This window comes from Hyla sarda, chromosome 5 (genome assembly GCF_029499605.1).
Source record: "Hyla sarda isolate aHylSar1 chromosome 5, aHylSar1.hap1, whole genome shotgun sequence".
NCBI classification, from domain to species: domain Eukaryota; kingdom Metazoa; phylum Chordata; class Amphibia; order Anura; family Hylidae; genus Hyla; species Hyla sarda.
The window spans coordinates 338,430,451-338,574,629 of record NC_079193.1 but is presented as its reverse complement, the minus strand read 5'-3'; the positions used below and the strand labels follow the sequence as shown (position 1 = coordinate 338,574,629).

The following is a 144,179-nucleotide window of genomic DNA, read 5'->3' as shown; positions in this document are numbered from 1 at the left end:
CTTTAGTTCATCTTCGCACACTGAAGAGGCGTCACCACTGGAGAATGACGAGGTTGAGCTGCGACCGCTCGTGCGCGTGGGAAACACCAGACTGCGTTTAACTCTTTCAGGTACTGACTTTACATATCTGCAATGGCAGTTAACAGTCTTTCTTTCATCTTCATCTCTACTTCACCAGTGCCTGCTAGTAACACTTTGCAAATAGAACAGTCCCGTACACTTTTCTGGCGCAAACTTTTTCGCATCAGCATGCGATTTTTCTCGGACACAGTTCAGACTAGGGGGGAAGACTTGTGGCTTTGTGGCATATGGAACACCCCCAAATACTGTTCATGACGCCAAAGATTGTGGTGAGCCATGGGGTGTGAGGTGAGTTGTAAGCGGCAGATGGTATTAATCCCTTTATGTTCGTGATGCCAGGGCGTGGTTTGCCTATGTAAATTCCCGAAGGTAGCACCACTAGTCCTAGGTTATAGCAGGGGCAAATAATAGCCCAAGGCCAGGTTAAGGTTAACGGTAGCTTTTACTGAGGTTAGACAGGTGTTACAGTCTATACAGCTTGGCCAGGATCCCAGTGAGGTGACCAGTAACACAGGAGACCTCGCAGCTTGCTGGGACTTGCAGTGACTTGAGAGACTATAGATGCAGGCCACGCTGACTATAATTGACTTGACTTGACTGAAGATGATGACAGTAGATAAAGATGACTTGACTTACTGACTTTTGGCTGCAATTTAGGTTGAGGCCTTCAAATGTGTTGCACACTGGCTCTGAGACGTCTGGACCGGACTAAACCTCCGGAACAAGAGAGAAACAAAAGAGTGATTTCAGCTCCTCCCTTCCTTATTAAGGGGGTCTGTGCCAGGAGCCCGTAGGATAACTGTGGGACACCTGGTCACCTTTGCACTTAATATACAACCTATGCACAGAGAGAACACTGCAGGAGAGCCCTGAGGATGTACAGGGACTCACCCAGACAGGACTGTAGTAACATATCCCATACTGAGACATCCCACCAGTAAACAAGGGACAATAATACAGCCACACCATGACTGTATGACCATAACTATTACCACTACATTGCTACTGAATAAAATTCACTATACAATATCCACTTATCCATTTATTGAGAGAAATTCCAGCTCTAAACAGGCTCTGAAGACAGAACAGTGACCGACATATGATGAAATCGACATACGATGCTTTTTTATGTTGAGGCCATCACATTAAGTGCTATCCGGCAGCGCAAAATGCTTAAGCTGCTGCCGGATAGCAGCTTAATGTTCCCCGTGTGGTGCGGTAAGTATTACTTACCCCTCCACGATGCTCCGGGTGCCCTCCGGGTCCAGCGCTGGTCTTCCGGTGTCTTCTCGGCCCTCTCCGATGACGTCAATACGCTGCTGTGCACGCCATCCAATAGGAATGGCGTACGCAGCGGCGTAATGACGTCGCTACGCAGGCCCAGTAAGGCCTTGCGGAAGACAGAAGAGGACCGGAGAAGACAGCAGAGGACCGGAGAAGACAGCGGAGAGCCCAGCGGAGGCCGGGGTCACCATCGGGAGCGGCGGGGACACCATCTCGAGCAGCGGGGACAGGTGAGTACAGCTTCCTATACTTTACATTGCACGAATCCCTCAACATACGATGGATTCGACAAACGATGGCTCGTTTGGAACGAATTACCATCGTATGTTGAGGGACCACTGTATAAGTGATCACAGTTTCATCTGGTGACTCACAGGAGATGTTGTCACGATGCCGGCTGGCAGGTAGTGGATCCTCTGTGCCAGAGAGGGATGGCGAGGACCGCGCTAGTGGACCGGTTCTAAGCCACTACAGGTTTTCACCAGAGCCCGCCGCAAAGCGGGATGGTCTTGCTGCGGCGGTAGTGACCAGGTCGTATCCACTAGCAACGGCTCACCTCTCTGGCTGCTGAAGATGCTGAAGATAGGCGCGGTACAAGGGAGTAGGCAGAAGCAAGGTCGGACGTAGCAGAAGGTCGGGGGCAGGCGGCAAGGATCGTAGTCAGGGGCAACGGCAGGAGGTCAGGAACACGGACTAGGAACAGACAAGGGAACGCTTTCACTAGGCACAAGTGCAACAAGATCCGGCGAGGGAGTGCAGGGGAAGTGAGGTGATATAGGGAAGTGCACAGGTGGAAGCCAATTAAGCTAATTGGGAAGATTGGGCCAGGCACCATCATTGGTGCACTGGCCCTTTAAATCGCAGAGACCCGGCGCGCGCGCGCCCTAGGGAGCGGGGCCGCGCGCGCCGGGACAGGACCGAGGGAGAGCGAGTCAGGTACGGGGACCGGGGTGCGCATCGCGAGCGGGCGCTATCCGCATCGCGAATCGCATCCCGGCTGAAGGCGGGACCGCAGCGCACCCGGTCAGTGGATCTGACCGGGGCGCTGCAACAACGAAGATGAGGCGAGCGCTCCGGGGAGGAACGGGGACCCGGAGCGCTCGGCGTAACAGTACCCCCCCCCTTGGGTCTCCCCCTCTTCTTGGGGCCAAAGAACCTGAGGAAAAAAAACTCAATTTTTCCGTGATGAGGTCCGATGCAAATTAGGAGGGGTTCTGTGTGGAAACGTACGAGACAGTCCAATCTTTTATTGTAAAAACAATAGATGTAGAGGGGTCTGGCGAGACTGGTCACAGGAACGTAGAACCTGTTGATGAGAGAGGCCAAAAAAATTTTTCCTGCAGATCCGGAATCCAAGAAGAGCATAGTAGAGAAGGAGAAGGTAGAGGCAGATATCCGCACAGGCACAGTAAGGCGTGGAGAAGCAGAGTTGACATCAAGAACTGTGTCACCTTTGTGCGGAGTCAGCGTACGTCTTTCCAGGCGGGGAGGACGGATAGGACAATCCTTCAGGAAGTGTTCGGTACCGGCATAGTACAGGCAAAGATTCTCCATGCGGCGTCGTGTCCTCTCTTGAGGTGTCAAGCAAGACCGGTCAACATGCATAGCCTCCGCGGCGGGAAGCACAGGAACAGATTGCAGAGGACCAGAGGAGAGAGGAGCCGGAGAGAAAAAACGCTTCGTGCGAACAAAGTCCATATCCAGGCGGAGCTCCAGACGCCATCCGGAAGAACGCATGTCAATGCGAGTGGCTAGATGAATGAGTTCATGTAGGTCAGCAGGAGTCTCTCGTGCGGCCAGAACATCTTTAATGTTGCTGGATAGGCCTTTTTTAAAGGTCGCGCAGAGAGTCTCACTATTCCAGGACAACTCGTAAGCAAGAGCACGGAACTGAATGGCGTACTCGCCAACGGAAGAAACACCCTGGGCCAGGTTCAGCAGGGCAATCTCGGCTGAAGAAGCTCGGGCAGGTTCCTCAAAGACACTTCGAATTTCCGAGAAGAAGGAGTGTACAGAGGCAGTGACGGGGTCATTGCGGTCCCAGAGCGGTGCGGCCCATGACAGGGCTTTTCCAGACAGAAGGCTGACTACGAAAGCCACCTTAGACCTTTCAGTAGGAAACTGGTCCGACATCATCTCCAAGTGCTGGGAACATTGCGAAAGAAAGCCACGGCAATACTTAGAGTCCCCATTAAATTTGTCCGGCAAGGACAGGCAGAGGCTAGGAGTGGCCACTCGCTGCGGAGGAGGTGCAGGAGCTGGCGGAGGAGAAGATTGCTGGAGAAGTTGCGACTGAAGTTGGTGCGAAATGGTGGACATTTCCGACAGCTGACGGGTTAGAAGGGCGATCAGTCGGGCTTGCTGGGCGGCCACCGTGGTGAGGTCAGCGACAACTGACAGAGGAACTTCAGCGGGATCCATGGCCGGATCTACTGTCACGATGCCGGCTGGCAGGTAGTGGATCCTCTGTGCCAGAGAGGGATGGCGAGGACCGCGCTAGTGGACCGGTTCTAAGCCACTACAGGTTTTCACCAGAGCCCGCCGCAAAGCGGGATGGTCTTGCTGCGGCGGTAGTGACCAGGTCGTATCCACTAGCAACGGCTCACCTCTCTGGCTGCTGAAGATGCTGAAGATAGGCGCGGTACAAGGGAGTAGGCAGAAGCAAGGTCGGACGTAGCAGAAGGTCGGGGGCAGGCGGCAAGGATCGTAGTCAGGGGCAACGGCAGGAGGTCAGGAACACGGACTAGGAACAGACAAGGGAACGCTTTCACTAGGCACAAGTGCAACAAGATCCGGCGAGGGAGTGCAGGGGAAGTGAGGTGATATAGGGAAGTGCACAGGTGGAAGCCAATTAAGCTAATTGGGAAGATTGGGCCAGGCACCATCATTGGTGCACTGGCCCTTTAAATCGCAGAGACCCGGCGCGCGCGCGCCCTAGGGAGCGGGGCCGCGCGCGCCGGGACAGGACCGAGGGAGAGCGAGTCAGGTACGGGGACCGGGGTGCGCATCGCGAGCGGGCGCTATCCGCATCGCGAATCGCATCCCGGCTGAAGGCGGGACCGCAGCGCACCCGGTCAGTGGATCTGACCGGGGCGCTGCAACAACGAAGATGAGGCGAGCGCTCCGGGGAGGAACGGGGACCCGGAGCGCTCGGCGTAACAGATGTCTTCTCTAATTTGAATTGTTCACTTTCCTTTTTCTTCTCCATCCAGCCCAGATTGCCATGACGATTTCTTCTAGCAATGGCTCATCTTCATAGAACCTGCCTGACAAGCGTTTTAGGTTTTGTACTTTTCCATCACCTAAAGCACCACAAACAGTAATAATGCCCACACAGTGTCCCATAAATGGGTTTGGGAAGAGTAGGTAGGTTCTCTTCATTAGAGAGATATGTTGCTCCAGTTAGTAGACAGGTCCCTTCACATAGTTTCCACATTATTTTGGTGTCTCGTGTAGGTAGGACCCCCCTGTTGGCAGAAGCCCCCAGTAGGTAATAGCCCCCTCTGTGTGTAATGGACCCCCTGTAGTTAGTATTCCCTTATAGGTTATAACCCCCCCCCCCTTTAGATAATAGCCCCCTCTGTAGGATAAAGCTTTCTCTGTAGGAAATAGCCCCCTTGTAGATAGAAGCCCCTGTAGGTAATAGCCTCCTCTGTAGGAAATAGCCCCCAGGTTATAGCATCCCAGTAGGCTAGAAAAAAACCTCTGTAGGTTAAAACCCCCCTCTGTAGGTAATAGACCCCTCTGTAGGCAATAATCCCTAGTAGGTTTTAGGTGATAGCCCCCCTGTAGGTGACAGCCCTCTGTTTAAGTAATGGCACCCTGTAGGCAGTAGCCCCCTTGCAAAGATTACAAAAACACGTCATTAAGATGCATTTGTAGTTAAATGCGCACTGGCAGCTGCAAGGAACCTGACGGCCTTTCGAGGGGCAGACCCTGGCCGCGGGCAGTGCTGTGGGATCACAGGGCAGCTATTTGCCCCCTCCAGGAATGACTGGGCTCTATGCAGCTGTCTCTTTTGCATGGCTTTAAAGATGGCCCTGAGTATGTTTATGTTCCAGGTGACCTTGAAAGTTTTGCCTGATACATTACATGGTTGTGTGAAAATAAAAGCTATACCAGAAATATTAAGATTAAATTGCTTCTATTGCTTTGTTTTTGTTTCCGGAAGCAGCCTGATACATCACATTGCATCCATCACTCGTCATAGTCTCTGGGGTCACATACTCTCCCCCCAAGTGAGTGCCCCCTGGTTCTATTACAGCCCACAATTTGGAATACATGGATATTTGGTGGCCCAGTACAGGAATTGTTACCCCATACCCTTGCTGCCCTATCAGGCCGCCTCCTTCAGTGTCCCCTGGGACCCCCTTGCACTGGCCCACCCCATGTACATTTGTTTATCATGTATTATACTGTGTAATGTATGAAGAAAGCATTGTCACTTTAAGACTGTTTAATGTAATGTCCTAGTACAGTCCTTATGCCTGATAAAGCGCAGATACGCGAAACGCGTTGCATGCTGGGAATAAAGTTATTTGCCTTTACTACTTTCTGGTCCCTCAGCACCTGAATTCATTTTTGGAGGTGGATTGTGGTATTTCTGGTTACTAGGTGAAATGGCAGCAGTGGGCCATTGATATATACTCATCTCCATGTTGTGCTGGCCGTTGCACAACATTTTATGGTAAGAGCTCATTTACATTTGGCATTTGGCATTATTGGCGATATTACACTATGGAGCACTCCTTCTCTCCCTTTTTCTAGTACAGGATATAACCCTGTGCAGTACTTAGGCCCTGTCCGGTTGAGTCCATCATTGTCCTAGGGGCTCTCCTGCAGCGTCTCCCCCAGTATTGAAGCTAGTGTTACTGTGTATAGTCAGTATAATGTTATGTACTATGTGATGTGTATAAAGGACCTTTGGAGGTATCACATGTTATGTTAAGGACCTTTGGAGGTATCACATGTTATCTTCACATGATGTGTTATGTTACCCAGAGAGCACCAGTTGACCACCTGACCTGCAGCTTGACCTATGGGCTTCTTGCTCAGCCCCCCTTTATAAGAGAGGCAGCCATTACAATCTCTCTCTTAGATCCTGAGGAACAGCAAAGCACAGACATCACAGATCCTGTGTCCAGTACACCTGGAGGCCATAAAGCCTTCACACCAGTCACATTGTCAGTAAGTCAACTCATCTATGTCTGCTGTCTCTACCAAAGTCAAGTCAATTATAGTCAGAGTGGCGTACTGAAGTCTAACCCAAAAGTACTGCAAGTCCCAGCTCTCTGGGATTCTGGCCTATCTGTAAAGACTTTAACAACTGTCTAACCTCAGTAAAGCTACCATTAACCCTTCCCTGGTCTTGAACTATTATTGCCCTGCCTAACCTTGGGATAGCAGTGCTACCGTTAGGGTTGTTACCGGAAAAACCACTCTGGCGTCACAAACATTAGGGGTTAATAACACCTTTCCCCTGGGCTGTACCATCTGCCCCATCCACCTACACCCTTCACATGTGAGTTATCATGTGATTGTTACCCAGGAGGTATCAGGAGTGACCAGGTGACTTAAGGGTGACCAATGGGATCCCACCATAGTCTCCCCCATAAAAGCTCTGGGTGCTCACTCTCTTTCTTCTAAGCTGAGGTCCAGTGCAGTCGAGTCTAAGGGTGCATTCACACACAGTAATTCAAGAGGACTTTACTCGCGTAATTCCTCTTGAATTCTCTGCTTTATTAATTAACATCTGCTTTGCCTTTGACTTCAATGTATTTTCTCTGCACTGTTCACAATGCGTAAATTCTGCTCGCGGAATTCCGTTCCACTAGGAAAAAGAACATGTTCATTCTTCTTGCCGAATACGTGAGCAGAAGTCCATTGAAGTCAATGGTAAAAAAAAAAATTCCGCTTTAAATCGTTTGCACACGGAATTTGCACAGAATTTGTACAACATTTTTGTGAAATTTTTGCTAAATTCGAGTGGAAATTCCACACAAAAAAAATTAATAAATAAAAAGGGGAAATTCCAATTGGTGGTTGTAGTCCAGCAAAAAAAAAAAGATGAAAAAACTGTTTCCTCATTTCCACAGAATTAAAGGGGTATTCCGGGAATTTTTTTTTATGTGACTATGCTACAGGGGCTGTAAAGTTAGTGTAGTTCATAATATAGTGTCTATACCTGTGTGTGACAGTTTTCTCACAATCCTTATGTGATTTTCATCCCAATATTTATTTTTAACAGCATACAAAATGACTGTTGTCTCAGATTTTTCCCAGCTTGTAATACGGTCAATACCTGACTCACTAGTCAGCTGATGACAGGGAGTCTGTCTGCTTCAATGGGTGGAGGGATCAATCTGTAACTAATGCAACAGCAAAGGTCTTTTGAATGGATGCAGCTCATTTATGTTTCAATGGGTGGGGTAGCTGATGTGTCGGAAGGAGGACAATGGTATCATGTGATTTGTAGGCAAACAAGAAAACTGAAAACAGGAAATACAAGTTCACAGAAAGCTAGCCACAGTGTTATGGTAATCTCACAACATAGCCATTTAGCCCAAGACAAGCGCAGATCCTTCCTAAGCATGTCCATTACTGTCTGGCAGGTACGTACTAAAATCCCCTTATGGTGGAGAACCCCTTTAACGCAGATTTTCCTGCAAATTTTGTGCGGAAAAAAACTTAAATTCCGCAGCAGAATTTTTACGTGAGGATTCCTCTCCTATTCCTCAGTGTGAACACACCCTTAGAGTGTGTCTGGAGTCTTAGGAGGCCTCAAGTCAAGTCTGCAGCCACAAGCTACAAGTCTACAAGTAACTACAGTCAGAGCATTGTCAGTCACAAGTCAGTCAAGTCAAAGTCATCTGTCAAGTCAACGTGGCCTGCACTAAATTGTCCCATTCTACTACAAGTCCCAGCAAGCCCTTAAGGTCTCTGAAGTCACTGGTCACCTCCGTGGGCCCAGCTACACTATATAGACTGTAACATCAGTCACTAAGTAAAGCTACCGTTATCCATAACTTGGCGAAAGAGTCATTATTGCCCCCGTGCCCAGCCCAGGATCCAGCGTTATACCTTCGGGTGGTATTGAGGATAAACCACGCCCTGGCATCACAAATACAAGGGGTTAATGCCATTTGCTCCTAGGGTAATTCCATCTGCCCTGCATCACACCCCATACCACAGATAAAACATGCAGTAAAGGCCCCCAAGCATATTCAACCATTTGGCTGACTACTATCTCATGAGCAGTGAGTAGGGTGGCCACCTTTCTTGCCACAAAAATACTGGTCATGCTAATTTGCATAATGAATTATATATGCGTAACATTACAGGATACACATATCCGGGGGAAATTTTGTCCTATTCTGACCCCTATAATTTTATTATTTCTCCCTACACGGGTCTGTATGAGCGCTCATTTTTTTCCGCCCCCGATCTGTAGTTTTTAATAGTACCATTTTTGTTTTGATGTGACTGTGGTGTGCCACGGGGGTGCGATGTGAGGTGTATGGGGCAGATGTTGTAGCCCAGGCGCAGATGTTAACCCCTAAATGTTCGTTATGCCAGAGCGTGGTTTTTACTGATAACCACTGAAACGGTAGCACCTTGTGGGGAAAAGGAGGAAGGATGAGGTAAAAGATCCATGTAGGAGGCATGGAGTATGTACAGTAAAGAGGTTCATAAATGATGCCTTAAAGGGGTTATCCAGGAAAAAATTTTTTTTTATATCAACTGGCTCCAGAAAATTAAACAGATTTGTAAATTACTTCTATTAAAAATCTTAATCCTTTCAGTACTTATGAGCTTCTGAAGTTAAGGTTGTTCTTTTCTGTGTAAGCGCTCTCTGATGACACGTGTCTCGGGAACCGCCCAGTTTAGAAGCAAATCCCCATAGCAGACCTCTTCTAAACTGGGCGGTTCCCGAGACATCAGAGAGCACTTAGACAGAAAAGAACAACCTTCACTTCAGAAGCTCATAAGTACTGAAAGGATTAAGATTTTTTAATAGAAGTAATTTAAAAAAGTTTTTTCCTGGATAACCCCTTTAACTAGAAGTCTCTCATGAAGGTCGCATATGTTCATGTATTTACTATTTGCAATAAAGCAGCACAATTGTTTGATATGCAGGAAGTTGCGGTCACCCTGGTATTTGGTGTTGTTAATTTTCCATGACTTTTAATAAGTGAACCCTGTTATAGCTGTGACAAATAAATTTGCCAAGTCACGTTGACTTTTTGTGCTGTATTTTCTGGCTGCGGCATTATATCAAGTCTCGTGTCAATATGATTATGAGTCAATAACACTTTGTTCTCTGCAGATGAAGATTATTTTGATGTTTACAGCGAGGAATCATTATTAAGTAGAGCAAAAAGGGGGGAAAAAGAAATCTAAAAGCTTTTTTTTTTTTAAGTGGCACCAAAAATATGGATAAAACAAAAATGATTTTGTTTATCAAAGACCCCGCTTTTCACCAGTTGTGTGGATTTGTGTAGAATCGTTTCCTAGGTTGTAGGGGGGTCGCGGTATGAAGGTTAAACCACAGGCTACATTCTCTCTTCTTCTTGGTTCTTTGATTTGTGGAGGGTCATGCCTGGAATAAGCAATGCGCCTGTACAATCTCTGTGCTGGAAGCTGTATTTAGATGTTCTTTTAGAAGGATGTTTAGGTGACCAATATGTTCCCTTGTTCTTTGTAACCTCTGTGTATAGAATCAGAGCCATAGAGAGAGCTGGGTGGGAGAATTCTCTGTACGTCAATAGCTCATGCAAAACCTTAATACGCATCCATAAAAGATACGGTACAGGGAAAATATTATCTTAAGCGGTAACGGCAGGGAAAATATCATTTCCCTATTGCTTCACTATTTTCTCCAGGCCTTATTTTACATTCATCATTTGTATTTTCAGCCATGCTGACGCTCTGAATATGTCTTTTATATATTGTACTGTATGCAACTAAGAGTGTATAGGTGTTATTCTTAATATTTCTTCTAGTAGAAATGAAAAAGTCAGCACTCACCATGTTCTTCGTTCTTTTTATTCTTTATTTAAAAATATACTTTATTTAAATATACATATTACAGGACGGGAGACGGTACAAAGCAGGCGGGGGGGGGGTACAACCAGGCTACAGCACTGTTTTGGCTGTAAGAGCTTCAACGGGCCAAAACAGTGCTTTAGCCTGGTGGTACCCCCCTCGCCCCCCACCCGCTTTGTACCGTCTCCCGTCCTGTAATATGTACGTGAGTATATTTAAATAAAGAATAAGAAGGACATGGTGAGTGCCGACTTTTTCATTTCTACTGGAAGAATTGTATACATCTGCACTTTATATGGTCTGAGCACCCCACAGTTCTCTATATAAGCTGAGATCCAAGGCTCAATTACATACCTCCCCCTGCAAGCAGTGCCCGGTTAACCTGTCTTACATGTACTGTTATTGTAAATATGATCATTGGCCTTGGGGAACTTTCCTGGCACATACAATAGTGGTAATGGGGGTAGTGGCATAGCAGCTGTGACCCGGCCCCTACACCAGGGGGGTCCGTAAGGCCCCCTTTACCACAATAAGCCCATCTGGTACAACTACCCACTATAAAGGAAGAGGTGGAACAACCTGACCCTCCCAACCCAGAGAAAAACCCCACAGAAAAACATAATTCTTTTGCTGGACTGGAGGGGTCGGTCACAGCTTTGAAAACAGACTGGGAGGACTGGCGGGCAGCTTTATGGGAAGGCCGGTGAGCGGAACATTACAAGGGAGGGGGGAGGAGGTATAAATGTAAGGGGTGTGAAGCCCCCCTTGTAGCACCATCCCCCTTAGTGATCTGGCAGACCCTGATTGTGCCAGTCAGCTGCCAAATTCTGACAAGAAAAAGAAAAGGTAAGGGGGGGGGGGAGGTGCAGGAGAGCACAGGTCAGGCTATCAACCTCTTCCTCACCCAAGCATCCTATCCCCCCTGTCCCCGGCCAGGTATTTTATTGACTGACTGCTCCCTGTCTCCACCACCCTGTATGAGCAGAGGCTCTTACAGGTAGCACAATGGACAGATCGAAACTGCCGCACATCGGGCTGTGAGTGAGAGGGGAGAGCACAGGATCTTTGGTGATGGCAACCAATCAGATCGCTTCTTTCATTTTTCACAAGGCCTCTGCAAAATGAAAGAAGTGATCTGATTGGTTGCTATGGGCAACTGGACAATTTTTCCTTTGCACAGGTTTTTATAAATCTCCCCCTATGGGGGAGATTTATCAAAACCTGTCCAGAGGAAAAGTTTCTGAGTTGCCCATAGCAACCAATCAGATCACTTCTTTCATTTTTGAAAAGGCCTCTGCAAAATGAAGGAAGCAATCTGATTGGTTGCTATGGGCAACTCAGAAACTTTTTTCCTCTGGACAGGTTTTGATGAATCTCCCTCTATGAGGAAGAGTGGGGCAGTAGAGGAAGAGTGGGGCAGTTGCCCATAGCAACCAATCAGATTGCTTCTTTCATTTTTAACAAGGCCTTTAAAAAAATAAAAGAAGCAATCTGATTGGTTGCTATGGGCAACCTTTACTCTGCATAGGTATTGATAAATATCCCTTTATGTTCTTTAACCTCCCATTCATTCATTCATACCCAGCCTTACACATTACATCCAGTTACACATTACACCACAATACCCATATTTGGTACCCCATTAACCTAGTTCCCACGGTTCAAACACTCAGTTACCAATTGACCTACATTTGTCAATCACGAGAAATAAAGTTAAATCACAACACTGTAACACTCTGTCCCACCCTGGGACTCAAACCACCGCACAATCTCCCATCCACTATACTGCCAAGACCTTCCTGCTTATCTTACAGTTTTACATACCGTGAGATCCCCATAGGTCACAATGGGCCTATGAGTTAATGCACTAGTGCAGTGATCTCCAACCTGTGGACCTCCAGATGTTGCAAAACTACAACTCCCAGCATGCACAGACAGCCAACATCTGGAGGTCCGCAGGTTGGAGACCACTGCACTAGCCCATTAGTTCCTTATACCATTAAAGAAGGGAGGGCTCAATATTCACGAATATGCGAAGAGCAGAGAGGGATGATCAGTGATCACTGTGATGTGTACTGTGAACAAGAAAAAAAAAGGAATATTCGTAATTGCGAATATATAGTGCTATATTCGCAATATTCGCAAATATGCAATATTCGTGATTAAAATTTGAATTGCGAATATTCGCGAGCAACATTACTGCTCATGTCTTAATAAAGAGTATATGGCAATGCTGGGTGATTGCCGGATGAATTTCATTTTTGCTGTAGTAAAGTTGTACCTGATAATCTAGAATTTTTGCTCATATGGAAGGTAACAAAAAAAAAATCCTAAGCCAGATAAGCCGAAATTTCGTGGCAATCCACCTCTTGACTTCCCTGGAAGGTTTATCGCAGGGTTCGTGGTGGTTCTATTGACTAGGCTGCACACCTGGCGTTGCCCGGGGAATATATATATATATATATATATATATATATATATATATATATATATATATGTAGAACAAAAGGGATGACCGCAGCACTCCATAAGGTGAAAGAAAAAAGTGTCTTTATTCCATGAACAAAACTTGGTGCAACGTCCTCACAACAGCATTCTCAAGGCGTCGCACCAAGTTTTGTTCATGGAATAAAGACACTTTTTTCTTTCACCTTATGGAGTGCTGCGGTCATCCCTTTTATTCTATGCTGTGAATTTGGACCCAGGACCAGGGTCCCAGTGACTGACGCGCACCCTTACTATTTTTACATCTTTATTGAGGTGCTGCTCTACCATTTTATATATATATATATATATATATATATATATATATATATCTGCTTCACCAGACATATAATTTCTTCAGGAGACTGGGAGAGCACTGAGAGTCCTGCACTGTGTACTGCCTGCCACCAAGCTTTCCCAGTCTGCTGAAGAGAATATTATTCTGGTAAACCAGCCATAACAGAGCTCTTCAGGAGACTGAGAAAGATGGTTGGCATGCAGTATACTGGGCAAGGCTTACAGTACTTCCCAGATGACCAGAATATCTGTCTTGTAAAGCAGTCATATTGGAGCTCTTCAGGAGACTGAATTGAAAGCTGGGTGGCACGCATACTCTAAACCCTACCATATTTTTATTTGACATATAAGAAATATGGGTACCAAGTTTAATCCAAATGTCACCAGCCATTGGTAAGTTATGCTGGAGCATACATATACACATGTGGTGAGCTTGTGGGGGTGTAGGGTAGCTAGGGTGTAGCTGTACAGTGATGAAAGGGTGTTTGATTAACCCTTAACTGTCGTGATGCCAGGTTGAGGGTTCTTCCTCTATATCTATATATCCTACCACCACCTGTCCCAGGAACGATAGGGAGGAATAAAGGATTGTCCACAACCGGAGGTTAGTAAACTGGAAAACAACTTTACTGCAACTTCTCATGCAGGTTAACAGGAATAACAGTCTATACAGAGGACCGGACTTTAGCTTCCTCACAGTTGGTTGGGACCTTGTAGGGATATAAGCTCTGAGGCTTGCTTTACACTGTTCCACTGAATTTAGGGTTTGGTTTTAGGTTCAGTAGTCACGTAGATTTAGGATTGAGTTTAGTTGAACTCACGGTTTTGTATTCGGCTGAAGTTAGCAGGCTTCAGGCCTAGATTTGTCTTGTAGGTATACACAGAGCTCCTCTCTCTCTGCTAGTCCGGAACCCAAGAGAGATGTTACTGCTTTGCAGTACAGGAACCAAGAGAGCGAGGATTGGATACGGCGCCCTTATATGGCAAGGGGGCAGGCTCATAGCTTATTGATTCCCACCAACTGTCAGTCCCTTCACAAAGCATTGTGGTACATCATGTGACCCAATCACGTGACCTGGAAGGTCCTTAAGCTTAACCTAACCATAGACTTTTTAGTCATGTGACCTAAGGTCCTGGAAATACTATACATATTTATATTATATACAAATTATACACATCAAACATCATAAAATTAAAGAAGGAAGAGGTGACAAGGGGTTATCCCACTAGGAGGATCCTACCGGTACGCAGGAACTCTGACTTTGGGGACTTAGCACACAAGGTACGGTACAAGGTACGGTATCGGGACACCACAAACCCCCTTACTTGAGATAAGTCGACCTCGACGACTGCCCCCCACATGAGTTACCTGTTACGTACACTGATAATGTACTGGCACACAAGGTACGGTACGAGGTACAGTACCGGGACACCACACACATGTGTGTGTGTGTGTGTGTGTGTGTGTGTGTGTGTGTGTATATATATATATATATATATATATATATATATATATATACACAGTATAGATATATATATATATACATACATACATTTATGAAACATGTTCACCACTTTATTATGTAGTATTCTGCTTAGCCTTTACACTTCAGAGTATTCATCTTTTTAGCAATCCTGAGTGGGGAGAATACAGAGATCAGACTTAACACTTCCAGTGCTGCTTCTATAGTCTCAGTGTCTTATCTGTCCAGTTTTAACAGCAATTTATTAAAGCTTAGAAGCAGAGACAGAGAAGCAGAGACAGAGAAGCAGAGACATCCAATGGTCACTGTCACACACTGCAATCTTCTGAAAAGTCTTAATTATAGTAAATAGGGAAAAGGGGTTAAAGGGTGACTCCCAACACTTTATTGTTTGTGGGGGATCTCCGCCATTGCTGAGAAAGAAGTACTGCAGGCCCTTCAGTTTATTCACCTTGTACAGTGGGGCACATTACCCCTTTAATCTTCAAAACCCCGAAACAGCTTTCTGCAGATGGGTATTCTTTCATTCTAGAGAGCTATCTGGCTTGGCATACATTCCCAGTCAAGTTCCAAGACTCCTAATTAGAGTGAAACATTGACTTTAGGGAAGTAATAACAATAATAGATGGCGGAGGGGAAGTAGACATCGCGTATCTAGATTTTAGTGAGGCTTCTGACACTGTCCCACATAGAAGACTTATAAATAAACTGCAGTCATTGAGCTTGGACTCCCATATTGTTGAGTGGATTAGGCAGTGGTTGAGTGACAGACAACAGAGGGTTGTAGTCAATGGAGAATATTCAGAGCACGGTCTTGTTACCAGTGGGGACCTCAGGGATCTGTACTGGGACCAATTTTATGTAATATCTTTATCAGTAATATTGCAGAAGGTCTTGATGGTTCGGTATTGGTCTTTATGCTGATGACACAAAGATATGTAACAGGGTTGATGTTCCTGGAGGGATCCGTCAAATGGAAAAGGATTTGGGTAAACTAGAAGAATGGTCAGAACTCTGGACACTGACATATAATGTACATAAGTGCAAGATAACTGAATACACCAAACCCCAGTCACCAAGTCACCGAGGTGACAGGGTAAAAAAAAACTGAACTGAAAGAACACCCCCCACCCCCCTATTAAAGTGTAATGTTAAAACTTCACTTTTATTGAAAAATAATTATAAAAGGTCCTACATAAAGTGCATAAAAAATGGCAGCACAATCCCAAATAACAATGAACTCTCCTAAACAGAGTAGGAAGGTTTTATATCGCCAGCATCTGCAGTACACTGTACAATGAGGGAACTAGACTGCTATTAAAAATTACACACACACATTGTCTCCCCTACATGTTTCGTGGTAACAACCACGTCCTCAGGGGTTAAGAGACAAACGGCGTGTATACAAATAAAGTGCAAGATAACGTACTTGGGGCATCAAAACCCTTATGCAGAATATAGAATATTTGACACAGTCCTGACCTCAGTATCTGAGGAGAGGGATTTAGGAGTAATTATTACAGAAGACTTAAAGGTAGGAAGACAATGTAATAGAGCAGCAGGAAACGCTAGCAGAATGCTTGGATGTATAGGGAGAGGTATTAGCATTATAGAGGGGAGTGCTCATGGGTGTAAAGGGTAACGGTATTAGCAGTAGAGGAAAGTGCTCATGGGTGCATAGGGAGAGGTATTAGCAGTAGAGAGGAAAGTGCTCATGATGTATAGGGAGAGGTATTAGCAGTAGAGAGGAAAGTGCTCACGGGTGTATAGGGAGAGGTATTAGCAGTAGAGAGGAAAGTGCTCATGATGTATAGGGAGAGGTATTAGCAGTAGAGAGAAGTGCTCATGGCGCTGTAAAGAACACTGGTGAGACCTCACTTGGAGTATTGTGCGCAGTACTGGAGACCGTATCTTCAGAAGGATATAGATACACTATAATGGTCCCTCAAGTTCCAATATGAATTGGTTCCAGGACGACCATTGTATGTAGAAACAATTGTATGTTGAGCCCATAACTCTATGGAAACCTGGTAATTGGTTCTAAACCCCCAAAATGTCATCCAAAAATAGGAAAAAATATAGGAATAAAGAAAGATAAGTAGACAACTAATAAAGATAAAGCAAGTCCTTATATATAAATGTTCTTCTCTTAACAAGCTGACATATAAATGTAAGAAATATCTGCTGGGAGCTGTAATCACTGTCTATATAGAGGACAGGAGCTTCTTCAGGGTCCTGTATGGTACACAGAGGGTCCTAAAAAGTAACATGGAGCCGCCCTCACCTGGTGTCCAAAGGAGCAGCTAACCCTGGTACAGGTAAAGAGTACAGAACATGTAATACCTCCCTGAACTGTAGGGGGCGCTACCAGACAGCCAGTCAGTGCATGCACTTCAGTAATACAGGGTTTTTACCAGTGAAATTCTGATTGGTCAGTTCTTCCAGCCATTGACACGTTTCGCAGATCTGGACTGTCCGCAGCAACGTATGTCTAATATATTGTAAGCTGGGGCCATTGTAAGTTGAGGGAACTATTGTACTTTACTGAGAGAGAGTAGTGGATGCCTGGAATAGCCTTACTGCAGAAGTAGTAGCTTCAGATACAGTGTAGAAGTCTCAGTATGCATGGGATAGACATAAAACGATCCTTCATATAAGATAGGGATAGGCATAAGGCTATGCTTCATAAAAGATAGGGATCGGCATAAGGCTATGCTTCATATAAGATAGGGATAGGCATAAGGCTATCCTTCATATAAGATAGGGACAGGTATAAGGCTATCCTTCATATAATATAGGGATAGGTATAAGGCTATTCTTCATATAAGATAGGGATAGGCATAAGGCTATCCTTCATATAAGATAGGGATAGGCATAAGGCTATCCTTCATATAAGATAGGGATAGGTATAAGGCTATCCTTCATATAAGATAGGGATAGGTATAAGGCTATCCTTCATATAAGATAGGGATAGGGATAGGTATAAGGCTATTCTTCATATAAGATAGGGATAGCTATAAGGCTATCCTTCATATAAGATAGGTATAAGGCTATCCTTCATATAAGATAGGGATAGGTATAAGGCTATTCTTCATATAAGATAGGTATAAGGCTATCCTTCATATAAGATAGGTATAAGGCTATCCTTCATATAAGATAGGTATAGGTATAAGGCTATTCTTCATATAAGATAGGGATAGGTATAAGGCTATCCTTCATATAAGATAGGGATAGGTATAAGGCTATCCTTCATATAAGATAGGTATAGGTATAAGGCTATTCTTCATATAAGATAGGGATAGGTATAAGGCTATCCTTCATATAAGATAGGGATAGGTATAAGGCTATTCTTCATATAAGATAGGGATATGCATAAGGCTATCCTTCATATAAGATAGGGATAGGCATAAGACTATCCTTTATATAAGATAGGGATAGGCATAAGACTATCCTTTATATAAGATAGGGATAGGCATAAGGCTATCCTTCATATAAGATAGGAATAAGCAGAAGGCTATCCTTCATATAAGATAGGGATAGGCATAAGGCTAAATTTCATATAAGATAGGGCCAGAGACTATTGATAGTATTCAAGATTTTGGGCAGACTAGATGAGCCGAACGGTTCTTATCTAACAACATATTCTATGTTTCGATGAAAGACACTTGGATAAAGTGGTGTGAGAACTGCTCTGCATATCCTCTCTCCCCTGAATGTGTAAGGACACTCACATACTTGACAGGAGGAATGATGACAACCTTGACTCAAGCATTTGCATGAAGAATAGCAGAGGAACAACATAAAGCAGAGTATAAGGAAAAGTTGCTCCGGCATTGCTTCTTCATATTCAGTGTTCAGCCTGTAACTGTATAATGAATCATCACTGAGCAGTAATGCACACAGTAATGTCACCGACACCCTCACCCCCATAAGCTGCATCATCATGATAACTGAACTGGACTACGCATGGTCGTGTAGGCGTTCAGTAAACTCTGACCTGTGTCACATCCTATTCTACAAGAGACTGCAGATAACGTTTGAAGCCCACATACTTGTGGGGGATAACAAAAGGGGCGACATTTAGGGCCCGCCGCACATGCCACACAGCTACGGTCACATCCAGACGCGCTGACTATAATGTTGTCTGAATGAACCATGTAATAGCAGTCGGCAGAAAAGAAATGATTTGAATATTTACAGTAGCTACGAATTACATTGAGGTGTACCAAGAAACAATGTTTTATTCAGGCGACACTATGGAGCTTTAAACGGAACGTGAAGGGGGCCGGGATCCAAAACTCTGACTCATGTCTGCAGTGAAGTATTAAAGGGGTATTCCAGGAAAAAACTTTTTTTATAATAATAATAATAATAATAATAATATATATATATATATATATATATATATATATATATATATATATATATATATATATATCAACTGGCTCCAGAAAGATAAACAGATTTGTAAATTACTTCTATTAAAAAAATCTTAATCCTTCCAATAATTATCAGCTGCTGAAGTTGAGTTGTTCTTTTCTATCTGGCAACAGTGCTCTCTGCTGACATCTCTGCTTGTCTCGGGAACTGCAAAGAGTAGAAGAGGTTTGCTATGGGGATTTGCTTCTACTCTAGACAGTTTCCGAGACACGTGTCATCAGAGAGCACTTAGACAGAAAAGAACAACTCAACTTCAGCAGCTCATAAGTACTGAAAGGATTAAGATTTTTTTTGATAGAAGTAATTTACAAATCTGTTTAACTTTCTAAAGCCAGTTGATATATATAACAAAAAAATAAAACATTTCCTGGATAATCCCTTTAAGCACAAGAAGCAGCCATGATCTGTGCACCCAGCATCATGTATAGGAAGCTATGAAAACGGCATCACAAATAGTCCTACATACAGAGACTGCATCTGAAACTTGGCTAAGATAATAGTGAGGTGCACTATAACGCTTCCCTCCAAGGCAGTGTTTCCCAACCAGGGTGGCTCCAGCTGTTGCAAAACTACAACTCCCAGCATGCCCGGACAGCCTTTGGCTGTCCGGGCATGCCGGGAGTTGTAGTTTTGCAACAGCTGGAGGCACCCTAGTTGGGAAACACTGACCCAGTGTATTGAGGTTTAGTGCAGGTGAACAAGGTTTCAGAATCTCTTTAATTAAACATTTTAATAAATCGTACTGTATTAAAAGTAAAAAAATAAATGTCATTTAAATTAAAATAATAAGAAGATAAATTGTGATTTTTAAACTGATATAAGTCTCTACTAATTTCAATTTTATTTTTAATACATTACGATTTATTAAAAATGTTTATTAAAGAGAATCTGAAACCTTGTTCACCCGCACTTAACCCAATATACTGGGTCAGTGTTCCAAGTGGGAAACGCTGCTCCAAGGTGATCAAAAGGTTCATTCCCAATGAGGAAGGAGGTTGCCATCAAATGAAAAGTGTGAATGGGAGTGTGGAATCCCATAAAAGTGTATTGGGCTTTCATTTGAGGCGGAATTCTGCATGCGGAAATCCTGCCATGTAAATAGACGCTAAGCCAGATTTTCCCAACCTGTGCACCAACTCCCATAATGCCGTACAGCCAGATTTGCAGTTTTGCAACAGCAAAAGAGACGTAATTTGGGAAACACTAATATAAAATAACTACAGATTCCTGCTGCTTTGTGCACATGACGGAAGTTCAATAGCGGATTACACTGATAGAATGAACTCCTTTCTGCAGAATTCTGCCTCCAAAATCCTTTATTAAATGAAGCTTTAAAGGGGTACTCCGGTGAAAAACTATTTTTTTTCTTAAATCAACTGGTGCCAGAAAGTTAAACATATTTGTAAATGATGTCTATTAAAAATGTTTTATCCTTCCAGTACTTATCAGCCGCTGTATGCTCCACATAAAGTTATTTTCTTTTAAAATGTCTTTTCTGTCTGACCACAGTGCTCTCTCCTGACACCTCTGTCTGTCTCAGGAACTATCCAGAGCAGGAGAGGTTTGCTATGGGGATTTCCTCCTGTTCTGGACAATTTCTGACATGGACAGAGGTGTCAGCAGAGAGCCCTGTGAACAGACTGGAAAGAAGTTTAAAAAGAAAAGAACTTCCTTTGGAGCATACAGCAGTTGATAAGTACTGGAAGGATTAAGATGTTTTAATAGAAGTAATTTACAAATCTGTTTAATGTTCTGGCCCTGCCTGATTTAATTCCATATGTATTTATTGATTCATGTTTTGATTCTTCTTTTGGATATCTCAAGCTATATTATCTCCAATTGTTTCCCCTGAGGACTCTGCTGACACAAGCAGAAGAAATGCGTAGGGAAACTAGGGGTATATAAAGGAAATCCTAGGGTTAGGTTCCTGTGTGGGGCCGCCCTTCTAAGGGCGATGCAACACTTGCCAAGAAGGGAGGTCTAGGGTGAGATATAGGGTGAGTTTAGAAATAGGATTACATCCTTGACGGCCCATACTCACTGACTATCCCCACACATACCTGTACCCATTTTCACAACTGTGCTTAATCTTCACCTTGTTTGATCAGCACGTCTATTACTACTATCACAATTATCTATTTGTGTATTTGGTCCAAGCTCCCTTTTAACTAGTCTATTAAAAGTAAAATTTTATTATTTATGCTTTTCCTCAATAGAGATTGTTCCTGCCTGATTTAAAACAAATGTTTTTCATCGGAGTACCCCTTTAATTGCAGAGATTAAAGCATATCTTGCCATATCACAGGAAAAAAATAATGCTTCTATGTGTTACTCACTAGGTCATGCAGATGCTTTACATGTCTTTTTTTTGTGTGTCTAACTTCTGTATTTGGCTCACAAATCCCTCTGTTCTGCTGTTCACTCATTCTGACATCCACTGCTCAGGAAGGGGCGTGTCCGAGGCAAGCACTGAGCCCGCCTTCACTCGGCATACATTCACTTCCTCCCTGAGTCTGCTGTGTTGTGCTGGGTCTCTTTATCCAATCACTGCAGGCTGCTCTGTAACCCCCTCCTCTCTCTTTTCATGCTGCAGTCTAATATTACAGGAGTGAGCACAGGGAAGTGCTAGTCCCACCCTCACTTCCTGGACTTTGTCCCAGCCTTTGCTTCAACTGGGACAATGATGATGCTGCAGCCGAACAGGATCATGTTCTGGATAATATGGGGATCCCTAGTGGTCTTTTTTAGAAACCATAATTTCTATAAAAAATTTTTTTTTTTTTAAAGGAACTTATTTTTATGAAGTATATTAGAAAGGTTAATGTTTTGCCAAAATGTAAAACATATAAAATGTTTTTGATTCTGACAGTGCCCATTTTCTGTGCAAAACTAACCCTAATTATGTGCGATGCGGATGTGTTCATGGGATTCAGCTGGGAAATTCCTTGCTGTATTTACTTGGTGTGCATGGGCCTCCGATACCTTGGTTTTCAGGATTTGGTGCAGAAAACCTTGTAAAGCCAAGGACTGGGCCACCATGACACAGACCCCCGTCTTATTTTCAACTTTACCAGCTGTATATCAAATGCAATCTATAACCTACTGTGATGATTCAGTGGAAGGCGACAATAACTCTTTATGATGCAGATGTAGAACATAGAATACTAGCATGCTTCTACTTGGGTTGACACCTCTCTGCTGCTCTTTGGCAGCTTAAAGGGGTACTCCACCCCCTAGACATATCCCCTATGCAAACGATAGGGGATAAGATGTCTGATCACGGGGGTCCTGCAGCTGGGACCCCACGATCTCTGTGCAGCACCAGGAGTTTATTTAGAATGCTGGTAGCGGACGGCAGGGGTTGTGATGTCACGCCACGCCCCCTCAATGCAAGTCTATGGGAGGGGGCATGGCGCCCCCTCCCATAGACTTGCATTGATGGGGGCGTGGTGTCACAAGGGGGCGTGGCCATGACGCCACGACACCCGCCGCCTGCTCCAAGTGTTCGGAACAAAATGTTCCAAACGCTGGGGCAGCAGAGTACCCCTTTAATATTTTTCCTATGTTCCAGCATCTGCATACCCGGCTGTCATGGTACATTGGTCAGTCCTTGACCCACCTTGCACAATTGGCCTGACCTTTGACGGTCCTCACTTATGCAACTTCCCTCATATCCTCAGTAGTGCACAAGCTACAAAACAGGGTCAGCTCTTGATCTGGTAAACAGGCAATGGACATTCGGTAAGAGGCTTCAGGGTGAAGAACTGGAAACTAATATTCGGTATGGGATATGATGGACTGGAAAATCCAATAGTCAATCAAAACTGGTGAGATCACGGTATAAGGGACGGGGGATATAAGATTGGGATATGAGGATGGGATTTCAGGGGGGGGATATGGGGACGGGCTATGGGGACGGGCTATGGGGACGGGCTATGGGGACGGGCTATGGGGACGGGCTATGGGGACGGGCTATGGGGACGGGCTATGGGGACGGGCTATGAGGACGGGCTATGAGGACGGGCTATGAGGACGGGCTATGAGGTCGGGATATGAGGTCGGGATATGAGGTCGGGATATGAGGTCGGGATATGAGGACAGGATATGAGGACGGGATATGAGGACGGGATATGAGGACGGGATATGAGGACGGGATATGAGGACGGGATATGAGGACGGGATATGAGGACGGGATATGAGGACGGGATATGAGGACGGGATATGAGGACAGGATATGAGGACAGGATATGAGGACAGGATATGAGGACAGGATATGAGGACAGGATATGAAGACAGGATATGAAGACAGGATATGAGGACATGATATGAGGACGGCCTTTGAGGACGGGATATGAAGATGGGATATGAGGACGGGATATGAGGTTGGGCTATAAGGACAGGATATGAGTATGAGAGAGTCAATGTTGCTTTTCCTCTCCCACTAAATTTAGGTAGGATGACCAGGCAACACAGGGAACTCCGCTAGTTGATTTTTTTTTTTTTTATAAGAAAGTCATTGAGTAGAAGCAGTTCACCAGGAAGAAAGAAGGAAACCCGGACACATTACCATTTAGATTGGTTTAATTGTCTTTTCCTTGTGTGTGCCGACAGTGTTCTAGAGATTTTTATCAAATATACAGAAAGCACATACGTTAAATATTACATTACACTTTACATCACAACTCCACATCGAAACACCATGTATGAACTAAATACAGTGAATGGAATGGTATAAAACAATTACACCATAGCCCCTTGTAAACAAGAAGTAGCTACGAGCAGCGCTGACGAGAAGAATGAATGCAGATCACCGTACAGATGAGGAATGACATCTACGGGGTGTCGCGGGGTGTCGCGGGGGGCAATGCCAGCCTTAAATAATTCTCTTTATAAATAGACTCTTATTTTTGCTTGGTGAACATTTACATAACTCATTAGTTAAAAGCGACAATATCTACTGAATATTATTTAAAAGGAAAACAAAGTAAATAAATGTCAAATGGGGGTACTAAGGGACAGGGGCAAGGGAAGTTTAATCATCCTGGGTAGAGGCATGAGAAGCGAGCACAGGGAGGATTAGATAGGAGAATCACTGTACTTCATCTCTGCTCCAATAACACAGATACCGGGTTTTCTTTACTTAAATTCCAGCAAATTGCAGTCGATCTTGTAGTAGACGTAGGGGTAGTAATCCTGCTGGCTGAGGTTTAATCCAGGTATATCCATAGGAGCCTATAATAGGAATAAAGCATTAAAGGGGTTATCTAGGAAAAAACTTTTATTTATTTATTTATATATATATATATATATATATATATATATATATATATATATATAAATAAAAGTTTTTTCCTAGATAACCCCTATATATATATCTCAACTGGCTCCAGAAAGTTAAACAGATTTGTAAATTACTTCTATTAAAAAATCTTAATCCTTTCAGTACTTATGAGCTTCTGAAGTTAAGGTTGTTCTTTTCTGTCTAAGTCCTCTCTGATGACACGTGTCTCGGGAACCGCCCGGTTTAGAAGCAAATGCCTATAGCAAACCTCTTCTAAACTGGGCGGTTCCCGAGACAGGTGTCATCAGAGAGGACTTAGACAGAAAAGAACAACCTTAACTTCAGAAGCTCATAAGTACTGAAAGGATTAAGATTTTTTTTAATAGAAGTCATTTACAAATCTGTTTAACTTTCTGGAGCCAGTTGATATATAAAAAAAAGTTTTTTCCTGGAATACCCCTTTAAAAGCAAACTCAAAATAGTTCTTTAGATCAGTGGTCTTCAACCTGCAGACCTCCAGATGTGGCAAAACTACAACTCCCAGCATGCCCGGACAGCCGTTGGCTGTCCGGGCATGCTGGGATTTGTAGTTTCGCCACATCTGGAGGTCCACAGGTTGGAGACCACTGCTTTAGATGACCGAGTAATTTCGGTATAATGCTACATGTTTTCGGATACTAATACCAATTGATAAAGGGGGAATGTTTTTTTGGTGGAAGGGATTACCCTTTATAATTGTTATACCCTGATGGATCTGTACAACTATGGCAGTGTTTCCCAACCAGGGTGCCTCCAGCTGTTACAAAGCTACAACTCCCAGCATGCCAGGACAACATAAAGGGGTACTACAAAGGATAAAAAGAAATTTCATATCAACTGGTAGCAGAAAATGATACAGATGTGTAAAATTACTTCTATTTAAAAATATTAACCCTTTCAGTACTTATCAGATATTGTATGCTCCAGAGGAAGTTGTGTAGTTCTTTCCAGCCTGAGCACAGTGCTCTCTGCTGACACCTCTGTCCATGTCAGGAACTGTCCATAGCAGGAACAAATCCTCATAATTTACAAATCTGTTTATCTTTCTAGAAACAGTCAATTGGAAAACTTTTTAATTTTCCACTATGGAGTACTCCTTTAAAGGGGTACTCCTCTGGGAAAAAAAAATTTTTTGTAAATCAACTGGTGCCAGAAAGTTAAAAAGATTTGTAAATTACTTCTATTTAAAAATCTTAATCCTTACAGCTTCTGTATGTTGCACAGGAAATTCTTTTCTTTTTGAATTTCCTTTCTGCCTGACCACAGTGCTCTCTGCTGACACCTCTGTCCATTTTAGGAACTGTCCAGAGTAGGAGCAAATCCCCATAGAAAACCTACCCTGCTCTGGACAGTTCCTAAAATGGACAGAGATGTCAGCAGAGAGCACTGTGGACAGACAGAAAAGAAATCCAAAAAGGAAAGAACTTCCTGTGCAACATACAGCAGCTGATAAGTACTGGATTAAGATTTTTAAATAGAAGTAATTTACAAATCTGTTTCACTTTCTGGCACCAGTTGATTTAAAAAATAATGTTTTCCAGAGGAGTACCCCTTTAAGGTAAAGCTACAGCCTATGGCTGTCTGGGCCTGCTGGGAGTTGTAGTTTTGAAACAGCTGGAGGCACCCTGGTTGGGAAACATTGACCCAGTATATTGGGTTTAGTGCGGGTGAACAAGGTTTCAGATTCTCAGATTCTCTTTAATAAAAATTTTTTTAATAAATCGTAATGTATTACAAATAAAAAAAAAAAATTATTAAAATAATAAGAAAATGAATTGTGATTTTAAAACGGATATAAGTCTCTTGTAATTTCCTTAGCCTACAAAATCCTGCTAGTGTTGTGGCTACACTACTGAGTGAAGTGAGGACACTGGGCTGTAGGTGAGAAGGCGTGATCATATGCAAGGTAACAGGACACCGTGTCCTCACACCTGACGTAAGGCAGCCATATCGGACACTCAAAATAAGGGCAGAATGAATATTTAGCTGTGTAGCAGATCTGAGCCCGGATACTCACATCAATAATGGAGGCCGCGCTGCTGTCCAGGTGTTTGTACAAATCATACAAGACTTCCCGCAGCTTTTTCATTGTCTTCTTACTGGGCTGAAGCAGCATGGCTTGGAAGTTCACAGGTAACCCATACCTAGAGAGAGTGGAACATAGTCACAATAGATATAAACAGTGTCTATCAACCAGGCATGGTTGAATTGGTGCAGATTTTCTATGCAGATTTCAAAATGAAAATCCACAACAAAGGACGGTACGGTATGGATGTTTTCAAATGTGCAGCTGATTGTATCATGGATCTGCAGTGGATTTCATACTTTACAATACAAAGGGTTAATTATGCAGAGAAAAATCTACTGCACTTGAATAATCAACTTCACAGCATGCTGTAAAATGCATCTTCATCAATCTGGAGTGTTTTGTAATCTGCTGACATCTAGTGGCCAATATACCAATCTCACATTATGGTAATATATATATATAATTGTGGAAAATTGATGAATTCTGGTTATTATGGGCATAGGTGTTTGTGTATTTCTATGTAGTCTCTTCTCTATGCACGTTGCTATGCCTTCTTGGACTGTACTCCCTCTAGTAGAAAAGAGTAATCCGGCACCAACAGCAGGTAAAAGGATCCACTTTATTGAAGCATAAATATAAAATACACGCTGGGCACAGCAGCCTACGTGTATCGGACAAGCATGTCCTTAGTCATGGCATCATGACTAAGGACATGCTTGTCCAAAACGCGTAGGCTGCTGTGCCCAGCGTGTATTTTATATTTATGCTTCAATAAAGTGGATCCTTTTACCTGCTGTGCCCAGCTTGTATTTTATATTTATGCTTCAATAAAGTGGATCCTTTTACCTGCTGTTGGTGCCGGATTACTCTTTTCTGCTTGTACTGAAGGAGTGGGAGGCGTTATCCCACAGCCCGAGCACAACGGAGGTAGTGAGGTTTGGAGCGATCACTTGCTATATGGAAAGTGTGTACTCCCTCTAGTGGTTAATTGTCATATTACTGCTTTATGGGCTATCTATGTGCACATGTGCCTGCAACCAACTCAAGCAGGAATTCCGGCTGGCTGCCAGTGAGGGCAGATATGAATCACCGGAAGTACAGTATGGAGGTCCATGATGCTGCCCAGAAACCCATGGGCGCGAGGACCGGAGGCATGTGCCGTTATGATGCAGCAGCATATTTAAGGTAGCTGGATGCACCCACTCCCACATCCTGATGAAGGATTGAAATACGTGTCTAGGTGGTGGTGGGGTGCATTCACCGACTTCCTAGTATGTCCCAGATACATGGCACAGCAGCTTGCATGAGTTGGGTTATTGTTATGCCTTCTGGTTTAACTATATACTGGGGATACTTCTGTGTGTGCGCCCCATCTTGTTGTTTTGGAGTTGGTGTTTTTTTTAAGGGTGGGGGCTCTATTTTTGTTATATTATTTGTTCTCAATAAAGAAATTGTATTGTATACACTGTCCGTTAGTGTTCTTTGTTCTCATGTTCCTTCTTTTTCTTTAGTATAGGTGTTTATTAGCTTTGTGTGCCATTCTAGCCTCCTGATATGTTCTAGTGCTCAGAGGGGGGATGGTACTGATCGGTGGGTCTGGTATTCTTATTGCCTCCCTTATTTCTTTACATGTTAGGAGAGTTTTCATTTTCAGTCTCACTTTCTGATATTGATGTTAGAGACATAGAATGTATCGGCAGATGAAAACCATTCGGCCCATCTAGTCTGCCCAATAATCGGAATACTATGAAACGTCCTTGTCACTATCTTATATGAAGGATAGCCTTATACCTATCCCTATCTTATATGAAGGATAGCCTTATACCTATACCTATCTTATATGAAGGATAGCCTTATACCTACACCTATCTTATATTAAGGATAGCCTTATACCTATCCCTATCTTATATGAAGGATAGCCTTATGCCTATCCCTATCTTATATAAAGGATAGCCTTATACCTATCCCTATCTTATATGAAGGATAGCCTTATGCCTATCCCTATCCCTATCTTATATGAAGGATAGTCCTATACATATCCCTATAATATATAAAGGATAGCCTTATGACTATCCCTATCTTATATGAAGGATAGCCCTATACCTATCCCTATCTTATATAAAGGATAGCCTTATGACTATCCCTATCTTATAGGAAGGATAGCCTTATACCGATCCCTATCTTATATGAAGGATAGCCTTATGCCTATCCCTATCTTATATGAAGGATAGCCTTATGACTATCCCTATCTTATATGAAGGATAGCCTTATACCTATCCCTATCTTATATAAAGGATAGCCTTATGACTATCCCTATCTTATATAAAGGATAGCCTTATGACTATCCCTATCTTATATGAAGGATAGCCCTATACCTATCCCTATCTTATACAAAGGATAGCCTTATACCGATCCCTATCTTATATGAAGGATAGCCTTATGCCTATCCCTATCTTATATGAAGGATAGCCTTATGACTATCCCTATCTTATATGAAGGATAGCCTTATACCTATCCCTATCTTATATAAAGGATAACCTTATGACTATCCCTATCTTATATGAAGGATAGCCCTATACCTATCCCTATCTTATATAAAGGATAGCCTTATGCCTATCCCTATCTTATATGAAGGATAGCCTTATGCCTATCCCTATCTTATATGAAGGATAGCCTTATGCCAATCCCTATCTTATATGAAGGATAGCCTTATGCCTATCCCTATCTTATATGAAGGATAGCCTTATGCCTACCCCATGCATGCTTAAACTCAATCACTGTATTTGAAGGCCATTTTTTTCAGGAAGGCTATTCCATGCATCCACTACTCCTAGTAAAGTAATACTTCCTGATATTATGTATAAACATTTTCCCCTCTAATATAAAACTATGTCCTCTTGTGGTAGTTTTTCTTCTTTTAAATATTCTATCCTCCTTTAGTGTTGATTCTCTTTTTAGCAATTGATGTGATACTTATAGTCTGTATAAATATTTATAGTCTGTATCTATATGTATCTGTGTTTTTACAAATATTATGGTACTGCTTTGCTAAATTTTGCCAATAAAGACCGATTACACATTAAAGGGGTACTTCAGTGGGAAAACAAAATGTTTCAAATCAACTGGTACCAGAAAGTTAAACAAATTAGTAAATTACTTTCTATTAAAAAATCTTTATCCTTCCAGTACTTATCAGCTACTGTATGCTCCAGAGGAAGTTGAGTTGGTCTTTTCAGTCTGACCACAGTGCTCTCTGATGACACCTCTGTCTGTCTCAGGAACTGTCCAGAGTAGGAGCAATTCCCATAGCAAACCTCTCCTGCTCTGGACAGTTTCTGACATGGTCAGAGGTGTCAGCAGAGAGCACTGTGGTCAGACAGAAAAGTATTTTTTTTAATAGAAGTAATTTACAAATCTGTTTTCCACTGGAGTACCCCTTTAAAGGAGTTATGCAGGATTAGAGAAACAGCTGATTTCTTCACAACACGGCACAACTCCTGTCCTCAGGCTGTAGTTTGGCAGCTCAGTTCCATTGAAGTTAATAGAGCCAAGTTGTAATACAACACACAACCTGATGATAGGGGTGATGCTGTTTTTGGAGGAAATTAGCTCTATTTTTTTATTTTTTTAAGGGAAAAAAAAAAAAAACTTAGCACCCTTTAATGTAGTATGTGACTTTTGGTTTTATAAAGATAGTGAGATGAATACTCCCAACATCCAATGACGGCTGCAGACTATTGGAACATACTGGGAGCTGTAGTTTAATACCCTGGTATTGCAGGCTACAAGTTTTCGGAGTCTATTACGGATTTTACAAGCTCTGGGTTTATCTACACACCTCTATAACAACATCAATAATATCTGGTAATTGCTTCCTACCTTAATACAGACTCTACAAACACCCGCAGAGCTTTCACATGGATCCAGGCAATGAAAGCTTCACTGAAATTAACTTTGAGCCATCGTACCAGAGGACCCTGCAGGAGACACAGATAATGGCAGCACATTAAATGAAACATATCAGCAATAATTATTATAGAGAAGTGCCTGTATACAGAGACCATAGAGGTCAGACAGTGCGGGGTACTGACACCTGTAATGGTTCCAGGAAGTTCTCCAAATGAAACATTTCTGGAAAGTTCACGCCGTGTTATTGACGCTTGAGGAGAAGTTCAATGAAGTCAGTAGGTGAGCAGCTATTCCGATTTATACTATTGACATTGACAGGACAGTCACTTAGAAGAAAATTCTATCTAAAATCAATAGTAGATTCTGGAAATAATATTTTAAAAATATACCGTATTTATCGGGGTATAACACGCACCCTCATTTTTCCAAGGAAATTTTGGTAAAAATCTGCTTCAATACTGGACATGTAATTTGTTCAGAGATGGTATTCTGCAGACTGGTTGGAACAAGTGGTTATTCAAGTTACTTTTGCCTTTCTGTCATCTCAAACCAGTCTGCCCATTCTCCTCTGACATTAACAAGGCATTTTTTTCTACACAACTATCACTGACTGGGTATTTTCTCTCAATTTCTATAAACCCTAGTGATGGTTGTGTGTGAAACCAACAGCCAAGCCACCTGCAAGTCACCTAAAGAAGTACTGTAATGGAAAGAAATTTATGGCCAAGATCTCCCATACAGAAGTTATACAATTCCCTCCATTACATGTATGTACCTATCTGCAGCGATTATATCAATTTCGTGATTACCGGAAGCTCAATATTTTTCGCTTCATCCTGACAATCATCCCCTATTCTCCTTCATTTTGGGGATGGTGACGTCATCCTCCCAGCAATCCTAACGCGCTCTGCTTACCTCCCCTAGCCGTATCATAGAACACCAGCCGACTCATAGACTTTAAAGGGAATGTGTCACCAAATGGGAAATTTTTTCACATTTCCTTTTATATTTTAGGAAATATTTAAACAAATGTAACTTGTCACAAAATATGAAAAAATAAATAATAATTTGTCATATCTCCCACTGTTGACCAGCAGAGGGAGCTGACATGAGGTATCTAGTGAAAGTAAGAAACTTGTCTGGCTGCTGTAAATTAGACCTCACCCATCTACCTTCCTTGTCTGTCTATGTGCAAAAGGAGAGGGGGAGGGGGTTTTGTAGATGTCTCTTGATAGGTCACTGCTCCTCAGGGAATTCAAGAAAATGGTGCTGGCTCCCCTTTTCATTTCACCTAGTCTGTGCTGTGCACATGTGCAGTAAGCAGCCCAAGCTTTTCTATAAGACACTCTCAGTCTTAAAGGGGTACTCCGCACCCCTAGACATCTTATGGGGACCCCCGGGATCTCGGCTGCAGCACCCACCTGGACGGCTTCCACCTCACACTGGGAACGCTGGAAGCTTCGGATCCCGACCACAATGGCAGACGAGCATGACGTCACGACTCCGCCCTGTAAGACATCACGCCCTGCCCCCTCAATGCAAGTCTGTGGGAGGGGGCGTGACGGACCTCCCATAGACTTGCATTGAGGGGGCGGGGCGTGACGTCACATGGGGCGGGGCGTGACGTCACGCTCGTCCGCCATTGTGGTCGGGATCCGGAGAACCCCTTTAACTTTCTTATGCCCTGTGCCTGCCATAAAGCAATTGTGTAGGTGTTGTGAAGTGACACACCACAAAGAGGCTACAGTGATGGCAGCCCCCAGTATACACGTTATTAATAAATAACATTAAAACGACATTGTCCTAAAACTAAATATATAAATAAAATGCTTTATCTTGATAGAATAATTTTATTTATTAAAAAAATAAAATGGTGACACATTCCTTTTAATAGGGTACGACATGGAACTGGCAGATTAAATATTCTCCCACTGGCTGCAGAAAACACAGTGTGCATGCCCCTTAGATATATTATGTAATCAGCGCAGAATACTATTAAAATGGGATGGGGAACATTTATTTTAATTTAAGTGTAATGCACTTAGCAGACTTCTCATTGTGAGTTTTGCTATGTGGCCTAGTCATGTCAGGGTATGTCTCTGTATATCAGTGTGTCTCAACCAGGGTGCCTCCAGCTGTTGCAAAACTACAACTCCCAGCATGCCCGGACAGTCGGAGTTGTAGTTTTGCAACAGCTGGAGGCTTCCTGGTTGGGAAACCGTGCTGTGTATAGTGCAGTTTTATACTCAAAAGACCAATATATGGCGGGTATAATCGCAATTATTAACCTATAGATCACCTAAGTGATCCAAAAATACAGTATTTCCCACATATAAGTAACTTATTATTGTTATAATCATAAACACACCAAACAAGACGATTAAAATACCCAGTGTTGCTCACTCCATGTGGGTGTAAGTATTCCACATATGAATAGTGCCAAACTGGCCACTCTGTCTGTTGTAATATAATTTCCCTATGCATCTGCAGTATGCCTATTGGGTTCTGGAGTGATCACTGTGTTAAAATCATTTCTCGGCCCCTCTCGACATGTTTCGCTGCCTGACGCAGCTTTGTCAAGAGGACAGCGGGCACTTGTGGAGAAGGATGATACCCAGCACTCACCAGCGATGCTTAATCATGAAGATTTATTGGTCCATATCAGAAGTTGCGGTACAAATGACACATTTCTGCATATCTGCCTTCCTCAGCTTGCTGCCGCTGAGGCGGCGGTGGTGAGCTGAACGAATACCTGTTTTGCGTGTAGTGTTTTTAGGGTACATTCGCACTGGTGGGTTACGGTGAGTTTCCCGCTAGGAGTTTGTGCTGCGGCGAAAAATTGGCCGCAGCTCAAACTTCAAGCAGGAAACTTACTGTAAACCTGCCCATGTAAATGTGTGGGCATGCTAGGAGATGTAGTTTTGCAAGATCTAGAGGGCTACAGTTTAGAGATCACTGTGCAGTGGTCTCTAAATTGTAGACCTCCAGCTTTTGCAAAACTACAACTCCCTGCATGCCCAAACAGCTGTCTGGGCATGCTGGTAGTTGTAGTTTTGCAACATCTGGAGGGCTACTGTTTAGAGACCACTGTATAGTGGTCTCAAACTGTAGCCCTCCAGATGTTGCTAGGCAACTCACCGGCTTCCATAGGATCCAGGGAGCCAGCCGCACGACATCGCCGGCCGCCAATCACCATCGCCCGCAGCCTCCGCAGATCGGTAAGTGACCTTCGGCGCCGGTTCCTGACGGTTTCCCTGTCCTGCCCCGCCTAGTGTGGGTGGGCAGAACGGGGAAACCGAAAGTAACACCCCCGCCCCCGATCTGCTATTGGTCGTTGCGTCTATACGACCAATAGCAGGGATAGGAGGGGTGGCACCCCTGCCACCTCACTCCTATCCCTTCATAGGGATCGTTGGTGTCTTGGACAACCGCGATCCCCCTTATATTCCGGGTCACCATAGACCCGTAATCGCACAAATCACAAGTGTGAATTCACTTGCGATTTGCCGTGATCGCAGACACGTTTGCAGGGGGGGCGGGGACAGGAATTCTCCATGACGTACGCATATGTCATGGGTCCTTAAGTACCAGGGTGTCATGACGTATGTGTACGTCAAGGGTCCTTAAGAGGTTAAGCATTGCTGGTGAGTGCTGGGTATCATTCTTCACCATCACTTTCATACTGCCTGAACCACAAGTGCCCGATGTTCTCTTGACAAAGCTGCGTCAGGCAGCGAAACATGTCGAGGGGGGCCGAGAAATGATTTTAACACCGTGATCACTCCAGAACCCAATAGGCATACTGCAGATGCATAGGGAAATTATATTACAACAGACAGAGTGGCCAGTTTGGAACTATTCATATGTGGAATACTTACACCCACATGGAGTGAGCAACACTGTGAATTTTAATCGTCTTGTTTGGTGTGTTTAGGATTCTAACAATAAAGATAAGTTGGTTCTATGTGGGAAATAGAGTATTTTTGGATGACTTCGGTGATCTATAGGTTAGTTAGTGTATAGTGCAGTACTCACAAACTGTTTTTTCTTATCAGTAGACAGTCTGTTCATTTCTTCTTTATCGGCTTTCATCTCTTCTTCGTTATACTGGAAATCACGGACAACATACCTGTAACCAAGGAAAACATTAGGTACGGACATTTTAGGCCGAGCAGCCTCTCATCTTCAGGGATTCTCAGCACAACTTACTTATTTTCTCTGGCTTTGTGCCGGAAGTCGTCCACTGCTTTTCTGAACAGGGTGACATTACACAGGTAGCTGTCTTGGTCTTCTGATAACACACTGCAGAAGAGGAAATCATCACTTTACTACACAGCTAACACACGAGGGGAGATTTATCAAATCCTGTCCAGAAGAAAAGTGCCCGAGTTGCCCATGGCAACCAGACTGCTACTTTCATTTTTGAAAAGGCCTGTTAAAAATAATAATAAAACTTTATTTATACAGCGCCAACAGATTCCGCAGCACTTTACAATTTTGGGGTACAAATAAAGACAAGTACAGTGACCCCTCGACCTACGATGGCCCCGACATATGATCATTACAACATACGATGGCCTCTCAGAGTCCATCGCATGTTGAAGGCAGCATCAACATATGATGCTTTTATATGTCGGGGCCATCGCATAAACGGCTATCCGGCAGCGCAGACTGCTTCAGCTGCCACCGTATAGCCGTTTACGGTGCCCCGTGCCCTTTGCTGATGATCACTTACCTGTCCTCGGGGCTCCGGAGCGTCCTCTTCGGGATCCCCTGCATGGCCGGCGCTCTCCATCGTCATCATCATGTCGCTGCGCACGCCGTCCCGTCATCCAATAGGAGCGGCGTGCGTAACGACGTGATGGCGGCAACTGAGAGACAGGATGCTGGGGAAGAAGAGGCCTTGCCGGAGCGTCGGGGACACCTCGGGAACGCGGCGACAGCGATGGACGGCGACATCCCGGGCAGCGGTGACGGTCCGGAGCGGCGGGGACAGGTGAGTACAACTTCCTCTAACAGTGGTCTACAACCTGCAGACCCCCAGATGTTGCAAAACTACATCACCCAGCATGCCCGGACAGCCGTTGGCTGTCCGGGCATGCTGGGTGTTGTAGTTTTGCAACATCTGGAGGTCCGCAAGTTGTAAACCACTGTCCTATACTTTACATTGCACGGATTCCCTCAACATGCGATGGTTTCAACAAACGATGGTCCATTTGGAACGGATTACCATCGTATGTTGAGGGACCACTGTATCAGACATAATATGGGTGAGGGCCCTACTCGCGAGAGCTTACAGACTACGAGGAATGGGGCTGAGACAGAAGGCGTAAGGGCTTTATTGATACAATGGTCCAGCCATATTATATAAATAAGACGGGTTACCAGTCACTTGCTAATCTATAAAGGTCTAAAGTACATGGAGAATAGGAGAAGATTGTCAAATATGAACCTTTTGATATCTAAAAGACCTAGATGGTAGTAATAGAAGCCAATGAGGGAATGTTATAGGCCTGCTTGAAGATATGTGGCTTTAGGCCATGTTTAAAACTGTGGACGTTGTGGTTGAGTCTGAGGGATCTGGTGCAGCACAAGCCAAGACTTGGAGATGGGAGAGAGAGGTTCGGATTATAGAAGATTTCATTGGGTGTGTGTGTCTTTGTAAGTGTTGAATGTGTGTGGGTGGAACTGTGTAAGTGATGAAGGTGTGTGTAAGTAAGTGGTAAATTGATAAGAGTGTATCTGTGTAAATGACGAAGGTGTGTGAGTGTATGTGTAAGTGGTAAATTTGTAAGAGTGTGTCTGTAAGTGACAAAGTCGTGTGTGTCTGTGTAAGTGGTGAAGGTGTGTGTGGGTGTGTCTTTGTAAGTAGTAAAGATGTGTGTGAGTGGACTGTGTAAGTGGCGAAGCTGTGTGTAAGTGGTAAATTTGTAAGAGTGTGTCTGCGTAAGTGGTGAAGTTGTGTGTAGGTGTGTCTTTGTAAGTGTTGAAGGTGTGTGTGTAAGTGGTAAATTTTTAAGAGTGTGTCTGGGTAAGTGACGAAAGTGTGTGTGTGGGTGTGTCCTTTGTAAGTGGAAAGGTGTGTGAGTAAGTGGTAAATTTCTAAGAGTGTGTCTGTGTAAGTTACGAAGGTGTGCAAGTGTATCTGTGTAAGTGGTGAAGGTGTGTGTGTGTGTGTGTTTGTGTAAGTGGTGAAGGTGTATGTGAGTGTGTCTTTGTAAGTGGTGAAGGTGTATGTGAGTGTGTCTTTGTAAGTGGTGAAGGTGTATGTGAGTGTGTCTTTGTAAGTGGTGAAGGTGTATGTGAGTGTGTTTGTAAGTGGTGAAGGTGTATGTGGGTGTGTCTTTGTAAGTGGTGAAGGTGTATGTGGGTGTGTCTTTGTAAGTGGTGAAGGTGTATGTGAATGTGTCTTTGTAAGTGGTGAAGGTGTATGTGAATGTGTCTTTGTAAGTGGTGAAGGTGTATGTGAATGTATCTTTGTAAGTGGTGAAGGTGTATGTGAGTGTGTCTTTGTAAGTGGTGAAGGTGTATGTGAATGTATCTTTGTAAGTGGTGAAGATGTATGTGAATGTGTCTTTGTAAGTGGTGAAGATGTATGTGAGTGTGTCTTTGTAAATGGTGAAGGTGTATGTGAATGTGTCTTTGTAAGTGGTGAAGGTGTATGTGAGTGTGTCTTTGTAAGTGGTGAAGGTGTATGTGAGTGTGTCTTTGTAAGTGGTGAAGGTGTATGTGAGTGTGTTTGTAAGTGGTGAAGGTGTATGTGAATGTGTCTTTGTAAGTGGTGAAGGTGTATGTGAATGTGTCTTTGTAAGTGGTGAAGGTGTATGTGAATGTGTCTTTGTAAGTGGTGAAGGTGTATTTGGGTGTGTCTTTGTAAGTGGTGAAGGTGTATGTGAGTGTGTCTTTGTAAGTGGTGAAGGTGTATGTGAATGTGTCTTTGTAAGTGGTGAAGGTGTATGTGAATGTGTCTTTGTAAGTGGTGAAGGTGTATGTGAGTGTGTTTGTAAGTGGTGAAGGTGTATGTGGGTGTCTCTTTGTAAGTGGTAAAGGTGTATGTGAATGTGTCTTTGTAAGTGGTGAAGGTGTATGTGAATGTGTCTTTGTAAGTGGTGAAGGTGTATGTGAATGTGTCTTTGTAAGTGGTGAAGGTGTATTTGGGTGTGTCTTTGTAAGTGGTGAAGGTGTATGTGAGTGTGTCTTTGTAAGTGGTGAAGGTGTATGTGAGTGTGTCTTTGTAAGTGGTGAAGGTGTATGTGAATGTGTCTTTGTAAGTGGTGAAGGTGTATGTGAATGTGTCTTTGTAAGTGGTGAAGGTGTATTTGGGTGTGTCTTTGTAAGTGGTGAAGGTGTATTTGGGTGTGTCTTTGTAAGTGGTGAAGATGTATGTGAATGTGTCTTTGTAAGTGGTGAAGATGTATGTGAGTGTGTCTTTGTAAGTGGTGAAGGTGTATGTGAATGTATCTTTGTAAGTGGTGAAGGTGTATGTGAGTGTGTCTTTGTAAGTGGTGAAGGTGTATGTGAGTGTGTCTTTGTAAGTGGTGAAGGTGTATGTGAATGTGTCTTTGTAAGTGGTGAAGGTGTATTTGGGTGTGTCTTTGTAAGTGGTGAAGGTGTATTTGGGTGTGTCTTTGTAAGTGGTGAAGATGTATGTGAATGTGTCTTTGTAAGTGGTGAAGATGTATGTGAGTGTGTCTTTGTAAGTGGTGAAGGTGTATGTGAATGTATCTTTGTAAGTGGTGAAGGTGTATGTGAGTGTGTCTTTGTAAGTGGTGAAGGTGTATGTGAGTGTGTCTTTGTAAGTGGTGAAGGTGTATGTGGGTGTGTGTGTGTAAATGGTGAAGGTGTATGTGAGTGTGTCTTTGTAAGTGGTGAAGGTGTATTTGGGTGTGTCTTTGTAAGTGGTGAAGGTGTATTTGGGTGTGTCTTTGTAAGTGGTGAAGGTGTATGTGGGTGTGTCTTTGTAAGTGGTGAAGGTGTATGTGGGTGTGTCTTTGTAAGTGGTGAAGGTGTATGTGGGTGTGTCTTTGTAAGTGGTGAAGGTGTATGTGGGTGTGTCTTTGTAAGGGTGCGTTCACACTACGGAATTCCTGTGGAAATCCACGAGCAGAACTCAGCGAGCAGAATTCCGCTGTGTGAACTTAACATTAGTGTGAATGGGTTTTCCGCGAGACCCGTTCACTCTGTGGAATTTCATCAGCAGACAATGCCGCCGCAGAAATTGTTCCGTGCAAAGAAAGAACATGTTCAATGGTAATGGCTCAGTGCCCCGCGGCCCTAGCGCCGAAGCAACCCAGGCAGCGGCTGCCAGGCGGAATCTCCGCTCACGGAATTCAGTGAGCGGAGATTCAGCAGTGTAAACGCACCCTAAGTGGTAAAGATGTGTGTGAGTGGAATTGTGTAAGTGGCGAAGCTGTGTGTATGTAAGTGGTAAAGGTGTATGAGTATGTCTGTGTAAGTGACAAAGGTGTGTGTGGGTGTATCTTTGTAAGTGGTGAAGAAGTGTGAGTGTAAGTGGTGAAGGAGTGTGAGTGTAAGCGGTGAAGGAGTGTAAGTGGCGAAGCTTTGTGTATGTAAGTGGTAAAGGTGTATTAGTATGTCTGTGTAAGTGACAAAGGTGTGTGTGGGTGTATCTTTGTAAGTGGTGAAGAAGTGTGAGTGTAAGTGGTGAAGGAGTGTGAGTGTAAGCGGTGAAGGAGTGTGAGTGTAAGCGTTGAAGGAGTGTGAGTGTAAGCGGTGAAGGAGTGTGAGTGTAAGCGTTGAAGGAGTGTGAGTGTGTATGTGTAAGTGACCTAGGTGTGTGTGTCTGCATAAGGAGAGAAGGTGTGCAAGGGTGCGTCAGTGTAAGTCACCATTTGGATCTGACTAAGAAAAGGAAAGAAAATGTTTACAGTCAGAAAAGAAGTCACCAGATGTAAAAGTGATGTATTCTGCATCTGATCAGTGCTGTATACTCCTGTATAGTCTGCAGGGTAAGGGTACAGTCAGAGACTGCTTGTACAGACCTGGTATATGAGCACCATACAATCATTATTTGGTGTGGTATTATTGGTTATATTTGGTCCTTGTATAGTGGTAGCTAAAAAATGCCCCTGACTGAAAGAGCAAGTGCACTGTTCTTGTTGTTTTGTTGATTTTCAATCCATTGGGGGGGGGGGGGGGGGGTCGTTATAATATCGTTATAATATCTTTTAGGTGGCCATACAGATCAGATAGCTGCAAAATTGCTCATTTTGCCAAACTGCAAAGTGTTTGGTGATTCGACACCTTCCTCTTTCATCACATTTATGCCATAGATTTGCTTGTCACTTACCTGCTGGACCGGGGCACCACCATCTCGGCCAGAGTTTCATATTGCTTCATCCAGTCATTATAATTAAGTCTGAAAAATAAAGTTGATACAAAATTATTTCTGTAAAACTAAATCTCCTCCACAAATGATCAACCAGATGGTAAAGGGAACCGGTCATCACTGTCAGGCGTAGAAGGTAGGTCGGCACTTCCGTGTTCTGTGCTGGTGCACGAGGTGGGGATAAACCAGCACATGGAGAAGGACGATACCCAGCACTCACCAGCGATGCTTAATCATGAAGATTTATTGGTCCATATCAGAAGTTGCAGTACAAAGGACGCGTTTCGGCATATCTGCCTTCCTCAGCTTGCTGCCGCCTCAGCGGCAGCAAGCTGAGGAAGGCAGATATGCCGAAACGCATCCTTTGTACCGCAACTTCTGATATGGACCAATAAATCTTCATGAATAAAGGGGTACTCCGGTGGAAAACTATTTTTTTTTTAAATCAACTGGTTTTTAAATTACTTCTATTTAAAAATCTTAATCCTTCCAGTACTTATCAGATGCTGTATGCTCCACAGGAAGTTCTTTACTTTTTGAATTTCTTTTCTGTCTGACCACAGTGCTCTCTGCTGACACCTCTGTCCATGTCAGGAACTGTCCAGAGCAGGAGCAAATCCCCATAGCAAACCTCTCCTGCTCTGGACAGTTCCTGACATGGACAGAGGTGTCAGCAGAGAGCACTGTGATTAGACAGAAAGGAAATTCAAAAAGAAAAGAACTTCCTCTGGAGCATACAGCGGCTGATAAGTACTGGAAGGATTAAGATTTTTAACTAGAAGTCATTTGCAAATCTGCTTAACTTTCTGGCACCAGTTGATTTAAAAAAAAAATTGTTTTCCACTGGAGTACCCCTTTAAGCATCGCTGGTGAGTGCTGGGTATCATTCATCGCCATCCCTTTCATGCTGCCTGAACCACAAGCCACTGAGGCGGATTCTCATAACCGGACTTGATTTGATAGATCTTTTCCTGTTTGGGTACAAGGAGAGTGCTATCAATCGAGGCTGGTGGGATGGAGAGAAACCTTTGGGGACTACCCCAATGAATTGTGGGTCAGTAAATAGTAAAATTCCTCTAGTCTGTCATTAATGGGACTGAATTGATATTCTGCATTATGGGATTATTTTTGAAAAAATGTGAACAAAAAAGGAACAAAATGAAATGTTTTATTAAACAGAAGAATTTTCTAAATTTTCAAGTTCTTCTTTCTTTCTTCTAGTCTTGTTAGACTCCAGATTAATGGTTTATTCCTGTATTATAAGGACACGCCATGATTTCTCGATCAATAGGGGTTTAACTACTGGGGCCCCACAGATTATGCCAATTAAGGGATACAGAGCTGCTGTAGTGTTGTTCTTCGACATCACTCAGGGGGTGGAGCTAGAGTTCAAAGACGAGATCAAGCCACGCCTCCTGAGACAGCAGAGGATGATGTATTGTCTCAGGGCAGAGGGATGTGTCAGAAGGCACCACACTGACAAGGAGAGGACTACAAAACTTCCTGTGAAAGGTCTCCTGATGATGTCATCCCATGTCTTGGAAGATACATAGCAAGTCTGTGCTGTGTATGGGCTCTGTGCAATGGATAAATGAAGGAAAAGGCAATAGGGGAAAGTATGGGGAGGGGGTGTTCAAATATTCAATTACAGCACATATATGGCTGCCTAACAAGTGTGGATCCAGTAACAGATATTTGGGGGGATTTAAGATTTTAACCCCTTGAGGACACAGCTAATGTTGATTTTTGCCACAACTGTTATTTTTCCATCCACAGACCCATATGTATATATTTTTCCACCAATAATTGTTCTTTGTAATAACACCTTTCATTCTACCACAAAATGTACGGCACAAAAAAAAAATTAAATTTTTTTTAAAAAAAGACACCTAAAGAACTAGGTCCGATTTGTGCTGGATCATTGTGTGTCATTACATGTTGCTGTTGTTCCACAGCTGTCCGTGCACTTCGTTCTTGCAGAGAGGGGGGCTGGGCTGATTTGCACTAAATAAGGTAATGTTGCGACCCCCCAATTAAGTCAAAAATTTATCCTGGATGGAATTATTACGTTTCTTCTGCAGAACAATATCATTTGATCATATTAACTGAGATGCAGCACAATTCAGGGAGCACAACATGGTGATCTTTGGTCACGCAATCTGGGGGCCTCATTTTTAATCTTAGCCCCAGGGCCACACTTAGTCTAAAACCGGCTGTGCCTGATGATGATGATGGCCCTCTGAGCCTGACACACCTAGTGAAGCAGAATAACCCCACTACTTACTTTGGGACAACAACTAATAGAGTGATCAAGTATTCTGAGTCCAAGACAAAGTCTTCTTTCTTCACAATTTCGGCTAGACTTCTGGTTATTAGGCTCCCTCTGTAGGGTAAACACAAAACCCATTTACTGTACAGACACACACACAAACTCCGTGGCCACTTAAACCAGTTTATTGGCAGTGTCAGGAGATGGACCTCCACCTATCGAATAGCAAGGGAATACAGTGGTCCCCCGACATACGATAGTTTCAACATACGATGCTTCTATGTGATGGGGCCATTGCTAAAATGGCTATCCGGTAGCGTTGACAGCTTCAGCAGCCGGCAGATAGCCGTTTAACCGATTGCTGTCTAAGGAGATGGCAACCAGTGTATGGCGAGGGCTCTTGACTCGAGCACGTGCCATATCGGCCAGCCCCCAGCTGATTCCTGTAGCTGGGAGCCGGGGGTTAACATGCAGCGACTGCCGTGGCCGACTATTAACCCTTTAGATCGCCGCTGTCAAAGATGACAGCGGTGTCTAAAGGGGCCTTAAAACACTCCCTGGTGGTTCAGTGGGTGATGAGCACAGAGAACACAGGTCAATGGAGTCCTATGGAACTCCATTGATCTGTATGAGGAATCTAATGAAAGTCCCCTATGGGACTAATAAAGTGTAAAAAAGAAAGTTTAATAAAAGTTAAAAAAAAAACACCTATTAACCCCTTTCTTATTAAAAGTTTTAATCACCCCCCTTTTCCCAAATTCCATATAATAAATATGTAAACATATGTGGTACCGCTGCATGCGAAAATGTCCGAACTATAAAAAATAAAACGTTAATTAAACCGCACGGTCAATGGCGTATACATTAAAAAAAAAGTCCAAAATTATGTATTTTTGGTCACTTTGTATACCCTAAAAAAGCTATAAAATGCGATCAAAAAGTCCCATCAAAACAAAAATTATACCGATAAAAACTACAGACCACAGTGCACAAAATGAGCCCTCACACATCCCCGTATACCGAAAAATGAAAAAGTTATAGGGGACAGAAGAGGACATTTTTAAACATACTAATTTTCGTGCAAACTGTAAAACAAAATAAAATCTATATAAGTTGGGTATGAATTTAATTGTATGGACCTACACACTCTCAACATACAATGGTTGTCCCGGAACCAATTACCAGTTTTCCATAGAGATATGTACTCAACATCCAATGGTTCTGGGGCTCCAGAACAATTACCAGTTTTAACATATGATGGTTTCAACATACAATGATCCTCCTGGAACCAAGTGAGGTCAACGACACGCACATTACCTGCGCACAGCTGCAGCAATGCTGGATCCCAGTATGGGAGATCGCGGGGGGTCCCAGAGGTCGGACCCCCGGCGATCAGACACTTATCCCCTATCATGCGGGGATAAGTGTGTAACACTCCCCGACTGTATAACCCGCCCATCATCCAATAGTCACTCCCATTATTAAAATTAAGTTCACGCCCATCTGACTGATTCCCTGAATTGTCAGGCAAACTATAAACCCTCATATCAGAGGAACAGGAGGACGTATCAAAAAATTGAAATCAGTTGATCAGTGTGATCAGGGCCTCCTAATGCCATTTAATGATAAAGCTTTTTTTTTAATTTTTTTATTTTTTGGCCACAGGTCCTCTTTTAACAAAAATAAATAAATAAATTAAGGATTCTCATGACTTAAACAGCAGCCAAATGACTCACTTTCCAAAAAGTCTAATTTTCCAACGGACCTAGAAACTCACATGATAGGAAAGAAGAGACTCAGCCGACATTAATCATATAGAAAATCCCAGATGGCTGCAGGTAACACATATCTGATCCCGCAGAGTGATATGGCTACCAATGGAATTACATGGAGGGGACTATCCTTGACCTCATGGGTTAAGAATATCCATGACCAGTCCTGCTCTAATATACAGAATTTCATACATTACAATAAAGTCTAAGGCAGTGTTTCCAAATCAGGGTGCCTCCAGCTGTTGCATGACAGCATGCCCGGATAGACCTGGTTGGGAAACACAGGTCTTAGAATAGGTCTCCCAAAAGGTGCAGATAAGGTGTTGCTGCATCCCTCCCAGGAGAATCAGCGCCTTTCATGGTGGTCGAACACATGGCATCTGACACAGCCGATAAGGAACCTACTGTGTACTGAACAGGAGTTTAAAGGGGTACTCCGCCCCTAGACATCTTATCCCCTATCCAAAGGATAGAGGATAAGATGTCTGATTGCGGGGGTCCCGCCGCTGGGCAATCTCTCCTGCAGCACCCGCTTGTCATCAGCTGCACCGATCAAAGATCATGCTGATGACTCACGATACAGGGGCCGGAGTATCGTGATATCATGGCCCCGCCCCCCCCCCCAATACAAGCATCACTAGGGGGAGGGCCGTGACGTCACGATACTTTGGATAGGGGATAAGATGTTTAGAGGCGGAGTACCCCTTTAAGCCCCCCCAAAAAGTCATGTGCTTCACTTCTTTAAATAGTTGCACATTGGCCTACAGGTGGCACTAGAGAGACAACTGGACATAGAATAAGGAATCTTACGCATTTTTCCTTTCGAGATTTTGAAGATTTCCTTTCAAGTTGTTGTAGGCAGAAGCTCTCGCTTTCAGGTCATTGTCAATTTGCGTAACACCCTGTGAATATACAAAAGGAAGAGGTGACAGACTAGTACAACCAACCATGAGTACAAATGAGGCGGCTGGATAATTTTATGCATTAAAGGGTACTTTAGAAAAAAATAAAAGTTGCTGGTTCCTTAAAGGGGTTTCAAAAAGGTTTTCAAACTGGTGCCAGAAAGTTACATAGATTTGTAACTTCTTTTTCAAAATCTTAATCCTTCCAGTAGTTATCAGCTGCTGTATGCTCCAGAGGAAGTTGTGTAGTTCTTTCCAGGAACTATCCGGAGCAGGAGAAGTTTCCTTTGGGGATTTGCTCACGCTTTGGACAGGGTTAAGAATTTTAAATAGAAATAATTTACAAATCTGCATATGCTGCCGGCACCAGTTGATTTGGAAAAGAGAGCCATGTCAAAAGTTGTTGATCCCATCTTGTCAGACTGTTGAGACCTGCTGCGATTGTGAGTTATTAGCTGGAAAGTGGGCAGCACTGCTGCCACCTCTGTCTGTGTCAGGAACTGTTCTGGACAGTTCCTGACACGGACAGAGGTGTCAGCAGAGAGCACTGTGATCATACTGGAAAGAAATTCAAAAAGAAAATAACTTTTTGTGTAGCATACAGCAGCTGATAAGTACTGGAAGGATTAAGATTATTAAATAGAAGTAATTTTCAAATCTGTTTAACTTTCTGGCACCAGTTGATTTGAAAATATTTTTTTTTCCCTCCGAATACCCCTTTAAAGGGGTACTCTGGTGAAAAACTTTTTTTTTTTTTTAAACCAACTAATGCCAGAAAGTTAAACAGATTTGTAAGTTACTTCTATTAAAAAATCTTAATCCTTCCTGTACTTATTAGCTGCTGAATACTACAGCGGATTCTTATCTTTTTGAAACACAGAGCTGTCTGCTGACATCATGAGCGCAGTGCTCTCTGCTGACATCTCTGTCCATTTTAGGAACTGTCCAGAACAGCATATGTTTGCTATGGGGATTTCCTTTTATTCTGGACAGTTCCTAAATTGGACAGAGATGTCAGGAGAGAGCACTGTGTTTCAAACGGAAAAGAATTTCCACTGTAGTATTCAGCAGCTAATAAGTAAAGGAAGGATTAAGATTTTTTAATAGAAGTAATTTACAAATCTGGCAAAGGAATATGGACACCTCTCACACCTGTGCAACGGACTGCCGGCAACGCCTCCGGCAACTCCTTATGCTAGAAAAGAACTCCGTCCGGCACCAAAGTATGGGGTAAAAAGGCTTGTCTTTATTCATTCCACTGCAGGATACATACAGATCAAGATGTCTGACGCGTTTCGCCCTTTACAGGGCTTAATCGTAGACAGTCTACGATTAAGCCCTGTAAAGGGCGAAACGCGTCAGACATCTTGATCTGTATGTATCCTGCAGTGGAATAAATAAAGACAAGCCTTTTTACCCCATACTTTGGTGCCGGACGGAGTTCTTTTCTAATTTACAAATCTGTTTAACTTTCTGGCACCAGTTGATAAAAAAAAAAAAAAAAAACGTTTTTCACCGGAGTACCCCTTTAACTCTTTTTGTCCCCATGGACTGTTCTACCAGTTTAGTCTTACAATTCAGTATGCATATGTCTAACTTTAGCTAGTGTCAGGATCAGTTAACCCCTTAGTTTTGCACATTCCGGATAATGTCAGAGCGTCACGCTGCCTTTTTCGTATGGTTTATATAGGGTAAGCACTGTTGCCCCCTCCCATCATGTGAACGCTCCAAACAATAGTAAGCATTGTCTGCCGGGAACAGAGCAGCCCTTGACCCGCCGTCAACTGAATATTCTTAGATATGATAAACATAAGCCAGAAATAGCCATGAACTGTACAAGGGATCCCTTTTCCGTGACACCATATTTCCTCACCCCGGGCTAGAGTTTCCATTAAGGCGGAAAATGACATTACTGAAACGCAAGTCTTACTTTAGCAATTATTTCTGAAATGTTCTTCAAAGACTGTTTGATGGGGTACTTTGCCATGTCCCACTGGAACCTTGTGATGTATGTGACCAAGTCCACTGAAAAAGAAGAGAGAGCGGTGAGGGGACGGCAGACACGAGCCGCTAAATTCACGTGCGCGTCGGTCGTCATGTGCTTCTTAGTCGTCTCCCTATGAATGAGCCGTCTGCTGCACTGAGAGAGTCTCCACCAGTACGGACGGACTCACTCACTGGGAATCTCTGATATTAAAAGTGGTATTTAATTTAATCATAGTACTTCAATCCTCTTTCCTGTGACGGGTGGAATAACCTATGATTTAAAACATTACGGGGAAAACTAGAGCAGGAAAACTACCCCAAGCTGAAAATAAATGTAAAAAAAGATCAAATTGCAAAAAAAAAACAGATTAAGACATTCAGGCTTGTTAAAAGTCACTGTAGTGGAATGCAGAATTCCATATGTTGAAAAACTACAACTCTCAGCATGCCCGGACAGCCGTTGGCTGTCCGGGCATACTGGGAGTTGTATTTTTGCAATATCTGGAGGTCCACAGTTTGGAGACCACTGAAATAGATGACCCCCCATACTGCACATGTCAAGATAATAAGGCCAAAGGCTGTCAGGGTATGCTGGGAGTTGTAGTTGTGCATACACTGGGGAGCTACAGAATGGGGCAACACTGTAATAGATCCATGGGGACACACACACATCCCGCCACTAAATCATGTGGGGGGGACCGATGATGACCGAATCCCCCCAGTATTGCCCGCAATCCCAACTTAAAAAGTGAGCCTGCAGGCAAAGTTGGGATTGCGGGTGGAAGGGAGAGGAGAAGGAGTCAGCGTCAGAAGGTGCAGGATGCAGAGATGTCCCAGTCTTCTGCCGCGGCCACTTTAAATGACTGGAGGCTGAAGGGAGGCGGTGCACGCAGGCACGACACTGACGGATAGAAGGAAGACAGGCAGCCGGCCAGGTAATTATACCAGCACAGCACGCTGCCTTTACTGCTCTGATCACTGCTCCTCCACTCCAAGGACCTAGCTATAGGGGCACTGGGGGGGCCTACACCTAGCTTTAGGGGCACTGGGGGGCCTACACCTAGCTATAGGGGCACTGGGGGCCTACACCTAGCTATAGGGGCACTGGGGGCCTACACCTAGCTATAGGGGCACTGGGGGCCTACACCTAGCTATAGGGGCACTGGGGGTCTACACCTAGCTATAGGGGCACTGGGGGCCTACACCTAGCTATAGGGGCACTGGGGGCCTACACCTAGCTATAGGGGCACTGGGGGCCTACACCTAGCTATAGGGGCACTGGGGGTCTACACCTAGCTATAGGGGCACTGGGGGTCTACACCTAGCTATAGGGGCACTGGGGGTCTACACCTAGCTATAGGGGCACTGGGGGCCTACACCTAGCAATAGGGGCACTGGGGGCCTACACCTAGCTATAGGGGCACTGGGGGCCTACACCTAGCTATAGATTGGTGTGTGGTGGGAGGGGCCATAACCCTCCTTGTAGTGGTGGGAGGTGATTGGTGTGTGGTGGGAGGGGGCGTGACCCTCCTTGTGGTGGTGGGAGGTGATTGGTGTGCCTGCTCATGTAGCCTTGTCCATAAGTTTTCTCTTGCCCATGACTCATGGACAAGCCTGATACTGCTTCAGGACTGATTGGTGTCCCAGTAGGTATGGGGACCCCTAGCGATGGGTTTTTTCAGGAGTTTTATTTATTTAATATTCAAAAAATATTAACAAACATATTACAAAAGGTCTTTAATTTTCATCAGTAACAACATATATCTGACAGTGCCCATTGAAGTGATGAAAAAGCATACACAGCTGCTGTGGATATACAAGCACTCAGAGTTATGGATCCTAAAACAGAGGTCAAAAAAATAATATGTTTAATAGACAATTACTTAACATGTACAGTCTATGTAAAAGAGAGTAATACCTCCACTGGCCAATAGATTCTCCTGCACCTTGTCTCTGCTGTCCTCCAATACGTCTGCCATGTACTGAGCAACCTTCTTCACTGTTCTGTGAAACAACATTTAGGACAGATACATTTACTGACTAAAGCTGGTTTCAATATCATAGTACAATAATAATAATATTAAAGGGGTACTTCGGCGGAAAACATTTTTTTTTTTTTTTTTTTTATCAACTGGTGCCAGAAAGTTAAACAGATTTGTAAATTACTTCTATTAAAAAATCTTTATCCTTCCAGTACTTTTTAGCAGCTGTAAGCTACAGAGGAATTACTTTTCTTTTTGAATTTATTTTCTGTCTCGTGCTCTCTGCTGACACCTGATGCCTATATCAGGAACTGTCCAGAGCAGGAGAAAATCCCTATAGCAAACCTAGGCAGGATACAACCGCAACAGCATAAAAAAAAGAGGTGCGATCAGGGCTCTTCTCCAGGTATGAAGTACGTCAAATGGAACGGACTTCATACCCGGAGAAGAGCGCCGATTGCGCCTCTTTTTTTTCCGCGGTTTTTGTATCCTGCATTCCAGACTGTCCAAGAGGTTTCCAGGACGGAGTGGTGCCAGCAGCACTTCCGGTTTCCTGCACACTGATTCCTGCATACTGCTTCGGCTACAGGCGCTACATGGTGTTGTGCTCAAAGTACAACACCAGAAGGTGAGCCAGACTTCTAATCTCTTACGATCTAGCTGGTTGCTAAGGGTAACGACACATTGTTACGCCTTGTATATCTGTTTCTTTTTTTTCATATTCTACTTGCATAGCAAACCTATGCTGCTCTGGACAGTTCCTGACATGGACAGAGGTGTCAGTAGAGAGCACTGTGGTCAGACAGAAAAGAAATTCAAAAAGAAAATAAATTCCTCTATAGCATACAGCTGCTAAAAAGTACTGGAAGGGTAAAGATTTTTTAATAGAAGTAATTTACAAATCTGTTTAACTTTCTGGCACCAGTTCATTTAAAAAAAAATGTTTTTCCACCGGAGTACCCCTTTAAGGAATAGTTAAAATGGTGAAGTAAACAAACAATCTCCAATTCATTCAGGCTTACATTTTTTAATTTTCCCATCCCTCTACAGAGCTTACCATCAGACCAATCAGGGAATAAAATTATATTTTTATTTGCAAACATTGGTCTTTTGTTTTGCATGGATGCTTCATCAGGGAATAAAATAAAACACGTTGGGTTTGGTGGGATACTGAGGTACTGCTTTGACGCTATATGTTCCTTTGCTAACATTGGCTGCTGCCTTAATAGATGTATACTGAGCTTGTATTCTGTGGTTTGCATGCTTTTTTCCCCAGGTCTAATATTATGTGCACTGATGTCTGGCTCAGAATACACTTGTGGGTTGGAGATTTTTAGGTTACTGCAATAGAGAGTGGACACTTTGCATGGGGTACATCTTGAGTCCCAATCATTTGGGTTCATATTGTAGCAGAATACTCCGTACATATAGGATCTGCTATAGATATCAATGTAACTCAATGACTGAACACAGCATCAATTCTGCAGCATATTCTGTATGTGTGAATATTCTCCAAAGAACCATTGCTGGCTAGGACTGCCCTGTTCATGCATAAATAATGAATAGTTTCATATTTTCATATATTCAGAGAGGGGATACACATAATTATGTGTGTGTATATATATATATATATATATATATATATATATATATATATATATACATATACATATACATATACATATACACACACACACACACACATACACAGTCATCGCCATAAATGTTGGCATCCCTGAAATTTTTCAAGAAAATGAAGTATCTCTCTCAGAGAAGGATTACAGTAAGTTTGGGTTCCCATTACGTTTTCCCCCATATGGGATCGCATACGGCAGGGGGGGGGGAGCTAAAAACTTGCGCTCCCGTGTGCCTTTCTATGTGCTCCCGCAATTCATTTCAGTGAGCCGACCGCAGTGAAAGGTTCGGTCCGGTCGGCTCATATTTGTCCCGTATTTGCTTTTTCCCCGCACCTAAAACCGTGGTCGACCACGGTTTTAGGTCCGGTTGTAAAAGCGCATACGGGGCAAAAATGAGCCAACCGGACCGAACCTTTCACTGCGGTCGGCTCACTGAAATGAATTACATACGGGAGCGCATAGAAAGGCACACGGGAGCGCAAGTTTTTAGCTCCCCCCCCTGCAGTATGCGCTCACGTATGGGGGGAAACTTAATGGGAACCCAGCCTCACACATGTTTTGCTATACACATGTTTATTCCCTTTGTGTGTATTGGAAATAAACAAAACAAAAAAAGGGAGGAAAAAAGCAATTTGGACATAATGTCACACCAAACTCCAAAAATGGGCTGGACAAAATTATTGGCACCCTTTCAAAATTGTGGATAAATAAGATTGTTTCAAGCATGTGATGCTCCTTTAAACTCACCTGGGGCAAGTAACAGGTGTGGGCAATATAAAAATCACACCTGAAAGCAGATAAAAAGGAGAGAAGTTCACTTAGTCTTTGCATTGTGTGTCTGTGTGTGCCACACTAAGCATGGACAACAGAAAGAGGAGAAGGGAACTGTATGAGGACTTGAGAACCAAAATTGTGGAAAAATATCAACAATCTCAAGGTTACAAGTCCATCTCCAGAGATCTAGATTTGCCTTTGTCCACAGTGCGCAACATTATCAAGAAGTTTGCAACCCATGGCACTGTAGCTAATCTCCCTGGGCTGGACGGAAGAAAAAAAATGAATGAAAGGTGTCAACGCAGGATTGTCAGGATGGTGGATAAGCAGCCCCAAACAAGTTCCAAAGATATTCAATCTGTCTTGCAGGCTCAGGGACATTTAAATGAAATGAAACACTATGGCGGGAGACCCAGGAGGACCCCACTGCTGACACAGAGACATAAAAAAGCAAGACTACATTTTACGAAAATGAACTTGAAAATGCAAAATCCTTCTGGGAAAACGTCTTGTGGACAGATGAGACCTAGATAGAACTTTTTGGTAAAGTAAAGCACATCATTCTACTGTTTACCAAAAGTGGAATGAGGCCTACAAAGAAAAGAACACCGTACCTACAGTGAAATATGGTGGAGGTTCAATGATGTTTTGGGGTTGTTTTGCTGCCTCTGGCACTGGGTGCCTTGAATTTGTACAAGGCATCATGAAATCTGAGGATTACCAACGGATTTTGGGTCACACTGTACAGCCCAGTGTCAGAAAGCTGAGTTTTCATCCGAGATCTTGGGTCTCCCAGCAGGACAATGACCCCAAACATACATCAAAAAGCCCCCAGAAATGGATGGCAACAAAGTGCTGGAGAGTTCTGAAGGGGCAGCAACAAGTCCAGATCTAAATCCCATTGAACACCTGTGGAGAGATCTTAAAATTGCTGTTGGGAAAAGGCGCCTTCCAACAAGAGAGACCTGGAGCAGTTTGTAAAGGAAGAGTCATCCAACATTCCGGCTGAGAGGTGTAAGGAAGCAACTGATTTCAGTTATTTTTTCAAAAGGGTGTGCAACCAAATATTAAGTTAAGGGTGCCAATAATTTTGTCCAGACCATTTTTGGAGTTTGGTGACATTATGTCCAATTTGCTTTTTTTCCCTCCCTTTTTTGGTTTAGTTCAAATACACACAAAGGGAATAAACATGTGTTTAGCAAAACATGTGTTACTGCAATCCTTTTCTATGAGAAATCCAAAATTTTCTTGAAAAATTTCAAGGGTTGCCAACATTTATACATATATATATATATATATATATATATATATATATATATATATATATATATATATATATATATATATACACACACACACACACACACACACACACACACACACACACACACAGTTATCCCTCATCTTACAATGGCCTCAACATACAATAGTTTCAACATACAATGGTCTTTTCTGTATGTCAATGGCTGTAAGAAGTGACCAATCAGAATGGACATTTCACTGGTAAAATCCCTGTATACTGGCTGTCTAGTAGCGCCCCCTACAGTACAGGGAGGTATATATCTCAACTGGCTCAAGAAAGTTAAACAGATTTATAAATGACTTCTATTAAAAAAAATCTTAATCCTTCCAACAATTATCAGCTGCTGAAGTGGAGTTGTTCTTTTCTGTCTGGCAACAGTGCTCTCTGCTGACATCTATGCTTGTCTCGGGAACTGCACAGAGTAGAAGAGGTTTGCTATGGGGATTTGCTTCTACTCTGGACAGTTCCCGAGACACGTGTCATCAGAGAGCACTTAGACAGAAAGGAACAACTCAATTTCAGCAGCTCATAAGTACTGAAAGGATTAAGATTTTTTAAATAGAAGTAATTTACAAATCTGTTTAACTTTCTGGAGCCAGTTGATAAATATAAAAAAAAAATGTTTCCTGGATAATCCCTTTAAGCAGTGGCCAGTCCAGGTGCAGCCTTTAATTATAGGTGAAGAGCAAGTGTTAGCAGCCGCCACTAGCGCTTGCTATTAAACGATAATTGTGGGCTGCACTTGGACTTGCCACAGTTTAAAGCAACCCGTCCAGGTTTCCAGACACCATAAATGAAGGACCTTAACGTTGAAGTGATTACTTATAAAAAATGAATAGCTTTTTTGGGACACAAATCTATTTTAATAGATCGTTAAAAGAAAACAAATGGCAGGCACTGTATACCACAAGCCGGCTAGGTTAGGAAGGGTTGCCTATGAATGGACCAGTGGTGCTCTACTCATAGAAACAAATCCTTTATCAAAACCACAGTAAATAAGAAAAGTGGCACTCACCATGTCTTTATAGCTTCAAGATTTATTCAATGTAATCGTCGATACATGGCTGTAGCAGGCATAGACGCCAGTGTGTGTGTTCTCTAATTGGTCCAAATAGAGCGCGCACATATTGGCATCCACGCCCGCTACAGTCACGTATTGACGTTTGTATTGGATAAATCTTGAAGCTAAAAAAACATAGTGAGTGATACTTTTGTTTCTTATTTACTGTCTTCATTGGAATTACCCAACGGGCAGGAATGGGCCCTCAATATAAAATTACCAAACCCCAGGGCTGTAGCCTTTAATAGACAACCCCTAAAATGTTGTGACCCAAGAAACAAAAAAAAAAAAAGAGTTAAAAACTGATACAAAAGGAGGGCAACTGTATGGTGGATAGAATAAATTCGGAGTTACTACTCCGTCATTATAAGTATGTGGCACTGTAGTACACCGGTATAGAACAGTCTGTTATATAGAACGATTCCTAAAGCACCTTGAGTGTCTTTTTATATGGTCACTGTTGTTTTATCAAGCGTTGCACAAATCAATAGTACAAGTGCTTAAAAGAAAAAAAAACCTGAAAACATTTCCTCTTGTTTTAACAACTCACTGAGGCATCCAGTTACATGCTACCTATAGAAGTCTATGGGTAGGGGGTAGGGAAAGGAGGAGAAGAAACTAAAAGAGCTGGAAGCAGACAAAGACAGTAGAGAGAGTGCACAAGCTTACTCAGAGTATTAGATCTTTACAAAGGGCATTATTCATATCTATTCATATCTTAAAATGTTTAGCACTGCCCTATAATGTCCCCCATGCTGCTGCTTCATATGATGCCCTTCTAGGCTTTTTAGAGAGTCTTAAAGGGGTATTCCGGGTGATCTCCCTGCAGCAGCCCACATTCTATGCGTAGCTGCATCTGAAGTTTTGGAAACCGCCGGGCTTCCGAGACGGGGACGTGACGTCACGCCATGCCCCCTCCATTCATTTCTATAGATGCCCCCTCCATTCATTTCTATGGGAGGGGGCGTAACAGCCACAAGGCCCCCTCCCATAGACATGAATGGAGGGGGCGTGGCGTGACGTCACATCCCCGTCTCGAAAGCCCGGAGGTTTCCGAAACTTTGCCCGGAATACCCCTTTAATTCCTTTATTGGTACTGCCCCCCCCCCCCAGTGTTAACCCATCTGCTCATGTATGTAAGGAAGCTGCGTATGATTCTTCCAGGTTACATTTGTCAAAGTAAAGAAGAAGTGATTGCAAATTGCAATGATATGACAATCGTTTATGATCAGTAAATGTCTGACCTCTGGGACTACCACTGATCTTAGTAAAGAAGACACTGCAGCCCCCACTGTCCTCTCCTGTAGAGCGGTGCTCCTGGGCACCTGGCTCCCTGCCCCGGCTTTCACCTGCATGGAGCTAAGCTGCAGTTTCCCAGCACAAATATAATTTTTCCAATGGGAAACGGCTGTTGAAATCCATGTCACTAGTTCATACCTACTGCAGATGTGATGTAGTATGTTAAGGACTTGATAAATTCCAAGGGCATATGCTACACTGGATAAAGCTTACTGTAAGTGAGCAACATTTTACTGTACAAGTAGGCAATACTCAGAGGACTGGGAAACAGCTGATCCCTATAAGGAAGTGACTACAACCTTTAGTGATCAGCTACCAAAACGGAGGAAGCTGCGGGGGATCTGCTACAGCAATCTACCTCCTAGCCTGACCCGACCACCACTCTTTCTAAGCTTACTATTTCATATACGATAGACGAAAATGGTACATTAAGTCATTTGCATTGTGAACATATAAATTTATAGCATTTACCCTTCTACAAATGCATCCAGTTTAGCCAGTTCATCGGACAAACCCACCAGGACATCAAGAGTGCCGACCTGTATTAAAGCAAAACCACAACGTTATTTCAAGACTTCTAAATCCCCCAAGATGTATTCCTGTTTATTAAAAGCTAGCATGAAACAGAAGCGCATTATTAAATGGAAAAGCAAAATCTTTTTAGGTTAGGTCAATGTGACCATAGACAGGGACTGTGAGAAAAGACAGGGACTACGGAAAAGATGAGAAGCAAAGTACTCAAAGTGGCTAAAGAAAGCTAAAATAAGTGCTGTCTAGTACGTAACACTAAAAAAAGCTGGAGAGAAGAGCTTTACAGTCTATGGCTGCCGCCCGTGTACCGTATTTTTCGCCGTATAAGACGCACTTTTTCTTCCCCAAAACTGGGGGGGAAAAGTCGGTGCGTCTTATACGGCGAATACACCCCTATCGCGGCGGTCCCTGCGGCCATCAACGGCCGGGACCCGCGGCTAATACAGGACATCACCGATTGCAGTGATTCCCTGTATTAACCCTTCAGATGTGGCGATCAAAGCTGACCGCCGCATCTGAAGGGAAAGTGACACTAACCCGGCTGTTTTGTCGGGCTGTTCGCGACCGCTGCGATTTCACCGCGGCGGTCCCGAACAGCCCGACTGAATAGCCGGGTTAGTGCTTACAGGACACCGGGAGGGACCTTACCTGCCTCCTCGGTGTCTTCTCCGTTCAGGGATCCCCTGTATGGCCGGCGCTCTCCTTCCTCATCATCACGTCGTTGCGTACGTGCGTCGGCGTGCGTAAAGACGTGATGGCGGCGACGGAGAGCGAGGATACCCGGCCGGCAGCAGAGACGTTACGGAGCGACGGGGACACCGCGACAGCGATGGAGCGACATCCAGGGCAGCGGTGACGGGTCCGGAGCGGCGGGGACACGTGAGTATTACCTCCTATGCAGTGGTCTTCAATCTGCGGACCTCCAGATGTTGCAAAACTACAACTCCCAGCATGCCCGGACAGCCGTTGGCTGTCCGGGCATGCTGGGAGTTGTAGTTTTGCAACATCTGGAGGTCCGCAGGTTGAAGACCACTATTGGGTTCAAAATCTTTATTTTTTTAGATTTTGCACCTATAAATTGGGTGCGTCTTATACGCCGGTGCGTCCTATAGGACGAAAAATACGGTAATTGTCCAGCGCCTCTGCCTCTAGTGACGCATTGACAGGACCGTCACAGGCAGGTGAGCAGACATAGCAGACCCCTCTTCCCTCTATCTCTAACCCTTCTAAACTGCTTTAAAAAAAACATTTTATTTATGGCTATAAAGTATCCAAAGCTCCGAACTAGAGATGAGAGAAGTTACAGTACTTCGATTCTGCACGTAACCTCACGTTTCGGCGGTCGCTCACTTTATCCTGCATGAATTAGTTCAACTTTCAGGTGCTCCGGTGGGCTGGGAAAGGTGGATACAGTCCTAGGAAAGAGTCTCCAGCCACCGGAGCACCTGAAAGCTGAACTAATTAATGCAGGATAAAGTCAGCAACCGCCGAAACGTGCGTTTACGTGCAGAATCGAAGTATTGTAACTTTGCTCATCTCTACTCGGAACCAAGGTATTGCCTGGATTATGCTTGTGAAGCCCTACTGCAATGTGTGGCCACCCTAATAAGAGTTTGACGTGAAAGATGCACTTTAAAGAAGTGATCCAGGGAAGTGTGTGTGTGTGTGTGTGTCTATATATATGTGTATATGTTTGTGTGTGAATGATAGAGGCACTATTTTTTTTTTTTTTTTTTTTAAATCAACTGGTGCCAGAAAGTTAAACAGATTTGTAAAGGACTTCTATTAAAAAATCTTAATCCTCCCAGTACTTATTAGCTGCTGAATACTACAGAGGAAATTCTTTTCTTTTTGGAACACAGAGCTCTCTGCTGAATCACGACCACAGTGCTCTCTGCTGACATCTCTGTCCATTTTAAGAACTGTCCAGAGCAGCATCTGTTTGCTATGGGGATTTTCTCCTACTCTGGACAGTTCCTAAAATGGACAGAGATGTCAGCAGAGAGCACTGTGGTCATGATGTCAGCAGAGAGCACTGTGTACCAAAAAGAAAAAAATTTCCTCTGTAGTATTCAGCAGCTAATAAGTACTGGAAGGATTATGATTTTTTAATAGAAGTAATTTACAAATCTGTTTAACTTTCTGGCACCAGTTGATTTAAAAAAAAAAAAAAGTTTTCCACCGGAGTACCCCTTTAATAAAGTTTGAGCACAATTTAGTTAGTATATGGGAAGAATTGGGTAAATTTGTGGGTCACCTAGGTGACCTTACAGTTTCTTACTAATTGGCTGAGGCTGCACACACTTTCCAGCTAAAGGGAGCACGACTCATCAGTGCAGGGCAGAAATCATGTGGTCTGTGTGGTTCAGGAGGGTGGGAGCTGCTTTCAGAGAGGGATTTGGACAAAGACACAATGAAAGGCTGGATAATGTCTTTTCCTCATTCCCTGCATCTACTGAAAGAGGAGGAACTGCTGTATATAGCTAATGAATGAGAATTAGACAATGAAATTGGTTGGTGAGAGGGAAAGGATGGGCTATGTCCAAAAATGTTTTTTTGTTTTGAGACAAAATTTCAGCACAAAAAAATTTCCGCCAGATAACTGTTTTACATGAGAATGATCCAAAGTTTACATTAGTCACGGCAGTTTTTCAAAAGTGGGCGTGGTTATGTAAATTTCATGTTTTACCTGATATTTTTAAAGGGATGAGAGTCCATTTTACATCGAAAATGTCACACCAGCTCACAGAAATTACAAAAATGGTTGTATTTTTTTTTTCTTTTCTTTAGTTTTTTATGGGGGGAAAAAGGTGTTATTTAACCCCTACAGGACCCATGACGTAACGGTACGTCCCGACACCCTGGGTCTTAAGGACCAGGGACGTACATTTACGTCATGGGCAGTTTTAGTCCCCGCCGTGTGCCGGGCGGGGATCGGAGCGGGATGCCTGCTGAAATCATTCAGCAGGCATCCCGTGCAAATGCCCAGGGGGGTCATCAGACCCCCCCATGTCGGTGATCGCGGCAAATCGCAAGTGAATTCACACTTGCGATTTGCGCGATTCCGGGTCATTACGGGTCTATAGCGACCCGGTGACCCGGAATGTAAGGGGGATCGCGGGTGTCTAAGACACCCACGATCCCCCTGTAGCGATAGGAGTGAGGTGGCAGAGTTGCCACCCCTCCTATCCCTGCTATTGGTGGTCTAGACGTGACCACCAATAGCAGATCGGGGGCGGGGGGTTTACTTTCGTTTTCCCCGTCCTGCCCTCCCACAATAGGCGGGGCAGGACGGGGAAATGACGGGGACCGGCGCCGAAGATCCACTTACCGATCCGGGCGGGCGACGGAGGCTGCAGGCGACGGAGATCGGCGGGCGGCGATGACGTGCGGCTGGATCCGACGGAAGCCGGTGAGTTGCCTAGCAACATCTGGAGGGTACAGTTTGAGACCATTATACAGTGGTCTCTAACTGTAGCCCTCCAGATGTTGCAAAACTACAACTCCCAGCATGCCCAGACTGCTGTTTGGGCATGCTGGAATATGTAGTTTTGCAACAGCTGGAGGGCTACAGTTTGAGACCACTATATAGTGGTCCCTAAACTGTAGCCCTCCAGATCTTGCAAAACTACAACTCCTAGCATGCTCAAACAACTGTTTGCTGTCAGGGCATGCTGGGAATTGTAGTTTTGCAACAGCTGGAGGTCCACAGTTTGGAGATCACTTTGCAGTGTTCTCTAAAACTGTAGCCCTCCAGATGCAAAACTGCAAATCCCAGCATGTCCAAACAGCAATCAGCTGTCTCGGCATGCTGGGAATTGTAGTTGCGTACCTCCAGCTATTGCATAACTACATCTCCCAGCATGCCCTTCGGCGATCAGTATATGCTGGGAGTTGTAGTTTTGCAACAGCTGGAGGCACACTGGTTGGAAAATACTGTTAGGTAACAGAACCTAACTGAAGGTTTTCCAACCAGTGTGCCTCCAGCTGTTGCAAAAGTACAACTCCCAGCATGCACGGTCTGTCAGTACATGCTGGGAGTTGTAGTTTTGAAACAGCTGGAGGTTTACCCCCCCCCCCCCATGTGAACGTACAGGGTACATTCACACGGGCAGGCTTACAGTAAGTTTCCTGCTTCAAGTTTGGGCTGCGGCAAATTTTTCGCGCAGCTCAAACTTCTAGCGAGAAACTCACCGTAACCCGCCAGTGCGAATGTACCCTAAAAACACTACACTACACTACACTAACACATAATAAAGGGTAAAACACAACATATACACCTCTTACACTGTCCCCCCAATAAAAAGGAAAAACGTATTGTATGGCAGTGTTTCCAAAACGGAGCCTCCAGCTGTTGCAAAACAACAACTCCCAGCATTTCCGGACAGCCATTGACTGTCCAGGAATGCTGGGAATTTAGCAACAGCTGGAGGCACCCTGTTTGGGAATCACTGGCATAGAATACCCCTATGTCCACCCCTGTGCAATCCCTAATTTAATCCTCAAATGCGCATGGTGCTCTCTCACTTCGGAGCCCTGCCGTATTTCAAGGAAACAGTTTAGGGCCACATATGGGGTATCTCCGTACTCAGGAGAAATTGCACTACTAATTTTGGGGGCTTTTTCTCCTTTTACCCCTTATGAAAAGGAAAAGTTGGGGCTACACCAGCTTGTTAGTGTAAAAAAATAAAAAAATTTACACTAATATGCCGGTGTTGCCCTTTACTTTTTATTTTCACAAGCGTTAAAAGGAAAATAAGACCCCCAAAATTTGTAACGCAATTTCTCCTGAGTACAGAAATACCCCAGATGTGGGCGTAAAATGCTCTGCGGGCGCACAACAAGGCTCAGGAGTGAGAGCGCACCATGTACATTTGAGGTCTAAATTGGTGATTTGCACAGGGGTGGCAGATTTTACAGCGGTTCTGACATAAACCCCCCCAAAAAAATACCCACATGTGACCCCATTTTGGAAACTACACCCCTCACGGAATGTAATAAGGGGTACAGTGAGCATTTACGCCCCACAGGTGTCTGACAGATTTTTGGAACAGTGGTCCGTGAAAATGAAAAATTTTATTTTTCATTTGCACAGCCCACTGTTCCAAAGATCTGTCAAACGCCAGTGGGGTGTAAATACTCACTGCACCCCTTATTAAATTCTGTGAGGGGTGTAGTTTCCAAAATAGGGTCACATGTGGGGGGTTCCACTGTTCTGGCACCACGGGGGGCTTTGTAAACGCACATGGTCCCTGACTTCCATTCCAAACAATTTTTTTCCCAAAAGCTCAATGGCGCTCCTTCTCTTCTGAGCATTGTAGTGCGCCAGCAGAGCACTTGACGTCCACACATGGGGTATTTCCATACTCAGAAGAGATGGGGGTTACAAATTTTGGGGGGTCTTTTCCGCTATTAACCCTTGCAAAAGTGTGAAATTTGGGGGGAAACACATTTTTGTGAAAATCTTTTTTTTTTTTTTGTTACATACGCAAAAGTCGTGAAACCCCTGTGGGGTATTAAGGCTCACTTTATTCCTTGTTACGTTCCTCAAGGGGTCTAGTTTCCAAAATGGTATGGCATGTGTTTTTTTTTTGCTGTTCTGGCACCATAGGGGCTTCCTAAATGCAACATGCCCCCCAAAAACCATTTCAGAAAAATGTACTCTCCAAAATCCCCTTGTCGCTCCTTTGCTTCTGAGCCCTCTACTGCGCCCGCCGAACAATTTACATAGACATATGAGGTATGTGCTTACTCGAGAGAAATTGGGCTACAAATATAAGTATAAATTTTCTCCTTTTACCCCTTGTAAAAATAAAAAAATTGGGTCTGCAAGAACATGCGAGTGTAAAAAATGAAGATTGTGAATTTTCTCCTTCACTTTGCTGCTATTCCTGTGAAACACCTAAAGGGTTAAAACGCTGACTGAATGTCATTTTGAATACTTTGGGGGGTGCAGTTTTTATAATGGGGTCATTTGTGGGGTATTTCTAATATGAAGACCCTTCAAATCCACTTCAAACCTGAACTGGTCCCTGAAAAATAATGAGTTTGAAAATTTTGTGAAAAATTGGAAAATTGCTGCTGAACTTTGAAGCCCTCCGGTGTCTTCCAAAAGTAAAATCACGTCAATTTTATGATGCAAACATAATGTAGACATATTGTATATGTGAATCAATTTTTTTTTTATTTGCAATATCCATTTTCCTTACAAGCAGAGAGCTTCAAAGTTAGAAAAATGCAAATTTTTCAAATTTTTCATCAAATTTTGGGATTTTTCACCAAGAAAGGATGCAAGTTACCATAAAATTTTACCACTATGTTAAAGTAGAATATGTCACGAAAAAACAATCTCGGAATCAAATTGATAAGTAAAAGCATTCCAGAGTTATTAATGTTTAAAGTGACAGTGGTCAGATGTGCAAAAAACGCTCTGGTCCTGAGGTGTAAAATGGCCTGGTCCTTAAGGGGTTAATCAATTATTGAAAAATAAATAATTATTATTAGAAAATGTTAGTGCACCTGCACTCTGCATTAACCCCTGGACATGTTTTATTAATACAGTTATCGCTTGTATGGGTCCTAGTAATCATGGAATATCATGTGAGATGCTTCTGCCAGAGTTTTCCATGATTCAAAAGTGTCGATTTTTGCACATATAAATTAAAGGGGGTATCCAGGAAAAAACTTTTTTTTTTATATATCAACTGGCTCCAGAAAGTTAAACAGATTTGTAAATTACTTCTATTAAAAAATCTTAATCCTTTCAGTACTTATGAGCTGCTGAATTTGAGTTGTTCTTTTCTGTCTAAGTGCTCTCTGATGACACGTGTCTCGGGAACCGCCCAGTTTAGAAGCAAATCCCCATAGCAAACCTCTTCTACTCTGTGCAGTTCCCGAGACGAGCAGAGATGTCAGCAGAGAGCACTGTTGCCAGACAGAAAACAACAACTCAACTTCAGCACCTGATAATTATTGAAAGGATTAAGATTTTATAATAGAAGTCATTTACAAATCTGTTTAACTTTCTGGAGCCAGTTTATATATAAAAAAAAGTTTTTTTCCTGGAATACCCCTTTAAAGATGGTAGCAAAAAAAAAATAAAAATGTTGGTGCCAAAATCGTCAATTTGAAACAAAAAAATTATGATTAACCCCTTAAGGACCGGAGGTTTTTCCGTTTTTGCATTTTCGTTTTTTGCTCCTTGCCTTTAAAAAATCATAACTCTTTCAAATTTACACCTAAAAATCCATATGATGGCTTATTTTTTGCGCCACCAATTCTACTTTGTAATGACATCAGTCATTTTGCCCAAAAATCTATGGTGAAGCGGGAAAAAAAATCATTGTGCGACAAAATTGAAAAAAAAAAGCTGTTTTGTAACTTTTGGGGGCTTCCGTTTCTACGTAGTACATTTTTCGGTAAAAATGACACCTGATATGTATTCTTTAGGTCCATACGATTAAAATGATACCCTACTTATATAGGTTTGATTTTGTCGGACTTCTGGAAAAAATCATAACTACATGCAGGAAAATTAATACGTTTAAAATTGTCATCTTCTGACCCCTATAACTTTTTATTTTTCCGTGTGTGGGGCGGTATGAGGGCTCATTTTTTGCGCCGTGATCTGAAGTTTTTAACGGTACCATTTTTGCATTGATAGGACTTATTGATCACTTTTTATTCATTTTTAAATGATATAAAAAGTGACCAAAAATGCACTATTTTGGACTTTGGAATTTTTTTGCGCGCACGCCATTGACCGAGCGGTTTAATTAATGATATATTTTTATAATTCGGACATTTCCGCACGCGGTGATACCACATATGTTTATTTTTATTTTTATTTACACTGTGTTTTTTTTTTTTATTGGAAAAGGGGGGTGATTCAAACTTTTAATAGGGGAGGAGTTAAATGATCTTTATTCACTTTTTTTTTTCACTTTTTTTTGCAGTGTTATAGGTCCCATAGGGACCTATAACACTGCACACACTGATCTTCTATGTTGATCACTGGTTTCTCATTAGAAACCAGTGATCAACGATTCTGCCGCATGACTGCTCATGCCTGGATCTCAGGCACTGAGCAGTCATTCGGCGATCGGACAGCGAGGAGGCAGGAAGGGGCCCTCCCGCTGTCCTGTCAGCTGTTCGGGATGCCGCGATTAGCCGCGGCTATCCCGAACAGCTCGACTGAGCTAGTCGGGAACTTTCACTTTTAGCCGCGCGGCTCAGCTCTGAGCGCGCGGCTAAAGGGTTAATAGCGCGCGGCGCCGCGATCGGCGCTGCGAGCTATTAGAGGCGGGTCCCGGCTTCACTATGACGCCGGGCCCGCCATGATATGACGCGGGGTTACTGTGTAACCCCGCGTTATATCAGAAGAGCAGGACCAAGGACGTACCGGTACGTCCTTGGTCCTTAAGGGGTTAATATCGCTGGATATTACAGTAGTTTTTGAATATGTCTCCCATAGTGCTGGGTTGTCATTCTAAGAAATGGTTGTAGCGTGTAGCAGACAATGGTTTGTAAATCAGCACAGACCCAATGGGGGAGATTTATCAAAACCTGTGCAGAGGAAAACGTGCCCCGTTGCCCATAGCAACCAATCAACTCGCTACTTTCACTTTTAACAAGACCTCTGCAAAATGAAAGAAGCGATCTGATTGGTTGCTATGGGCAACAGGGCAATTTTTCCCTCTGCACAGGTTTTGATAAATCTCCCCCAATATCGTCACCAGACCCCACCAATTTTGGTGTAATTTCCCAACCAATACATCAAAGTCTATGACCAGCTAATAAGCATTTGTTACCTCATATAGAGATAGGACATCACCAGAACCCCCCCCCCCCAACATTTAAGAGGAAGAAGATGGCTGCAAATAGGAGGAAAAATTATCTTCTGTAGAAAACAACACTAAAGGCAGCAGAGAAGACACTCACCAACATTTCCTTCATAGTCATAGCCCCGCCCCCTAATGACATCACACTCTGCCCCCTCAATGCAAGTCTATGGGAGGGGGCGTGACAGCCGTAACGCCCCCTCCCATAGACTTGCATTGAGGGGGCGGGGTGTGATGTCATGAGGGGGCAGGGCTATGAAGTCATGAGCTTCCATGTTCGGAACAGTTTGTTCCAAACGCTGAGCAGCAGAGTACCCCTTTAATATGGCAGGTCACTTACCTTTAGGTCAGGTATGTTAAATTTGTGGTTGGTAGACAAGTTGTTATTCTTGGTAGTGGCGGCCATCAGTTTTTCCCAGGTTTGTTGACATGTTTTCTCCCCAGGAGCAGAGATCAACCAGAACTCTGTCATGACTGCAGGTTAAGGGTCTTAGTCGTAGGAACAATTTCACTATAACAAGAAGAAACATGGGGGGAGATTTATCAAAGGATTTAGACTGGTTTTTCCTGTCTAAATTTGACGCACAGAAAGTCGCAGTCTAAATATGTGCGGCTTTTCTGCGACTTTTGCTGTAGAGGATTTTTAGAACATGATGCATGCTAGTCTATTTTAGACGGAAACGCATTGGAAAATGCATTGGTGCTGAATTTATCAAGTGCGACTTTTGTGCGACAAGTCGCATCTGCCCAAAATACACTGAAATGTCAGACCATGTTGGAGCAGGTCTAAATGCAGTTTAAGCTGTAGACCCTGAAGTCTGAGCACAGAATTTATCAAGGGCTGTGAGACCTTAGATAAATTAGGAGCACAATAGACAGGAGATTACCACATACACTGGTCTATAAGCATACCCAGAATAGACTAGATTAGGAAATGTCCCCCATGGTGACTAAAATGTTAGCTCTAATGATGATGGTAAGCGTTAAAGGGGTATTCTGGCTTTATACATCTTATCCCTTATCCAAAGGATAGGGGGATAAGATGTATGATTGCAGGGGTCCCTCTGCTGGGGACCCCTGCGATCTCGGTGCAGCCTCGGGCATTCTGTGCCGGGTGCTGCCGCCGAGACGGAGACATGATGTCATGGCCACGCCCCCTACAGATATCAGGCCAGGCCCCTCCAATCAGTACCTATGGTTAATGATCAAACACCTGTTTTTTTCCTCAGTTCTTGCAGTTTTTCTGCTGTTTTTCCCTTGGGAGACTTTTATAAGCAATAATTATATTGCTTATACAGATAAATGGTATTCTACAGCATTGACCAGTAAGATTGGTGGTCTGCTGGTATAGCCTGCCCGAGGCAGACGGTATCAGCAGAATTACTACGGTGGGCACGGAGGCCTAGTAATGGACTACGACTGCCATGATAGCCGATCGGCACCCATTCAGCCTTTCGAATGCTGCACCCTGCATTAAAAGGTTAAATCACCAACTTCAGCGTGGTCAATCCTTGGCTTATCTTCCGAGTTGCGTCATTGTTAGAAAACTGCTACCGTACATGTATGGCAGCCTGCAATCTCCACCCCACTTTGCCTACTAACTAGAAGAGTTCTGGGGCAATAAGCCAAACCTAACTTTGCAGAACAGCCGGACGAGAAATGCTGAACTTGCGCTTTAAGGGTACGTTCACGCACGCAGATTTTCGCAGCGTTTTTTGCTGCAGGTCCGCCACTGAAAGACCTCCTACATGCTGCCTTTATATGTGCCTGCTCGGAGCGGCAATACACTGCTTCGAGCAGACACACTGGGATGTGCGAGTCACCGCACATGCGCGGTGTACTCGCACACATCCCGGCCGCTCCCCCAGCTCTGAGCTAGGCCAAGCGCTGCCACGATGTGCGAGTATACTGCGCATGCGCGCGGCGACTTTCACATCACTGTGCGTCTGCTCGGAGCGGCGTATTGCTGCTCCGAGCAGGCACATATAAAGGCAGCATATAGGAGGTCCTTCAGAGGCGGATCCACAGCGAAAATCTGCACGTGAACGTACCCTTTAGGGGTACTCCGCTGCCCCATCCTCCGGAACATTTTGTTCTAAACGCTTGGAGCGGGCGGCGGGGGTCGTGATGTCATGACCACGCCCCCCTCGTGACGTCACACCACATCCCCTCAATGCAAGTCTTTGGGAGGGGGCGTGGCGACCACCACGCCCCCTCACATAGACTTGCATTGAGGGGTGTGGTGTGATGTCACGAGGGGCGTGGTCATGACATCACGACCCCCGTCACCAACACCCACCGTTCGTTTAAAGAGAGATCAGACATCTTTGGATAGGGGATAAGATCTCTAGGGGCGGAGTACCCCTTTAAAATAGAAGAAATCCCTCTTGTAGATACAAGTCTTGTACTGGGTGATACAAACAACTTGACACTAATAATATCTCCAACCTCATCCCATAACATTTGTACGAAGACATCTAGAGATGAGCGAACTTACAGTAAATTCGATTCGTCACGAACTTCTCGGCTCGGCAGTTGATTTCTTTTCCTGCATAAATTAGTTCAGCTTTCCGGTGCTCCGGTGGGCTGGAAAAGGTGGATACAGTCCTAGGAGACTCTTTCCTAGGACTGTATCCACCTTTTCCAGCCTACCAGAGCACCGGAAAGCTGAACTAATTTATGCAGGAAAAGTCAGCAACCGCCGAGCCGAGAAGTTCGTGACGAATCGAATTTACTGTAAGTTCGCTCATCTCTAAAGACATCCTTTCTTGCTGTACAATACCAAAAACAAGGAAAAAATCATCCTGACACTAAAGATTTCCTCTCATCGTGTATTCCTTCCCTTTATTCATTATGATTGTCGAGCAGTCACATCACGCTCTACAGGCCCTCGTACTTAGAGAGTACCTTCCCCTCGCAACATTATTTCCAAGTTATTGTTCAAATAAACTGCACAACATTTTCGGAAAGTAAGTAGTTCCGAGTAAAATAAGGCATTACTTACTTTAGTTGGTCTAGACGTTTTTTAAATATGGCACCCAGAGCTAGTATACGAATAAGCTTAAAGGGGTATTCCAGGAAAAAACTTTTTTCTTTAGATCAACTGGCTCCAGAAAGTTAAACAGATTTGTATTAAAAAAATCTTAATCCTTCCAATAATTATCAGCTACTGAAGTTGAGTTGCTCTTTTCTGTCTGGCAATAGTGCTCTCTGCTGACATCTCTGTTTGTCTCGGGAACTGCACAGAGTAGAAGAGGTTTGCTATGGGGATTTGCTTCTACTCTGGACAGTTTCCGAGACAGGTGTCATCAGAGAGCACTTAGACAGAAAAGAACAACTCAACTTCATTTTTTTTTTTTAAAGAAGTAATTTACAAATCTGTTTAACTTTCTGGAGCCAGTTGATATGTAAAAAAAATGTTTTTTCCTGGATAATCCCTTTAAAGGGGTACTCCGCTCCTAGACATCTTATCCCCTATTTAAAGGACCTCCCTGCAGCACCCGGTGTTCGTTTAGAATGCCGGCTGTGGCACCAGAAGCAAGTGATGTAATGGTCACGCCCCCCTTGTGATGTCACGGCCACACCCCCTCAATGCAAGTCTATGGGAGGAGGCGTGGCGGTTGCCACGCCCCCTCCCATCGACTTGCATTGAGAGGGAGGGCATGACATCACAAGGGCGATGTGGCTGAAACGTCAGCGCCGCATCGCTGGTCGTCAGGCACGGCGCTCTGTGCACCAAATAACCAGGGCTGTGGAGTCGGATGAAATTTTGGGTGCCTGGAGTTGGCAAACAATGCACCGAACTACGATTCCTACTAAATTTAGATTGGAATTTAAAAAAAAAGCATGTTTAAATTAAGGATCGACCAATTATCGGTATGGCCGATATTATCGGCCGATAATCACGATTTTGGGCATTATCGTTATCGGCAATTACCTTGCCAATAAGCCGATAATGCCCCCCCACCGATTATCGGTATCGGCCCTAAAAAAACGATATTGGTCGATCCCTAGTTTAAATGTCCCAATTCACAAAGTTATAATTAATGACTTCTCTACTGTAAGAATAAAGACCAATGCATACAGTGCCTCATGTAACCACAAAACGAACACGTTAAGTGACCGTGAAGAAGCTTTTCGTGTGCTTTACTATATGGCACGCAACGCACAATTAGGAGCGGCAATACTTATACTTTCCATAGTGTTGTGTTCTGCTGTTACAGGGAACCCATGGGTAACCTAGCCTCTCACTGATAAGGGGTTAAGGAAATATGTTTTTTTGCAGGACAAGAGACACTTGTATAAGTGAAGGGATTGGAGGGTCAATAGTTCAAGACTGAAGCTGTAAACCATTGGAAAAACTTAAAATTTAATTTATTTAAAAAAAATTAATAAAACTTTGTTTTCATTGTGTTTGTCTTTTGCTTAAAGGGGTACTCCGTTACCTTGCTGTCGGAGCTCCGCTTTCCAGCGTCTGGAAGTTATTGTTCAGAACCATGTGTGTGCGGGCTTCCGTGTTCAGGGCCGCCCCTAGTGACGTCACGCCCGCCCCCTCAACGAAAGTCTATGGGAAGGGGGCGGGCGTGACATCACTAGGGGCGGCCACGAACACGGAAGCCCGCACACACATGGTTCGGAACAATAACTTCCGGACGCTGGAAAGCGGAGCTCCGACAGCAAGGTAACTGAGCATCCCTTTAAACTGTTCAATACAGTAGACTGTTGGCTTCCCAGCCAGTAGTCCTGTGGTAATGACAGGTATGTTACCTTTCTTTCCTTCAAGGAATGTATAACATACATTCGCATATTAATACAGAGGAGTCGGAAGTATAAAAAACTGCGGAGTCAGAGTCGGAACATTTATCTACCGACTCCACAGCCCTGCAAATAATGTCGGTGCCGCAGCAGAGATCACGAGGGTTCCCAGCGGTGGGACACCCCCACGATCAGACATCTTATCCCCTATCCTTTGGATAGGGAATAAGATGTCTAGGTGTGGAGTACCCCTTTAAGTGCTCAATGGGATCCCCCATAGTCTCCTGTTTGGAGCCCAACAACGCACCCATCCTCGGAGCTCTCCAGTTCCCACCTTTGAAGATGAGCTGGAGTGACGGACGCTTATCCAATCACCAGCTGTGATGGGGGTCCCACCTTAGCTGGTGATTGGCTGATGGGGTAGTCACTGCCACTAGTCTTCGAGGGTGGGAGCTGGAGCGCTCAGAGGACTGGTGAGTTGCCCGGCTCCATACAGGAGACTACGGGGGATATCCTCGCATAGGGGGCCATATCTTGAAGACATCTGTACCAACTAAAGCAAGTGATACCTGATTTTACTCCAGTTCACCCACATTAGAACCCAGCGTATCGGGTTTAGTGCGGGGGAATAACCTGCCATTTTCCCTTTAAATACTTTTGAAATGCTGAAAACAAAAACTGCTGGAAAATAAGATAAGTTTTCCCTTGAAACAGGAGCTTAAATGTTCAAAGCTCTTTTCCCGCAGTGTATTTCTCCCTCTCATCACTGAATAAAATCCCAAATGTTAATAGACCAATTAAAATGTTAGTTGAAATGCAAATGATAAGATGGCAAATGACCAGATAGATGCCCATAGGGACAGAGAGACAACAAATCTCAAAAGTTAGCCATATAAGCAGCACAGACTCACAATAAGGTCAGGTCCTTTCTGCAACAGGGCATCCGCGAGTCTGGTATTCAGCTGGTTTACATCACGTTTTCTCCCGAACCTAAAACTATGGTTAACCACGCTTTTAGGTCCGGTTGTAAAAGCGCATATGGCGCAAAAATGAGCGGACCGAACGTTTCACTCCGGCCGGCTCATTGAAATGAATTACATACGGGAGCGCATACGAAGGCATACGGGAGCGCAAGGTTTTAGCTCCCCCCCCCCCCTGCCGTATGGGAGAAAACGTGATGTGAACCAGCCTTTACAGGTCACTAGGGTTCTCGCTTCTCTACCAGTCAGAATAGGGATTAGGGTTGCCACCTGGCTGGTATTTTACCAGCACAGCCGGTATTTTGGTCACCATGCCAGTATTTTTATATTTAAAATACCGGCGGTAATTTATTCAACCAATCCTCCAACTGCCGGAATGTTGCACCATAACTTAGGCTGGGTTCACATCATGTTTTTGCCATACTGTTTTCAATCCGTTTTTCTAATGAAAACCATATGGCAAAAAAAAAAAAAAACGGCTGGAACAGTATGGGAAAAAGTAAACCGTATGCGTTTTAAAACCGTATACTGTTTTTAAAAGTGCATACGGTTCCGTCCGTTTTTATTTAAAAAAAAAACAAAAAAACATAAGTTTTTGAAAATGTTGTCCATTTTTAATGGGAGGGGTGTTGGGTGGGGACTTTAGGATGCAAACGCGCATGTGCAAAGTAAAAACTGTATACGGCAGTGGTCTCCAAACTGCGGCCCTCCAGATGTTGCAAAACTACAACTCCCAGCATGCCCGGACAGCCGTTGCCTGTCCGGGCATGCTGGGAGCTGTAGTTTTGCAACATCTGGAGGGCTGCAGTTTAGAGACCACTGCCGTATACGGTTTCCCGTATGGAACCGTATACATGTGCGTTTCCAACCAATCCTGCAACTCCCGGAATGTTTCACCAACCAGGGTGCCACCAGCTGTTGCAAAACTACAACTCTTAGCATGCCCGGACAGCAAACGGCTGTCCGGGCATGCTGGGAGTTGTAGTTTTGCAACAGCTGGAGGCACCCCTGGTCGGTAAACACTGACCTATACTACTATATAGGCCAACATGCTGGGAGTTTTTGTTTTTGTTTGGGGCAGCTGCTGTATCAGGGCATGCTGGGAGTTGTAGTAAGTAACTAACTGCAACTCCAAAATGTAATTAAAAAAATTTATTAAAAAAAGCAATCGAAAAGTGACATCAAAACAAAAATGATACTGTTAAAAAACTACAGATCGGGGCGCAAGAAATGACCCTCATACAGGCCTGTATAAAGGAGAATTTAAAAAGTTATAGGGGTCAGAATAGGACAAAATTTCCTCCGCATATGTGTATCCTGTGATGTTACGCATATATAATTAATTATGCAAATTAGCATGGCCGGTAATTTTTTATTTTTTTTTGCAAGAAAGGTGGCAAGCCTACCTGTTACCCTATAGGTAGTCTGCCCCCTGTAGGTAGCTTGCCTCTATATAGGCAACACCACATATCATCACATGCTCCTCCATAGGGGGCAAAGCTACATATTTACAGAGAATGGTTTCACAGCGCAGTGTTATAAAATGCTAGCCATAGTGATCTGGGATTTATTGAGCCTAGCCATACAGCGGAATTACAGTATGTTCACACGTTCTATATATGCTGCAGTCCCCAGCAGAAAAAAAAAAATAAAAAAAAAATTATATATATATACTGCTCAAAATAATAAAGGGAACACTTAAACAACACAATGTAACTCCAAGTCAATGACACTTCTGTGAAATCACACTGTCCACTCAGGAAGAACACTGATTGACAATCAATTTCACATGCTGTTGTGAAAATGGAACAGACAACAGGTGGAAATTATAGGCAATTAGCAGGACACCCCCCTCAATAAAGGAGTGGTTCTGCAGGTGGTAACCACAGACCACTTCTCAGTTCCTATGCTTCCTGGCTGATGTTTTAGTCACTTTTGAATGCTGGCAGTGCTTTCACTTTAGTGGTAGCATGAGACGGAGTCTACAATCCACACAAGTGGCTCAGATAGTGCAGCTCATCCAGGATGGCACATCAATGCAAGCTGTGGCAAGAAGGTTTGCTGTTTCTGTCAGCGTAGTGTCCAGAACATGGAGGGGCTACCAGGAGACAGGGCAGTACATCAGGAGATGCAGAGGAGGCTGTAGGAGGGCAACAACCCAGCAGCAGGACCGCTACCTCCGCCTTTGTGCAAGGAAGAGCAGGAGGAGCACTGCCAGAGCCCTGCAAAATTACCTCCAGCAGGACACAAATGTGCATGTGTCCATTCAAACGGTCAGAAACAGACTCCATGAGGGTGGTATGAGTACAGACTCCACAGGTGGGGGTTGTGCTTACAGCCAAACACCGTGCAGGAGGTTTGGCATTTGCCAGAGAACACTAAGATTGGCAAATTCACCACTGGCACCCTGTGCTCTTCACAGATGAAAGCAGGTTCACACTGAGCACATGTGACAGACATGACAGTCTGGAGACGCTGTGGACAACGTTCTGCTGCCTGCTACATCCTCCAGCATGACCGGTTTGGCGGTGGATCAGTAATGGTGTGGGGTGGCATTTCTTTGGGGAGGCCGCACAGCCCTCCATGTGCTTGCCAGAGGTGGCCTGACTGCCTTTAGGTACCAAGAGGAGATCCTCAGACCCCTTGTGAGACCATATGCTGGTGCGGTTGGCCCTGGGTTCCTCCTAATGCAAGACAATGCTAGACCTCATGTGGCTGGAGTGTGTCAGCAGTTAGTGGAGGAAGAAGACATTGATGCTATGGACTGGCCCGCCCGTTCCCCAGACCTGAATCCGATTGAGCACATCTGGGATATCATGTCTCGCTCCATCCATCACAGACTGTCCAGGAGTTGGCGGATGCTTTAGTCCAGGTCTGGGAGGACATCCCTGAGGAGACCATCCGCCACCTCATCAGGATCATGCCCAGGCATTGTAGGGAGGTCATACGGGCATGTGGAGGCCACACACACTACTGAGCCTCATTGTGACTTGTTTTAAGGACATTACATAAAGTTGGATCAGCCTGTAGTGTGGTTTCCACTGTGATTTTGAGTGTGACTCCATATCCAGACCTCCATGGGTTGATACATTTGATTTCCATCGATAATTTTTGTGTGATTTTGTTGTCAGCACATTCAACTATGTAAAGACGAAAGTATTTCATACGATTAGTTCATTCATTCCGATCTAGGATGTGTTATCTTAGTGTTCCCTTTATTATTTTGAGCAGTGTGTTATGTGTGAACATACCCTGACAGAGGCATTCTTAAAGCATTGCAGCATCAGTAGCATAGAGGCTCTAAAAGTCTCTACAGCAAGGCCTCTGTAACCAGCACAGTGGTCCTTCAAGTTACAATATTAATCGGTTTCAGGACGACCATTGGATGTTGAGACTGTAACTCTATGGAAACCTGGTAATTGGTTCTGAAGCCACCAAAATGTCATCCAAAATTAGAAAAAAGTGAGGATTAAAGAAAAATAAGTAGATAACTAATACATTTATATGTAAGGACTTGCTTTATCTGTAAGAAATATCTGCTGGGAGCTGTAATCACTGACTATGTAGAGGACAGGAGCTTCTTCAGGATCCTGTACAATACACGCAATGTCGCAAAAAAGTAAAATGGAGCCGCCCTCACCTGGTGTCCAAAGGAGCAGCTAACCCTGGAACAGGTAAAGAGTACAGAACATGTAGTACCTCCCTGTACTGTAGGGGGCGCTACCAGACACCAGTCAGTGCATGCACTTCAGTAATACAGGGGTTACCAGTGAATGTCCATTCTGATTGGTCGGTTCTTCTGGCCATTGACACATTTCACAGATCTGGACTGTCTGTACATTGTATGTTGAGTCTGGTTTCAAGTTATAATGGTCCAGAAAAGACCATTGTATGTTGAATCTATTGTATGTTGATGCCATTGTTGGTTGAAGGATCACTGTATAGTTTTCCTCCACTGTGTTACATGGTGAGCTGCTGCACTGAATCCTGTAGTAGAAATATCGAGCGATGATAACCCATGTGTACATAATAAACACACAATATTGTTACTTGGAGAAATGACTTGTATGTGCGATCACAATGAGTGTATACAAAACACACACTGCTACAGCAGACAATAGGAGTGATAGCACTCTGCCCTGCAGGCACACGATTCCTCCGCCAGCCAGGATAGTGGGATTTTGCAGAACTGCTATAAACCTGGGGATACACGTAAATCAGATGATTTTTGGCAGGATCGGCCACGTAAGCCTTATGTTACCATTTGGTGTGAAACGTCGCCCAGCCATCCGTCCTATTCCCTGCCTTTCACCATCCTGCTGCCCTGCTCCTGTAGTGATTAAATGAAGAAACCCAGCACAGCACAGAAGAATCAGGGAGGAAGGGAATGCACGAGTGAGGGTGAGATCAGCGCTTGCCTTGGACACACCCCTTTCTGAGCAGAGGATGTCAGAATGGGTGAGCAGCAGAACAGAGGGATTTGTGAGCCAAATACAGAAACTATACACACAAAAAAGAATTTAAAGCATCTGCATGACCTAAGTGAGTAACATATATAAGCATTGTTATTTTTTCTGTGATAAGACAGGTAGGCTGTAACATATTGTTAAAGCACAAGTTCAGTTTATCTTGAACCGCATAGCCCAGTGTTTCCAAACCAGGGTGCCTCCAGCTGTTGCAAAACTACAACTCCCAGCATGCCCGGACAGCCAAGGGCTGTCCGGGCATGCTGGGAGTTGTAGTTTTGGAACAACTAAAGGCACCCTGGTTGGGGAAACGCTTCAAAGACTCTCAAAAGTCTCAGGCTCGGAGGTGGCTCAAAAATGTAAACACATATCCTGCTGCCGGAGCGAAACTGGACTTCACACTCAAATCCAAGATGGCATCCCCTCCCTGTGCTGGCGAATTCAAGATGGCACTCCCTTTCTGTGCTGGCGAATTCAAGATGGCACTCCCTTTCTGTGCTGGCGAATTCAAGATGGCACTCCCTTTCTGTGCTGGCAAATTCAACATGGCACTCCCTTTCTGTGCTGGCAAATTCAACATGGCACTCCCTTTCTGTGCTGGCAAATTCAACATGGCACTCCCTTTCTGTGCTGGCGAATTCAAGATGGCACTCCCTTTCTGTGCTGGCGAATTCAAGATGGCACTCCCTTTCTGTGCTGGCGAATTCAAGATGGCACTCCCTTTCTGTGCTGGCGAATTCAAGATGGCACTCCCTTTCTGTGCTGGCGAATTCAAGATGGCACTCCCTTTCTGTGCTGGCGAATTCAAGATGGCACTCCCTTTCTGTGCTGGCGAATTCAAGATGGCACTCCCTTTCTGTGCTGGCAAATTCAAGATGGCACTCCCTTTCTGTGCTGGCAAATTCAAGATGGCACTCCCTTTCTGTGCTGGCAAATTCAAGATGGCACTCCCTTTCTGTGCTGGCAAATTCAAGATGGCACTCCCTTTCTGTGCTGGCAAATTCAAGATGGCACTCCCTTTCTGTGCTGGCAAATTCAAGATGGCACTCCCTTTCTGTGCTGGCAAATTCAAGATGGCACTCCCTTTCTGTGCTGGCAAATTCAAGATGGCACTCCCTTTCTGTGCTGGCAAATTCAAGATGGCACTCCCTTTCTGTGTTGGCGAATTCAAGATGGCACTCCCTTTCTGTGCTGGCGAATTCAAGATGGCACTCCCTTTCTGTGCTGGCGAATTCAAGATGGCACTCCCTTTCTATGCTGGTGAATTCAAGATGGCACTCCCTTTCTGTGCTGGCGGACCACATAAAATCATGTGGTGGGCCTAGAGTTTGACACATAGAACTAATGGAATAACACCCCCCCACCCCCCAACAGCAGATGCGGTGGGAAGAGAACAGTCTGCCATGTTGGCATGTAAAGTTCCGACGCCAGCTGCGTGAAGGCGGTGTAGACTCTTTAAAGGGTACCTCTCATCAAAAAAACTTTTGATATATTATAGATTAATGTATGCAGAATAACTTTACAATTGCATGTTATTAAAAAATATGCTTCTTTCTATTTAATTTTCCACTTTGAAGAAATGACCACTAGGGGTCTCCCTACCAGTCCTGGCAGCAAGCATTTCAGACTCATGCTGGAGTCCTAAACACTACGAGCTGCCAGTCTGCTTTGTTCACAAAGGAGAACACTCAGAGCTGCCAGCCTGCTTTGTTCACAGCCTGTTTGGCTGTGAACAAAGCAGGCTGGCAGCTCTGAGTGTTTAGGACTCCAGCATGAGTCAGAAATGCTTGCTGACAGGACTGATCGGGAAAAATACAATAGAAAGAAGCATATTTTTCATGAACATGCTATTGGAAAGTTATTCCACATTCATTAATCTAAAATATATCAAAAGTTTATTTGATGAGAGGTACCCTTTAATGTTTACTCGCACTCATCCTAGCAATTGTTGTAATATATAGGGACCATTCACACTGCGCATTTTTCAAGCTGAATAACGCTGGGAAATTACAGTGCAGCAGTTTCCCATTGCTCTCAATAAGATTCTGCTGCACCATTTACACTAGGAAAACAAACGTTCTGCCGCAGATGTTTTGAATTCCAGACAGCGCATTTCCGAGTTGTCCCTGCGACGGCTTGATTTTACCATACGCCAGTAATGTGAATGAGCCCCATGTAGCGGCAGCATAAGGAACTGCAGAGTTGTCCTGTTCTCTCTGCTGTTCTTTGTCCCACCGCTACGATGGAAATTAAATTACACGTAGAAGTGCAGGTGAACACTGTAAAGTTGTGTGTCTCAACCAGGTTGCATCCAGCTGTTGCAAAACTACAACTCCCAGCATTCCCGGAGAGCCAACGTCTGTCCGGCATGCTGGGAGTTGTAGTTTTGTAACACTGGTTGGGAAACACTGCTGTAGAGACTACAGCTCTCGCATGACCATTGTGGCCCTTCAAACGGCTGATCGGCGGGGGTGATGGGAGTCAGACCACCACCGATCTAATATAGATGGCCTAACATTGTATTGACCCCGCTTAAAGGGGTTAATACAAAGCAGAATTCTGGAAATCACAGGCTTTACATTACTTCCCTCTCCCGTGTTAGGCAATCAGAGTACACAGAGGAGGATCGCGTGGTTGGGAACTTCCTGTCACAAGTGGCACAATCCTCACTCTGCTATGAGGACAGCGTCACCGGACCCCGGAGCGGACCATCATCCTCACACATTTACAATACATTGCACTTCATCAGGAGCTCAGGCCATTAGGTCACTCAATTAAAATAATAATAAGGTTTAAAATTATCTGGGCCAAATGCATCACCTTTTAATAATGATCAGGGCTAAAGATCATCTGCAGACGTATAGCCTAGCAAAAAAATAAAAAATAAAAAACAACCTGAATATGGTGTTAAAAAGTATTAGAAAGCAACATACTAATATAATGTTATTCCCATCCTGCACAGATCTTCCACATCAACTGATATGCTGTTTGGCCTGTATGCTGTGACGTCCTGTCACAGCTGTGAAACCAGATCTCCCATCCCTGCTTTCCCCTCCCCTCCTGTTAACATGGGATGAAACCAGTGATGTGAAGGGGGAAGCTGATAGTACTGTTCATTAGATATATTACTTAAGGCAGCAGGAAGCCTTTTCAGCCAAATTAGTTAATGTCAGAACAGGCTCACACCTGCCTTATCTAGTGAGTCTAATGGGCAGTAATACCAGCTTCCCTCTGAACATCACTGGTCTTGTCCCAAGCAGACAGGAGGGGGGGGGGGAAGGAGCAGACGGCTTTCAAAGCTTGTGATGTGATGTCACAGCAACAAGCCAGAGAGCACAGATGATATGAAAGATCTCTAACCAATGGCTGTCCGGGCATGCTGGGAGTTGTAGTTTTGCAACAGCTGGAGGCACCCTGGTTGGGAAACATGGCCATACACACATATATATTACATCGTGACATAACCTAAATACATCATACACGTATAGTGTATAAATAGGACACATATCTACCCATACATATACAAATATGGCATCATACATACTATACATATCATATGCACATATATGCCCCATCATCCATACATTGTACATCATTAATGACATCTTCCCCTTCACATTACATGTATGCTCTGCCCCCTCCTCATATTACAGGATCCATACCTGATGAGCGGATTGCAGCTGTTCACACTCGGTACAGACAAGCCGCAGGTCAGATCATCAGATCTCCGCCATCCTCTCTCACAACCCACTGCCTTTTCCTTCTCTACAAGAAAGAATCCCTTGTAAAAAGAAAAGCCTATAAGGTGTCCTCAATGTAATGCTAGGTAGAAGCCATTTTATAGAAGATAAAAACGCCGGTTCTGGGCGTAAATGTCACCAATAAGATGGCTCCGAAGGAGGGGACAAGACAGGGGGTGTCACGTGCTCTCTCTAGTGTTCGTGATCCTCTGTCATACAGTATGTCACATGATTGTATCAGCTGACGCGCACACACATCAAGGTCTTATTACCTCTATACACCCAGCTGTAATTCCCAGGCTCGGCCGCTGGGGACGGATCACGTGATAGCTACAGGGAACTGCGTCACAGCTCCTCCTAGCGGGGGACGTTAGGAATGGTTGTTTTTCCCTGTAAATCACCTGAAATTGAAAAGATGCAGATGTAGCACTTAGTGTGTGTGGTGCCCTAAGTACTGTGGTATCACTGTGTATTATTCCTCTCCTGTGACATCACTGTGTGTATTATCCCTGTACTGTGACATCACTGTGTATTATCCCTGCACTGTGACATCACTGTATATTATTCCTCTACTGTGACATCACTGTATATTATTCCTCTACTGTGACATCACTCTGTATTATCCCTGTACTGTGACATCACTGTGTGCATTATCCCTGTACTGTGACATCACTGTGTGTATTATCCCTGTACTGTGACATCACTCTGTATTATCCCTGTACTGTGACATCACTGTATATTATTTCTCTACTGTGACATCACTGTGTATTATCTTTGTACTGTGATATCATTGTGTGTATTGTCCCTGTACTGTGACATCACTGTGTATTATCCCTGCACTGTGATATCACTGTATATTATTTCACTACTGTGACATCACTGTGTATTATCTCTGTACTGTGATATAATTGTGTGTATTGTCCCTGTACTGTGACATCACTGTGTATTATCCCTGTACTGTGACATCACTGTGTATTATCCCTGTACTGTGACATCACTGTATATTATCCCTGTACTGTGACATCACTATGTATTATCCCTGTATTGTGACATCACTGTGTATTATCCCTGTACTGTGACATCACTGTGTATTATCCCTGTACTGTGACATCACTGTATATTATCCCAGTACTGTGACATCACTGTGTGTTATCCTTGTACTGTGACATCACTGTGTGTATTATCCCTGAACTGTGACATCACTGTGTATTATCCCTGTACTGTGACATCACTGTGTGTATTATCCCTGAACTGTGACATCACTGTGTGCATTATCCCTGTACTGTGACATCACTGTGTATTATCCCTGTACTGTGACATCACTGTGTATTATCCCTGTACTGTGACATCACTGTGTGCATTATCCCTGTACTGTGACATCACTGTGTATTACTCCTGTACTGTGACATCACTGTGTATTATCCCTGTACTGTGACATCCCTGTGAAGTATCCCTGTACTGTGACATCACTGTGTGCATTATCCCTGTACTGTGACATCCCTGTGTATTATCCCTGCACTGTGACATCACTGTATATTATCCCAGTACTGTGACATCACTGTGTGTTATCCTTGTACTGTGACATCACTGTGTGTATTATCCCTGAACTGTGACATCACTGTGTATTATCCCTGTACTGTGACATCACTGTGTGTATTATCCCTGAACTGTGACATCACTGTGTGCATTATCCCTGAACTGTGACATCACTGTGTGTATTATCCCTGTACTGTGACATCACTGTGTATTATCCCAGTACTGTGACATCCCTGTGTAGTATCCCTGTACTGTGACATCACTGTGTATTATCCCTGTACTGTGACATCACTGTATATTATCCCAGTACTGTGACATCACTGTGTGTTATCCTTGTACTGTGACATCACTGTGTGTATTATCCCTGAACTGTGACATCACTGTGTATTATCCCTGTACTGTGACATCACTGTGTGTATTATCCCTGAACTGTGACATCACTGTGTGCATTATCCCTGAACTGTGACATCACTGTGTGTATTATCCCTGTACTGTGACATCACTGTGTATTATCCCTGTACTGTGACATCCCTGTGTAGTATCCCTGTACTGTGACATCACTGTGTGCATTATCCCTGTACTGTGACATCACTGTGTGTATTATCCCTGTACTGTGACATCACTGTGTATTATCCCTGTACTGTGACATCACTGTATATTATCTCTTTACTGTGACATCACTGTGTATTATCCCTGTACTGTGACATCACTGTGTATTATCCCTGTACTGTGACATCACTGTGTATTATCCCTGTACTGTGACATCACTGTGTATTATCCCTGTACTGTGACATCACTGTATATTATCTCTGTACTGTGACATCACTGTGTATTATCCCTGTACTGTGAGATCACTGTGTATTATCCCTGTACTGTGACATCACTGTATATTATTCCTCTACTTGACATCATTGGCCCACATTTACCATTGTCTTTAGAATGTTTTTTGTGTCTAAAAAAGGGGCAAAAAAGGCGCAAGCAGGGTTTTTTTGCCCCTTTTTGTTTACACATTTCTGCTGATTTTGAGTTGCAATCCACTGATTTTGAGTTGCAATCCACTGATTTTGAGTTGCAATCCACTGATTTTGAGTTGCAATCCACTGATTTTGGCAATAGACATGATATGGAAGAGATTTATCATTGCGCCTTTTTGTAAAAAGGAGCAAAAAAAGGCCCAAAGCCACTGAAAAATCTCTAAAACTACACCAGCCCAGACATGGTATAGCTTTTTGGTGTATGTGTAGACAGAAATTTTAGAAAATGTGACCTGCACTAAATTTATCAAAGCTCACATTAAAAAAGGTGTAAAAAAAAAAGGTGTAAAAAAAAATGCTTCACTTGCCCTGCAATGATAAATGTGGGCCATTGTGTGTATTATCTCTGTACTGTGACATCATTGTGTGTATTGTCCCTGTACTGTGACATCATTGTGTGTATTGTCCCTGTACTGTGACATCATTGTGTGTATTGTCCCTGTACTGTGACATCACTGTGTGTATTACCCCTGTACTGTGACATCATTGTGTGTTTTGTCCCTGTACTGTGACATCATTGTGTATATTGTCCCTGTACTGTGACATCACTGTGTGTATTACCCCTGTACTGTGACATCATTGTGTGTATTGTCCCTGTACTGTGACATCACTGTGTGTAGTATTCTGCAATTGTGACATCACTATGTGCATTATCACTGTACTGTGACATCACTGTGTATAGTATTCTGCAATTGTGACATCACTGTGTGTATTATCCCTGTACTGTGACATCATTGTGCATATATTACCCCTGTACTGTAATATCACTGTGTTTATTATCTCGGTACTATGACATCACTGCGTATTATCCCTGTACTGTGACATCATTGTGCATATATTACCCCTGTACGGTGACATCACTGTGTATTATCCCTGTACTGTGACATCACTGTCTATTATCCCTTGTGGCAGTGTGGCAAGGAAAGGGTGTATTTCCTTGGCTCACCCTGCAGAAGCTCTCACCTGCTTCTTAAGTAATGAGGCAGGAGGGAAGGGAGGTGTGTATATGAGATGGAGACTCAGTGTAATGTGGGCTCTTCCTAGGAGACAGCATGTGGGCTGTAGGGAAGAGACAGAGCCTGCTGAGGAGTACACAGCCCGAGCTATGAGTGGCTCAAAGAGAGTGACATGAAGTGTGAATAGAAGGTAGCACAGGGGACATATGTTTAACCGGCTGAGGGAAGCTCAGCGGTTGTTAGTCAGGACAAGCTGATCTGTTTAGTCAGTGACCAGACGGTCTAGGATTTTGTTTGTTCCTGCTTTTTGTTTATTTCTTTCCCTGCAACCTGTCTAATAAAACTGGCAAGGTGCCAGATTTGCATTATAAGCGTTTTTTTTGCTGTTTTTTTTCCGAAGAAACGCATCCTGTGGCGTGGTCCAGGACGATCCCAGAGCTAATCCCCAAGACGGATCGTCACACCCTGTACCGGGACATCACTGTGTATTATCCCTGTACTGTGACATCATAGTGAATATATTACCCCTGTACTGTAACATCACTGTGTGCATATTGTCCCTGTACTGTGACATCACTATGTATATTATTCTGCAATTGTGACATTACTATGTTAATTATCCCTGTACTGTGACATCACTGTGTGTATTATCCCTGTACTGTGACATCATAGGGAATATATTACTCCTGTACTGTAACATCACTGTGTGTATTGTCCCTGTACTGTGACATCACTGTGTATATTATTCTGCAATTGTGACATTACTATGTGCATTATCCCTGTAGTGTGACATCACTGTGTGTATTATCCCTGTACTGTGACATCATTGTGCATATATTACCCCTGTACTGTAACATCACTGTGTTTATTATCCCTGTACTGTGACATCACTGTGTACATATTATCCCTGTACTGTGAATCACTGTGTGTATTTCCCCTGTACTGTGATATCACTGTGTGTATTATCCCTGTACTGTGACATCACTGTGTGTATTATCTCTGTACTGTGACATCACTGTGTTTATTATCTCGGTACTGTGACATCACTGTGTGTACTGTATTATCCCTGTACTGTGACATCATTGTGCATATATTACCCCTGTACTGTAACATTACTGTGTTTATTAGTCCTGTACTGTGACATCACTGTGTATATATTATCCCTGTACTGTGAATCACTGTGTGTATTTCCCCTGTACTGTGACATCACTGTGTGTATTTCCCCTGTACTGTGACATCACTCTGTGTATTATCTCTGTACTGTGACATCACTGTGTTTATTATCTCTGTACTGTGACATCACTGTGTTTATTATCTCGGTACTGTGACATCACTGTGTGTACTGTATTATCCCTGTACTTTGACATCATTGTGTGTATTATCACCGGCCGAGGTTGGACATCACTGCGGGTGGCGATATGCTGACAGCTCCATGATGTTTCGAGCCTAAAGAAGCCAGAAGACCTGCAGCACCGCAATAGTTCAATAATTTTCGCTGCATATCTCCTTTAATATGCACAGTGACATTACAGTACAGGGTTACTATATACAGTGATGTCACAGTACAGGGTTAATAAACAGTGATGTCACAGTACAAGGATAATACAGTCATGGCCGAAAATGTTGGCACCCCTGAAATTTTTCAAGAAAATGAAGTATTTCTCACAGAAAAGGATTGCAGTAACACGTTTTGCTATACACATGTTAATTCCCTTTGTGTGTATTGGAATAAACCAAAAAGGGAGGAAAAAAATCAAATTGGACATAATGTCACCAAACTTCAAAAATGGTCTGGACAAAATTATTGGCACCTTTAATAATATTTGGTTGCACGGCCTTTGGAAAAAATAACTGAAATCAGTCGCTTCCTATAACCATCTGTGGTGACCCAGTACAGGAGATGTTGCCCCGGACCCTTGCTGTCCTGTCAGGCAGCCTCCTTCAGTGTCCCCAGAGCCTCTTACATCTGTTTCCCTCCTGTACATATGTTCTGCAGTGTATTGTATTATAAAATGTGTTGTATCTTTAAGAGTTATGTCATGTGATTGTTACCCAGGAGGTACCAGTGACCAGGTGATCCCAAGAGTGACCAATGGGCTCCCTGCTAGTCTCCCCCATATAAGCCCTGGGTGGAGCTTCTCTCTCTTTGAGCTCTGCTCTTCTGCTGAGGTCCAGTGCAGTCGCCTAGTGTGTGTGTCCAGAGTGTTGGAGACCTCAAAGTCCAGTCCTGCAGCCACCATCAAGTCAAGTAAGATAAAGTCACAGCTTTATGAGTCAAGTCAGTCCCTGTCATCTGTCAAGTCAGCGTGGTCTGCATTCAGTTGTCCAGTCCTACTACAAGTCCCAGCAAGCCCTTAAGGTCTCTGCGTCACTGGTCACCTCCTTGGGCCCTGGCTGAACTGTGTAGACTTTACCAACTTTCTTTCTCCACTCTTCCTTTGCAAACTGCTCCAGGTCTCTCTTTTCCCAACAACAATTTTAAGATCTCTCCACAGGTGTTCAATGGGATTTAGATCTGGACTCATTACTGGCCACTTCAGAACTCTCCAGCGTCTTGTTGCCATCAATTTCTGGGTGCGTTTTGATGTATGTTTGGAGTCATTGTCCTGCTGGAAGACCCAAGATTTCAGACACAAACCCAGCTTTCTGACACTGGGCTGTACAGTGCAACCCAAAATCCATTGGTAATCCTCAGATTTCATGATGCCTTGTACACATTCAAGGCTCCCAGAGGCAGCAAAACAACCCCAAAACATAATTGAACCTCCATCATATTTCACTGTAGGTACTGTGTTATTTTCTTTGTAGGCCTCATTCCATTTTCGGTAAACAGTAGAATGATTTGCTTTACCAAAAAGCTCTATCTTGGTCTCATCTGTCCACAAGATGTTTTCCCAGAAGGATTTTGGCTTACTCAAGTTCATTTTGGAAAAATCTAGTCTAGCTTTTTTATGTCTCTGTGTCAGCAGTGGGGTCCTCCTGGGTCTCCTCCATAGCGTTTAATTTCATTTAAATGTCGACGGATAGTTCGCGCTGATACTGATGCTCTCTAAGCCTGCAGGACAGCTTGAATATCTTTGGAACTTGTTTGGGGCTGCTTATCCACCGGACTATCCTGCGTTGACACCTTTCATCAATTTTTCTCTTCCGTCCACGCCCAGGGAGATTAGCTACAGTGCCATGGGTTGCAAACTTCTTGATAATGTTGCGCACTGTAGACAAAGGCAAATCTAGATCTCTGGAGATGGACTTGTAACCTTGAGATTGTTGATATTTTTCCACAATTTTGGTTCTCAAATCCTCAGACAGTTCTCTTCTCCTCTTTCTGTTGTCCATGCTTAGTGTGGCACACACAGACACACAATGCAAATACTAATTGAACTTCTCTCCTTTTTATCTGCTTTCAGGTGGGATTTTTATATTGCCCACACCTGTTACTTGCCCCAGGTGAGTTTAAAGGAGCATCACATGCTTGAAACAATCTTATTTACCCACAATTTTGAAAGGGTGCCAATAATTTTGTCCAGACCATTTTTGGAGTTTGGTGACATTATGTCCAATTTGCTTTTTTTCCTCCCTTTTTTGGTTTAGTTCCAATACACACAAAGGGAATAAACATGTTTATAGCAAAGCATGTGTTATTGTAATCCTTTTCTGTGAGAAATACTTCATTTTCTTGAAAAATTTCAGGGGTGCCAACATTTACGGCCATGACTGTACATACATGTATATTTATTTTTGTGTGTTCCACTACCATGTGTGGTGTCCCAGCACCAAAGGCTGTCCTGTGGGCTGTGGATCTCCTTGGGCATGCCTGCTGCTCCTGTGTTGGGCCCACGGTTATATTGTTTACTATGGTTATGCATTTTATTATATTTAGTGCATTCACTGTATTATTGTATTGTATATGCACTGTACCTTTAAAGGGGTAGTCCAGTGCTGAAAAACGTATCCCCTATCCGAAGGATAGGGGATAAGTTTCAGATCGTGGGGGGTCCGACCGATGGGGCCCCCCGTGATCTCCTGTAAGGGGCCCACGGCTCGCTGGCAAGATAGTGGGTGTTGACCACCGAACGAAGCGGCGGCTGACACGCCCCCTCAATACATGGCTATGGCAGAGCTGGAAATTGCCGAAGGCAGTGCTCAGGCTCTGCCATAGAGTTGTATTGAGGGGGCGTGTCAGCCGCCCCTTCGTGCGGTGGTCAACACGCCCCCTTCCCGCAGGGAGATTGCGGGGGCCCCAGCGCTCAGAAACTTAGCCCCTATCCTTAGGATAGGGGATACGTTTTTCAGCACTGGATATCTCCTTTAAGGAGATGCAGAGTGACCTATATATAACATGGACCAGCTAGGGAAGTGGGCACAGTGGTTGGTATTTTTTCTTACAGCAGGCCAGATCCTTAATGCTCTCTGACTGGCAGGCGCTGCCTGTAAAGTAGTGGCAGAGACACTCACCTGACTTGGAACAGACAGCCAGGCAGAGCAGTGACGGTCACTGCAGGTCGCACAGAGGCATAGGGGAGAGGCAGAGCCTCTGCCTCTTCTTCTTGGACTTGAAGTCCCCTGTGGTCCTCTCACGTGAGAAGCCAGGGGCGGGGGTGGGCAGGGATGTATCAGAAGTGCCTGCGCGCGGCACGCGAGGCCTTAGGCGGAGGCCTAAGTGGCCTAATGCTAGAGCCGCCTCTGGCTCAGAATTTTAATACCATTACGTGTCCAACTAACCAAATGTGCACAAATACATATTTTAAAGCAGTAGAAAGCTATTCTGACTTCACTAGCCCACATTATAGGAAAAGGTTGACTAACATCCCCTTCAGTCAATTAAATGGATCAGGTGTAATTGCACCGTGCAGTCTGGCTTCTGTAAGCAGAGCAAAACATTGAGGTCCAGGTTTATTACAAAGAAATACCCGAAAATACTGGTACAAGCCTCCTTTAAGAGGGGCTTGAAATTCCCTGTACAACATCCGAACCCGATTGGTCTAGTAATTTTATAATGACCTTCTCTACAGAGAACCAAGCCATTAGGGACATCTTAAACAAACACTGGCCAATTTTAAGACAAGACAAGACCCCAATAGTCAGACCTTCCTTCCTTCAAAACCCAGCCTCACATTCTGTAGGGGTCATAAAATTAGAAATATCCTGGCCCCAAGTAAACTAAAGGTCAAAAAGACTGCAAAACTTTTTTCCAATCTGTTGGAAGTTTCAGGTGTGGGCATAACTGATGTGAAAGTTGTGTTGGTATCAAAAATAGAGTCAAGCAGTTCACCTCCGCTACTACCAAGGAACTGTTTCCCATTAAATCTTATGTCAAATGGAGCTCACAGTTTGTGATGTATTTACTAGAGGGTCCGTGTTGGTTGCAATATGTGGGGCGCACAACAAAATGTTTGAGAGAAAGGATAAGCAAACACAGGAGCAATACCACCTAGGGCTTCATACTGCATAGTGTCTCTGGACATGTGTCCCAGTGCCATGTGTGTTAGTGTGACCCCCATAGAGTGTCCTTAAAGGGGTACTCCACTGCCCGAGCGTTCGGAGCATTTAGAACACTGGGTATAGGCTGCGGGGGTCATGATGTCACGGCCATGTCCCCTCAATTCAGGTCTCCCATAGACTTGTATTGAGGGGTAATGACCGTGACATCATGACCCCCGCAGTGTTTATTCTTTATCCAGTGTTTCCCTGTAGCTCCCTTAGTCACCCCTTGATATTTTTGCTCAGTATATATTGTTCCTATTTTTTATATTTATTTTTATTCTATGAGCATTTATACAATTAACATTTTTTTTCATATATATATATATATATATATATATATATATATAGATAGATAGATAGATCCTTTTTTTTAAAATATTTATATGTAGACATTTTTATGCTTATTAACTGCATATTAACAGTATTTATATATACTTTTTAACTATTATATTTTCTAAAAGTCCTAAGGGAACAGCTTTCCTATTACATATTATATTCCGTTGTGTGTTTATAGTATGTTTTGCTATGTATGTACATGTATGTAAATTTATTTTTGTGTTTTCCACTACCATGTGCACTTTACTGTTTGGCCCTTCAACTTACCCTGGGTGCCATTTTGTGTTGTCATTTATACCTGGTTAAGACTTGTTGTTTCATACTGAGGAAGAGGTAAATGCACTCCGAAACGCGTTCCTTGGTCCTTTTATTATTTTATTGTGCTGCAAATAAACAAGTCCACTTTGGATTTGGACATTACCTCTGACTTGGAATCTATTTTAATTGGGATAAGCAGCGCCTGATATCTGAAGGGTTTTCTTTCTTCACTTTTGTATCACGTTCTCCAGGACAGGTTGTCCCTCTCCTGTGACCCCCTTGGCTGAGCAGCCTTTCCACAGCATTTGATACCCCATTAATAGGGGCATAGCACATTTTTTCAGGTGAGCGGCCATCTTACAGAGGCTCCTATCTGTGCGGACCCCTGAGCAGGGTCATTGAACTCCGGGGTAACACAGGAGGCACTGTCCTCTGGTCTTTCTTTTTCTAAACTCATACAGGTACAAACGCTATTGCTTTCAGTCACCTGATCTATAGCAGCTACTTGTGAACCTGAAATCCTGGAGACACGGCTTTGTTTAAGATCGTTCAGCCACCGTGTCATTGTGTGTGGCGGTGCGTGACATGTGCTGAGTAATGTTGTCAGGGGACGCTCATGTAGTGAAACCTTGGTAATAAACTGCACAAGGTCATATTAGGGTGTTAAAAAGTGAATATGTTTTTTTAGGGAAAAAAATTTAAATTAACTAGTTGCACATAGCTTCACTACCTGCATCATCCAGCAACTTTTTAACAATGGAATTTTGCTGCCACTTGGTGCCAACCATTGGCTTCTCCGTTTGACCCACCTTACTATTAGGGTGACACACTGTAACAAACCTCCTACCCATGTAATTTCCTTACTACTGGGGTGACACACTGTAACAACCTCCTACCCATGTAATTTCCTTACTACTGGGGTGACACACTGTAAGAAACCCACTCCATATGTAAACGCCTTACTACTGGGGTGAATATACTATAAAACAGAAAGAGGCAGAGCTTCCCATGGGATGATATTACTGGATTCTAGGTGTGTTCATGTAGGAACAAAAACTAGCAAAACTGCTCACCTTTGGTAGTTGGTGTATGAGCCACAACTACTGTGTCCGTAGGTATCCAAGGAAGTGGTGCCGCTTTTCCAGGGTCGGTGTGGAGAGACTCCAGGCCGATGGTTATAATGGAAAGAGATGCAGGAAAAAAAACGGAATGATAGTGCAATTCACTCAGATGTTGGTTTAAATAATAATCTTCTTTATTAAAGCCAAATCACAATGCGTTTCAAGGCTTACACATGCCTCTTCCTCAGGTAAGCATGTCCATTACTGTATGACACTTAATTACTTATGTTGGCTAACCCCTTTAATGAATTCATGAGGGAGACCCTTATTACTTAGATTCTAAAAAAAGATAAAGGATTCTTGGATGTAGAGGCATATCACCCTATTTCCATATTAAATACTGATGTAAAGATATTCTCAAAGGCTCTGGCATTGAGACTCAAAGGGTACCTGACTGATATTATTCACCTGGACCAGTGTGGCTTCCAGCCCGGAAAGAATGCTTTTGATAATATACACTGGTCTTATGCTTCTATTTAAATGGAAGAAAGGTGTTCCCGCTCCGTCCTGTCATTGGATGCCACAAAGGCCTTTAACAGGGTTGGGTGGGAGTTCATTTTGAACATAGTGGACACATTTGCCATTGGCCTTGCTTTCTTAAGCTCAATTGCTGTCAAAAGACAAGTTACTATTAGTGGAGTATCTTTAGATAGCTTTGTGCTCTACAGGGCAAATGTATGAAAAAAAACAACAACACATAAATCAGTCTGGTGTTGGGAGGCCCCCCAGCAGTAGAGGCCCATGGGCTGTAGCCACTTTAGCCCATTGGGTTAGTCTGGGCCTGCATGTGTCTTTTATAGAGCAATGGTAAGTGCCCCCTTGATTTGCACATACATCTTTTTTATTTTACATATGTAGCACAGGAGAATTGCACTGGAAAAAATCCTCTTTAACGTTGCATGTTACTCATTCTGTGCTAGGTACTTATCAGTAGATATGTTTATTTTTTATTTATTTTATTTTATATTTTTATATTTTTTAGGAATATTTGGGGATGTCTTTTTCTAATTTACAATCTTTTTTTTTGCAAAATATTCCTGATATCTTGCACTTTCCATTCTCACCACTAATCCCCCTTTGGGGGAGATTTATCAAAACCTGTTTAGAGAAAGACCAATCAGATCGCTTCTTTCATTTTTCACAGGCCTTTTTAAAAACGAAAGAAGTGATCTGATTGGTTGCTATGGGTAACTGCACCCCTTTCCCCTACACGGGTTTTGATAAATCTCCCCAAAGAGTTTATTAACTGCTCTGCATCCAATTTTTGGGCCTAAAAAGACAAGTTGGAATTGAGGGTGCACATCATAATTGTGCAGAAACGTATGTTTTTTTTTCAGTATCCACTCAGTTTTGACAACTGACAAGAAAAAAGTTTATGTGAGAGACATGGACAACAACTTGGTGCAGGAGCCTTTTAATAAATTTGGTGGAATCTCCTCCCAACAAATGTTTGGTAAAGAGTGGAATAGGAAATGACAATCCTAATAAATGTAAGCCAAAGTCAGTGCACGAATGACTGCAGCCCCATTCACCGCTATGATACTGAATGTGACTGCAGAGCAAGATCTCTTGTTAGTCCCATATCAGTAAATAAAGCAATGGTCATGCAAGTGCACTGCCGGTCATTCACAAAGGGTACAAACACTTTGAAAATATCATCCACATACTGCACAAAAAAAATATAAAGGACAAACTGACCTGTGTTGAAGATTTAAAATCTATTGTTTACTGTGCACAATAAATATTGATATATTTTTATCAGGCCGTTACAGACATGGGGAAACCAAATATGTATAGGTTTATTCAATTATTTTATGTTTTATATTCTTATTTCTTTTTTTCATTATTTTATTACTAGCTGAATACCCGGCGTTGCCCGGTTTTTCCTTCCTAATCCTTGTTGTGGAGGAAAATCAACAGAGGAAGCTTTTGACTTCATATCCCGTCCTCATATATTGTTGTCATATCTCGTCCTTCTATCCCGTCCTCCTATCTTGACCTCCTATCTCGACCTCCTATTCCGACTTTGTCCTGTCCTCCTCTCCCGTCCTCCTATCCCGTCCTTCTATCTCAACCTCCTATCTCGACTTCCTATCCCGTCCTCCTATCCCGTCCTCATATCCCGTCCTCCTATCTCGACCTCCTATCCTGACCTCCTATTCCAACCTCCTATCCCGATCTCCTATCCCATCCTCATATCCCATCCTCCTATCCCGTCCTCCTATTCCGTCCTATCCCGTCCTCCTATCTCGACCTCCTATCTCGACCTCCTATCCCGACCTCCCATCCCGTCCTCCTATCCTGTCCTCCTATGCCGTCCTCCTTTCTCGACCTCCTATCCTGACCTCGTATCCCATCCTCATATCTCCACCTCCTATCTCCACCTCCTATACCTACCTCCTATCCCATCCCCATATCCCATCGTCATATCCCGTCCTCCTATCTCGACCTCCTATCCCGACCTCCTATTCCAACCTCATATCCTGTCCTCCTATCTCGACCTCCTATCCCGACCTCCTATTCCAACCTCATATCCTGTCCTCCTATCTCGACCTCCTATCCCGACCTCCTATTCCAACCTCATATCCTGTCCTCCTTTCCCATCCTCATATCTCGACCTCCTATCTCGACCTCCTATCCCGACCTCATATCCTGTCCTCATCCCGACCCATAATATGTGTACCAGGTATTGAAATATCTCCAGCCGTAAGGAAGTTATGTGGGAACATACATTTGCCATTGATTTGCATAGGACTTTAAACGAAAACCCTCACAAATGGGAGTAGTTAAGGGTTGAATTAACTATCCTAGATTTTAAGTGGACATATAAGTAACATGTGACCAAGTATTATCAAAATATCTCCAGCCATTTGGAAGTTATGCAATAACAGATATTTCCCATTGACTTGGTTTATAACTGGAAAACATTTTGTACAGTTAAACACCTTTATGAATAAAGTATTTATTGTTTGGGTGATAATTTTTTTATTAAATTTTTTTACATTATAACACCTGAATAATTTTAATTAATGAAACTGTTTATAAAAAAAAACTAGTCCAAAACCTTTTGACTCACACAAATACATTTTTATTTATAAATGGTCTTTAAAGGCCAAAAAAAGTTTGTGTTATGTGTTTGGAGTTTGTGGGACACAATTGACTAGTGCGCGACAGAAAAATAACCGACATGTGTGACAGCTTAATAAATAAGCCTGGAAAAAAATGGAGTGATATAGAAAACATTACACAATAAACACTCCACTTTTAGTAAATGAGGGCCATTGAGTTTTATATATATAGATTACTTATTTTTTTTATTTTTAACTAGACCCACTAGGGGACTTTCACCAGCAGTCTTTTCATCACTTATATAATACACTGCACTACTGCTGTAGTGCCGTGTTTAATGCTTGTCAGAGTTAGGCTAAGTTTCCATTCAGATTTTTTGGAGCCTTTTGCCCAAAAGGCCACATTGCGTTTTTCATGGAAAAAAAAAATGCCTTGGTCAGATGTTTGTAGGGAGTCAATATGGAAATGCAAAACACCAAACCTATTTTGCGGTTTGGCATTTTTTCTTTGACCCCGGTGTTTTGCTACAATTTGGCAGTTTTGCCAGATAGCAGCATGCTGAGACTTTGGCTTTTTTGTAAGCAAAAACGCCATAGTTTCAGCATCGGAGGCAAGTAGGGATGCCTACTTAGCGCTGCACCGTATACAGTCCCTGCCGGCATAGGGACTTATCAGTGCCCGCGACTATACAGCCCCGAATACAGCTGATGTTAAGCAGTAGATAAACATCATATATCTACTGCCCATCAAGAATTTACAGTAAACCAGCAATGTGTATACATTGCTGGTTACAGTAAATTCTTGCTGGGCTGAGAGCCTGAGTGCTATGTGCTGGATGAGCAAGAAAAGAATTAACCAGCACTGCTGAACAGTGCTGGTTAACCCTTTTGGGGCTATACAGGGGGGCTATACAGTATATCCAGTGATTTGCTGTTGCAAAAAAATAACAAGTGAAAACTTAGCTTAATGCTGACCTGGCAGACCTGGGGGCCTTCATAAGAACCCTGGCTGCAGTGAGAACCCCTCAGCACCTGGCGATCATGTCCCCAAGCTACCGATGGAGGCGTAGAGATACACAGACCTGTTATATGCAGCTGTCATATTTTGACCACAGCATGTAATGGGTTAACTGCCAGCTGCTGACAGCTGTGCACCCGCAATCCCAGCATGGGAGAGCAGGCGGATCCATTAAGCTTCCGCTGTTTAAAGACAGTAGCCCCTTAGTGACCACCATTTATAGATGATTGGTGGTCACTAAAGGGTAAACCCGGCTTGTGTTGATGAGTAGATTCAGGACACAGTCTACGTCACTGCATGTAAATCATGGGTAATTATGGCTGGGTCTAAAGCCAAAGACAGTATTTAAATGCTGTGATTCAGCCGGGATAATGGCACGTTCATTCAAGGCGGGAAGCAGCAATGGGCACATACAAAGAAAATCCGAGATGATCTGCTGTAAAACGTTACCTTCCTCCTGCAATTTATAAAATACAGACTTTAACTACAATTGGGATTCTTACAAATCATATATATTTTGACTCTTGTTTGAGTGACAACAGGCCCACTATCTCTTCATTTAGAAAGTATATTTTGGTTCTATACCTATTATATAATTACAAACAGGTAAAAGAGCTTAAGACGTTTATGTAAAACAAGGGCAATCATGGATTTATATTGAGGATACTACAACCCATCTGCACAATGATATTCAACCTTTACATTCAATTTATGCTCCAAAGCAGCTGGAATGCAAAATGGAACAACCTTGCACCAAGTCTTCATTCAAAATCTCCTATCGTTCTCTGTCTACAGCTCCTATGCTTTTCTATGTATCAGAATGTAAATTGTCAACAAGTAGGGGGACAGAGGTTTGTAGTCTGTAACCTTAGAAACACATAAAGGTCTATTCACACAGCAGAATTACAACTTGCGGAATTCCGCATCAAATTAAAACCCATAGACTTCTATGGGAGTGCGCAATCCCATGGAAGTCTATGGGATTTAATTTGAGGTGGAATTCCCTGCTCTTTGATGTCCTTGTCAACCCGAGAGTTTTGAAACAAATAAAGGAGTACCTGCTTGCAATACAGTTGGGGTGAGTACTTCTCTTCATATGGAACAATATGTATGTGGTGTCCCGGTACCGCATCTTATACGGTACCTATGCATGTGTGGGTCCCCATAGCCAGAGTCCCTAGGACGTAGGGATCCCTGTTGTGTAGTCTACCCCTTGTCGCCTCTATTCCAACTAATAGTTCAGTAATTTATGTAAGGTTGATGTAAATATAGTAAAATATATGTAAATAAATAGTTAATTACCTGTTCCATAGCGTTGCAAGACCTGCGGGTCACGTGACTAGGTAAACTCTATGGTATTCTGCTTAAGGACCTTTGGAGGCCCTGTGACATATGCAATCCCATTACTCTGTGTAATGGTGAATGACAGACGTTTGGACCAATCCGATTCACCCCGCCCCCTGCCCATATAAGGGAGCGGCGGCCATGTTTTCTCTCTCTTGTTCCTGGGCTGTCAAACAAGAAGGATCTGCGCAGCAACTATCGCAGTGAGTTAGGCCCGAGCCTTGCGGCAACGGCTGAGTAATTCAGAATATAGAGTGTATCAATCCCCAGACACTCTGCAACATCACCGGACCTAATGCAACCCCTAAATCCGGACGGATCTGCAAATATCTACCCTAAATTCAGAGACTTTCTAAATAGCTTAAGGTCTGAAACAACTGTCAGTCACTGAGCGATATAAGGACTGTTTGCATGAGACTGTTCCTGTGCCTTGGATGTATCGCAAGCACTTAAGTAAAGTTGTTCAAGTTCAAGTTCAATCACCTTCAGTCATTTCATGCACCTATCGTTACTGGGAAGGGCGGCGATAGGCCGGAGCATTACCTCAGTATACCATCCCTCAGCCTGGCGTTACGAACTATAGGGTTAACATTAACCCCTAATATACTGATACCATACCACCACTACTATACACCCCCCAAGGGCTACCACAAAGCCTTTTTGGCATTGCACGAACAGGATTCGGGTGTGTGCCTACTATTGCCACTAGTGAAAGTGTACTCCCCCCCAGAAAGCGAACTTTATTCATGTGTTGCTGTGTACAAGAACGGTGCTTGTGGGGCACCATACAAGGGGGCCAAGAAAAAAGTAAGGGGGGAGGCGAAGATTTGTCTACAGTTGAAATGTGTAAACTGCGCAATGAGTTCATGCTGCGATCTTCTGGTCTGGTTGGCACAGGCGGAGCCGAACTGCTGCCAGAAAAGCGCGCAAAGAAAGCCCACACTGCGCTACACCCCGAACCTGGGCGTGGAAGCCAAGTTGCTGTATCTCAGCCAAAAGGGAACTCAGAGATTCAGGAGTCGTTTCTGGAGGGACTGGAAGTTGGGGCTGCACCGATAGCGTCCTTCCTGCCCAGCGCCATTTTGGAGAAACCCACTATAAAAAACGCCACGCAGAGCAACCTCTTCAGTCTGCGGAGAGAGCCGGAGAGTACAGACATGGCGGAGAGCAACGTTCCACGTGGTCAAGTTGGCAAAATTGCGCCGGAAACACGGAAAGTTGTGGCAGTCACAGCCCAACTTTTTCAAGAGCTTGCTGACCGTCTGCAGCGGTTGTCATTAGACGACGAAGGGGCCTGCAATCTTCCCCCACTGCCAGATGATGACGACGATTGGCCAGAGACACCTCCAGCGAACAGTGCAGAGACACCTGGAGGTGCGTCACCGGTGAGATTGTCCCCTCACCTCGGGACCTGGGGCTCGTGGGCCGAGATCCCATCGGAGGGATCTGCTGCGAGTATCCAGCCGGCGGCGGCCTATTCTTTCTCCTCCAGCGCTGAGGTCATTCCTCGATCAAGCTTGCCAAGTGCACGACCGTGCTCACCAAAACTGCCGTACATGCCGTACTTCAACCGTTACCTGGGAAAACACTCCCACCAATCCCAACTGCAGAAAGGGAAAGGGCCCATCAAGAAGCTGAGCTGGCCGAATTGATGGAAAAGTTAAACGCCCGACACAAAGAACTCTATACTCCAAAGCACGTACATTTGCCTTATGAAGAAAGAGTGCGGTATCAAGAGAATACCAAAGAAATGGAGGCATTGCACATCCGTAAACGGGATCACCCCCAAGAAGGGGAGGAGCCATTAGAAAGGAGAAGAGCAACTGTGGCCAAGTTCGACAAGGTCAGAGGTTATGGGACACTCCTTGACTGCCACACTGGGCAGAACCATCCTCGTAAACCAGCGAGCAGTGCAAAGGCCATATCTCCATAAGAAGTTCTACACCTTGGAGGTGGGTGAAATTGTGGAGTACACCCCCGTCCAGAGCCTTCGTGGAGAATGTGCTGCAGCAGTCACAAGACCAACAGCCCCAACACAGCTTCCCTTCAAGTATTTCCCATCAACGGATTGGGAGTCCGATCCCTTCAACCTGAGGCCGAAAAGGTCTGCTCCTAAAGCCTCTACCAGCGCACCCAAGGAGGAGGAGCTTAAAGAGTAAAGTTCATCATCTTCTATGTACAGTAAAGAGTCTGTTCTTCATCTTCTTCATACCGTCGAGAGTCAAGTTCAGCACAGGGTGAAGAAAACAGGCCAAAGTTGCGGCCACCCAAGTCGGTACCTAGACCCTCTCGGAGCAGCGAGAGTTTGTCTAACCCTGGGGTATCCACTGATGTACCTGGGCCCTCTCGGAGCAGTGAGAGTTCGCCAGTTTATGAGGTACCAACAAAAGGGTCATGGGTTGCTCCTAATTTGGAGATGGTGCTCAAGCCCTATTGCCCCACTGTGATCCCGGCTAGTAAGCCTATAACCCCTTCTCAAGCTGCTTTCCACCACTCTATCCGCACCAATGTGGTGTGGCAAAGCTATGTTAATTCTAACCCTGCCCCTGATGTTGGCAGATATAGGGGAACCAAGAGAGGCACTACAAGAGTGAAGAAGAACGTCTTCTAAAGAGACTCTAAAGTAATGTCTTATTGTTTTCTGTCTAACCATTTTTGTCTAACAGCAACCAAGTTCAAGAATTGTGCCTAGCAGGACTGTGCTAAGTTGTTCCAGTTTAAAGTTTAGCAACGTAACCATTAAGCTTGTGCCTGACTATTAAGTCAAGAGACTCCTAGCCTGTAGGAGATTCATCAAGGACTGTACCCGGCTGAGTTGTGGTTAAGGCCGTGTTCACTTTTTCAATTGAACTCCTAGTGTAGGGTGACTGCTGATCCTTACACGCCAATTTGTATATTGCTTTGAACTCCTAGTGTAGGTGGACTGCTGATCCTTACACGCCTGCTTCATGTATATACCACCAGCTTCATAAGAACTCTTATGATAAATTGTTACGCCGAGCGCTCCGGGTCCCCGTTCCTCCCTGGAGCGCTCGCCTCATCCTCGTTGCTGCAGCGCCCCGGTCAGATCTCCTGACCGGGTGCGCTGCGGTACCGCCTCCAGCCGGGATGCGATTCGCGATGCGGGTGGCGCCCGCTCGCGATGCGCACCCCGGCTCCCGTACCTGACTCACTCTCCGTCTGTCCTGTCCCGGCGCGCGCGGCCCCGCTCCCTAGGGCGCGCGCGCGCCGGGTCTCTGCGATTTAAAGGGCCACTGCGCCGCTGATTGGCGCAGTGGTTCCAATTAGTGTGTTCACCTGTGCACTCCCTATTTATACCTCACTTCCCCTTCACTCCCTCGCCGGATCTTGTTGCCCTTGTGCCTAGTGAAAGCGTTCCCTTGTTTGTTCCTAGCCTGTGTTCCAGACCTCCTGCCGTTGCCCCTGACTACGATCCTTGCTGCCTGCCCCGACCTTCTGCTACGTCCGACCTTGCCTTTGTCTACTCCCTTGTACCGCGCCTATCTTCAGCAGTCAGAGAGGTTGAGCCGTTGCTAGTGGATACGACCTGGTCACTACCGCCGCAGCAAGACCATCCCGCTTTGCGGCGGGCTCTGGTGAAAACCAGTAGTGACTTAGAACCGGTCCACTAGCACGGTCCTCGCCAATCCCTCTCTGGCACAGAGAATCCACCTCCTACCAGCCGGGATCGTGACAGTAGATCCGGCCATGGATTCCGCTGAAGTTCCTCTGCCACTTGTCGCCGACCTCCCCACACTGGTCGCCCAGCAAGCCCGACAGATTGCCCAACGAAATCACCAGCTGGCATACTTGACCACCGTGACACTGCAACTTCAGTCACAGATACAGCAGCTGCTGCCGCAGATACAGCAACTTCAGTCACAGACACAGCAGCTGCAACAACCATCTCCTCCGCCGGCTCCTGCAACTCCTCCGCAGCAACCGGCCGCTCCTAACCCCTGCTTGTCCCTGCCGGACAAATTTGATGAGGACTCTAGACTCTGCCGTGGTCTCCTTTCTGGAAAGGCCTTGTCTGGGGCCACACCACTCTGGGACCGCAATGATCCTGCCACAGCCACAGTCCAGTCCTTCTTCGCTGAGGTCCGTGGTGTCTTCGAGGAGCCTGCCCGAGCTTCTTCTGCCGAGACTGCCCTGCTGAACCTGGCCCAGGGTGTTTCTTCCGTTGGCGAGTACGCCATTCAGTTCCGTGCTCTTGCTTCCGAGTTGTCCTGGAATAGTGAGGCTCTCTGCGCGACCTTTAAAAAAGGCCTATCCAGCAACATTAAAGATGTTCTGGCCGCACGAGAAACTCCTGCTAACCTACATGAACTCATTCATCTTGCCACTCGCATTGACATGCGTTTTTCCGGATGGCGCCTGGAGCTCCGCCTGGATATGGACTTTGTTCGCACGAGGCGTTTTTTCTCCCCGGCTCCTCTCTCCTTTGGTCCTCTGCAATCCGTTCCTGTGCCTCCCGCCGTGGAGGCTATGCAAGTTGACCGGTCTCGCTTGACACCTCAAGAGAGGACACGACGCCGCATGGAGAATCTTTGCCTGTACTATGCCGGTACCGAACACTTCCTGAAGGATTGTCCTATCCGTCCTCCCCGCCTGGAAAGACGTACGCTGACTCCGCACAAAGGTGACACAGTTCTTTATGTCAACTCTGCTTCTCCACGCCTTACTGTGCCTGTGCGGATATCTGCCTCTACCTTCTCCTTCTCTACTATTGCCTTCTTGGATTCCGGATCTGCAGGAAATTTTTTTTTGGCCTCTCTTATCAACAGGTTCAACGTCCCTGTGACCAGTCTCGCCAGACCCCTCTACATCAATTGTGTTAACAATGAAAGATTGGACTGTGCCGTGCGTTACCGCACGGAACCCCTCCTAATGTGCATCGGACCTCATCACGAAAGAATTGTGTTTTTGATCCTCAGGTTCTTCGGACCCAAGAAGAGGGGGAGACCCAAGGGGGGGGGTACTGTTACGCCGAGCGCTCCGGGTCCCCGTTCCTCCCCGGAGCGCTCGCCTCATCCTCGTTGCTGCAGCGCCCCGGTCAGATCTCCTGACCGGGTGCGCTGCGGTACCGCCTCCAGCCGGGATGCGATTCGCGATGCGGGAGGCGCCCGCTCGCGATGCGCACCCCGGCTCCCGTACCTGACTCACTCTCCGTCTGTCCTGTCCCGGCGCGCGCGGCCCCGCTCCCGAGGGCGCGCGCGCGCCGGGTCTCTGCGATTTAAAGGGCCACTGCGCCGCTGATTGGCGCAGTGGTTCCAATTAGTGTGTTCACCTGTGCACTCCCTATTTATACCTCACTTCCCCTTCACTCCCTCGCCGGATCTTGTTGCCCTTGTGCCTAGTGAAAGCGTTCCCTTGTTTGTTCCTAGCCTGTGTTCCAGACCTCCTGCCGTTGCCCCTGACTACGATCCTTGCTGCCTGCCCCGACCTTCTGCTACGTCCGACCTTGCCTTTGTCTACTCCCTTGTACCGCGCCTATCTTCAGCAGTCAGAGAGGTTGAGCCGTTGCTAGTGGATACGACCTGGTCACTACCGCCGCAGCAAGACCATCCCGCTTTGCGGCGGGCTCTGGTGAAAACCAGTAGTGACTTAGAACCGGTCCACTAGCACGGTCCTCGCCAATCCCTCTCTGGCACAGAGAATCCACCTCCTACCAGCCGGGATCGTGACATAAATGTTGCACTTATCGGGTGAATGCATCTGAAACATGTTGGAGTGTTGATAAATGTATAGTAAATATGTATATGGTTCTGTACACAGAAAGATATCCTTGTATCTGTGTACATAAATAGTAAGTAAGGTTTGTACATAGAAAAATAAATAAATAGTCTAATGTCTATGTACACAAAAAGCAAGTCAGGACTGTACACAGAAAATATCGATGTACTACACGTGTACACTCAACACTAAAAATATATATAATTTTTGTACATACAAATGTATAATAAGCTAAAGGTGTTTAGTAGGTAACTTCACAGGGGACACCTCGGCTCCTCCGAGGGTAGTATTATTGCTGTCGCCCATCGCTAGCATCTGCCTCAACAAAAATAGTAGGGAGGATTCCCTCTTAAAATAGTACTTGCACACATAGTACCTTTGATAACCCACTTCAATGCTCTGCCAATCACTTTTCAGTACTCTAGACTACTCACTTAAATGTACTACTTCAAATTTTTCTAGTACATATATCAAAATAAATATCTCACTTAAAGAAAACACTTAGGAATTGTAGCATATTGATACCCAATTCCTGCCACTGTTAGGTACACTTCTTCTCTTCTTCCTTCATTACGTGTGTGAGATGTTCTGCCTGGCCAGTAGGTGCTCTTGCAAATACAAAAATTAAACACGTAATTCTAAGAATAACCTAGTAGGTTGTTTTGAAAGTGCTCTAGGGATAAGTAGCGTGTAGCCGATAGACCCTAGCAGGCACCCTTACTGTGACCTAGCTTCCGGCTAGCCAGTATACCTTTCGTGTACTAACTAACAGGTAACTTATTGTTGGCAAATAGAATGTGTGAGATAATACAAATGCCTAGTCATCTTGAAGCTAACTGTATAGAAAGCTGTACTAATGTCTAGTTAGCCTTATGTATAGAAATATGTGCTAATGTTCAGTTTAGCCTCATATAAATGTATAGAGAGCTAATAAAGTGTCTAAGAAGCTAGCAACTACATGTCAGATAGCTGCCTAATTGTCTAGTAAGCTTCAAAATGTATAATAAGTTTGATAAAGTTATATAGGAAGCTAGAAACTAAAGGATAGATAGCTTCTTTAAATGTCTAGATAGCTTTAAATATCTAGATAGCATTAAATGTCTAGATAGCATTAAATGTCTAGATAGATTTCTAATTGCCTAATCCGGATACTAGGAGGCGGAGAAGGAAAAAATGACCCTTACAGAGGCGCTGCTAGTTCCAGAGTAATGTAGAAGCCAACCAGAGGTATTGGTAAAACACCGGAGTGGTTTATTAGAGCATAAGAAGACAATGAAGTACACAGATGACGCGTTTCGGGGGAGCAACCCCCTTCCTCAGATCAGTGTCATCAGTGTAATCCGGATACTAGGAAAGGTATCAAAAGAATGTAAATGTGTTTAGTCTACTTAGGATGTATAGCAAAAGTACAGATCATCCTGTTCTATAGCATCCTAATATAACCCCTAAATCCGGACGGATCTGCAAATATCTACCCTAAATTCAGAGACTTTCTAAATAGCTCAAGGTCCGCAACAACTGTCAGTCACTGAGCGATATAAGGACTGTTTGCATAAGACTGTTACTGTGCCTCGGATGTATCGCAAGCACTTAAGTAAAGTTGTTCAAGTTCAAGTTCAATCTCCTTGTGGACCTTCAGTCATTTCATGCACCTATCGTTACTAGACAGGGCTGCGATAGGCCGGAGCATTACCTCAGCATACCAGCCCTCAGCCTGGCGTCTCGAACTATAGGGTTAACATTAACCCCTAATATACTGATACCATACCACCACTACCATACACCCCCCAAGGGCTACCACATGTACTTTTGTTGTGTGTGCAAATTTTAGCTACAAAGGTACTGCTATTCTTGTTCAGGATACCTTCTGCACGACCAATCCTGCTGACATAAAACAGAAGACGCAGGGTCAGCTTCTCGAGACGTTCCACCAGCACTTGGAAGACTTCTGCTGCTACATCACGAGTGCTGCACACCTTGCTGGATCTTTCTCTCACATGTCGCTCCGCCATCTTCTCGTGAACTTCCGGTGGTCTGAAGAGGTCTGGCTGCGCTCCACTCTTTATACTGGTGTGGTGAGCCACGGTGTGATGTGAGGTGTAAGGGGCAGATGGTGTTGCCCAGGGGTAGATGGTATTAACCCCTTTGTGTTTGTGACGCCAGGGCGTGGTTTGCCAATGTAACCACCTGAAGGTAGTACAGCTAGTCCTAGGTTAGTCAGGGGCAATAAAGAGTCCAAGGCCAGGTTAAGGGTAATGATAGCTTTACTGAGGTTAGACAGGTGTTACAGTATACACAGTTCAGCCAGTATCCCAGAGAGGTGGCCAGTGACACAGAGAGACCTCACAGGCTTGCTGGGACTTGGAGTAGGTAGACTGACTATAATGCAGGACACTGTGACTAAACAGTAGACTTGACTTGACTCACTTGATGACTGACTATTAGAAGACTTGAGCTTATTTGCAATTGACAGGAGGTGGGTGCAGACTTTAGGCTTGAGGCCTCCAATGACTGGACACAGGCACTGGGACAGATGACTGGACTTGAACTTGAACTGAGCCTAATAGTTTTTTTTTGCAGGTTTAACAGTGAAGAATTATGTGTGGAAGAAATCGTGATGATGGCCCGGACCAAATGGAGAAGAGAAGGCAATGAAGCAAATTAGAGAAGACGTCATTGGTGAGTTGCTGTATAAAGCAGCACTTTAAACTACATACCCACCGATAAATAGATATAATGCATTGCGTTTTTTTTTATCGCGCTTGGGGGGCCTCAGATATATTTTTGCCTTAGGCCTCAAAAAGTCTAGAGCCGCCTCTGAGCCCATATGTTACTAGTGAGGTCACCTGGTCACTGGTGTTCTCTGGGTAACAATACAATTATATGACTTAAACATGTGACATAATCATGTGACTAACAATACAGGTCCTTTTACTCTTTCATGTGAAAATTTATATACACAGGGGGAGACACTGCAAGGGAGCCCCGGGGACGTATAGGGACTCAACCTGACGGGAGTGTAGGACCATATCCCGCACTAGAACACCACACTGGTCTCCGGCAAGATGGCTGCCAGCTGGAAACACATGAGCCATGCACCATCTTCAGCCGCCCTCTGGGCAACAGGGGGGCCGACTCTTTAGGTTCCACCTTGGATTTGGCACAGAGTTCTGACTTCCACGCCAAGGGGCGGGATGCAGACTTACGCATTCTTCACGGGCCTTTCTCTGGCTTCTTTAACCCTTTCTTTTACCGGACATCTTGTTTTACACAGCATGGCTTTTGTTCTCACTTTGCACATGATGGACACAGACTTGTACTTTTAAACAGTGGCAGACAATAAAATCTTCTCCTCCCACTCTATTTCGTAAATGCAGCTTCGCATAAGCGTTTTCACAGACAAAGTCCTGTACAATTTTGGCACAATTTTGGTCACATGGTCGTGTGGTTTTTCTGCAATATGGACACAGTTAAGACTGGTGGGATTTTCTTGCATAAGGCACACACCCATATCCTGTTCGTAGGACTCCAAAAGTTGTGGTGTCGGACAGGGTAATGTGCAATTAACCTTATCGTGATGCCAGGGCGTGGTTGACCTATACATCCCCTGAGATAGGCCAGCTTCACCGGTGCAAGGCACGGGGCAAATAATCACTCTGACGCAAGGTTACGGTTAACTGGCTTGCTTTATTGAGGTTGGAAAGATGGTACAATCCGTTAAAGCTCAGATTAGTGTGAAGAAGTTGCAGGGTAAACTTAGGGAAGCTTATCGGCTTGCTGAGTCTTATAGTTGATTGTGCTGTATATAATTGACTTGACTGGTATGCAGCCCACGCTATACTTTAGGGACTTGAACTTTACTAACTTGACTGAAGTAATCCCGGAGACTGTAGGCTTACCGCAAGGCTTTAATGTTCACCTCGGTAGTGGGGTTAACTGGTAGTTGATGCGTGGTTGCTGGACTAGGCCTCAGGCCTCCTTTCAGATCCACCTCACAGACAGACTTCACTCCTCACCAAACTGTACCTCAGCAACAAGAGAGAGCTGAGCTCTGGCTACAGTATATAAGGGGAAAATTTAGAGCCTTCCATTGGGCAGATTAGTCACATGTTCACCACTGCATACTCCCCTAAACCCCTTAAGGACCCAGGGTATATGGGTACGCCTTGGCTTCCTGGTACTTAAGCACCCAGGGCGAACCTGTACGCCCGTGGGAATTTCGGTCCCCACCGTTCGCCGGGCGGGGACCAGACCGGGATGACTGCTGATATCTATCAGCAGGCATCCCGTGCAAATGCCCAGGGGGGTCCTGAGACCCCCATTGTCAACGATCGCCGCAAATCGCTGGTCAATTCAGACCGGTGATTTGCTGCGATTCCGGATCAATCAGGTCTCTGGTGACGGGGAACCCAGAAAAAAAAGGGTGAATGTGGCTGTCCGAGACAGCCCCATTCACCCTTACCGATCGGGGAGGCGATCAGGGAGGAGATCGGGGCCAGTGGGGGTCTCCTACCTTTCCCTCGTCCGGCGGGGGTCCCCTCAGGAGCAGCGGCTGTGGTCCAGGTGGCAGGAGAGGTGGCAGCAAAGGCGATGATTGCAGCGGTGCAGGCGGCAGGATACAGCAGGAGGCATGCACAGCAGCATGCACAGCCAAAAGGCATGCTGGGAGTTGTAGTTTTGCAACAGCTGGAGTTCCAACTACAACTCCCAGCATGCCCTTTGGTAGACTGTGCATGCTGGGGGTTGTAGTTATGCAACAGATGGAGGCACGTTTTTTCTATGAAAAAGCGTGCATCCAGCTGTTGCATAACTACAACTCCCAGCATGCACAGACTACCAAAGGGCATGCTGGGAGTTGTAGCAGTGTGCCTCCAGCTGCTACAAAACTACAACTCTCAGCATGCCCTTCGACTGTCAATGCCTGCTGAGTGTTGCAGTTTTGCAACAGCTGCAGACACATTGGTTGTCAAACAGAGTTTGTGTCCTAACTCAGTGTTTCGCAACCAGTGTGCCTCCAGCTGTGTCAAAAATACAACTCCCAGCATGCACTGAGAGACTGTACATGTTGGGAGTTCTAGTTTTGCAACAGCTGGAGGCACACTGGTTGCAAAACACTGAGTTAATTATAAACCAACTTTAGAATTACCAATAAGGCTTAGATAAAATTAAAACATAGCTTTTAATTAAATAAACTAATATTAGGATACACAAAAACAACAAATTTAGGATAGGGAAAAAAAGGGGTACAGGTGATGCCCTACCTAACAGTCCTAATACAAAGAACAATCCTAATTCCTAAGTGTGGAAAAGGGGGAAAAAAGGGATATTTAGACAAAAAGACATAACAATAAAAGTTGCAAGTGGCAAGCCTCTCTTGCCAACGCGTTTCCCCCCTTATATTGTAGGGGCTCATTAGGGATAAGAGGGAACCACATTGATCATGATATCTATAGATATGTAGTGTACCACAAGAGTAATACTAAGAATAGATAAACGGCCAGAATAGTGATTAGTTATTAGATGAAGAAGGAGTCTGTGTTGGTCCAAGTCAAGTGAGAGGTCATGAAGATAGAAAAATCAGTTTGAATAGTATCAAGTCATAGATCTCATATATAGTAATATCAAACAATAATGTAAAAAAGAATGTGAAAAAACAGCCTAACACTTTGAAGCTAAAGATGTGCTTCACTGGGATGGGATTGTTAATAACCAACCTGCAAAGACAAAAAGAACAGGAAACATATTTTCATATAGGCCCTGATTAGCTTGACAGAAGTTAATTTTATTAAGGAGAAGAAAATTAGGCTTACCCCTAATGTAACTGTGGTGTCCCGGTATCGTATTGCATACCGTACCTTGGTTAGGGGTCCCCAAAGTCAGAGTTCCTAGTAACTGTGGGGTTCCGCTTCTTTAGTCATCCCCTAATCACCCCTCAAATAGTTAATATATGGCTAAAATAAATGTAAATACTGTATAGAAAGTGTATACTTACCTTGCATAGCGTCGTAGGGCCTGCGGGTCATGTGACTGTGGTTTAGTCTCTATGGTAGGTAAAAGGACCTTTGGAGGTTCTGGGTCATGTGATACCCACAATGCCTTGTAAAGCTGATTGACAGATGTGTGGACCAATCCTAAAACGGCCAGCCCCTGCCCATATAAGGGAGCTGCAGCCAATAGACGTGCTCTTCTCTTGTTCCTGCACTGCAAAGCAAGCAGCATCTCGTTGCTCTTGGGTTGCTGACACTTCATGAGGACAGACCTCCGCAACTTACAATGACAACTACTGGGCCAAAGCCTGACGGCCTTGACCTGAAGCTAAACAGTGAGTTCTTACAACTTCCCTGCTTATGCTAGCGAGACCTCTGGATCTAAACATACCCCTAAATCCAGCGGATCTATGCATACAGAATCTTACTAATCTAAAGAACTTACTAAAGTCCCAACTATACGTCAATCTCAGCTAAGCTGTATATAGACTTTGTTATAAAGACTGTTCCTGTATTCGCATGTTACAGAAAATCTTCAGTAAAGTTTACGCAAGTTTTCATCAAAGCTCTGGTTGTGGACATTGCATTTATTCTACATCTCCCTATCGCTTTTGGGAAGGGTGGCGATAGGCCAAGCATCACAGTATTTACCCTCACCCTGGCGTCACGACTGACAAGAGTTAATTATAACTGTGATTTACCTCACAGCAACACCCCAACTGCCATACACCCCCCCCCCCCCCAAGGCACCACATATCCAATTTCAAAAAATCACCTCACAGTTTTCACAGTCTTCCGAATATGACCTCAAGTGGATTTAGGATCACTAAGACTCCTATAGACAAGATCATAATGGACTTGGGGTCAAAAAAAGAAAATGTCACCAAGCCCATTGATATCAGTCTCATCATAGTCACATGAAATATAGCCAATGAGATAGTGTAATATTCATAGCCATTGGCTAATTTTTTCATCAAATTTTTGCATGTTTCACCAAGAAATTATGCAAGTATCGATGAACTTTTACCACTAACATAAAGTAGAATATGTCACAAAAAATAATCTCGGAATGAAAGAATGAAAGGTAAAAGCATCCCAGAGTTATTAATGCTTATTGTACATTCCCACCTGGCGTATTTTGCTGCAAATTTGCTGCTGCGTATTTTATTTCCCATTGAAGTCAATGGGTAGGAAAATACGCAGCAGCAAATATGATGCAAAATACGCCAGGTGGGAACGTACCCTCAAAGTGACCGTGGTCAGATGTGCAGAAAATGGCCGTGTCCTTAAAGCGTACCCATCAGATCCAACAAAGTAACTTTTTTTTTTTTAAATATCACCCAGTACCTAATCCTGACCATGTACATCTCATTGTTATGTGTCTAGCACCTTTATTTATGTTTTTATTACACTTTTAACTTAGCTCACTAGTCTGAATTCCTCTCAAAGGGAGGGGGCGTGGCCTCACAGTGCAGGTCTCCGCCCCCTTCCTCAGTATGCTGTCTGCTCACATCTCCCCTAGCATTAGGTGAACTGCAACTCCCAGCTTGTCCTCACTGACAGTAGCGGGACACAAGATGACAGTGGGAGGATTTTTCCTCCAGCTGTGAGCCCTGCGCTCACAGCTGTCAATCAAGGAAGTGTGTCCATGATATAGGTGATGATGCATGGACACAGCAGGACTAGTATGTGTCCAAGCAGGCAGGGGGGCAGTTGTTTGACTGTCTTTTTCAGTATAAAATACTGAAAATTTTCTAATGAAAGCAAATGCAAAACCTATTGGTTTACATGCTTTACAACATATCAAAAGTTTTTGCATCTGACAGTGCCCATTTAAGGTGAAAATGGTCTGGGGCTTAAAGGGGTATTCCGGTGGAAAACTTTTTTTTTTTTTTTATCAACTGGTGCCAGAAAGTTAAACAGATTCGTAAATTACTTCTATTAAAAAATCTTAATCCTTCCAGTACTTATTAGCTGCTGAATACTACAGAGGAAATTATTTTCTTTTTGGAACACAGAGCTCTATGCTGAATCACGAGCACAGTGCTCTCTGCTGACATCTCTGTCCATTTTAAGAACTGTCCAGAGTAGGAGAAAATCCCCATAGCAAACATATGCTGCTCTGGACAGTTCCTAAAACGGGCAGAGATGTCAGCAGAGAGCACTGTGCTCGTGATGTCAGCAGAAAGCACTGTGTTCCAAAAAGAAAAGAATTTCCTCTGTAGTATTCAGCAGCTAATAAGTACTGGAAGGATTAAGATTTTTTAATAGAAGTAATTTACAAATCTGTTTAACTTTCTGGCACCAGTTGATTAAAAAAAAAAAAAGATTTCCACCGGAGTAGCCCTTTAACAACAAGAGATTTAAGGTAACAAGTGCATAGAAAATACAATACATTAACCCTTATGTAACAATACATTATATATTGCATTATAGAGAGTTCTGAGGAGAGTGGACCCATGACGGACATTGAAGCAGCACCTGCCACACAGGATGGGCAGGAGTACAGAAGAACACGTGATTCTGTACTGTGTCACCACAATAGCAAGCCAGCTTTGGCAAACAATAAGCATGCAGGATCTACAGGCCCAGCCGAAGCATTTGTAGGTAAATATGCAGCAGGAGGCCATACTGAACCTGTATGCCTCCATACCCAATCATATCTCTTCTTGTCTCCAGGCTAAAGGTAGCAAAACAGAGTTCTAAAGCCTTCATTCAAACAGTTTCCCCAATTAACTTATCCTTCCGCTAATATTGTAATCACTTCCATATATCATTAGTCATTCACACATAGAACGTTTTAGTTGATTCCAACAACTCTTCTTGGTGCACTTTTTTTTCTTTATTTTTTTTTTGTCCTAGAGTCCATATAGTTCCTTATTAACTATTAGCTAACATCTGGTCGCAACATTTACATATTTATTTGTATTTACATATGGTTATTATGAGGAACTAATTACAAAGCAAGAAGCGTCATATTATCCTCAGATGTGAGCTCATACCTAAACAAGACACTAGGTGGCAACAACAGCATCTATATTATGAAATAATAGCCATGGCTGAACTATAATTCACCAGGTATAAAATATATCAGCACTGATGTTCAACACAGGCAAAAACACCATGGGGGGGGGGGGGCACAATCACTCAATTTTTTCTGCATTCTCACGCCAGCCCAGACCACACTTTGAAACATGCTTAAACGTGTACTCCACTGAAAAAAAAAAAAAAAAAATTAATCAACTGGTGCCAGAAAGTTAAACGCATTTGTAAATTACTTCTATTAAAAAATCTTAATCCTTCCAGTAGTTATCAGCTGCCGTATGATCCACAGGAAGTTCTTTTCTTTTTGAATTTCCTTTCTGCTTGACCACAGTGCTCTCTGCTGACACCTCATAAGTACTGGAAGGATTAAGATTTTTCAATAGAAGTAATTTACCAATCTGTTTAACTTTCTGGCACCAGTTGATTTAAAAAAAAAAAATGTTTTCCAGTGGAGTACCCCTTTAAGTTATTTAGCTATTTATAAAGAATGTGCACCTTTTTGATCAATTAAGGGAAAAGTATCGATGACATACACACAAAAAACTAGCTGGTAAAATAACTTTATTTACACAGACAGTGATAAATACCCTCCCGCATGACTTTAAATCCACCTGCCTGTGTAGGACCGTTTCATCCACCAAAACAGCTCTGTCCTATCAAGACAAGGACTCCACTCGACCTCTGAAGGTGTCCTGTGGTATTTGGGACCAAGACATTAGCAGTAGATTATTTAACTTTTGTAAGTGACAAGGTTGGGTCTTCATGGATCAGACGAGAAAAAGTCTTGGGTGCCCATGACTCTGTTGCCCATACATTATTAATCTTTAGGAAGATTGGTCTGCACACCCAAAAGATCTATTATAAATATGTAGGTTCACACGGCTATAGCTGATACAAAAACAGTACAGCAAAATACTGCTAGAAGTAAGATATGTATAAAATATGACCATTGTAAATTGAAGTACTACTATATACAAAATGGAGGTTCTTAGCATACCATTTGATCAAATATCGTGTATTACAGAATGGTGACCTTATCAGGATTCTATGCTATAGATATGCCTCTCCTGTGCTAGCAGTAATCCTAAAATGCATAGGTGCAACCTCATCACTGTGCCAGCCTAAGGAGTGTGAATATTAGAAGTAGAGCAGGAAAAAACCCTCAGGTATGGCGCTGCAGACTCTTGTAGACAGATGAGGCGGATGCCAAAGGTAATAGGAAAGTCCTCAGCAGGACATTTTATTAAAAAAACAATAAAATGGACAAGATTACGCGTTTCGGGAGGATCCCTCCCTTCCTCAGATCAGGATAAGGACAGTACAACAATAGCAGGTTTATATAGCCCAAAAATGGGCGCCAAAAACACATGGGAGGAGTAACAATCCAAACTTGAAAATCAAAGTACAGGAACAGAAACAGCACTTACATATAATATACAGTATGAATATACATTAGGAAGCAATACAATTACAACTTGTGGTAATATAAGGTCAGGTTATGTGTTGGACCAAGACTAGCAACTGCTGGAGAATCGCAGTGGGCCGGAAGCTGTCAGCCGCATCATGTGAACAGTGTAAACAAGGCACTTCCTGTGTGAGAAGCACGTCAATAGCAGTGAGCTCTGAAGCCGGGCTGGTTGCCCTGGACGCGTTGCTATGCTAGGAGGTCACATGGTCAGCTCTCTACCAATCAGCTCTGAAGTATTGGTAGAGAGCTGACCATGTGACCTCCTAGCATAGCAACGCGTCCAGGGCAACCAGCCCGGCTTCAGAGCTCACTGCTATTGACGTGCTTCTCACACAGGAAGTGCCTTGTTTACACTGTTCACATGATGCGGCTGACAGCTTCCGGCCCACTGCGATTCTCCAGCAGTTGCTAGTCTTGGTCCAACACATAACCTGACCTTATATTACCACAAGTTGTAATTGTATTGCTTCCTAATGTATATTCATACTGTATATTATATGTAAGTGCTGTTTCTGTTCCTGTACTTTGATTTTCAAGTTTGGATTGTTACTCCTCCCATGTGTTTTTGGCGCCCATTTTTGGGCTATATAAACCTGCTATTGTTGTACTGTCCTTATCCTGATCTGAGGAAGGGAGGGATCCTCCCGAAACGCGTAATCTTGTCCATTTTATTGTTTTTTTAATAAAATGTCCTGCTGAGGACTTTCCTATTACCTTTGGCATCCGCCTCATCTGTCTACAAGAGTCTGCAGCGCCATACCTGAGGGTTTTTTCCTGCTCTACTTCTAATATTGACTCCCAGGACGACTTGTTTCCTCCTGCAACCCATCGGCATAGCAGCGACTCGTACTACAGTACCCAGATTATATCGTGGGTGATATGCTTTTTTGCATAGATCTCAAGGTGAGCGGCCATCTATAAGCCCCGTGGGGTTCCCCCCCCACCCACCACCCGATCTATTGAGGGTAAATACACGAGGCGCCGTCCGTCGGTCCTTTCTTTTCTTTTCTCTACAGATTCTTAAGGAGTGTGAAAGTTTGGGGGGAACTGACCATCCATTGTGAATCAAAATGTATTCTGCAGAGTACTACAACCCGCAGCATTCTCACCACCTCGGCCTCAATCTGGTCTTTATCGGGGATTGTCCTCTTAGAGAGCTGGTCTTGGGAAGAGGTTACAAAAAATGTGTATTATTTAGTAATAACAATATTAGAAGAAAAGGGGGGGGGGGCACTTACAAGTCGGAGTCTCTTGAAGAGTGAAGACTGTGTCTTTATTAATGAACAAAGGAAGGGATGTCCAGCGCAGACTCTTGTGCAAAAGGAACTTCTTTATTGATTAAAATTCATAGTTGCTAAGGGATACAACAAGGATTCTTGCAATGTGACGCGTTTCAGCCCACAGGGCCTTAGTCATACACAGGTGTATGACTAAGGCCATGTGGGCTGAAACGCGTTACACACTGCAAGAATCCTTGTTGTATCCCTTAGCAACTATGAATTTTAATCAATAAAGAAGTTCCTTTTGCACAAGAGTCTGCGCTGGACATCCCTTCCTTTGTTCATTACTTAACCGGATTAGTCCAAATCCAGTCCGGGCGCTTACAGGAGTGAGCTGGCATCTTTGTTTCTTGTGTCTTTATTAGGTGCAATAAAATTCCATAACGCAGGACGCCTGGCGTCCTGCGTTATGGAATTGTATTGCACCTAATAAAGACACAGGCCCTCATTTACAAAGACTGGAGTGTCGGTTAGGTTTTTTTTTTTCAGTGTACTCGTCTTTTTTTCCCTTGTGATTTACTAATCTGTCGAATGTGTCGTTTTTTTTTGTGTCGCACGATATTCAATTCTGTCGCACGGGAATAACTCTGCACAAGGATGTAACTTTACATTCATGATTGTTAATGGGTTAACAACCCAAAAGTTTTTTTTTAAATATATATATTAAAAAAACATATATATATATATATATATATATATATATATATATATATAGATTAGTTAGGAGTAGCCGTATTAGTCCAGTGATGCAAAAAGCAACTACCGATGATTTTGCTTTATATATATATATATATATATATATATATATATATATATATAAATTAGAAAAATCGATTACATAAGCGTTGAGGGGTTAAAAATGCTTTTAAAGTATAAAACAAGTAATTTAATCATGAACCCCAATGGTCAGCTGTCCCTTCCTCAAAAACACTCCATTTTTCCATTTTCACTCGACCCCTGGGCTGTCGGTTTTTCAGAGTTTCAGAGTTGAGAAATCACACTTTTTTCAGAGTGATTTCACAATTACTCCGAGTGATTTTTCCATTTTGTCAGGTCAACGCCCATTTTTGAGTAAACCACGCCCATTTTGTAGGTTAAATTAAACTCTCCGAGTGTTTTTGAAAATGTAGGTTGTGCGCCTAAATTTTGGGCGCAGATTTGGTCGCACGCGGGATGCGCAATAACCGAGCAAAAACGTCGGTTTTCCTTTAGTAAATGAGGGCCACAGTCTTCACTTTTCAAGAGACTCCGACTCGTAAGTGCCCCCCTTTTCTTCTACTCTAATATTGTTGCTATTGGATTTGTCTGCACGGGGTTGAGCACCGAATAGAGACTCGTGAGTGTGCGTCAATGAGGAAAGCTGTGTACCGGTGGGAAGACAGGATCACCGTGACCAAAGCAGTGCCGATCACTGTGTCTGGTCTTATTTATGTGTATTATTTAGTGTTCTTAATTCTACCAGTATGTAGTGTATACAGCCTTTCTAGTCATTGATACCATTGTATTTTGGAAACTTTCTTTGTTCTGTAGTAACTGTGGCTGCAGTGAAGCATTTTATGGCCAAGATATAATGGAAGATGACAGGTGCAGTTTAGATGTTGTCATCTGCGTCCTTGGACTATTCCCAACGGGATATAAAAGGCTCCTACTCATTAATAGTAATTCTTTTTGTTGTCTCAACACGATCACTGCCATATTAGGAAATAGGAACACCGATAGACGGAAAGGTCTCCCTCTAAGGACTCCCCACAATGAACCAAGAGTTCAGTGTACATGGCATAAGCAACTTGCACCCTAGAAAACCCAGTCCATTCATTTGGCTGGCAGCATGTAACACTACAAATGCATGGCTGAGCAAAGCTTGATAAGAAATGATCCCTGGAGGTTCCTGGAGCTGCATTCATGGCAGATGATCTCTGAATGACTGTACAAATCGAGCCCTGGGTTGTCGGGTTTTTAGGATCACTTGAGGAAGATGAAAAACAAACAATTCATTTGGCTGTAAAGTCCTCGTTTAAACCGAATGGACTTCTACTTTTGAGGCAGTAAATCCACCTCGTCTCCTCTTGTAGTAGTAGCTTATCAATGTTCCCTTTCCTGGGAAGTAAAAGTAGAAGTCCATTCGGTTTAAACGAGGACTTTACATATGTAGCGTTCCTGGAATGAGTAATCATAAAGATAATACACAGGATAACAAGACTGAAAACCCCTGTACAGACTACTTCAGACACCCACATATTCAACTATACTTAATATAGACATTAGAGAACAACAACTTACCTCAGGTTCTACCGGTAAAATATCGGTCCATAAGATGTCCTAAAAAACAAAAACATAAATAAAAATTACAATGAGAATAAGCAATAACGCACTGTTGGTAACATATGAACAAAAGTACCAAAAATCTATAGTATATTCTAGTAACATAAAGATAAATGCGAGAACAGCTAGCATGACAGGGACTAATTTTACTAAACAGTTACTGCATAATACCCCAGTGAACATCTATAGGGACATATTGAATATATAGATAGGTATATGGTAACCACACATACTTGCATATGATCGATTAGCCCCCCCCCCCAAGTTTAGTGATACAGACCCAATAACTGTATTGTGCTGCACTGCCAAACAAGAATGCTAACAAGACTAAGTGTCTAAATACACGCATACATCAATATAGGCTGTAAAGGGAACTAATTCCCTAAGTGCAAGGACATGCACGATATGCACATAAGTGCTGGTGCGAGACCGGAATTATTTCTAAGTGCAGTGACATGCGCCAAATAAACATACCCAGATCGGACCCTGATTATGCGCAAGTCGGAGAAGCTGAAGAAATCTAAGTCCTGTGACATGCGCGAGACCACCAGTGAATGAGATCGCGCGAGACATGCGATCAGATACGTCATCTGGTCACATGACAACAACAAAGAGTAAAAGGAGAACCGGATTGGACCATAAATTAGTTAGGTGATGCAGATACTGTAGCACACCAATCATATACACTATTTAGGCACCATAGCTCCAGTGATACCGTATACAGTAGGGGGTCAATAGAATATCCCCACTGAAGCACAGTACTGCATCGCTGATAATTTTAAAACGTGTGAAGGGGTTATAAGACTTTTTTAATATAAATTCAATAAAAGTTGTTTTTTAGGGGAGGGTATCTAGTAAGGGCTTATCCCCGTGAGGGGGCAACCCCTAAAGGTTGATCAGTACACTTGAGGAAGATGACTCTGCCATTACTCCCCACAAAACTAAAGGAAACAGAAAGTAAACTCCACTAAGGTAGTACATCGACTTACCAAGGAAAGGTATTCCAGTTTAGGAAAATCACTCACCTATTAGTGTGTTAAAAACAGGCGCAACATTATTGTGGAAATGTAGTAACAATTCATGGCTATAGTATCAAACCCTAGACCCATATGGATCATACACATGTGGATCAGCAGTCAACAAAGGTTCTCCAGGTCACCTATCCAGCTCAAAAGTTTTTCAAAGGAATCCCCACTTACAAGATGTTCTTTTAATATTTTATTAGTATGAAAGTGTGATACAGGATCGTACCCAAGGAAAGGGGTGTTATAATTCAGTTATCAAATAATTACTGTATTCCTAGTCCTGACTGACTTCCATTCCATGTGTCCAGCCATCAATTGCAGGTCATGGGATCAATAAAATGAAGTGTAGATAGTTTGATCAGTTTGGTCACTCCATGGAGCATGCTAACCAACCCCCCCCCCCCCCCCCCCCCTTCCCTGGGACGCTACAGTCTGCATTCAGAGGCGGGATACTCATCATACCTCAGGGAATGCCTGTAGCCATACTAAAAAGAAAACATCTATTTCCCATATAAGTCATCTACCCAATACTGACTGCTATACCATACGCACACACACCTTACATTACTTGCCACCAAATGGAAGTTCCATTTCAAATGCTGGTATGCTGGGTTTTCAAGAGAAGAGGGGCACTCCTCATATGGGCTTCTACTCTGGTTGAAAGAGTGTCCAAGGATGGACAATTATGTAATTTTTTTACTTCTAATATGGCATTTTGAAAGCTTGAAAGTGATAAAATGCAGTATATACTGCTCAGACTTCTCATTCCTAAATCATATTATACTTATTTTTTTCTCATAGAGAACAAGAGCAAAATCAAGTCCTCCGGTCCAGGTTTTTATATCCTTTATTAAAGAAATTACAAAACACATTTAGTGCATTTTCTTGCTTCTTTGCTTTCTTTATGTAAGTTTTTGTCACATGCACTGTGCTCCCGGTGAGTCTTACAGAACTAGAATAGATGTCCCTTGAGTAGACCCAGGTGTTTTACACTTAACAAGCAGAAGAAACCAGGAATTTAGCTCGTAAATGTCCCCCGGGGAACTGCTCATTATTTTTACATTCAACTATCAGTATTGTTGTAATATTTACATGGGAACTGCCTAAATGTACCCAAAAATAGGGGATAAGATGTCTGATTGTAGGGGTCCGGTCACTGACCCCCCCCCCCCCCACAATCTCCGTACAGTACCAGGCATCCTGGACATTATGTTCAGAACGCTGGGTTTGGGAGGCAGTGATGGTGACATCACGCCACGCCCCATCCATTCATGTCTATGGGAGGTGTTATGCTATGCGCTCCGGCCTCACAGGCTGGCCGTGAGCGCATGGTCCCCTTACCTTCTGCTGCCGACGGGGCTGGGACTCGCACTGCGGGACGCACCCGCATGCGAGCCCCAGTCCGTCACTCTCCGGGCGTTTCCCCTGCCTCTGCTTCCACCTCTCTGCTCCGGCGCACGTGTCCCCGTCCTTTAGGGCGTGCGCGCGCCGGAGCTTTAAGATTTAAAGGGCCAGTATACTCATTAGTGTAACCACCTGTGTCTTGTTGATAAATTCCTCCACCCTCCTCAGTTCTCTGCCGGATCTTTGTTGCCTTGTGCCCTAGAGAAAGCGTTCCTTTGTATTGTCCTGCCGTGTACCAGAACTCCTGCTCTTGTGACCTTGACCTTGCTTCTCTGCTGCTTGCCTACTGAACTTCTGCTACGTCCCGACTACGCTACTGTGCTGCCTGCCCTGACCTACTGCTATCCTGACTACGAGTTGTCTCATCCCTTCTGTGCTTCGCATCTCCTCAGCCGCCTGTGTGGTCGAGCCGTTGCCAGGGGTAGCGACCTGGGTGTCACCTGCAGCAGCAAGCCCATCCTGCTTTGCGGCGGGCTCTGGTGAAGACCAGCAGCACCTTAGACTCTGTTCCCTGGCATGGTCCGAGTCATCTGCCACACAGGTCCAGCGGATCCACATACACCGGAGTTCCTGTCTTCAGAAACGTGAGTGTTACAGGAGGGGGCATGACATGAATGCAGGAGACGTGGCATGACATCATGAGGGATGTGGCGTGATGTCACGACCATGGCGTCCTGAACCCAGTCTTCTTAACATAATGTTCAGAATGCCGGGTGTCTCCACATGGATCACGGGGGGGTCCCAGTGGCTGGACCCTGAACCAAGTGTTCTGAACATAATGTTCAGAACACCGGGTGTCTGCACATGGATCGCGGTGGGGGGTTCCCAGTGGCCAGACCCCTGCGATCAAACATCTTATCCCCTATCCTTTGGAGTACCCCTTTAACAGCTAATGTTCAGCTTGTTTGCCAGAAAAGCACCTAGAATACGCACTAAACTTGTCTATAGAGTTTCTTTAGCACTACATAGGAAAATAAAGTGTCCTTCTGGCCACCCATACATGGAATGTACGGAATAGGGTAGTTTTTTTTATTTCTATACAATGAAATGCACTGGTATAGTTTTTTTTTTTTTTTTACTATGGTACCTAATGGTCTGTAACCCTTATACGCCATACAGTACCAAATTAGACAATTATTAAATGCGCAGTGAAAAAATTGTGGGATCAGGGGGTTTTAGGCTATAATGACCAATGGAGTTTTTTTTTTTTTTTTTAGTAGAGACATGTGATGCACCCGATGAGTCCTGAAAGACCACCCAAGGTTGTCCATGAGCAAACTATTGGTTCCCATGATTGTGTGATGTCCCAGCACCAAAGGCAGTCCTGTGGCTTCAGACTTCCTCAGGCAGTTCTTCCTCACTGAGGGACTCATTATGGTTTTAATTATGTCTTGGCATTTTGTCAAAAGTTTATATATTTTTATAATTGTCATGTTATATGTTATTTCTATATATGTTATTTATATGTGTTATTGTACCTCTAAGAGAGGAGCAGTGTGGACCCATGTGACCCTGCCAGTTAATGGTAACCCCTAAATTCTTGGCCATATAGTGTATTGGGGGAGGAGTTTCCCCAGTCTAGCTCTAGTTCTACGTCTGAGCACACGTGTAGTAAAGGTGTGTGGAGAAGCTCTAAGGGAAAGCCTAGAACAAATCTATCTTAGGGTGGTTTCACACCACGTTTTCGCAATACAGTTCCCGTTTCAGGTTTTTGAATGAAAACTGATTCCTCAAAACCGGACTAAACTGTATCAAAACGTGTGTACAAATTTTAATCCTTATACGGTTGAAAACCATATATGATTTGAAAAATGATGTCCTGTTGCATCTGTTTTTTAAGAAAAAAAAAACATGAACGTTTTTAACTTTTCATTCCATTATGAATAAAGTTTCACTTGTTTGAAATTCCAAGAAAAAAAACTGTGCAAAGTCAAAAACCGTATGGTGAAAACCGGATGGAACCGTACGCACATACGGTTCTGTATGGTTCCCCTTGACTCCCATGTTTAAATAAATGTATACGTTTCAATATAGGTTTTCACCTCGACCAAAAACCCTGGTAGACTACGGTTTTGGGTGTGGGAAAAAAACCTGACAAAACAGTACAGGATGCAAAACGGACACAACCGGATACATCTTTTGGCATATGGTTTTCAACAGAGAGTCAATGCGTACGGTTTTCAATAAGGTTCCATACGGTTTTCAAATTGAAAACGTATACAGGAACTGTTTTGCAAAAACGTGGTGTGAAACCAGCCTTATCCAGTCATTTTGCAAGGGTCACCTGCACAGTGGAAGTTCATGCTCTGACAGAGAAAGCTACAGGACCTTGACAGAACCCTAGCTACCTCGATCAATCTTCAATCCTTTCTCAAGTCAGTATGAATTTATTGGGTGAAAGCACCACAAGTCCCAGCAAGGAAACAATGCAGAGAAGAAAAATGACCCTTGGAGTGGCGCTGCTGGTGTGATAAAAAAGCAAGTTCCAAGCCAGAGATATTTTCTAAACACTGGAATGGTTTATTTGGAGCATAAAACAATAAAAAGTACAGAGATGATGCGTTTCGGGGAAGTCACCCCCTTCCTCAGATCTGAGGAAGTGGGTGGCTCCCCCAAAACGCGTCATCTATGTACCTTTTATTGTTTTATGCTCCAAATAAACCATTCCAGTGTTTAGAAAATATCTCTGGCTTGGAACTTGCTTTTTCATCACACCAGCAGCGCCACTCCAAGGGTCGTTTTTTCTTCTCTACATCATTTCTGTTGGGATTGGTTCACTCCTTTTCCTGGGACCGGGGCTTAGCAGCTGGCTCTTCACATCTTGGCAACCCACTTGTTGGGTCTACATGCAAATTACCCTTTCGCTCATGGTAAGCAGCCACTACCTAAGGGCGATTGCAGCCTAAGGACGGTGCACGTCACTCATATATCCATCTATTTTTTGTGGTAACGCAAAAGGCGCGCCCCCTTTGGTCTCCTTTTTTCTCTCATTCCCAAGCAAGGAAACAAGGCTTCCAAGGGTTTACACTGCCTCCTCTTCGCTCTGCACCATACTGTCTGTGTAGTACCATCTGCACCCTGCTCTGTAAACCTGATATCGGTATGTTCCTTTACTCCCTGAGTCTGGCCCAGGAGAAGCTGTCTCCAACCTCGGACCGTGTTTAGGCTAACGGTGCCCTGGCGTCTCAAAGTGATAAGGTATTTCCCTACACCACCCATGGTACCACAATTGTCTTGCCTATCCCACGCAATTGATACCTGTTTTCAGTGACTCAGCTGTTTAGTTTAACACTGAATAGTCACACAATGTCAGCTTGAATTACTAATCAGATTTTTTTCTAACATTTAATCCAGGTGTAAAATCTCTATGTAAGAAGTCTCTATTTTGTAATAATTGACACCGTGAAAATCAGTAGTATTCAGAAGCGTCTATGGCTCTGCTGGCGTGAATTTTAGCTTCTCGCTCATTTATCATTGGTGGCTGCTGGCAAATCTACTCCACTTCACGGAACATCCGAAATTGCCTGCTTGTTTAATCGGCTGCCATTCTATGAAAGATGTGTGAACTATGTTAGAGCGCTCATTCAACACCCGTTCCGTCGCCTGACAGTGATATCAAAGCTGTGTTCTCATCTGGGCAAAAAAAAAAAAAAAAATTGCCTTTTTTTTTCCTCAAGAGATTCATCGCCATGGAAACACTGGGGAAGAAATGCTGTCTCGGAGCCTAGTCCTTGATCGGTAGATTGTAAAACATGTTGTACATATGAAGTGCTGTACACAAGCAAACACATTCTATAGGTCTACATCAGTGGCCTCAAACTGTGGCCCTCCAGATGTTGCAAAACTTCAACTCCCAGCATGCCCGGACAGCCAACGGCTGTCCGGGCATGCTGAGAGTTGAAGTTTTGCAACATCTGGAGGGCCACAGTTTGAGACCACTGGTCCACATGGATGATGCATCAGCTAGGCCGGCGTTCACCAGCCATAACAATAAAACTTGTGAGGTGAAAAACACTGGTTATCTCGTGGCAATACAGGATAGATTAGGCAGCAAGTGAACAGTCACTTCTTGAAGATAATGGAGGAGATTTATCGAAACCTGTCCAGAGGAAAAGTTGCCGAGTCGCCTATAGCAACCAATCAGATCGCTTCTTTCATTTTTCAGAGGCCTTTTCAAAAATGAAAGAAGCGATCCGATTGGTTGCTATGGGCAACTCAGCAACTTTTCCTCTGGACAGGTTTTGATAAATCTCCCCCATTGAATGTGCTAGAGGTGGTACTAAAACCTAACATCTAGCTATAAAAAGGATCCCAGGTTCACAATAGCATCAAAAATCCAAAAAATCACACAAAACTACTGCACATGTCACCGGTCATATACATGTGCAGACTGATACTGAAATTATGTAAGTGGCCGGTAAACCAGCAAAGTAATCTCAGACATTAGATCGGTGACAACATTTTTTTTTGTTATGTTCCATGACATATGAAGAGATTCTTATATATCTCATTGGGGGACATGTATCAAAGATTTTACCCCTGTTTTGCGTTTAAATTTTGCGCAAGCTATTTTTTTGCGTCTTTTTTTTTTTGCGTACATTCTGGTATGGAGCATTTCCTCCAGATGTGTAGGTTCCGGTGTACCTTGGAGTGACCTATTTTAATACACACGACTTTATTAACTACGTACATTTCATTTACCCGCAGAAATCTTGCGCAATGACCATATTTTTTACGCAAATATAAGCCATCTTGGACTGCACGTAGCAAGATGCTCTAAATCATCAATTTCATTTTTCAGAGAGTGGAGATATGGGGAGATTACTATATTTGCCCGCAATTTATGAAACTCATTGCGCTTTATTGATAAATTTAGCGCTCCCGCGCATGATTTAGAATTCGGCAAAAGGGGTAAACTGCTTCTACCATACACAAATAATGATACATGCCCCCCATTGAGTATTATAAAGGCCATATTAGGTATATTTTGCAGCTTACATAGGCCCCTTTCACACTGCCGTTGCTCCCAGTCGAGAACGGCCATCAAAGTCTCTTTTTTTTTTTTTTTTTTCTAATTTTAATGTCCGTTTTCATGACGAGGAGTAATGGGCAACAACGGGTCCCGGCGGCTCCCATTTACTATTATAGGGGCCGCCGGGCGCAGTTATGAATAGCAGGAGAAAAAGACGGCAGAAGCAGTAATTTTTCTCCTGCTATTTTGCCTGGCTCTGCCGACGGTCGTCACACTGCAGTGTACTAACAGTGTGAAAGAAGCCTTATTTAGATGTTTGGCACCATATCTAGATACGCTTCATGTCCATTTTGCTATAGTACATTTGTCAATTAGGCAATAGGCCATTTCCTTACCTATACCACTCCACAGAGGTAGATAAAGACTCTGAGTGGGGCAGGGAGCCTCTCTTTAATTGACATGAGCAGTAGTTGTGTGGGATTTTTGCTTTTTTTATAGTCTTGGAATCCTTTTTATAACTATAAATAATAAATGTTAAGTTTTAAAGTTTCAGTGATTTACTTGATTCATTTTGCACACTAAGCAGGTATAGTATATTTGCAGTTATTTCTATGATGTGTTGGATGCAAGAAAAATGGGTAAGCATATGGAGCTAAGCGATTTTGATAAGCGCCAAACCATAATGGCTAGATGTCCAGGTCAGAACATGTTGGAAACACCTAGTTTGGTGAGTAAGTACCTACCAAAAGTGGTTCAAGGAAGGACATTGGTCATAGGCACCCAAGGCTCATGGATGCATGTGGGGAGCAAAGGCTAGCCCGTCTGGTCTGATCCCATAGAAGAGCTAATGTTTCTGCACAGTGAACATAACCATCAGTGGGAATGGGTCTTCCAGAGACCCGTTCACACTGAGGAATTTCAGAGGCGGACAATTCCGCCGCTGAAATTGTTCCGCACAGAGAATGAATATGTTCATTCTTTGTGCGGAATTCCGCGAGCACTGCATAGCCATCAATGTTGAAGGAGCAGTGCAGCGCGGACCTGCCGCAGTATTTTGTCGGCAGCTGTCAGATCTGAATCTCTGCTCGCTTAATTCCACGAGCGGAAATTCAGTGAGATTTCCGCAATGTGAATGTACCCTTAAAGTTCCTTCATGTTAGCATCGCACTATGGAGCAATGAAAGAAGGCAGACATCTGGTCTAATGGATCACATTTTCTTTTACATCATGTGGACAGGGGCCCTGATTTACTAAAGTCCAACCGACTTTTTTTCTCAGTTTATGCGCCTAAATTTTTGTCGCACCATCTGTGAGACAAATTCTGCGTCCAAATTTTAAACTGCACAACTGACACTTTTGAGTGTTTTTCTATTACAAGAAAATGGACGTGGTTAATAGTGTTGCTCGCGAATATTCGCAATTCGAATATTATTCGCGAATATCGCATATTCGCGAAATCGCGAATTTCGCGAATATAGCGCTATATATTCGTAAATACGAATATTCGTTTTTTTTTTCTTTTTTTTTTTTTTCTTCACAGTACACATCACAGTGATCACCCCTCTCTGCTTCCAGCTTGTGTGGTGTAAAGAAGGCTGTAATACTACTGTGTGAGACTGGCGTGCGAAAATTCGCATATGCGACAATTCGCATATGCTAATATTCGCATATGCGAATTTTCGTGTATGTTAATTTTATATATGCAAATTTTCGCATATGTTAATTTTCGCATACGTGAATCTTCGCATATACGAAAATAAAACGAGGAGATAACGAATATGCGAATATTCGCGAATATATGACGAATATTCGTCCATATATTCGCGAATATTCGCGAATTCGAATATGGCCTATGCCGCTCAACACTAGTGGTTAACAAAAAGGTTAACAAAAAAAAATTTCCCCACAAAAAGCTGAAATTACTCGGAGTACTTCGAAAATCACAACTGAAAAAGCGTGAGTTTGTCTCACAGAATAACCGACAGCCAAGAGGATGTGTAAAAACTAACAAAAGCGAGCGATTTTGGCAAAGGCACAGCTTAACGTGGTGGGGAGTGCTTAAATTATTCTCTTTTTTTTTCCATTGTTTTACAGTTCTACACAAGGATTTTTAGAATATGCAATGCATTTTAAACTTTCAATTCTGCATTTAATTGTATATATATATATATATATATATATATATATATATATATATCATTTTTTTTTTTTTGGGGGGGGGGGGGGGGGTTAAACTCCTATATTAGATGGTCTAAGTCCATAAAAAAAAAATGGAGTTCTATTTTGTTGCTTTATTCCCGTTAAATCTTGTGTTTTGCTTGTTTGGTTTGGCACATGCTATTGATGATTTGTATTCTATCATGTGTAAGGAAGAGAAAAGGGTATATCAGCACTCACCGCCGGGTTCGACTTCAATTGTTCCTACGTGAATGCATCCACGGGATCGGAGCAGAGATAACGCTGTGTGCACTCAGAGGCGATAACCTGCTATTTCGCGAACATGCGCTTCATCTGGCATCAGTATACGTCATCGCGCTGAAGGTTTTCATCTGCAGGTGAGGAGGTGCATCAAGTCAAATGACAGTTCAGGTGAATAGTAGTGACGTGAGAATAAAAAAGGGAAATTAGCATATTAAGATACATTAAATACAAGTATCACTGTTGTATAAATATAAGTATATACAGATTACGATTTATATACTAAAATTATAGAAAGACGGCCAGGTCTATCTTATCATTGAACCCGAGTGGACCCTGTGCGTCCAGGCGCATGATCCAGGCTGCTTCTGCTCCCGGTTTATAAAGCATATGCGCGAGACGCACAGTAGTTCCACAGTAGATTTGAAATTTGGAGGGCTCGAATTAGTTAAATGTTCCAATTCAATATTGGATAGGCATACTAGACTGCTGTTTCATTGAACCCGAGTGGACCCTGTGCGTCCAGGTGCATGATCCAGGCGGCTTCTGCTCCCGGTTCATAAAGCATATGCGCGAGACGCACAGTAGTTGCACAGTAGATTTGAAATTTGGAGGGCTCGAATTAGTTAAATGTTCCGATTCAATATTGGATAGGCATACTAGACTGCTGTTTCATTGAACCCGAGTGGACCCTGTGCGTCCAGGCGCATGATCCAGGCGGCTACTGCTCTCAGCAGTCTAGTATGCCTATCCAATATTGAATCGGAACATTTAACTAATTCGAGCCCTCCAAATTTGTAATCTACTGTGGAACTACTGTTCGTCTCGCGCATATGCTGTCACGATTCGGCTGGCAGGAGGTGGATCCTCTGTGCCAGAGAGGGATTGGCGTGGACCGTGCTAGTGGACCGGTTCTAAGTTACTACTGGTATTCACCAGAGCCCGCCGCAAAGCGGGATGGTCTTGCAGCGGCGGTAGTAACCAGGTCGTATCCACTAGCAACGGCTCAACCTCTCTGACTGCTGAAGATAGGCGCGGTACAAGGGAGTAGACAAGAGCAAGGTCGGACGTAGCAGAAGGTCGGGGCAGGCAGCAAGGATCGTAGTCAGGGGCAACGGCAGGAGGTCTGGAACACAGGCTAGGAACACACAAGGAAAAGCTTTCACTGGCACAATGGCAACAAGATCCGGCGAGGGAGTGCAGGGGAAGTGAGGTATACATAGGGAGTGCACAGGTGAACACACTAATTAGAACAACTGCGCCAATCAGTGGCGCAGTGGCCCTTTAAATCGCAGAGACCCGGCGCGCGCGCGCCCTAGGGAGCGGGGCCGCGCGCGCCGGGACAGGACCGACGGAGAGCGAGTCAGGTACGGGAGCCGGGGTGCGCATCGCGAGCGGGCGCCACCCGCATCGCGAATCGCATCCCGGCTGGAGGCGGTATCGCAGCGCACCCGGTCAGTGGATCTGACCGGGGCGCTGCAGTAGCGAGGATGTTGCGAGCGCTCCGGGGAGGAGCGGGGACCCGGAGCGCTCGGCGTAACATATGCTTTATGAACCGGGAGCAGAAGCCGCCTGGATCATGCGCCTGGACGCACAGGGTCCACTCGGGTTCAATGATAAGATAGACCTGGCCGTCTTTCTATAATTTTAGTATATAAATCATAATCTGTATATACTTATATTTATACAACAGTGATACTTGTATTTAATGTATCTTAATATGCTAATTTCTCTTTTTTATTCTCACGTCACTACTATTCACCTGAACGGTCATGTGACTTGATGCACCTCCTCACCTGCAGATGAAAACCTTCAGCGCAATGACGTATACTGAGGCCAGATGAAGCGCATGTTCGTGAAATAGCAGGTTATCGCCTCTGAGCGCACACAGCGTTATCTCTGCTCCGATCCCGTGGATGCATTCACGTAGGAACAATTGAAGTCGAACCCGGCGGTGAGTGCGGATGTACCCTTTTCTCTTCCTTACACATGATATTGCTAGCTATCTCTTTCGCTTGTCCTAGCACCGCCGCCCGGCTAGTTCCCAGTTGATTGGCTCAGCTGAATCCGTTACCTCGCTGGACAGTTGTACCATCAGACTCCTGCTTATATGTCTGGTGCAGTCCTTACCCTATCTACTCACACGTATGATTTGTATTCTATACCCATGTTTTTTAGTTTTTTTCTTTTAACTTTGAGTATGTGCAACACTATTTCCCGCGCGACACAATAAAAAAAACATGCGACAGAAAATGAACTGACACGTGCAACACATTAGTAAATCAGCTCCCAGAAAAAGAGGAGTGAAATCTAAAACACTCCAAAAAGAACACTCAGAGTTTAGTAAATCAGGGCCAGTGAGTGCATGTGCACCTCATATGTCTGCAACAGATAATACCAGGATGTACTATTGCAAAAAGGGTAGCAGTCTGCTCTCACCAACGACCTCTCATGCACACCTGCGCTGTGGGACCCACCGGTCCCGCCCTGGTTTCACCAAAGTAATCGAAGAAAGAATGAATGCCCAGCGCTGGAAATGCACTTAAAACTAGCTATTATTGCTTGACAGGAGTCACAGTACAGGTAGGAACGTCTGACACATTTCCAGCGCCGGACATTCCTTCTTTCTAGGATGTACTATGGGAAAAAGACAAACTGGCAGATGCCTTGTGTCCTGGCACCTACCTAAACAATGTTGCAGACCGACCCCCTCACCTTCATGGTAGTAGTATTCCATTTCAGTGGCCTCCTTCAGCAGGTTAATGCCTCGGCCAAATTGCAAACATTGTTCAGGAATGGTGAAAAAAGATATAGAGGGGCATTTATAAAAGTTTGCTTAGGTATGCTATTTTTTAATTTATTTTTTTCACTTCCATTCTGCTCACGTGCGACAAATTTACTATATTGTTGCACGGTGTTAATACATTTTTCACAGGTAAGCAAAAGTGGGAGTTTTTTTCTCACCTAAGTGAAAACAATAGTCAGTTTCTGTTATTTAAGCCAAGGTTCGGCTGGAGTATATTTAGTAGGTTTTTAAAGCCTTAGCGACTTTTTTGCGAATGTCGCGGTTGATAAATTTCTGACTATGGCAAGTCAAAATTGTAAAAACGCTTATTTACGCCGATTTGAAAGAAAATGCTTTACTCGCTCTCGTGGCAGATTGTCGCACGAAAAAAGACTGTGACACAATTGCGACAATTTTATGCGAAAAAACTTGGGTAAATCGGTATATAAATGTCTGTCATAGTGATGGGCACTGCCTCCCACTTTGTAACTCTACTCTCCCGGAGGATATATGTGCATCTCCGTGTGGTTGCGATCCCTGTTAGCAAGCTCTGCTAACTTAACTAACTACTACTCCCTAACTACTCCCACAAACACAGCCAAATAGGCTTATTACTTGTGGTCAGGGCTCACACCGTGAGTGGGAGACTTACCTACCCCGGTATGGAACTGTCAACTCTTACCTGTGGAGAAACTGCATAATAACACATAACTATTCACATGAATAAGCGGTTGAAGTGTGCCTGAAAACCGCGACTGAGGGTTAGCTTTTAGAGGGCAAAAAACACAAAGCCGTGTGAGGAAGCAATAATAATAGATTTTATTCATAATCATAAAGCCAAATAGCTGAACACTTCAGTCATTTCTTTCTGTGGATCTGGGACATACGTGGCATAGCAACTGGATCTCCACCTACCTAACTTCTGAATTACATGGGGGGGGGACCTTATGCCTTGATGCTGCTGATGCTGCGCCTATCCGGAAAGAGTGACCCGAGAAGTGCTTAGGGTTGTGCCCCAGAGTGGTGATCAAAGACCTGATGTGCGACACGAAGATAGCTGCAGTTAACACCGAATCCCAAAAAGGTAGTAATGGAGCCTTCTGAGCCTTGCCATTGAGAAAGACCATTAGTTAAGTCAGCACTGCCACTGGGCACCAGGCATTGCGTGACGGAAAGTAGTTGACCGTGTCCCCCCACCTACTGGTTTTAGTGACCGCCAACCTAAGCTCGAAGAACCCCTCCCGCCATGTCAACTGTGATTCGAGTAAGTGGTTTAGAAGAGGGGCTAGTGCAAGAAAATTCCCCCGGCCTGAGGAAACCATAGAAAGCTAGATACATGGCCGTCTTGATTACTAGACTGTGATTGTGCCCAAATGGCCGTCTGTCTAGAGCAACTGACATATCCCTGAACAACTGCCCTGAAATTGGCCTTCTGGAAGGCTCCTTGGGACTAGTGTTGCTCGTGAATATTCGCAATGCGAATTTTATTCGCGAATATCGCATATTCGCGAATTCGCAAATATTTGCGAATATAGCGCTATATATTCGTAATTACGAATATTCGTTTTTTTAATTATTTTTTTTTTTTCACAGTACACATCACAGTGATCATCCCTCTCTGCTTCCAGCTTGTGTGGTGTAAAGAAGGCTCTAATACTACTGTGTGAGACTGGTGTGTGTATTTATGCGAAAATTTGCATATGCTAATTTCGCATATGCAAATTTTTGCCTATGCTAATTTTGTATATGCTGATTTTCACACATGCTAATTTTCGTATACGCGAATTTTTCACGTATGCGAAAATAAAACGAGAATATTACGAATATGCGAATATTCGCGAATATATGACGAATATTCGTTCATATATTCGCAAATATTCGCGAATTCGAATATGGCCTATGCCACTCAACACTACTTGGGACCGCTGGCGAGCTGCATTCCCCTGAGAGCTGCTCTGACTGCATGGATAGACAGCACGGAAGGTCTATCTGGGAATGATAGTGAAATATGGTATTGGATCCCTGCCGAATAAGTCCTAGGCGTGCTGTGTGATAAGTGCAGAGTTGAGTGGCAAAAACCTATAAACGACAGGATGAGGGTGGTGTCAAAGGAAATGGTAGCATTGACTTTCCCCAGAAAAGTGATGTAAGTGTGTAAAGCTGTGTCATAAGTTTTCTTCGTGCCAGTGAATCCCTGATGAGGTTGCCTGCTACTTGTGAAAAGAAACCTAATCCAGCATCAAGGCCTGTGTTGGTGGGCCTGGCGTGCCGATAGGATCCGCATGTGGCATTACCTGTGAGAAAATATCAAAGTTAGCCCGTGATAATGCATCTGCGGCTATATTCACTGTACCTGCTACATGTCTACAGACAAAATTAAATCTGAAGTGCAGCGAAAGGGACACCAATCTCCTGACAAATGACATGACCCTACTATTCTTTGATCTGCCCTTATTTACAATGGCGACCGTGACCTCATTATCACAATAAAATACCACCGTCTGATTACACAATAGTGCCCCCAGACATATGCTGCTGCCACAATTGGGTAAACCTCGAACAGAGCAGACATAGTGTCTAGAGATGAGCGAACTTACAGTAAATTTGATTCGTCACGAACTTCTCGGCTCGGCAGTTCATGACTTTTCCTGCATAAATTAGTTCAGCTTTCAGGTGCTCCGGTGGGCTGGAAAAGGTGGATACAGTCCTAGGAGACTCTTTCCTAGGAATGTATCCACCTTTTCCAGCCCACCAGAGCACCTGAAGGCTAAACAAATTTATGCAGGAAAAGTCATCAACTGCCGAGCCGAGAAGTTCGTGACAAATCGAATTTACTGTAAGTTTGCTCATCTCTAGTAGTGTCAAAACCTGTCATGTTGCGAACCTCGCTAGACCAGTGACCGGCTAACCAATGAGAACCCCAGATTGCCCCAAAACCAATTAAAGATGAGGCATCATTGAACACTGATGGTGACGTATTGGTAAATTCCGGAATGAACATGGACACGCCATTCCATTGTTTTTAAGTAAGAGTCCCACATAATAAGGTCTGCCATGGCCTCAGCATCCAAGTAGATGATACTATCCTGATACAGGACTGAATGTAACAGAACGAGTAACCTTGACACAAACGACCTGCCTTGAGGTATGATTCGCATGGCGAAAGCTAACATCCCTAACAATCTTTGCACCTCGACTTTGCTTGTGACCTGCCTGCACTTGAATTTGTGAATTGTCAACTTGTCAACTTGTCTGCGGGCAACCGAGCCTCCAAGCTTACCGTGTCCAGAATCATGCCAAGGAACACCAATTCTGTGGCAGGGCCTTCAGTCTTGGTAGGGGATACTGGGACATCAACTTCTGAAAACAAGCCTAATAACTTGCCTAACCCAACAGGCTCAACCTGCGGAGTCTCAAGGATGAGAAAATCGTCCAAGTAATGGATGATGTTCCGACACCCGGAGACATTCACCAGAGCCCAATGTAACGCTTGTGCCAGCTGATCAAAAATCCAGGGACTGCTCTTGGATCCAAATGTTCATTTTGTGGCAAAATAACATGCACCCTGCCACTTGAGCCCATACCACTTCCATAGATCCTGCTGAATAGGTAGCAATTTAAATGCATCTACAATGTCCGCTTTTGACAACCATGCACCCCGTCCTAGCTGTAGGATAAGCTGGATGGCCTCATCAATAGACGCATATTGCATGGAAAACTCCTCTGACGGAATAAGCGAATTTAACCCCTTCCCGACCTATGACATACCTGTACGTCATGGGTGGCAAGGTGTTCCCGACCCATGACATACAGGTACGTCATGGACATTACTGCCGCTACTCGCGGCATCCCGCAGCGCCCGGAAAGATGGTGGCTATCACTGATAGCCAGCCATCTTACCGTGCGACCACGGGGGGTTTCGTCCCCCACCCCCCCCAGCGATCGCTGCTATCAGCTGGTCAAATCTGACTAGCTGATAGCAGCGTTTCGCTATGAAAATACTTAGCAGCGCGGTGTGTGAGTTCCGATCACGGGGATCGGGACACACACCGCTCTGCTAAGTGTCCCTGTCCCGTCCCCCGGCGTCACTTACCCGTCGGAGCGGTGTCCCGAGCGGTCCCGGCGTCCTCCGTGCGGTCCCGGCTGCGCTGCGTCCCGGAGGTGAGTTTCCGGCAGCAGTGCAGCATCTTCATTGGCAGCAGTGAGATCGCCGTAAAGCGATCTCACTGCTGCCTCTGAGAGTTTCAAAACTGCAACTCCCAGCATGCCCAGACAGCCTTTGGCTTTCTGGGCATGCTGGGAGTTGTAGTTTTGCAACATCTGGAGGTCCACAGTTTGGAGACCACTGTATAATGGTCTCCAATCTGTGCTCTTCCAGATGTTGCAAAACTACAAATCTCAGCATGCTCAGTCTGTCCAGGCATGCTGGGAGTTGTAGTTCTCTAACATCTGGAAGAGCACAGATTGGAGACCATTATACAGTGGTCTCCAAACTGTGGACCTCCAGATGTTGCAAAACTACAACTCCCAGCATGCCCAGACTGCCCAGGCATGCTGGAAGTTGTAGTTCAGCAACATCTGATCCTTCAGATATTGCCGAACTACAACTTCCAGCATGCCTTGGCAGTCTGGGCATGCTGGGAGTTGTAGTTTTGCAACATCTGGAGGCACACTAGTTGGGAAACATTGTCCGTTTCCTACCTCAGTGCCTCCAGCTGTTGCAATTGTTGCAAAACTATAACTCCCAGCATGCACTGACAGACCATGCATGCTGGGAGTTGTAGTTTTGCAACAGCTGGAGGCACACTGGTTTGGAAACACTAAGTTTGCTTGCAAAACACTTGAAAGTTTATTACTTAACTTAGTGTTTCCAAACCAGTGTTCCTCCAGCTGTTGCAAAACTACAACTCCCAGCATGCACGGACAGCCAAAGGGCATGCTCGGAGTTTGCAACAGCTGGATGTTTGCCCCCTCCCCCCAATGTGAATGTACAGGGTACACTCACATGGGCGGAGGTTTACAGTGAGTGCTGCAAGTTTGAGATGGCGCAAATTTTGCGCTGCAGCTCAAACTTCCAGCGGCAAACATGCTGTGAACCTCTGCCCATGTGACTGTACCCTAAAAACACTACACTACACTAACACTAACCTAAAATAAAAAGTAAAAAACACTACATATGCACATACCCCTACACAGCCCCCCTCCCCCCAAAAAATGAAAAACGTCTGGTACGCTACTGTTTCCAAAACAGAGCCTCCAGCTGTTGCAAAATAATAACTCCCAGTATTGCCGGACAGCCATTGACTGTCCAGGCATGCTGGGAGTTTTGCAACAGCTGGAGGCACCCTGTTTGAGAATCACTGGCGTAGAATACCCCTATGTCCACCCCTATGCAAATCCCTAATTCAGGCCTCAAATGCGCATGGCGCTCTCTCACTTTGGAGCCCTGTCGTATTTCAGGGCAACAGTTTTGGGACACATATGGGGTATCGCCGTACTCGGGAGAAATTGCCTTACAAATTTTGGGGGGCTTTTTCTTCTTTAACCCCTTATGAAAAGGTGAAGTTGGGGTCTACACCAGCATGTTAGTGTAAAAAAATAAATTTTTTACACTGACATGCTGGTGTTGCCCTATACTTTTCATTTTCACAAGAGGTAAAAGGAAAAAAAGACCCTCTAAATTTGTAACGCAATTTCTCCTGAGTACGGAGATACCCCATATGTGGGCGCAAAGTGCTCTGGGGGCGCACAACAAGGCCCAGAAGGGAGAGTGCACCATGTACATTTGAGGCGATTTGCACAGGGGTGGCTGATTGTTACAGCAGTTCTGACAAACGCAAAACAATAAATATCCATATGTGACCCCATTTTGGAAACTACACCCCTCACGGAATGTAATAAGGGGTGCAGTGAGCATTTACACCCCACTGGTGTATGACAGATTTTTGGAACAGTGGTCTGTGAAAATGAAAAATAAAATTTTTGATTTGCACAGTCCACCGTTTCAAATATCTGTCAAACGCCAGTGGGGTGTAAATGCTCACTGCACCCCTTATTACATTCCATGAGGGGTATAGTTTCCAAAATGGGGTCACATGTGGGGGGGTCCACTGTTCTGGCACCATAGGGGCTTCCTAAATGGGACATGCCCCCCAAAAACCCTTTCAGAAAAACTCACTCTCCAAAATCCCATTGTCGCTCCTTCCCTTCTGAGCCCTCTACTGCGCCCGCCGAACATTTTACATACGCATATGAGGTATTTCCTTACTCGAGAGAAATTGGGTTACAAATTTTAGGGTGATTTCTCTCCTTTTACCCCTTGTAAAAATTAAAAAATTGGGTCTACAAGAAAATGCGAGTGTAAAAAATGAAGATTTAGAATTTTCTCCTTCACTTTGCTGCTATTCCTGTGAAACACCTAAAGGGTTAAAACACTTACTGAATGTCATTTTGAATACTTTGGGGGGTGCAGTTTTTATAATGGGGTCATTTATGGGGTATTTCTAATATGAAGATCCTTAAATCCACTTCCAACCTGAACTGGGCCCTGAAAAATTAAGATTTTGAAAATCTTGAGAAAAATTGGAAAATTGCTGCGGAACTTTGAAGCCCTCTGATGTCTTCCAAAAGTAAAAACTTGTCAATTTTTTAATGCAAACACAAAGTAGACATATTGTATATGTGAATCAATATGTAATTTATTTGGAATATCCATTTTCCTTTCAAGCAGAGACTTTCAAAGTTAGAAAAATGCTAAATTTTCAAAATTTTCATGAAATTTTTAGATTTTTTACCAAGAAAGGATACAAATATCAGTGAAATTTTACCGATAAAATAAAGTAGAATATGTCACGAAAAAACAATCTCGGAATCAGAATGATAGGTAAAAGCATTCCAGGGTTATTAATGTTTAAAGTGACAGTGGTCAGATTTTCAAAAAATGCCCAGGTCATGAAGGTGAAAATGGGCTGGGTCATGAAGGGGTTAAAGGGGTACTCCGGTGAAAACCTTTTTTTTTTTTTTTTTTTAAATCAACTGGTGGCAGAAAGTTAAACATATTTGTAAATGACTTCTATTAAAAAATCTTAATCCTTCCAGTACTTATTAGCTGCTGAATGCTACAGAGGAAATTCCTTTCTTTTTGGAACACTGATGACATCACGAGCACAGTGCTCTCTGCTGACATCTCTGTCCATTTTAGCAACCATGCATAGCAGATATATGCTAAAGGCAGCATGGTGGCTCAGTGGTAAGCAATGCTGCCTTGCAGTGCTGGGGACTTCGGTTTAAATCCCACTAAGGACAACAATAAATAAAGCATTATTATAATAACGTCATCAGAGAGAACCGTGCTCGTGATGTCATCAGAGAGCATTCCAAAAAGAAAAGAATTTCCTCTGTAGTAATAAGCAGCTAATAAGTACAGGAAGGATTAAGATTTTTTAATAGAAGTAATTTACAAATTTGTTTAACTTTCTGCCACCAGTTGATTTAAAAGAAAAAAGGTTTTCACCGTAGTACCCCTTTAAACTAGGTATGATAGATGAATACGGTGCCGACAAGTCATAAATCAATCGCTTTTTATTGTTCAATTTACCACTGACGACTCCAACTGGGCTTACCCTCCAAGGTATCAAAGGGTGCTGTAGAAAATGGGCCTATAATGTAGCCCCTGTCCAACTCCAATTAAAGTAGCTGGGAGACGGCCTGCGGATCATTGCAGGCTGACTGCAAATTCCCACATTCATAAGTGCATTGTGGTAACAAGACTAATCCCGTGTGGAAACCATCCACAAAACCGTCCACCAGCCACATCACCCAACCCGGGTCATGGTGACCAGCTAACACCCTAGCCAGGGCTGTCACCTGGACCCCGCCTAGTCATGCCTGCCCTTTCTGGTTGCAGACCGTATTAGGGTGGGCCCTATAGCACAAAAAGCATATGTGCAGCAACCTGCAATTGCTATAATTACATGAAGACAGGTTGAAGTTGTTACAGATCTGACTCCTTCCAAGGTACCTTACCGGGCGCCCCAACTTGTCCACGGAAGGAGTCAATCTTTGCCCTGACATTGAACTCTGACCAGAGCCTCTGCTGGTATCGGGTTCCTCTGCTCGACTGGCCGTCCCACACCAAGCTGCCGTATGAGATATGGATTGGCACAATGAACATGCTGGGGACTTGAGACCCGAAAAATGATTACAAAAAAGTTCCATGTCCACCGTGCTCCAACCTGTCACATTTGCATATTGGCGGAAGGCGGCCGCTGCTTTTGCCGAGAAACTTTTATGGTAATCATAAAAATGCGATCCTCCATATTTATAAGAAAACTCTGAGAGCTGTAACAGGTAAAGGTCTAATTCTTCCCGGCATTCTGGCTTGACGGAACATATGACCTCTCTGAATCTACTGAACGCAATTACAAATTCGTGTATATTGAGTTTGCGACTAAGCCTGAGGTCCTTGCTTTTGAGGACAAAAGACAGATCTTCAGTGTTGAGCGGCATAGGCCATATTCGAATTCGCGAATATTCGTCATACATTCAGTAAATTTACATATTCGTAATATTCTCGTTTTATTTTCGCATCCGCGAAAATTCGCGTATGCGAAAATTAACGTATGCAAAAATTTGCATACCAAAAATTAACACAAGCGAAATTCGCATATGCGAAAATTTGCATATGCACATTTTCGCATATGCGAAAATTCGCACACCAGTCTCACACAGTAGTATTGTTACGCCGAGCGCTCCGGGTCCCCGCTCCTCCCCGGAGCGCTCACGGCGTCTCTCTCCCTGCAGCGCCCCGGTCAGTCCCGCTGACCGGGAGCGCTGCACTGACATGGCCGTCGGGGATGCGATTCGCACAGCGGGACGCGCCCGCTCGCGAATCGTGTCCCAAGTCACTTACCTGTCCCGGTCCCCGGCTGTCATGCTCTGGCACGCGCGGCTCCGCTCTCTAGGGCGCGCGCGCGCCAGCTCTCTAGATTTAAAGGGCCAGTGCACCAATGATGGTGCCTGGCCCAATCTTCCCAATTAGCTTGATTAGTTTCCACCTGTGCACTCCCTACTTATACCTCACTTCCCCTGCACTCCCTTGCCGGATCTTGTTGCCCTTGTGCCTAGTGAAAGCGTTCCCTTGTGTGTTCCTAGCCTGTGTTCCAGACCTCCTGCCGTTGCCCCTGACTACGATCCTTGCTGCCTGCCCTGACCTTCTGCTACGTCCGACCTTGCTCTTGCCTTATCCCTTGTACCATGCCTATCTCAGCAGTCAGAGAGGTTGAGCCGTTGCCGGTGGATACGACCTGGTTGCTACCGCCGCTGCAAGACCATCCCGCTTTGCGGCGGGCTCTGGTGAAAACCAGTAGCTACTTAGAACCGGTCCACCAACACGGTCCACGCCAAACCCTCTCTGACACAGAGGATCCACCTCCAGCCTGCCGATCCGTGACAAGTATTAGAGCCTTCTTTACACCACACAAGCTGGAAGCAGAGAGGGATGATCACTGTGATGTGTACTGTAAAAAAAAAAAAACAATATTCGTAATTACGAATATATAGTGCTATATTCGCGAATATTCGCGAATTCGCGAATATGCGATATTCGAGAATAAAATTTGCATTGCGAATATTCGTGAGCAACACTAATCTTCACATGCAACAGTTTTAGTGTCCATTAGATCCTGTGAGGAAATCAGCAAAGACGGCAAATTGATATCTTTACCGTCCAAAATGTCTTTGGATAAATTGGCCAGAATGTAATGAATAGGCGATGTCTTGGGTGGACATGTCTGCCTACCTGAAGTACTCGGTACAGCAGGAGGGGGAGCTGCTGAAGCCACGGGAGATGAAGCCGCCTGCGCTGCTCTATTCTCTAATGCATCCAACCTGGACTGGACACCTGACAAGGAGGCTAACATTGTGTTCATCAAGCAGTGTAATTGTGCTAACGAGGTCTGCCCAGCCGGTTTGTGCTGGCTGCCACTTGCTGTAGGGTCAGCCATGAAAAGCTTGTACAATTCGGCCTTACGGGCTGTGGCCGGAAACGGCACTCCTCTATTCCTTAACTCCTCCATAAGCCTAGGGATAGTCCATGAGCGATATGCCGATGATGTTGCTCCACGTTCTGAACTCCTGACCAGAGTTTCTGGAACAGACAGGGCATCCTCGATGTCAGATGGCTGAGACATCTTACCACTGAATCCACCTGTCCGGTAGAGAATTGGGTGCCGGTAAGAAATTGACAAGTCATGAGAATGGTTACCAGCACTAAACCAAGGTACCCTAGAACTGTCTACTGACCTGTCTGCAAACTGATCCTGCGTGAGCAACCGTCAACCACAGTCCTGAAACAACACTGTATACCAACAAAATTAACCATTGCCTAGAAGCTAAGTAAGTGAGCGTGAGACACGAAGTGAGGTCCTGAATGTGAAGGACTAGATAACCAAACCGCAAAGTGCAAACGCATGAGCGTTTGTGTATCCTTAACCTACTGGACTGCCAAGTGTGACGGTGATGTGACAAGTTGAGGTGCTACTGTGGTAGGCACCGAAGAATGTGAGACGTGGATGAAGAGATGTGTATGTATACGTTGTCGAGGCAACTGCTCTGAAGACGTGTCAGTAACAGCTGCAGGCTGAGGGCACCCCTGAAAACCGTGTCAGGATAACAGTGCCCCTGGCCAACAATATGAGTGAAGCTCTGAAGATAAGTCAGCCGCAACACTTGCGATAATTCCCCCTGAAGAAGAGTCAGGTACCACGGTGAATATATCACCTATGTGTATGATTAACTGTTGTCACTGCTGATACGTTTCTGATGACAACAGTGCACCATAGGCTTCCCCCGGACACGAGCCGACTGGGTAGCTAGTGATGCAGTCGAGACAGAAGGATGATCTGACTAGCGAGCCAGCGAACACCGTCCGTGATGCATCCCCACCTGAAGATGAGTCAGGCTTACACGGTAACACATCACCTATGTGTTATGTAACGGTGTGAATGAAGTGTACCTACAAAAGTAAGCTAAAATCTGCATAACATAACATCACCAGTGACTAAGCAGTGACCTCCAGGCTAGCCGGCTATTCTAACTACACCGTATCATGAATCATGATTAGCACAAATTGTCAGCGACACCTAGAGACCAAAACAAACTACACCAACGTTCGGGAGACAAAAACGTACTATCAACGAGGAGAGTTGTAACCACGGTGAACCTGGACCGTAACCCTGCACACCCTGTAACTGTGACACCACGAACTCACCGCACACTACCGGAGGGGAGGGACGTACAAGCTAGCAGAGAAAAGCCAGTCAACTGAACAATTCGCCAAACGCAAGCACGCACCTGACTGCCGGGGGGCGTTCGTTAAATACCCTTCGCCCCTCCCACAAACACAGCCAAATAGGCTTATTACTTATGGGAAAAGGGGGGTGATTCAAACCTTTATTAGGGAAGGAGTTAAATGACCTTTGTTAACTTTTTTTTTTTCACTTTTTTTTTTGCAGTGTTATAGCTCCCATAGGGACCTATAACACTGCACACACTGATCTTTTACCCTGATCCCTGCAAAGCCATAGCTTTGCATGGATCAGGGAGATAGGGGCTCGATTGCTCAAGTCTGTAGCTCAGTCTTGGAGCAATCAAACCCAGATCGGACAAGGCGGAGCAAGGTAAGGGGACCTCCGCCCGCCTCCTAGCTGATCGGAACATCGCGATTTTATCGCAATGTCCCAATCAGCCCGACTGAGCTGCCGGGAAGCGTTTACTTTCACTTTCAGAAGTGGCGGTCAACTTTTATCGCCGCGTCTGAAGGGTTAATAGCGTGCGGCACAACGATGGGTGCTGCACGCTGTTAGCCCAGGGTCCCAGCTATGACAACAGCCGGCACCGACCGGGTGTGATGCGGGGTCACATTGTGACCTCGTTTTAAACACCGGGACCGGGCGTACAGGTCGGGACCGGGCGTAGGGCGCACAGGTACGCCCTACGTCCTTAAGAGGTTAAGGGCTTGCCGGGACTTGCAGTAGATTTGGACAATTTTAGTGCAGGCCACTCTGACTTGACAATAGATGACTGTGACTGACTTGACTTGAGACTGACAATGCTGTGGTTGTAGCTTACTTGTAGAATTGTGGCTGTTGGATGGACTTGAGGCTCCTATGGACTCCAGAAACACTCTAGGACTTGACTGCACTGCAACTCAGCAGAAAGATAGAGAAGAGACTCCTCCCAGGGTTTTTATAGGGGAGACTCTGGTGGGGTCCCATAGTCATAAGTCACATGGTCACTGATACCTCTTGGGTTACACTCACATGACAACTGGTGATCACATGTTTTTTCTGTTTTACAATCTTTTTATTGGGTTTTCAAAACATAAACATAACAGACATTTATAACATAGCCTCTCTTAAAGTAATAACACTTTCTATATGCATTATACAGTATAACACATGGAAAACAATATATACATAAGGGGACAGGTGTAGAGGGGGCCCAGGGACACTATAAGTGTAACACTCACGTTTCTGAAGACAGGAACTCCGGTGTATGTGGATCTCCTGGACCGTACCAAAGAGCAGAGTCTAAGGTGCCGCTGGTCTTCACCAGAGCCCGCCGCAAAGCAGGATGGGCTTGCAGCTGCAGGCGACACCCAGGTCGCTACCCCTGGCAGGGCTCAACCACACAGGCAGCTGAGGAGATGCAAGGCACAGGAGGGATGAGACAACTCATAGTCAGGATAGCAGTAGGTCAGGGCAGGCGACACAGTAGCGTAGTCGGAACGTAGCAGAAGTTCAGTAGGCAGGCGGCAGAGGAGCAAGGTCAAGTCACAAGAGCAGGAGATCTGGTACACTGCAAGGCAATACAATGGAACACTTTCTCTAGGGCACAAGGCAACAAAGATCCGGTAGAGAACTGAGGAGGGTGGAGGAATTTATAAATAAGGAACAGGTGGTTACACTAATGAGCATACTGGCCGTTTAAATCTTAAAGCTCCGGCGCGCGCGCACGCCCTAAGGGACGGGGACACGCGTGCCGGAGCAGAGAGGCGGAGGCAGAGGCAGGAGAAACCCCAGAGAGTGACGGACTGGGGCTCGCATGCAGTTGCATCCCGCGATGCGAGTCCCAGCCCCGTCAGCAGCAAAAGGTAAGGGGACCATGCACTCACAGCCAGCGTGTGAGGCCGGAGCGCATAGCGTAACAGTAAGAAGGCTGCCTGACAGGGCAAGTACAACCCCCGTACTGGGCCACCACACAAATATCATAGAAGATATAGAAAAATGCGTTGGCACTCAGGTGGTGCTTCCATGGTAAACTCATGTCTGTGGTTGCCGGCATGCAAAGCAATCAGGTAGGTGACAGCTGTTTTGCGCGTCAGGCATGAAACTGCTGCCACCTACCAGATTGCTGTACATGCCAGCGTCCACAGACATGAGTCCACCATGGCTATATAGCTGTATTTTTTAAAACATTGTACACTATAGTTATGTGTGGAGTTATGTATGAGCACTGTATAGTAGTACAGTATTTACTTTGTGTGACACTGCTAAAAAAAAACATGTATTGTATCGCTATATAGGCTTCTGAATGCAAGCGTTATTTGGCCAACCTATGGCACTTATATAAATGCTGTAATATATAGCTCTTATTGTCTGGTTATTTGTACACTGTACATCACGTGGCATACCAATAGATGATAGTGCAAAGGGCACCATGCAGTTTAGTGTCAGCTCTATATACAATAAGGTTTTGGTTAACACATCAGCAATTCAAGTGCTTCTGATATATATTCTGCTATAAGAAAGGATTTCTTGGCAAAAGAACTTTCCCAGAGGAAAAGAAAATCCACTTAAGTCCCTAGGATATCCTCCTCTGTTAAATTGGATTAGTTTTTTAGGATATTTCTTACAGTGATATCTTTTTTTAGCAGTGAGACTGAAAGCCATTCTCAGCTACCAGATTGTTGACATTCCTGACAAGCAGAAGGACCTTGGGAGAATCCTTCAAAAATTCTCCCAAGGTATCAGTGTAGAACATTGTTGCACTTGCCAAGCGCCAAAGGATGCTCCATATATATATATATTTTTTTGAAGAGCCGAGGTACGTGCTCTCGAGTCACCCAAGTGTAAGTAAAAAGTGCAAGTGTTCACACAAAAAAAGCATGCACGAGGAGGCGGTCCATTGCAAGTCCTTCTCCGAAAGGAGATAGGCCCCCCAACAAACCAAACCCTTCACCTTCGGGCCAGAAGGCACCTGCAAGATTCCAGTTACGGTTTCCCCTTTTGCCAAAGCTACTCAGGGACCGAAAAGTGCTCCTCTGGACAGTATTACACTGTGCACATCCACTTATTTATTTTCTATGTTTTGTCACTGTGCTCACGTTTGTGTTCTTTTTACCTTCACTAGGATTTGGTCAGGGTGCAGTTGCCCTTCGGGGTGTCCCTCCTGCCGGTCTAGAGTAGGTGTTTGTGGCCATCATGTTCCTCACCTCTTTGCCTTACCCCGTGGCATCCCTGCTTTGGTAGGAATGCCAAACCAGTGGCAACTTGGTTAACGCCTAGTTGTTCGCCAAAGGATGCTTCATATTGACATAAGGTGGGAAATAGGAAGGAGGTTGGCCTCCGCTATTTGCAAAACAGAGAGGGAAAAGTGGAAAAGGAGAGGGGAAAAGTGGAGAGGGGAAAAGTGGAAAACAGGAAAGTGTATGGAGATTGTTTGCATATTAATTCTACACTGCCTAACCACCTGTCCCAGTGTCACTGAGAGTGAATACCATTGAAAAGCTATTGCACTGAAAAGACTAGTCTAGATCTAAGTTGGTCCCTGTAAAAGTTAATTGTACAGACTTTGAATGTGCTGCAGAGGATATGTGGTCTAAAAAAGGCAAAAGCGGCTAGAGAGACATTGGACTGAACAGATGTCTGTGCCAAGTGGTACGACCCTCAACAAATTATTATAAGAGAGGCAAGTCAGATGAGACTAGGGCTGACAACTATAGCTGGATTTGGGAACACTGCAAAAGATAGAAGCTAGGTGCCATTGGGACCATCATTATGACCACAAGCCCCAGTCAAGGGTTGTGGGACATAGCTTTCATTCATGGAGATTCTACAATTGATGGTGGGTTGCTCCTACCATGACCTTCATAGGTGGGCTTTTCCACTTCCAAAAAGGGGCTCCTTTATGATCAACAGAACTAAAAATGAGAATTCAATTAGAGAAAAAAACAGACATGGTCGCAAATCTACAACATGCACCTTGATCTAAGGCTTCTCAGCAACATTTATTAAACTAAGAGGTCATAAGTGGACTTTATGATTATAAAGTGCAAGTCCGCTAGCCACAGCACGGCCACCTGTAAGAAGCGGCCACCACCCCCGCTGCAACACCAATGCCCACACAGGGAACGGCCCATTGGCAGAGCAGCCCCAATGCTGGGCCACGGGGCTCCCCATGGACCCTGGGCCCCTGCTCCCCATGGATACCGCTCACTTACCATGTGCTCCCAGTCAAAGACTGGGAGACTGCCAGAAAGAATAGGGCCCTATGCAGCTTCCTGCCAATTTATATAGGCCAGGGCTGAGGGCGAGGGGCAGAGTGCTGACCAAGTAAAAACAAAAAAAAAATCATTCAGCATCAATTGTGTTCTGCATTGCTATACTGTGAAGCGTTCAGTAAAGAATTGCTGTTGTGTTGCTTCCACATGCTAAAGTGTTGTGTGTTGCTTCCACATGCTATTTATATGTGGAGGGGGGTAGTGCAGCTGCCATAAGAACAAGACCAAGATATCCAGAGTGCTGGGTTGTTCTATGCAACTAGGCCTGAGTGTCGCTGAAGATATATATATATATATATATATATATATATCTATATATTGTAGGCCTGTGACCTGGTAAACTGAGAGGATGTCAGACTGTGGGAGCCATGTTTGTACCAGTCCAGAGAAGGGATACCAGCAGATAACTGGCTGCCCTGAGGCCTAGTAAGCCTGCTTACCTAGGGCCAGTGAATCACAAAAAAAACTGTTCCAAGGGTCATCCAGGGTCAAAACAGCAGACACTGCTGTCATAATAAGAATATTGAAATTAGCAAAGATAGTGAGTGCATTTAGCCACCTGAACTAGCACATTGAAAACTGTATGTTGGTTGTTTTTATTTCTTTATATAAAATAATTTACTTAAGGATATTCCCATCTGGGACATTTATAGCATATGCACAGACTATGCCATATAAATATCCCCTTAATGCCGGTCCCTCCTCTGTGACTTGCACCTATTTTGAGTTTAATGGCTCTCTGAGGATGTAAATATAGTTAAAAGTGGCATTTGCTTAGAGAAGATTCGGGGCGTACGTCCTGGATTCTCAGTGTTAAGCATGACACATACAGGGGTGTTGTGGTTACCGTATTTTTTCGCCGTATAAGACGCACTTTTTCGTCCCCATAACTGGGGGGGGAAAAGTTGGTGCATCTTATACAGCGAATACACACCTATCGGGTCGGTACCGGCGGCCATCAACGGCCGGGACCCGCGGCTAATACAGGAATTCAACGATCGCGGTGATGCCCTGTTTTAACCCTTCAGATGCGGCGATCAAAGGTGACCGCCGCGTCTGAAACGAAAGTTACACTAACCCGGCTGTTCAGTCGGGCTGTTTGGGACCGCCGCGGTGAAATCGCGGCGTCCCAAACAGCTTACAGGACACCGGGAGGGACCTTACCTGCCTCTTCGGTGTCTGCTCCGTGCCGGGATCCCCTGCATGGCCGGCGCTCTCCTTTGACGTCATCACGTCATCGCGCACGCCGACCCGTCATCCAATAGGAGCGGCGTGCGTAGTGACGTGATGACGGCGACCGAGAGCGTGGATACCGGGGAAGAAGACGTCCGGAGCGCCAGAGACACCATGGGGACGTGGCGACAGCGATGGAGCGGCATTCAGGGCAGCGGTGACGAGCGGTGACGGGTCCGGAGCGGCGGGGACACGTGAGTATTACCTCCTACCAATGTTGGGTTCAGAATCTTTTTTTCTAGATTTTGCACCTTTAAAATTGGGTGCGTCTTATATGCTGGTGCGTCCTATAGGGCGAAAAGTACAGTACCTTTATTTCTGACTTTCCCTGATGACAACTTTTACACCTGGATGGAACCAAATTATAGGTAAATGTACCCGGAAAATAATAATGCCCTGTGTAAAGAACACACATAAAGTAGAGGTATGAGAATTGTTGGGTGTTTTTTTTTTTTAGCCCATCAAGGAATTGGACAACATGGTCAGCAAATGGCTTAAAATATATGAACCAGAAATTGTAGAAGAAAAAAAAACTACTAAGTTAAAAAGAGACGGCAAAAAAAAGAAACTGCTCCTCAATGGGATGTTCAATTGTCCAAACTACAACAACGTATCAATAGAAATAACAGAAAATAAATGAAAAGAGTTTTAGTAGAAGAAATAGAGACAGTGTGGAGGAAATGCATACTATCAAAATATGCAAAAAAGACAAAACGAGTCCAGTTGTTATACTATGATAGCTGAGACGTGCCACAGAAAAGAATTTTGA

The 144,179-nt window shown here is 44.2% G+C and overlaps 1 protein-coding gene across 1 annotated transcript; it reads right to left on the bottom strand.

Annotated features, from left to right (window-relative positions):
- Positions 1–23,678: 23,678 nt before the first annotated feature.
- On the bottom strand, positions 23,679–78,062 carry ATP6V1C1 (ATPase H+ transporting V1 subunit C1). Its single transcript, XM_056522537.1, has 13 exons — positions 77,941–78,062; positions 64,418–64,588; positions 55,178–55,245; positions 48,570–48,655; positions 46,596–46,690; positions 44,574–44,665; positions 42,007–42,105; positions 39,684–39,752; positions 34,583–34,675; positions 34,409–34,502; positions 30,344–30,441; positions 26,453–26,579; positions 23,679–24,347 (listed from the first exon to the last, which is right to left on the bottom strand). The coding sequence occupies exons 2-13, from the start codon at positions 64,547–64,549 to the stop codon at positions 24,252–24,254; spliced, it is 1,149 nt and encodes a 382-aa protein (XP_056378512.1). The 5' UTR covers positions 64,550–64,588; positions 77,941–78,062; the 3' UTR covers positions 23,679–24,251.
- Between the last annotated feature and the right edge of the window lie 66,117 nt (positions 78,063–144,179).

Excerpts from the sequence above, each read along its gene's own strand:
- ATP6V1C1 (XM_056522537.1), bottom strand. The coding sequence starts at position 64,549 with ATGACAGAGTTCTGGTTGATCTCTGCTCCTGGGGAGAAAACATGTCAA. Across the intron at positions 30,442-34,408 it reads CTGATAAGAAAAAACAGTTT|GGTCCTCTGGTACGATGGCT; the intron begins GTGAGTACTGCA and ends TGTCTCCTGCAG. Across the intron at positions 26,580-30,343 it reads TTTGTAGAGTCTGTATTAAG|GTATGGGTTACCTGTGAACT; the intron begins GTAGGAAGCAAT and ends CACTCTCTCTAG.